Here is a 121,896-nt window from a genome sequence, read left to right as displayed (position 1 = left end):
GTATGTTATGGCAGTCCAAAACCTTTCTCGAAATCCAGATTGTTGCAGGTTCTAAGGAGTGAGGAGTGAGTTCTGATTCTTTCTTGTCCCTTCAACAGCCAGCTGTCCGGGCTAGGAGAGGGTTACAAAGTTGCATCCAAAGTAGGTCAGTACCTCTGCCAGTATTTACTGCTGCAGTGAGTCTTGAGTTCACTTTTATTAATCTGCAAAGCAAAGTTGATAACACTTTAGAAACATAGAAATGTGTCTCATGAAGTTTGATTCTATGAGAAAATAGAGGAGGACACCGAGGCAGATAAATAGTGATTGTGTTTCTTTGCGTGATTTTTCTTGCAGTGATTCTAATGAGAATTTGACAACTAGTGGAGGTGAAAGCTGGTAGGCAGAAGATCCTCCTTCTGTGAAGTTTTCCATGCAGAGTGAGTCAGCATTGGCAACTTGTTTAACAGTGTGATGCTGCCAGGTAGGGCTGTGAGAATTCTGAAGGACTGGGACTGAAGCCCCTTGTACATGTTGAACTGGTGTGAAAAAAGGTGCTGAGGGGTCTGTTGCCATCAAACTAGGGATCAGAAGGCTTCTTATTTATGGCTTGAAATTGAACCATATGCTAGTAGAATTGTATTATTTTGAGTAACCATGTCTCGCTTGTGAGGTGGAAAAGATGAAGGTAACAGATCTTTGAGGTTATTGGCACATGTGCTGAGGACTGGTCAGATGCCCCAGACAATACTACATACTGTTCTACATGGGCTAATGTACTAATACTTAAAATGGAGAGGTTGAGCATCCTGCTCTGGTAGCCTGCCATAAGATCAATTGGTAATTATTTAGAAGTCTAAGACTCCTAATACAGAGGTTTTGTTGAGCCCTGATCTTTGTGCTGTTACTCTGAAATACCGTATGAAGGAATGGCATGAGGTCTGTGTCCTAGCCTGGATGCTCCAGAGCGAAAACTCCGCACACCACCTTCTTACTGAGAGTAACTGGAAGAATCTAGGCTCATGAGTTTAAATTACAGAACAGTGGTCAAATGGTGCAAATACCAGAAAGGAATACCACATTATGAAAGGGATGTCCAGGGACTATGGAATGCTGTAGCCCACCTGGCAGAAAAAAGAAACTGGAAAAAAGCCAGACTTGCTGTGTGTCAGACACATTAGAATGTGGACACCCTCAAGGTTTCTGTGGAAAACTTGTGTCCACTTAAAAAGTATTTGTACAGCTACAGAGCAGATACACGGAAATTATCCCTTAAAAGATAAACCAACATACTTCCTTATAATAATCTTATTAAGTTTTTGACATTATTTCTATTCATTTTAATACTCTGCACATTAATGTACATGATATGGTATGATACTTGCTCTTAAATACGTTTCTATCACAGGTTGTATTCCAGTGCAACAACACTAACTTACATCAGCATGTTGTAAGACTTCTGAGACTGGTGGCAGGATTACTAAAACAATTTAACTGGAGAATAGTCCCTCACAGGCAAGTACACAAATGACTAGATAGTTTGTACAAACTTTGTTATATTAGAAGTCGAAGGTACTTTGTGTGTGTGAGCCTAAGGATCTATTCCTACGCTGAGTGGACTGCATGAGTGTTAGCTGCTTTAATAGCTTGTGTTTTGTTCAGAGGTCAGTGTGCTAAATGGTCCCTGATGAGGAAAAAAGAAAAGTATTTTTCATATTCTACAAGATTTCCACAGCCTAGTTGCTAATCTCTCTGGACCTTAATTAACTTTCTATAAGTAATAACAGGTGTATCTATTTCTGATTCCCTAGTCATATATTTATTGTAGGACCAACTGGTTTTTGAGGCAAGGAAACATCTTACTGCTAGAGAAAACATAACAATGAATTGGTAAGTTGTTTTGCAGCAATTTAGCTGAGTGGATGCAAAATACTGATGGGTAAAAAGAATCACACCTACTCTCAATCACTTGCTTTTTACTATGTGCAGGACTTGCTCTGGATGATCAGTACAGGCAAGTGTTTGTGTTAGGGTGGGCCAGCTAAAACGTTGTTTTCTAAGTATGTGGGTGCAGCTGCCTTGAAGAAATGTATTGCAGTAAAATCCTCCAGTTCTCGAATATGGCTGTAATGGCTGTCTAAAAATAATACCTAACAAAGGGTGTCCTTTGTAGGGGAAGCCAGAAATAACCTTTTTCTCTGTCAAATTGTAAGGCTATTATCAGTTAATCTACAAGCAGCAGCTTGACCCAGAGACCACGAAAGAGCTGACTTTAAAGCACATTTTCTACGTAAAGAATCTTGAGCTTGGACTTCCCCCCCAAAGCGATAATAAATACCAGTCGCTTCAACTTTTTAGCCTTGGTTTTGTAACGAGCCGCGTCCCTCCTCCATCCGTTTCCTGGCCCCCGCGCTGGGCCGTTCCAACGTTGTACCAGGGACGCGCGGCGGCTGCAGGCTCGGGCCCGGCCGGTCCGAGCGGGAGCGCGGCGGTCTCAGGGCCAGCGCGTTCCCGCCCCGAGCGCGGCCGGTGCCGGCCCCGGGCGCGGGGAGCGGCGGCGCGCAGGCCCCGCCCCGCGGCGGCGGGAGCGGCGGGAGCGGCGGGGCTGGGCGGTGCCTGGCGCCCTCACGTCCCTTCCCTCGCTCGCTCGCTCCCTCCCTCCTCGCCCGCCTCTCCTCCTCCCCCCCGTCGGCGCAGCGCTGTGGTGAAGCCGCATTGTTTGTGCCGCGGGGGGAGGGGAGCCGCTCAGCCCCGGGAGCCGAGCGCCGAGCCCGCAGCCGGACGGCGACGCGCGCCGCGCCTCACGAATGCGCCGCGCCCGGCGGCAGCAGCAGCCCCGCACCCAGCGCCGGGTGACCGCCGCGGGCAGCGCGGCCCTCGTAGCGCCCGCTCGGCCGCCCGCGGCTGCCGGACGCGGGGCCAGGCGGCAGCACCGGCGGGGCCTCCGCCATTAACCCGGCCGAGCGTCGGCCGCAGCGGCGGAGCGGGAGGTCTGTCAGCCGCTCCTTGGCGGCTCCCACAGCGTGAGTATGGCCGGGTGGGCGGCGGGGACGGGCGGGCGGGGGCTGCGGGGCCGGGAGCCGGCGGGTCCCGCCGCAGCGGGACGCGAGGGCGGCATGGGGGAAGGAGCAGGGCGGACTGGGCACGGTAGCCTGCGGGGGAGGGCAGTGGCAGGCGGGCGGAGAGGCGAGGCGAGCGCGGCGGTCTGGGGGAGGGAGGGAGGGCGCCGCTGGAGCTGTTTTGTCAGCCGCCATATTTGTGGGCCGAGTATTTTCGCGGCGGGGAGGGAGTGACTGTTGGGAAGGGCTGGAGATGATGGGCCCGGGCAGGAACCATCCTGCCGGGGGCCGGGAGGGGGGAGCGCCGCGCCGGGCAGGAACCATCGGCGGGAGGGGAGGGAGCGCGTTGGAGGCTCCCTGGGCGTGGGCAGGAAGTGTTGGCGCGGCACCGGCGAGGGCGGGCCCGGGGGCGTGGGCAGCCGCGCGCGGGAGGCAGGATTCCGGGATGGCCGCGGGATCTGGCGTCGGTGGGCTTTTTCCGCCGGGCCGGGAGAGAACGGCTCTGGTGGTCCCGCGTGTCTTGGCCATGCCCGCGCACGTTCGCTGGGCTCCGTGAGCCACCGCTCTGCGCCGTGCCCCGGGGAATCGCTCCTGCTGCGCGGCTGAAGCGGCGGGTGGTGTGCGTTTAAGCACTGTTTGCTTACCGTCCCTCATTGTCTAGGACTAAAGAGTATTCCTGTGTCTTTCTCTTTTTAATGGTCTGCATGAAAGTGCCATTGAGAGTGGAATTCCCTAATCCATTGAGCAGGGGTCCAGGGACTAAAGACAGTTTATTTGAAGAGGAGGAAGGTAACTAGGGCAGAGATTGTCATTTAGAAGTATATGGTACTGTACCTTTCGTGTTAGTTTTAGCTGTCCTTCACCTTGATAAATAGCTTTTTGAAAAATTTTATTTTTGCCTCATACCACGTATTTCACAGCAGCTATCTCCATGTACTTCTGCTATGGGAAGGAAAAACGTCTGCTGGTGATTTCCTTCCCAAGTAGCTGATGCAATTCTAGGAGATGAGAGCTGTGGATAACTTTCCTGGTTTACATCCCGCAGTTTTTGTGGGCAGGACAGTGCTAACAGAAGTGCATCAAAATAATTTTGTGTGCGGTTAGTGCAGTATCTTTGTGGTCATTGAATGGAAACTTGTCTTATTTTATGCTTCAAATTCACATCTTGGTCCTCATTCCTATTGATCTACAGGATACTGGGAAGGGGGGCAGGGGGGTAGGAGGCAGAAATGCTAGCTGATAATTGCGTAGGAAAAGCAAACCAGTTGTGGGTCATGAATTTGCTATGCAGAACTCTGGTCTTCATCTGGAGTATTTATAGAACATTTGCGAACAGAAGAATTTTGGAGACACAAAACACTGCTTTGGCCTCTGGGGCATTTAAGTAATTCACGCTAAATTTGCATGAAATTCGGCCTGAGTACTACCAGTTTCGATTCTGTGTGCATTACATTTTATTTGTAGGGTATTCATTCTGTGTTTGAGACTGTAACTTCCTTCCTAAGTCAGCTGTATTTACTGTTGAGTATTACAGTATACTTAGGTGCTAGGTCAATCATTTTTTTTATCAGTCTGGTTCCTACAGTTCATTTTACTTTTTTAACAGCCGTCCTAAATCTTTAAGCAAGATTAAAGATCTTGGGCTTTTGAGTATTTTCTTCCTATTTTTAATTCTTGCCTGAAGCCAGACTTGAGAATCTTGGGAACAGAGTGGGGTGGAGAGCTTGGAAACATAGCATTAATATGTTTTTCTGTGATACTGGGCTAAGGTAGTGTGGACAAGTTACCCATGTTTTTGATTTCTGAAGGTCACCTCTCATCCCTTCCTCTGTATTTTTTCTGACCAGCTAAAATGTAGGAAGGGGCATTAAAAGTACCAAAGCAGGCTTTTGCTTCTAGACAGAATTGAAATGCATTTCAATGGTAAAACATGCTGTAAACCTTGTTTCTTGATTGACAAGTAATGTCATTCTGGTCTGTAATAAGTTGCTGTACATGGACACATCAGTGTGTTTTAGCTGAAGAATCCATCGTTACTTGTTCTCAATAACAGAAATCAGGGCGATTGTGATACATTTGGGTCTCTGAATTAAAAAATCTGTATTGAAACTGGAAACTAATTTTTAGTTTTGGTGAAATTACTGTTATGTTTTAGTGGTTGGACCTTCTTTGGCAGTATTAGTTCTTTAAACTGTTTTCTGCAGTTAAGAAACTAGTATGATTTAATCCTGTGTTGTTTTACAGAATTTAATTATTAAATGCTTCTTCCAAAGTTGTTTGAAGAAATGGAACCTTTTATATTCTTTTGTTGTTTATAAAGAGCGGAACAGAGATCTGTCGTAATTAAACATTGACTGTTGTCTTGCTGTTTGGTATAGAAACTAGTAATAAGGGTTAAGAATGAGTTGTGTAAAAGTCAGATTTATGAGAACCACAGTTCTCACATGAATAATAAAACTAGCTTAGATTATGAAAATAGAGTCTGTTTGTGAGAACAGACAGATCAGAGCCTTTTGGGAACTAGTCTTAGGGTTAGTGATCTAGTAGTCTTCCTGTGAAAGCAGTTCCTTCAGTACTTTGAGGTCTTTAGAAATTGTCATCATAGACTTAAGCAAATGGCAAGCAGCATGGAGTAATTAATGTAGTTAGTTGTTCAGTTCTTGCTGTTTTCTTCCTAAAATAGGTATACTGGTCTTTCACAGCAGTTGTGTTTTGATTTCTCTGTTTCTCCACTATTTTGGCAATACATGCTAACACTAGTTGTGTTATAGTGACTAGCCCTGACTCAAAATGCAGAGTTGAAATGGTGAGGCCCTAATAATACTTTATGCAGTGATTAAAGATCAAGGGGTTTTTATGTACCTGAGGTTGAATGATGCTATTTATTAATGATTTATTGGGAAGAAGGAAGGAGTGGAATAGAATTTTAAACTTGACAATGTCAGTCATGTTTATAATATTTTCGACCCTTATAGGAGAAAAGCCCCACCCAGTGTAAAGATGTCAGAAGGCATGAGTATGTATGGAAGCTTTTAACTTCGAAGTTTTGTGACCATCCTAGTCATGGGGCTTTGGAGTGGGGGGAGAAAGGTATCTTTTTTGTATGGTATGGGATCTTTTTGCAGTAGGTTATAAACTTTAAAATTATTTTAAAGAGCTTGGGACTGGGTTTGTAAACAGGAAGATTTTTATTTATCAGCAGTTGGTTTGAGAACAGCTCCTGAAGAATCTGTTGAAGGAGAAGACTGTGTGTACTTAAAAGCAGGGAACATGTTTTGGCCCTAAGTCAAATCTGCTTTACAGGTGAAATATTTACTAGTTGCAGTCCATACTGCACCACATTGGGCACTAAGAGTTCTGTCATGTTCTTGTCATGCTGTGAAGAATAACGGGCTCACTAAGGATTGAGAAAAGTAAAAAAACCTATAGGGCTGTCAAACTGCCCACTTACCAAATGTGGATCTATGTGTGCTTTTCTAGCTTTTAAATATAGCTATAGTAGTTTAGTTGATAACATGAGTGTTTCAAATTGCACTGGAAAAAATTCAGAGGAAACTCATTTTTCTTTCACAATTGCATTAGTTCTTTTGAAGAGAGGTCTAGAGGATATAATCTGTTGCTGTTGCAGAAATTTTTAAACTGCTGGCGCCCCATAGGTGTTAAGTATTGTATTAAAGGTTTTCTTACAGAGTAGCATGCATTTTTTTTTTAATCTGTGACACATCTGAATTGGTTTTGTTCTCACGCAGTGGTCTTGCCAACAGTGCTTCTAGAGGGTTTCTAGCAAGGATTTTGTATAGTTGTGTTTACTCAGGGAAGCTGTTATTTAGAAGATGTATTGATCTTCAGGTTAAACTTGTATGAAACTGAGCAGTCCTGTTGAGTAAGAGTGACAGGCTTTTGGCTTTGTTTACTTTTAGTTAAATATATGCATAGAGGGCTGTAGAACCAAAGGTTTTTCCCTTACTACAGTAAAACTAATATTTTAATATGATTATTTGAAGTTCATAGTATTAACTGTTGCTCTAATTTTAGGTAAACATTACCAAATGAGGAGAAAAGGAAGATGCCATCGAGTATCGGCAGCAAGGCATTCTTCTTCCCCATGCAGTATTAAGCACTCCCCGACACGAGAAACCTTGACGTACGCTCAAGCTCAAAGGATGGTTGAAATAGAAATTGAAGGTCGCCTGCATAGGATCAGTATCTTTGATCCTTTAGAAATTATATTAGAAGATGATCTTACTGCCCAGGAAATGAGTGAATGCAACAGCAATAAAGAAAATAGCGAAAGGCCACCAGTTTGTCTAAGAAGCAAACGCCATAAAAATAACAAAGTGAAAAAGAAAAATGAAGCTCTTCCGAGCTCACATGGTATACCTGCTACTACAGCGCCTCTTCCAGAACCAAAAGTACGGATTGTTGAATACAGTCCCCCTTCAGCTCCTCGGAGACCTCCAATTTATTACAAATTTATTGAGAAGTCAGCAGAAGAACTTGATAACGAAGTTGAGTATGACATGGATGAAGAAGATTATGCATGGTTAGAATTGATCAATGATAAGCGGAAAAGTGATGGAGTGTCAGTTGTTTCCCAAAATATGTTTGAATTCCTTATGGATAGGTTTGAAAAAGAGTCTTATTGTGAGAACCAAAAACAGGGTGATCATCAGTCTTTAATTGATGAAGATGCAGTGTGTTGTATATGCATGGATGGTGAATGTCAGAACAGCAATGTGATCCTGTTTTGTGATATGTGTAATTTAGCAGTACATCAGGAATGCTATGGGGTGCCATATATACCTGAGGGCCAGTGGCTCTGCAGACACTGTTTGCAGTCCCGCTCTCGGCCTGTAGACTGTGTGCTGTGCCCAAACAAGGGAGGTGCCTTTAAAAAGACAGATGATGATCGTTGGGGACACGTGGTGTGTGCTCTGTGGATTCCAGAAGTTGGATTTGCCAATACGGTTTTTATTGAGCCAATTGATGGTGTCAGGAACATTCCCCCAGCCAGATGGAAGTTAACATGCTACCTCTGTAAACAGAAAGGTGTTGGTGCCTGCATCCAGTGCCACAAAGCAAACTGCTATACTGCATTCCATGTGACGTGTGCTCAAAAGGCTGGTCTATATATGAAAATGGAACCTGTGAAAGAACTAACTGGCAGTGGAACAACGTTCTCTGTGAAAAAGACTGCCTATTGCGATGTACATACTCCACCGGGTTGCACACGGAGACCGCTCAATATTTATGGAGAAGCTGAAATCAAAAACGGTGTTTGCAGAAAGGAGGGATCAGTCAGAACTGCTAGGTCTACATCAAAAATCAGGAAAAAGACAAAAAAAGCCAAGAAAACAGTGGTTGAACCCTGTACAGTTATGCCAACAGTATCTGCTCCTTATATTCCCCCCCAGAGGTAAGCAAACCATCAAAATATGAGAAACCTTTACTTTATTTAATCTACTTAATTTTCAACCAATGCTTTTAGATGTCACCTTGAAGTTTTTGTATGTTTTTTACATGCTTTCTTTAAAGGCCTTTTTCAGAGAACTGCTGTTAGTTATGTACATTGCACTTCTGTGGAGTTGCATTAAAAATGAAGTAACTTCCTCAGAGAAATTACTGAGTGATCAAGTGATCTGTCTTGTCCTCAGAACATTTGGTTTGAGTTTTTTTGTCAGACTAAGTTACATTGTGTTTTCACTTGTCATCCATTGTACTTCTAAGAATTAACCCTAAATTCAGAATAGTAGATGCAGCTGATCTTCATATTAAAGAAAAAATCCAAGCTCAAAATTATCTTTATTTGTAATTTTGGATTCTGAGCTTCTTTTCTCATTTTAAGAAATCCAAAATGAAAATTATAATTGTGTATGTAAGTTTTGAATCTTGTTTATCTCACATTAAGAATAAGCTTGTAGTGTAATAGCTATGTGAGTTTTTCAAAAAGCCTTCAAGGAAGTGTTTTCCTTGTGTAGCAGAATAACTTCTCCAGAGGTGTTTCTGAAATTTATGTTTGTATGTTTACAACACTAGCATATTTGTTTACCTCTTGAATTAAATTCTTACTAATTTAAGAGCAGTAGTTTGGAAAGTTTCTCAAATAGGCACCAGTTCCATGTGCAGGCTCATTTCCTGTCCTGTGACTGGACTCTGCATGCACAGAAGTGAGGGCTTTTAATATAATGCGATACCTTTTAAATAGCTGACTCACAAGTCTCAGGTAGGGAGCAATTAAAGGTGGTTAAATTAATCTAAATAAATATGTGTTTAGAGACTGCAGTTCTTTCCTGTAATAAGTTTTGTTAATGCAAGAAGCTACTTATTGACTGACTTTGACAAATAGCCTTCAGCTCCCATGCGATGTTTGCAAACATCAGATTGATTGCTCTGTTCTATGTTAGGATTGGCTTGGTAAAATTTTTTTTTTGTTTAGTGATGCACTGCAGAATAACTTTAGTTGACAGTAGGCAAACTAATACTGGTATTTTAACGGGAACTACTGTCCATGGAAGAGGGAAGTTGGTGTAAAAAAGTTTGGCTTTCTCTTAATTAGGATAATCCCAATTGATAGTGTAGTGTTTTTTTGTTTTGCTTTTTTTGGGACGTGAACTAAGAGTTGAGGGTTGGAAAGTATGTTCTTAGTTGTGCCTCTGGCAGCTCATTCCATCGGCAACTTTTAAGAAAAGCAGATCCTAAAAAGATGCTATCATCAGATGGCTTTTTTTAAAATAGCCATTAGGTGCCAGGAGCAGAAATCCAAGACATTTGATTCTTTTTTTTTTTTTCATGTTAATGATTTACTTTCTTTTCAAGACTGCAGAGAAATTCAGCATTCTTCTATTTATGCATCTCTTCATATTTCTAGAAACAAGTACAATTCCTATGCTGTATGTCATTAGTGTAAAAAGTGTACCGTTTAAAGGTACTTTAAAGTTGAGCTTTATTATATATTGTTTGTCTCTGGCTGAGAGAGACCCTTGCTTAAGCATTCATTGTCATGTGAATACGTTCAGTCCTAGAAAACTGATCCCCAAATTAAAAGTGAAACAAATGGGCATATTAAAAGGAAAAGTGATTACACTGCAGACCCAAATCTCTGGTTTTAGAACCAAAGTTGTCCAGTTTTCTTTGACTGTTCTTCAGTTTTTGTCTGTTTAGGAAACACTCTTGTATTTCTGTAGAGATTAAGTACCTACCCATAAAGTATTAAAAAATTATTTGGATCATTTCACAGTAGTCTTCATTTATATTATTGTTCTCTAATCTGTTTTTTAAATACTCTTTTTTTCCCTGAGGGATGATTTTTCAGAGGCCTTGAGGAAGAGCAAATAAGCTATTGAAGTTACTAGATATTAAATATATACACTCCATGTTTAAATACTAGTGCTTTTTTACCTGAAGAATTTGATTTTAGTATGTTTTCAACATCTTTGGAAATTGAGGCACGCATGGAGATTCTTGGTTTGGATTGCTTTCTTAATACCTAGGCTGTATGCCTCCTTAGCATATTGCTGGATCTTCAGAGTTGGTAGTTGGAAGAGTGTACAAATATGAAGATCATAGTGGAGGAAAGTACGTGCTGGATGCAGCCTCTGAGTACATCTGGTGAAGCTTGAGGAAACCCATCTTGCAATTTATGTTCAGTTTAAGGAGAAGGATTTGTATCCTTTTCTGGATAGTGAGAGTGTATGAATGACTGAGCATTTTAGTAACACAGTTTTTAATAATTCCGTTTTCCAAAGCAATGATTCTAATGTTCAGGATGTTTTAAAAAGACTGGGTGTGGAACAGCATACTTGATAATTTCTACACAACTTCTGTAGTTTATGAATTCGTGGATCAGCTTACCTTAGGTTGAGTTTCTGTGCTACTGCCTTGAATGACTTTGACCAGAATTTCTTACACAGATCTCATATTCTAAGCTTTTTGCAGTTAAATTATATAGATAGTGTAATTCTCTAGGTCATTTATAATCTAATTATATGATCTCTCAGAATTTCATCTGTGAACTACTGATTTAGGGGTCCAGATCAGAAGTTGCTGACCATTGATCCACTGATGATAGGAGATAAATACTTACTTCCCTGCCTCTTTTTTTTTTTTCTCTCCTTTTTTGTAATTTATTTTTAATGCTGGGCCTATATCTGTCCTGTTGCCTAGGTATTTTGGAAAGCCTATACCTGAGTATCTACTTCCAAAGGTGTGGTAGTTCATCTTGGAGCCTTAAGGTGGTTTCAGTTTTCAGTGCTGTCAATGCTGACTTGTAACTTGCTTAGCACTGGTAATAATGTATGGGACTAGCAGGGAACTCTTATGCCTGGAGGATGGATGTCAGACCTGGCTAGAGAGATGTGTTGTTTCTTTACTTGAAAATTCCATTCAGTTCTTACTGAAATAGCAAACTCTTGAACGTGGCTTACACTGTACTGTTCATACTCACTAGCTTTTTTTATTTTCCTGGTTTTGGTGGGCTTTTTTGTTTGTTTTCTGGGTTTTTTGATTGTTTAAAGGTAGAAATGGGGAACATCTAAAAGTTGTGTTCCTGGGAAGTGCCAGAGGAGCTGTGCCATGTAGGGAGGGGAGTGGGAAAGGACATCTAAAACTTTTCCACTGTATGGGAGAGATGGACAGTACCTGCTCCTCTTGGCAAATGGTAGTCAGAAAGTAGCCTCCCCCTGCTACCAGCTAGTTAAAGGGCAAATTTGTTCTTGAAGTATAGTATATGCCACTAGGGATTTGTAATGGTGAATTTTGCTTAGTACAGAGATTCTCTCCCACACCACCACCCCCCCCCCCCCCCCCCCCCCAAAAAAAAAAGAAACAAAACCAAAACACCAAAACCTAGAAGGATTTTGTTTAGACTGCAGGTCCAGAATTTTCATGTAAGGAAATCCTAACTTTTAGGGTTGTCTTGGCAGTCTAAATCTAGCTGCTTCTCTCTGTCAGTTATCTTGCCCTGGCTGTGCTCAATTTCTTGTGGGTTTTTTTTTTTTTTAAATCTGCTGCTGCTCATCCTTGTCCCTTATAACTGTTACCGTATTCAGCAATCAGGACAGGTATTTGAAGCAGAACTGTTACAATGTTAGCTGGGAAAACTACATGTTTTCTTTTTGAATGCCTGATTCTCTAGTCCAAATAGCATTGTTTTTGTGTAGCCTCTTGATCTTATGTGTCAAAAGAGGGATTTAAAAAATCTTTGCTTATTAGCCAATGTCAATATTCACATTATTTAAAAATGCTGTGAAACTACGGTATTGTAGCTATATACTTGGAGGGAAATAGAGTGTGATATGAAATATTTGATCTACAGTATTTTAAAAGTATACACTGAGATACAGTGTAATCTGCTTTATTAAAATGCCATTCATGCAAGTACTGCTCTATTAAATGGAAGCTGGCATTAAAAGTGTATAAATATTTGCTTTCATCTTTAGTTTCTCTTTCTGCAAATATGGCATGTTTGTTATGTCTGAAATTAAGAAAACATTTGAAATGCAATACTTGTGTAGAAAGCAGAGAATAAGTAAAAAAGCCCCACTTTTATTAGAAGTAGGAACACTGTATGTTTTTCTATGAGGTGTATTGGCATCATTAATGTTAAAAAGAGAATTGTAAGATTGTTATGAAAGTAAGATAAGTAATAGCTGACAACTGAGAGCAAAAATTGCTGAGACTCTTACAAAAACATTTTCGGCTCTTCTGACGGATCAGGATTTATGTGCCCCACCTTAACTGATTTCTCTATGTTGATCTTTGGTTTTATTAGGAGTAGTACAGGATTAGGAGTAAGCTGGATTTCTGTTACTGTGTCTCAAGGCAAAACAAGTATTTTCTTTTGGTTTATAATTTACCCAATTGAACTATCCTGAACTTTCACACAAAGTAATTAAATGTAGTCCTGTTATTTTAGGACTACAATCTCACAGGAATATTGATTGTCTCTGAAAGGAAGTATGGACCAGAAAAAAAAAATAAACAGAGAGTGTTGAAATGCAGTATAAGGGGAAAGGGACATTAACAAAGCCTTCAAATCACTGTTAGTCTGCATTCACAGATGATTCTTCTTATTCATATGCAGGTCATGGATTTCTTTTGGGGATTTTTTAAAACATTTTTTAGGGTACTCTGGGTTTTTTTTTTTAAATATGTTCAGAAAGTTTTCAAGGTGGGGAGAAAGAACGAGGAATATGGCTTAAAATTCAGCATGAAAAAAGCTATTGAAAAATAGTACTGGGGCCAGCATTGCAAAGAACTTGGAAGCTGAATAAATCCTGACCAATGTCTGTTAGCTCTTTATCCTTGAATATACATGTATGTATAATTTACAGAATCCTGTGAAAATGCTTATTTTAATTCCAGGGGAGGTAGGTATGCCTTGTGACTGTACCCAATACTTGGATCATAGAATCACCTGAGGGGAATGCCAGAAATCTTCAACTGCTGATGTTTCTTGTCTTGTCACATTGTTTGACTTTGAAGTGTTTCTGTTACGTGTAGAAACTATTCCTGATGTCATGCTGAACTATTTGCTTTAATAAAAAAGTAATTTTCCCAAAATTAAACAAGCTACTGTGGTGTTCACTAGTTTTGCCTCAGCAGTATTTAAAAAAAGTGAAGGTAACTTCACTTTATCATTTTGAAGCTAGTTCATTTTGACACTGACTTATTAAATGAGGATTAATTAATGTGTTCAAAGAAGTGTAACTTACTTAGTAAATTGTATAAGTAGATTTTGAGTAAAATGAATACATTTTTTCTTTTATTTTATGTGTACAAGGCCAAGAAGCTTAAAGCAAATTAATATATCTGTAACAGTGTTTCTTACCTCTTCAGTTCACTGTTCTACTTTTCCTGTCCAAGCAAAATTTTACAAGCTACTTGCTCAAATAGAAAAATAGGGGGTTCACAGTCATGTAAGCAAGACAAAGTGCTTCCTACATGTGCATTCAAAATCAAATACTATTTAAATTCCACTAAATGTTGAATAAAGAATAGGAACCTGGAGAGACTTTCAGGCTTCAGAAGATGTATCAGTAGATGAAATATATACTGTTAGACTTTCAACCTAGGAGAGGAAAATTCAGTAGCTAGACTTCTGAAACATAACAGTCCAAAAGGAATAAAACCTGCAAAGTAGTTCTAATTAAGAAAGCGTCTTTGTTGCCTGTTGTTTCTGCAGACTTGTGTTGCAGAAGTTTAAATGAAACATTTTCATTCTTTCCAGGATTGGATATGCACTCTGTTAGGCATCTGTCTTACTTCTGCTTGGTATTAAAGGAATGCTATCCTTTTTCAACAGGAAATAAGGACATGCAGATGGATTCTGATTTTTACATGCTTATTCATTTGCCTGTGTTGTCTTTCAAGTTGGTCAGAACAGTTTGAGAGGTTTTTTATTTTTAAGTTAATAAGTCATACAGAAAGTTTTATCTTTTATTGAGGAATAGGATAACAAAGTTGTGGGTTTTCACTGTTTAAAAAAAAAGTGTATTGAAAGACAAGTTTTGCAAACACTTTCATAAGCACACTGCTGCCACAGGTTTCCATGAGAAGAGTAGAGACAGTTTCGTCTGTCCAGGTGGGCATTTTGGTCTTCAAAAACTGAAGTTTTTGGATATGGAGCTAGGAGGAATAGTTGGTAAGGCTCCAGAATTAATTTAAATTCCCCAAATAAACTCTTCCTAGCTTTTTATTCTAGTTTTATGCTAATTGTCTTCCAGTAAGTGTCATTGGAATTAGTATAATTATCTGTAGAGAAGTATTGTCTCTTTCCTGCTTCCTACAAGTCTCGGTACATTTTGTGGAACTTTGCTGAACAAGGCTTGAAAATTCAAGTGTTCTGGAAACTCAGTTTACTTTGTTGCAACTTGTTCAATAAATTTTTTTAACATTTTGCTCTGACTGGTTTTTAAACATATCTGCAGTCTTTGTGTGGGAAAAGAAGGGTATTTTATTTGCTCTGTAAACTGGGACATGATTCGATTGTTAATGGGTATTAGCATAGGTTAAGAGAAACTGGTATGTTAGTGATACTGAATGAAATGTTACAGGATATAATACAGTTTTCCTGTGTTGTGTGTACCTTTAGTAGTACTAAGCTGGATAAAGAACAATGCAAAATAACAAACTGATAAACTGGAGACTCAGGACAGGTATGGTAATTAAAATACTAGAGGTCACTCATGATCAAAAATTACTTCATTTTAATGGATATGTGATGTTCCTTTGGGTGTTTAATTAATACAGATTTTCATACTGAGTTCCTTGTGCTTGAGTTACTGTAGTAATGTTGTCAAAATCACATACTTGCTCAAGAAAATGTTCTCTCCAGTTTATATTTCAAAAACTTAAGAATCTTGAGGTATTGTAATACTGAAATAATACCAGTGGAATTAAAAAGCATGTATGGTCTGTGCAGTGGTTAGTAAAGACTGATAAACAAGTGTCTGATTATCTCTCATTGGCTTTCTGAGGTTAAACTGCCACACCGTTGGTTACCAAAAATACTGGTTTCACTTTTCCCTGTAACCAGTTGCCATAGTTGCCACAGTGATATGTAACTGAAACTGGGAGAGGAAGTCTTGAGTCAAAGAAGGCAGCTGTGAGATTTGCTAGTATGCTAAAAGCACATTTCTTACATTGACAAAATTTATTTTATGCATTTCTGTAAAAGGCGAGGGGGCAAGGACTGTGTAACACACTCAGCTCTTGGAATGCATTGACCAGTGCATTGTGTGTCATCCTTTCCAGGGTATATTATCCATCCACTGTCTCCATGTGAGGAGACTGTAGGTGCTATTTCAAAGGTTTGGTTCAAAAGGGACTTCTGCCTGTTTAAAGACAAGCAGGGAATTTTATGATATCCCCATTTATCACGCACATCAATGTTTTACAGGGCTGGGGACAGGATGTAGTTCTGGCTCGCTCAGTTGGCTGTAGCACAATTAAAGCAGTTCTGAAAAATGTTTTTGTCATCTGTGTAGTTTTGGCATGTAGCTCTAAAAAAACAAAACGAAGAATCAGTATGACTGCTAGTGCTAAAACATCAAAAGGCTGGAGTGGTCATCAGCTTGAAACCTAATGCTTCTTTTATGAGACTAGCTAAATAGCAGCAGTCACTGAGTATCATTGGAACAGTTACCTTTTTAAAAATTTTCAAATTCCTCTATCAATGTCCTTTGTTTTAAATAACTGGTAAGTTGAGGGAAAATGGTTTTTTTTTACCCAGTAGTTGGTATGCTTGACTTGACTTTATAAAATAATACAGAAAGCTGTTCTTTTTTCAAGTGCTTCTACTGGAAGAAGTGCTAGTGTGAACAGATACTTTAGCAAAAAAATGCCTTTGCTGAGGTGTTTTCTGTAGTTCTGGGAGGTGCCCCAACTTCTTGAAGCCTTACCTCTGCATTGGAGGTTTATCAGTGTACTGCAGCAATTAATCCTGTCATGTGCAAGTCAAGTCCTGGATTGCAAAATAGTGAAGTCTTTAAACAGCACTCCCTTACCTAGCCCAAATACATGCTTTTTTCTTTAATTCTTCTGGGTTTTTTAATTACATCTTGGTTGGGAAAAAAAAGGGAAGTATAATGTATGGAAAATTCATTTAGGTGGCGGGAGCTTCACAATCAGTACCCAATCTGTGCCTTTTACAGGGTTCTACAGCAACGTTGTCTCATTTCCCCAAAATAGTTGTATTGCCCATCAGAATTTAAGGTGCTTGGGACAGTAAAAGTGCCTGGAAGTAACAGACTAAGCAAAAGGATGGTTGAAGAGGTGTCATATAGGTAGTGGGTAGATAGAGTCTAACAGCAGATGTAACATCTTGCTAGCACTAAGTTCATAGTGTAGAGTCTGTGTAGATATCTGACACGTGAAGAGTTTCAGAGCTCTGTATTTTGACAAGTATATAGCTGCTACCCATGTGTGTTGTTTAAATGAAATACTTGGTTTAATTTAGAGGGGAACGTAGAGACAAGTAGTTTCCAACTACTTTTAAAGTAGTCTCTGCACTGCAGATTACCTTCTGTCTATTTATATTTTGGAAGTTGGAGAGTGTCTTCTGTGAACATCTTTCTTAAGCTTCTTTTAACACTCTGCTATTATATATGAATAGAATGGTTTGTTACATGAATTGGCAAATGTACTTAAAGCTGTAGTTAAAGATGTTTGCTTAGTCTTGCCACATCTGATGGGCATAAAGCCAAGGCACCTTTCTTCATGTTATGATTCTCTGATCTTTCCAAATAGCTGTGTATTTGGCTGTGCTTTTTTTGACTTGTTCAGTAGGTTTTACTGTTTCCAAGAGATTTGTGGAGGCAATTATTTGACTTTGATTGCATTCTGTAATTAATTGTAATTATGCTGTTTGAAGTATGGTGGTGTCACATCTGTTCTGCATTGAGTAAATCTTGGTGAAGCCTGTGTCTGCCTTCCAGTGAAAGATGTACAAGACAGTCTGAAGTCCATCTGCAGACCTAAGTTTTAAATTAAGCTAGATTTTTTTCAAGAATGCCTAGCTAGCTTAGTTATTAATTAAAAAAAAGTTTTTGAGAAACCAAAGGACACAATGGCACTGTATTTTAAAGAAAACCTGGGTTTGCTTCATTTGCTCTACCTTTACCTGGTGATGACTGAGAACTTTAGCTGTAGTTAGTAGCCCTGAATAGATTGCACCTTATCTTCTACACAGGCCAAAACCCCCAGGGGTAGATGACCTTTGAAGTCTCAGTACACTCACTTGTATGCTGCTCTGAAAAATATTTTGTTTTCCCAGATATTCTTAAAAACCATTTTACCCAAGACTTACTTCTAACTTTACATTTTCCTTAGGTGTTTTCAATACTCTGCTTTTATCACTTACCTGTAAAACTCCTTTCTTCCTAATACAAAAAGGGGAAAAGTAGAAAAATGTTAGTATGTATATACAATCATGATTCTTACTTACATGTCTCATGGTACTGCTCTGCAAATCAGATATTTCTTGAGTTAATATTTGCTTGGTTTAGTATTAAATTTTGGAGAATATGCAATGAACCCTCTACTATCAGTTGTAGAGTTTTGCTGTGGGTAGTAGTAATATTCTCAGTGAAGAATTAACAGATTTCTTTTTTCATTGTTACTATCCTTTCTGTAACTGTTTTACATCCAGCTCTCTTTCCAGCTCACCCCTGCCTCCAGATGAAGGAACCATCTCTTGCAATACAGGGGATTTAGGTAGCTTGGGACATCTTGCATTAATTTTAGAAGAGCTGCCTCCAGTTACAAATACCAGCATTGTCATACAAAGAGAAAATATTTTCCTTCTATAACTGTTAGCTTTTTATAACTTCTATTTTGCTGTAATTTCAAGATATTGTAGGCACAAGCAGCTGAAGATTTGTTTCATACAAGCTTTGTTTTTAATATGTTTTCAGAAGCCACTGTCATGTTTGAGACTTGGTCGTCTATCTAACATGTCATTATTTGAAAAATAGGAATCAATGTTGTTGTGTGTGATATTCATAAAGCACTTTGCTTGAGTATTTGTAAAAAAGTATATGCATAGTGGATTTACATTTGTTAAAAAGCAACTTTGGAGAAAATGCAGATTAATTTTGATTGAAGTATTTTGTTAATTGTTTACATCGTCCTCACATCTTCTCTGTTTGATTATTTTCTTGTATGTCTGGGGTAAAATAATAATTGTTCCCGTCTTTTATATTTTTTGTTTGGTTTATTTGTCAGAAATTTTGTATTAATAGAGTAATACAAGGCTTCCATTGCATGTTTTTATGGGAGGAGTTTGAAGATGTATTGTTTGTGAAATAAACTACTAATCTTTCTGTAGTTGGCAACAAATGATCTGATGATTTCCATAGTGATTTAGAGCTTTTTATCTGTTTTCATCTTCAATAGGAAAATCATTCTATGCAAAATGCACATAAAGCTTTATTCTCAGCCCTAATCTGGGATTGCTCTTCCAATATGGATTACAAAAAAATTTATTCTCTTCAGCTTTGTAAAGTATGTTAATGTCTTTGGTAGAACCTGCAGTGTCAAGCAGATGTATTTGTTGTAATTTACTGCTCAGAAATAATTGTACTGGAAGGGATCTTACTGAAAGAAGTTAGTAACATAGTGATTACTTCTGGTTTTACAGTATACATGCATATATATCTGATGTGTAATTTCCGTAGATAAATATATTTTATGCTTTGCTGTGAAAAATACAATATCAGTTTTTCCATGTTTTAGATTAAATAAGATTATGAATCAGGTGGCCATTCAGCGAAAGAAGCATTTTGTTGAACGAGTGCACAGTTACTGGTTGCTCAAAAGACTGTCTAGGAATGGTGTTCCACTCTTGAGAAGGCTGCAATCCAGTTTACAGTCACAAAGAAACACACAACAGGTATGTGACATACTTTTTATTTACAAAAAGAAATTGGAAATTTTCTGTTTTATTGAGTTAAAAATAAACTAGGAAGCCTAGCACAAAGTAAAAACTTTTTTTTTTTCTTACTCAGGACTGAATAAATTATTTACCCTATTCTGAAGTGATATTACCTATTTTGGCAGTTAGGAATTATCTAATACTTTTTAATATGTGAGATGTAAAAAAAATTAATTGTGCAGCTTTTTCTTCTGTTTTTCTTAAATGTTTCACAAAAATACTGTCATCACAAATATCATAATGCCATTATTCATTGATAAGTGTTGTAGTTTTTTGGAACCCATTAATCAATGTTCTGTCAGATAAAAAAGTTATTTTAAATTCATTAAAAGATGCAAAGCGGATTCTTATTTGACACTTGAAAAAAATGTGGATTTTAATAGGGTTAAGGATTAAACAGCTAGTTTACAGTTTTCAAATTCTGTATTGCCCACCTTAATCGATAATAACAAAATGCAAGTTGTTGATGAAGTTCAAAGACCTGTTTCAGCTTCTGGTTTTGCTTTTGATACAGTTAAGTGGGATTATAGACAAGCATAAGTTTTGTTGTACACTCCTATTAATAAGTTGCTGAAAAACATCAAAGCAGTGACTCCAGGTGGTCTGTTTTGGTTTCATATTGCTGGATAGCTTCAAAAATAATTAAAACTTCTGAATTGTGTGGATCCATGCATGTAGACTTTGAAATGCTATGAAGCACCATGATGTGGAAACTTCTACTGCATCCAAGTTACTTTTTTAATAGAATCAAATGTGTAGGTGGGTGTGTTCTTTCCATTCTCCTGGCACTTGACTTCCTGTAAAATAGCTTCTAAAATGTAGGAATTAATTTTATAATCATTTACTTATATTAAATTGAATTTTTTCCCCCTCTGAAGTGGAACTGTTATTTTTGTTAGAATTGTATTTCTGTTTGCTGATTAAGTCATTGTAGTCATAAAAAATGCTGTGGTCAACACTGCTTCCTAATTATTTGATCTGTCATGTTTGTGTGTGTTTATTTTTTTAGCTTTTCTTGTGGAAAAACTAATTAATAATTTCCAGAATAATTGAGATTGGAAAGCACCTCTGGAGGTGATCTGGAGGTCGTTGTTGGCTGCAACACCGCTGCTCAAGCAGGGCCACTTAGAACAGGCTGTCCAGCACCATGTCCAGTTGGCTTTTGAGTTATCTCCAAGCGTGGAAACTGCACAACTTCTCTGGGCAGCTGTGTCAGTGCTTGGTCACCCTTACAGTTTAGAAAAAAAACATGAGTCTTCTGATGTCTTTTCTTACTTTGTGCCCATTGCCTCTTGTGTTGTCACTGGGCTCCGCTGAATGGAGCCTGGCTCTATCTTGCTTCCTCCCTTCAGGTACTTATGTGTGTTGGTGAGATTTGTGCCCCTGAGCCTTTTCTCTTCCAGGCTAAACAGTTCAAGCTGTCTCAACCTTTCCTCGTAGCTGAGATTCTCAAATTTCGGTTATGTCTACTTTTAGGTGAAGTCAACTTTGAATATAAAAATCAACCACTTGTTTATCTTGTTTTCATTGTTTCTATATTACTCCATTTTGAAATTTGATTAATCTTTTACTTCTGCATGAGAGGTTCTGAAGAGTGATACCTGGCAGTGCACCTAATTAGTGTTACCAATTAACAGTCGAAATTAATTTATTCAGACAATAAACTTCTTTTTAAATGAGCTTGAGTCATAAAATACGGACGGCAAGCACAGAAGTGTGGTCCTATGGTGGCAGGTATAGAACTAGACCATTGTTAGTGTCTGAAAAATTACACAAGCCAGTTTTCTTGTGGGATGGCATGATAAGGGTGCAACAATACTGTTATATTTAAATAATGACTATCACAATCAAACTATTATTGTAATTGATGTTTGATTAAAATAAAATAGGCCTTTGGTATGAGCATTTTAAAATTAAATTGCCTGTTTACACTACAAACAGTAGTTCTTTATTTTCTTTTCCAATTTGAGAACAATTCTTAAATAAGGAAATAATTTATTCTAAATAAATTGGAAGCTGCTTGTATTGGTCTGTTGAAAAGTTTCTTCTTTTGAAAAGTAAAATCAAGTTTCAAGGTGAGCTGAGTATTAAATGAGTCTGTTGATGAAAAATGAGTAGTTAATGCTTTTCAGTGAGTAGCGAGTATCCTTTGTATGACATTGTGTCTTTTCCAGAGCACTTTTAATGCTATTTATTAAAGCAGTCATAACTGCAAGGCTGTAAATTTGTTTTGTTACTCCAAATTATAAACCAGTTTGTAATCAAGACAATAAACAGCTATGGCATAGCTGTTGTGAGAACACCTTAAAATTTTTTAGATAGGCATGATTATTTTGTTCATTTCAGTCCAGATGGGAAAAGTCTTTTTTATTTTATGTGAGGAGTCAGAATATCAAGAAACCTACATAGATTTTTCAGTTTAACAAATATAAGCAGTGATGTAATAAGATTCAGGGTTTTTTTTTTTTAATTGTTATTTAAACAGAAAAAAAGTGTTATAATGAGGAACCAAAACCCTGAAATTGGTTTCAGGATGTGTGGTGGAAAGTAGTTTTGATCCCTCCCTGTTAGGTTACTAGGACAAATTTGGCAAAGGGAGAAGTCTTCATGATCTAGGCTTACTTCCTAATTAAATGTGTTTCAGAGTTCAGTTATGGTATGGTTTCGAAGATCTAAGAGTTTTAAACCAGGCTAAAACACCTGGGCTGCCTCACCATTTGCAAGAGCAAGGAACTCTGTAAGAGAATGGTTTATGCTCTCACTTCTCTCTCCACCTGGAGAAATTAAGGAAAGGTATTGGAATACTCTAATACTACTTACATCCTCATTATTTTAGTTTTTTCCCCTGAACTTTAAGAATGCTTGAATGAAAATAAGGCATGAAATGTAAGTGTAGAAGCTTGCTGCTGCTGTAGTGATGTCAGTTTAAAGCCACTGTTAAAAAAATAAATGAGAAGCTGCTAAGGACTTTAGGTCACACCTGCACTGAAGATTTCATTAAGAACACAAGTTGTAACCACTAAATGGTTTTGTCTGATTGCCATACAAGTCCAGCAGAGCATGCTAATAAAACTAATTGTATTGCTCAAGGTCCAGTTTCATCACTGTCATTCTATTTTTGTTTGTATCATATTAAGTTACAGTCTCTCTAAGGAGTGAGGCTGTTCTCACACATTCACATCCAGCATAAGGAGTGATATGGTGCTACACTGACAGTATTCTTGGTGGTGTGGAGACACTGGTAGCATATTAATGGCGAGATGAGTTCTCAGCTGCTGCATGTTCTTTGTGTAGACTTAAAAATGTTTTCCTCTTCCCTCAGTATTAACAAATAGGTCATAATCTAGGTCATACTTATTACTTATTCTAGGTAATACTTAATACTAGGTAATATTTCTAGGCAATGCTATGTTCAGCAAGAACTAAGTCCATTGGAAAATCATAGACTCACAGAGGGGTTTGAAGTGGAAGGGTCCTTAAAGATTATCTAGTTCCCACCCTGCTGCCATGGGCAGGGACAGCTTCCACTAGACCAGGTTACTCAATTTCCCACCCAACCTGACCTTGAACACTGTCAGGGATGGGGCATTAAAAGCTTCTCTGGGCAATCTGTTCCAGTGTCTCACCACCCTCACAGTCAAGAATTTCTACCTAATACCTAATCTAAATTTCCCTTCTTTCAGTTTTGACTCATTGCACCTTGTCCTATCAGTACAGTTCCTGATGAGGAGTCCCTCTCCAAATGAGAATTTCTTTATAAATTTTTCTTGTGTCGTCAGCGAAATGAAACTCGGTGGTTGTCAGGACAGTTGTAAAAAGAAGGAAGAAGAACAACTTTCCTACTAGAAGGTTAATAGAAACTTTCTATGTCAGAAAGCTAAAAAACTTGAAAGGCCCTCTTCGTATGTTAAGTTTTGGCTTGTTGGTTGTTGGAAACCAGTACATCATGCTCTCTTCAACTTTCATGGACCTTTTAATCTAATTAAGGTGTATGTTGTATGTCAGATAATAAATAGGTTAGGGCAAAGGAGAGTTATCTCAGCTATTAAGCTGGAAACTGTCTGCCAGCATTACTTTGCATACAAGTGTCAAAAAATTGGAGGCTTGCTATTAATCTCCAAACCAGAGTGCCATTCAGAAAGGTAGTGTATGTGTGCAGAAAAAAAAAGGAGGCGGGGTGGTTTTGATATTTTGGGTCACATCTGCAGATTGGCAAGTATGTGCCTATCATAGGGAATTTGTAAAACAACTGATTCAGATAAAATATTTTTATTTTACTTGAGTGCAACTGCACCTTGAGGTTCAGCCAAGTACTTAAGTGTCTAATAAACTACCCTAAGGCCTGCTGTAACATCATTTTTTCTTGCTGTATTTAAGTTTCCTGACCCACCCTAGAACTAGTACACTTTGTTGACTTAGTTTTCATCAGGTTCAGTTCCCCAGTTTCATAAATTATGCAGTTGAATAGGGCAAAAGAGGAGGCTCTGAATGTTTGCAAGCAAAGGGAGAACAAGCCTGCTACTTCTGGCAGTTTAATTTTGGTTTTGACAAACAGGAGAACTGAAAAAATTATACAACCTAAGGGTTGCATTTCTACACATGAGGTTTCTACTCGGAGATGAAGGGGGTTGGGAGAGTAGCTTTTAGTGCTGGTATAGACTTCTTATTTCAGTGAGTCTCCTCAGAATTTTAAGGAATTGAAAATTATTGAAAATACTAATACTCTTATCTGTCAAAATCTACTTTGAACTATTCTGACCCCAGCAGTTAAATTATCTTGTGTCTATGTAAAGATTTAACTCTTTAAAAGAAATTACAACTGTCAGTTGTAATAATCATTGGGAAAGGGAACAAGAAGTTTCTAGCTCCAGTTTTTAGGTTTTGGTTTGTTGTTGTGGGTTTGGTTTTTTTTTTCCCCCTTAATGAAAAGAGGAACAACCTGTTATTTCCAGATTGGTATATTCTAGTGCAGAAATAGTTGACATTTTAAGTGTTTGCAACTTCAGTGAAGTCAGAGATTTGAATAAAACTAATCTTTACCTTTACAATATACATGAATGCAGATGATAGAATTGTAGCACTGGCAAAACTGGCAAATCTATTAGATGATGTTTTTAAGCTTCCAGTTCTTGCAATTCTATTTTTAGAGCCAACTATCTGAAAAATCGCACAAGCTTCTTCCTTTAGAGGACTTATGGTACTTCTAAATTATTCTTCTTTTGAGGAATTATGGCTTTTGGTGTAATAATTTGTAATGTTGTTTGTTGTTCATCTCCTTAACCACTTTCCTTTATTCCTCTGTCTTCTAGATATAAAAGCTGATGGAATTTACTGGTTTTGTTTTAGGTTTTACAACACCCTCCAGGATGACTTAACAAGTGTATATTGCATTATGCTGGTTATGGGCAAGCATGCAAAGTTTTGAATATCTCTCAGATATGCTTTTATAAAATAGTCCTTTTTCAAATGCAACAATTTTCCAAAGCAGATCTTTTTTGTGTGTGTGTGTAATTGCTACTAATATCAGGAATTCAGTTTCTTTATGGCCTGATTTCTGATGAATTATAAATACCATTTGAATCCTGAAAGTAGTATTCTAGTATCTTCCCTTTTCCGTACGAAAAATAGTAAAGGCAAACAAACACTGGGTTTTGTATGTACAAATCAATCTAAATACTACAAGTGTTTAAACATTACTTGTACTGAAAAACGTGTAAATTAAATTATTTCATCTATTTTCCAAATGGGTGTATTGCTGCATTATTCACCTGCAATATCATTTGAAGTTACTATATTATCTAATAAACAGCTTTTCATTTCCTGTCCTCACAAGCCATAATTATTTTGTTTTGTTACAAGTGTGTCCTAGTTCTGCTGGGTGTGAGAGAGGTGGACTGTGTTGACCACTGAGTAATTTGTTCTGCCAGGCTGGAGCTTCTGAAGAAACTGGTGGTGTTCACCTAGTTTGGATTTTGATGCAAAAAACCTGTATTGTATTTTGCAGCTTGTTATGTTTCTCGGTTACTGTTTGCTGTGTTGCTTCTTCTGATGTCAATAGCCGTTGCCATAGGATTGCTTTCTAATTTTGATTTTATTTTCAATTAGACCCTTGAGTAACTCTGGAAGATAGCCTTACCACAGGTTTTCTGTTGCAGCATGAAGCTCATGAAGCTTATGAGCAAGTGCATAACTTGCTCACAGTAGATTCTCCTTTTGTGTGCATATGTTTTGTAGCTGTTTAGAACTATCTTATAAAAAGAGGTATGCATTTTTCTTTTCATAAAAATGTTTTGATTATTTTCTTAGAGAGAAGATGATGAAGAAATGCAAGCCCTAAAAGAAAAATTGAAGTACTGGCAAAGGCTGCGTCATGATCTTGAAAGAGCACGTTTATTGATAGAACTTATACGTAAGCGTGAAAAATTAAAAAGAGAACAGGTAAATGTAGCACCTTTTAATTTGGTGAAGCTTTTCTGAAGGAAAGATAATTTAAGTATTCTCACAGTTTTTCAGTAAAAGGGTCAAGTAATGTATGTACATGCTGTGCACTCAAACTATTTAAAATATGCAAAATTTTCATAAAATGGCTTGGGTTAAAAGGAACATTCAGGATTGTATAGTCCAACCCCTCTTCAATAAGCAGGAATGCCTTCAACTAGATCAGGTTGTTCAAAGCCCTGTCCAATTTAACCTTTAATTTTTCCAGGAATAAGGCATCTACAACCTCTCTGGGCAACCTGTTGTTCCAGTGCTTCACCCTCATTGTAAAAAATTTCTTCCTTATATGTAGTCTGAATCTACCCTCTTTTAGTTTAAAACTGTTACCCCTTGTCCTGTCACTACAGGTCCTACTAATCAGTTTGTCCCCATCTTACTTATAAACCTCCTTTAAGTACTGAGAGGCTGCAATAAAGTCTCATTTGGGCCCTCTCTTCTCCAGGATGAGCAACCCCATTTCTCTCAGCCTTTCTTCAGAAGAGAGCTCCAGTCTGATCATGTTTGTGGCCCTCCTCTGGACTCACTCTGACAGTTTTATGCCTTATGATGGAGGCTGCAGAGCTGGATGCAGCAGTCCAGCTGGGGCCAAACTGGGGCAGAGTAGAGGGACAGAATCATCTCCCTTGTCCTGCTGGCCACACTTCTCTCGATCCAGCCCTGGATGCAGTTGGCTTTCTGGCCTGCAAGCATACTCCGCAGGCTCGTATTGAAGTTTTCATCCACCAGTACTCTCAAGTTCTTGACAGGGCTGGAGCTATTCATCCCTCAGCTGGTACTGATACCTGGGGTTGCCACAGCCCAGGTGCAGGAGGGCCTGGAATTCGACCTTGTTGACCCCCATGAGATTCCCATGGGGCCCACTTCTTGAGTTTGCCCGTGTCTGGATGGGATCCTGTCCTTCAGGTGTGTCGACTGCACAATTCATCTTGGTGTCATCTGCAGATTTGTTGAGGGTGTACTTGATCCTTTGGTCTCATGTCATTGATGAAAATACTAACTACTACTGGTCCCAGTACAGACCACTGAGGGACACCACTCATTACTGATCTCCATCCAGAGTCCAAGCCATTGATCACTGCTCTCTGGATGCAGTCATCCAGCCAATTCCTCACCTGTGGAGCAGTCTACTCATTGAATCCACCTCTCTTCAGTTTAAGAGAGAATGATGCTGAGGACCATGTCAGAGGCCTTAGAGAAGTCCAGATAGATGACATCTTCCCTTGTCTGCTTAAAAGAGTTACTCCATCGTAGAAGGCCACTAGGTTGGTTAGACCACTAGATTAGTTAGGCAGGACTTACCCTTTGTAAGGCTGTGCTGGCTGTCCTGAATCATCTCCTTGTGCCCCACATATAAGCTTTGCCTTGTCAAGTTATCCCTAATGCACTCCAGGAGTCTCCTACAGCTTATCATGGTACTTTTCCAGATGTCGGAGTTGAAGTCCTCAGCAGGGCAGGAACCTGTGAAAGCAGTGTCTGTCTGTAGCTGGAGCAAGAAGGCTTTGTCAATAGGCTCCCCTAGATCTGAAATAAACACCAACCACAGGGTTCCTTCTCTCACCTTGGTGCCTAAGCTTTCAACCTTCTCATGGCTTTTCTTGAGACAACTCCTCTTAGTATATTCATTTCTCAATGTAGAAGGCAACCCTGCTGCCCTTTGGTATGCTCTTGGCCCTTCTGACCAGCTTCTGACTATCCATAGTCACACTTCAGTCATGGGATTCATCCCACCAAATTTCAGTAATGGAAATTAGGGTGTAGCTCTCTACCAGCACTGTGACCTCCAGCTCCTTCTGTTGGCCATGCTGTGTGCATTGGTGTAGAGAAATTATTTAGGAATGCGTTCTCTTAGACTTGAAAAAATGACTGGTTTCTGAAGAACTCTGGGAGATTTTCTATTCAGGTTTTCTCAATACATTTCTATATACTTAGTAGCACTTTTATCCTTCTGTCATGAAAAAAGCAAAAATAAAGGCTGCATCTGAAGTCCTGCAGCATTCTACAGTTAACATTGCCAAGAGAAAAGATTTGAGGAAGTGATAATGCAGAAAGATAAAATCTACATTAAAGCGGAAGGCAAAATGTTTGCACTTAGGAGTTTTTAATAGTCCTTATTTGTAAAAACACCATTTCGTTTTTACTTTTGCAAACTGAACATTCATTGCAAGCTAATATAATTTGTCCTTCTGGAGTGCTTTCTGGAATTCTATGCATCATTCATGTGTATTCATGTATCACTTGCTTTGCAGATGTATTTATATACATGTTCTTTATGTGTGTTTGCCTATAGTTTATTTACATGTAAATATTATATATATGTACATACACCTCTAATCTTTCATTAAGAATTTACTTTAGCCATAGCAAGACTGCTTCATTGTTGATAACTCTTAAAACGGCTTGAAAATTAAGGTACAGAGGAATTGGAATAGTGTCAAAAATAAATAAAAAATCTGAAGAATATTGAAGTATTTGAAGATGTTGATTTTGTTTTTTGAAATAAATTTCTTGGAATTTATGTAGAACATTGTCTTTCCAATTACTCCTTGTTTTGGTCTTATGTAGCCTGTAAATCAGATTCTCTTTTTAAACTTTGAACATAGCAGTACAACTGAAATTTAATTTGAAACATTGCCTTTAAAGTCTTACTATTTCCACATTGTTGGTGAATCGTGTAGCTGTAATTATATAGCATCTTTTAAAAAAATACATTTAAAAGTGGAACAAAATTCTTATATATAAAATACAAATTTGAGTTCTGGGAAGCTGGAGTTAAAGGAAAGAGAATGATTTTTTTTCCTTCAAAATCATTATCTGAAAACCTATGTCAGATAAATGCCAGCTGATGATATTGAAAGTAGTACTGAACTCATTTGCTTAAATGTACTTATATTTTATATCTTATCCAAAATACTACACTATTGCTGCTAAACAACTTTAATATAGTGTGTTAATGGAGAATGCTCAGTTGGATAACTGTTACTTCTTTAGGTCAAGCTTGAGCAGGTTACTATGGAGCTTCAGCTTATTCCATTCACTGTACTTCTGCGATCAGTTCTGGATCAGCTGCAGGAAAAGGATTCTGCTCGCATATTTGCTCAGCCAGTGAACCTTAAAGAGGTATGTTTGCAGCTGTGTTTCCTGATGTTTACATGTGGCTTGGTGGCACTTAAGTACAGGAAACAAGTCATTACATGCAGAGTTAGAAGCAAGTTTAATCTTTATTCTGATAATTACCATTATGAGTTATGGTCTACTGCTATGAAAGCCTTTTTATGCTTATATACCAAAATAATTTCTGGGAAATACTTGTCTGGAATTACCCTCTTCTTGTATAGAATGTTGGGTACATACTTATACTTTTCAGTAAGACAATTTTGGTAAAGCAAATTCGAAGGATATCAAAAATTGCAATGCAGACACTGTGTTCTTACTTGAAGGTGAAACTAGACAGAGTATATATCTCTGCATTTGTGCATATACTGCATACAGAGCTATTTATTATATGTAGAATCATTAAAGTTGAAAAAGACTGCCAAGATCATCGAGTCCAGTCTTTGACCTAATACCAGTATGCTGACTAAGCCATATTGCAAAGTGCCACACTTCCATGGATGGCCACTGCACCACTTCCCTGATGAGCCTGTTCAATTCTTAACCACCCTTTCAGTGTACAAATCTTTCCTAATATCCAACCCGAACTGCTCCTGGCACAAGTGGAGGCCATTTTCCCTTGTACTGTCACTAGTTGCCTGAAAGTAGGAGTACATAAAACCACAGAATTCCCAAGAAAAAGTCATTTCAGCATCTCTTAGTAGAGCTCAAACTTGTTACCTGAGATGCAGAATATTGTAATATGTAAACTTCTGTTTGCATGCAAATGTTTGCAATCTCTAGATGTGCACTTTTAAGTTTCATCTTTAAATTCTTGTATTGAGGTGTTACAAGATACATTTAAAAAGCTGGTCATTACTAACTAATGTTACTTTGTCTGTAATAAGACAATTTTACCCATTTGTGTTTTAAATATTTATTCAAAGGTTCCAGACTATTTGGATCATATTAAACATCCTATGGATTTCTCTACCATGCGGAAACGGTTAGAAGCTCAAGGCTATAAAAACCTCACTGAGTTTGAAGAAGACTTCAATCTGATCATAGATAACTGTATGAAGTACAATGCAAAAGATACAATATTTTATAGAGCTGCAGTGCGGTTAAGAGATCAAGGAGGTGTAGTTCTCAGGCAAGCCAGGCGAGATGCTGAAGGAATTGGTTATAACAATGAAACTGGAATGCACTTACCAGAACGGCCTAAACTTGAGTCACCCCAGCCTTTCTCTTGGGAAGATGGTAAGATGTTTTTCAGTTATTTTGGAAAGTCACATTTTTTATTGCATACAGCATGGATGTTCCATACAGATGTTTAGGATCGTTGCTGTCCAGTATGCCAGCTAGATTCTCCACCCCCCATTAAAAACATTGCTTGAAAGAGTCTGGTGTTTCTATTCTACCAAATCTGTCATAAGACATCAGTGCTATCTGGATTCTGATTTTGACAGTGTCAGAGCCTAATTTAACAACTTATGTGGAAAAGGTTTTTAAGTTGAGTGCTTTCTTTCACATGATCATATATGCTTGTAAGGCTTGGAAAATGAATACCAGTGTTCATAAACTTCGGTACATTCCTGAGTAACCTACTCAAAAATTTGTACTACTAGGAATTAATGATTGTTTTTTGACATACCACATGAGTTTTTTTCTAAGGTTTGGCAGTGGAGAATTTCTTTTATAATCATAATTTTTGCCATTTTCTTTAACAAGAAGGAATTCATCTGTTAAAGTGGGAAGGATTAATTATGTTTTCCTTCTGATCTCTTATTTCTTTGCTCTGCTACTTAGTTTTTTTGATCAAAATGCTGATTAAGAAAAATAGTAACTATATAGTAGGAGTTAATTTCAGTATTTCTGACTATAATCTAAATAGGCTTTTGACAGTATTTTTTTATTTTGGCATATGAATTGAGTTTTTTTCCTTTTGTTAGTATTACTGTTCTGAGAATATTCTGGGAAGTGCTAACATGTTTTCAATTGTACGTGTTTTGACTTCAGTGGATAGGTTACTGAATCCTGCAAACAGAGCACATATGTCCTTGGAAGAACAGCTGAGAGAGCTGCTAGAAAAACTTGATCTCACCTGTGCAATGAAATCCAGTGGGTCAAGGAGCAAAAGAGCAAAGCTACTAAAGAAAGAAATCAGCATTATTCGCAACAAACTCAGTCAGCAACACAACCAAGCTCCTCAAATAGAGTCAGGTATTGGAAGTTTCGAGGAAGAAAGTGCAGCATTAGAACAAGATGGAGAAGAAGAAGGTAAGATTGTAAACCAGGTTTAAATGAGTACTGTTCTGAGCCACTTCAGTCAGGTGCTGTGATGTGAGTAATAGTGTGAATTAAAGAATTTGATTAACTAATATTCAATTTAAAATACTGATTTTAAAATTAAAGTAATAGGTTGAAAATATGAAAATAGCTGCCCAGTCAGAACAAATATTTTAAGAGCAGAATGATCTTCTTAAGAAAACCTTCTTCCATTACTTTTCATGGTAGCAAGGCTTTAAAAACTTAGGTGTTAAGAAATGAAAGTGCAGACAATCTCAGATGAAAAGCAGTTGGAAATGGCTGAGTAAAAAATATCTTTTTACATTTGGAAATACCCTTATGTGTCAAAATATGTATTAGGGATCATGTGAGCCTAGGCCAGTAGTAATGAAGACTGGCTATTGTCCTGTGTTTGTACCCTTTTTTATTTGCTATTCCACACTCTAGGGAGGAGGATGGGTAGGCTTTGGGGTTATTTGTTTATTTATCTATTTTAAATTAAGCTAACTATTGATAAGACTTAACAAATTTCATGTTGTAGAATCAAGTCAGCCACATCTGCCTAGTTCTTCCCCTTTTGCTTCTCTTCCTCCTCAAGACATTTGTCTCAGAATTGTGTCTACTCTAGGCTAATTGCCATTGATTTCAATTAGAGCAGTGTGCTGGAAGGAGTACCTTAATATTTTAATTAAATATAATATTTTCATTTTTAAATTTTAAATTTAGTGTCTGAGGTTTTTATTGCTCATTTTTAAATGATGGAAAGAAAATCTGTCACTCAAATAAGAATTTTATTGACTTTGTTTCACGGTTAGCTCTAAAGAACGAAACTTTTTCTTTAGGAGAGTTAAGTGTTTCATTTTTGAATAAGTACCTTGAATAGGAGGAGGAAAGAGCTCAAGGGAAAGTTGAAGCATGGTAATAAATAAAATAATCTCTATTTGTCGGGGCTTGATGCTTTCAAAATTTTTGAAAGGCGAAGCCAATTAAATGATTGTCCTTAACTGCCATTCAAACAGCAACTTAGTGTTTACCTCCAAACAGAACTTGCTGGAGATTTGAGCATTGGTAGAAAAAGTGTACATGAATCAGCACATTGTCTTGTTCTGAGGCTTTTAAGTGTTCTCAAAATGTTTAATAATTTGGGTTTTTAAAAGTTGGGTATTTTTTTAATCTTCAAGTAATGATGGTATTAAATACAGTTCTTTAGGAATGTGGGGTTTGGCATCTAATGAATCCACAACCTTTTTTTTTTTTATTTGTAGCTTAACATTTTGATGCCACAGCCTTTCACTTCAGCAGTTTTTTGTGAAAAAAGTAGTCCAAAGTGAACAGTAGTGGCTTTCATATATTTACAGTAGGCTTTTTAAATAAAGCATGATGAAAGGCACAATCCAGCTTTGATTGGTATGGTTGTTATGGTTCTGATCTAGTGGAGAGTACTAATAATTAGTTCAAATTTCAGTTCTTAAATGGAAGGTACATAGAAGAGTAAAGAAAAGAAATTGCCTAAAAAGATAAGAAAAATCCTGTGCCCAGGATCTCTACAGAAGCTGACTTGAATAGAACTCTGAATTACCCCCTTGCAATTCTGTTTCCAGTCTTTGATCATGTGAAAAATACAGTACCAGAATAACCCCCTGAAATTCAGATTTTTTTTCTAAATAATTCTAAAGTGGTTTTATGTTCTTTAATCTTTCACTGAGTATTTTCTAATTAGTTGTAAGAAAATCAGAAATATTGTTCACAAAGGAAGTCACAGTGATTTTAAAGTACAGGATTTTTTAATGGCTGGTAGTTTAAATGTGCTTATCTGACTGTACATTTAATTCTATAGTCTTTCTGAAATATTAGTTACCAATTCTAATACCTATGTGCCTGCAAATGATGTAAGCATAGTCACACTGTATTTTAAAAGCAGGTATTTTTAATATGAACTAAGCTATTGTTTCATTAAACCTTAAACAACAGGGTAAAGATTTTTTTTTTTGCACTTAGAAATCATTGATTTCCAAGTAAATATTGCTGGGTCAAAACCAAACAAAATAAACTGCAAATAGAGAACTTAAATGATTTGGGGTTTTACACCTTTTTTCAGGTGGCATAGAAAATTTAACTAAGTTTGAATATTTTATGTGAAGCATAAATAGTACATTAGTGTTATACAGTTACTCTAGGATAAGTATTTCCTTTCTTGTATTTTGAAAGATTCTTTTGGAAGCTGGAAAGATTTTAACATCTTTTTGAGTTGATAATTATGGGTTAGGACATCCCTCTATTTGTATTAGGGAATGCTGCAATAGTAGATTGTTTATTTTCTTTTCCGTTACTTGTGATGAAAAATTGAAACTACTTTTGTACACTCACTATCATATGTCTATTGTCTTTTCCCAGCATGGATTTAGTGGAATTGGGTGGGACATGATCATACTAAAAAATACTAAAGTGTGGGGGAGAAGGGGAGAAAAATGATAGAGGGTGGTTTTTCTGATTTCTCCTATCAAATCTGCATTATCAAGTGTGTTATTTTTCAACTAGTGGCTAATCAAGCTGTAAGATATGGGGGGTGTTGGATTTTTCTTCTCCATTTTTATTACTTTTTCGTAGATAAAACTTCTGGTCACAACAGTAAAAAAGGTTTACAAATCATGCCCTTGTGTAGATTTTGTAACACATTTTAGTTCACTCAAGTAGAACAGGTTACAAGTACTTCTTTTTTTTTATTGCTTAGCTGATAAAATTTTTCATAGTCAAGTGAGGTGAATATTGATAAGGTAAAAGAGTATGTTACAAAAAATTGTACTTGAATGGCAGTATAATTGCATTTAACAGATAATCATCCACCACCCCAACTTCCTAATGAAAAAATAGATTTTGTAGTTTTTAGTGAATGAAACTAACAAAACTGCATGAGAAGAAGCAAGTACTTATCCAGGTATAAATTGTTAACACCAACGCTAGACGTCTTCTTTTCTACCCCTGTTACATTCCCAGTATAAAAGTAGGAACTACTAACTAGGACAGATTGTTGCTAGACAAGTTTTGGTTTTAAAATGTTATGCTTTGTTTCCAGACAACAATTTATTTGGTGGGCTGCACATTTATAGTGAGTTTTATAATAGACTTTATAACTACAGGTTTTCAAAAATCACACTCTATTTATAATTTTTTCAGGAGATAAATCTCCCCCTAAACTTGAACCATCAGATGCATTACCTCTTCCTTCAAACTTGGAGACTAATTCAGAACCACCAACCCTCAAACCAGTAGAACTCAATCCAGAGCAGAGTAAGCTTTACAAAAGAGTAAAATTTGATAATGAATTATATAGCACTTCCATTCAGAAAGAAATAAATGGACACACTCCAGAACACTTACTTGACAGTAATCTCAATGAGTCGACTGTTTCTGCTGTAGCTGAGTCATCAACTGATGTAAACAGACGTACATCCATTCTCTTCTGCAAATCGAAAAGTATAAGCCCCCAAAAGTCTGCAAAGAACACTGAAACCCAGCCAACTTCTCCACAGCTAGGGACCAAAACCTTTTTGTCTGTAGTCCTTCCAAGGTTGGAGACACTTCTGCACCCAAGGAAAAGATCAAGGAGTGCATGTGGAGATTCTGAGGTTGATGATGAGTCCCCTGTAAAGCGCTTGGATACAGGTAAATGTTTACAAAACTTATTTGAATGGATGCATCTGGAAAGTTAACATACCTGCTAGTTTTTACGTACATGTGATTGTTAATCTTCAGATTTTAGCACTTGAAACAGGTTGTCCTCACAGTTGAGTAGTTACAGGCTAGAAAATTATTATTCAGATTGCTGTTGGCCCTTGACAATTAGATTTACTGAACCAAGTTTGGGTTCTTTAGTTTTCATGATGTAGTTTTTAAGTACACGTATGGGTGTATATTAAACCTATAGGAAAGATGAATTGGCTGCTTTTTTTCAAATTCCCTGTTAAATTACATGGAACTTGACATATGACACCAAAACTAGAAGGCTTGTAGGCAGGAGCATGAAAAATGCTTGTGCCATGTATGATTTCATTTTGCTGAGTGTTACTCCAAGCATATTTTTATATTATGAAACTGTTGACTGTGTATGAGGCACTTTGTATATCCATGTATTTAATGGAAGTGTTAAAAGCCCAACATATAATGACACTTTATGTGGTTTTTTTTAGTCTGTGCACTTTCAGTAGGATTGAAGGTGAGATTATGCTCTTAATGAGACTTCTTTAAAGGATATTTGAAAGAAAATGTTATCTTGATACATTAGTGCAGAACAAACAGCTCAAGACATTAATTACATGTCTCAAGACATTAATTATATCTTTTCTTAGCAGACCATAGTTCTATTTATTTGAGAAGTTCATATAAAACCTTTAAGGAAGAAAAGCAGCATCAGGAAATTACTTATGGATATTTCCTTACTGTCACCCATGGCCATTGCTATGACTTTTATATTACCTTTAAAATAAATGTGAAGATGTGCTCCAAAAGCTGGGGAGGGATGGGAGGTTTTATTTGGGGGAAAAGGAAAGTGTTGTTGATTTTAAGTTTTTTTCTTCTTTGTTTGGTGGGAATTTTTTTTTTTTGAATAACACAATTTTTTGGGGTGTTGAGCTTTTTTTGATTGGTTGGTTGGCTGGGGTTTTTTTAAATGATCAGGTGAGGACACTAATGATTCTAATGCTGGAATCATAGTATGAGAAAATGTTATGTAAGATGCAGTGAGGGGAATTATTTTTCATTTGTATTTTTGGGGTTTTGTTTGGTTTGCCTGTTTGGAAAGCCCCAACTTCCATTCATTTTCCTAACAGCTTGGAAAGAGCGTGCAGATTTGATCTGGTACTTTAGTTCTGAAGTAAGTACCAAGTGAAGGCAGTGTGATAATAGAAATTAGTTAATCTTTATTAATAATATAAAAACCTTGGTTTCCAAATATCCTAATTTGCCAATGTATAATCTAGATATTTTCATTATGTACCTGTACATAGATTGAATGTTATCATACACAGTGAATCATTTCATGCTGGGAACTAGTACCAATTCCTTGAAATTTTTGTGTTAAGCATTGTGAATTTTTTCTTTAAGGGAAGAAAAGGTTTTTATTTTGTAAGAAAACTAACTTAATTGTTAAAGGGAAAAAAAAGGCAGCAACGAAAACAAAATGCACCAGATTTCTGAATACATTTAAATTCAGCTATTTTTCTTTCTCTCTGTGGAGTTAGGTGTATGTAGAGCAAATATGCTTTTGATTATCTTCAAAACTAACAATCTAGTTATAGGAATAAAATCCAGAAGTTAAAAAGTTTTTCTGTTGTTAATTTAAAACAAAATTATGTAGTCTTTTTCTGAAGCTAGTAAAGATACAAAGAGAATTAAATTTATGTAGAACTAATGCTTAGGGGGCGTTTATAGTTAAAATTTGTACTTGTGCAAGAAGAGTGAATTGAAACCGTTTGGTCAATTAATATTCACCTGAAAATGTGCTAGTTATTCTTTAATAGTGTCTTGTGTTTTAAGCATATATGGTTCATGCAGATGTGGCAGTTTATCAGATCTTATTCCTTTGATTAGTTTGCCTGTTGGCAAACAAACATTTTGCTTTCACATAGGAAATTTTATTCCTCATGTTATTTTCAAATTTGTGTCTCCACACTAATTTAAGTAATTTGCAATTGGCAGCTATCTTGAGCTACAGTTCAGCAGGAAACCAGCACAAATGTCAGATACTTACCAAGATTTAAAAACAGTTGATATTTTTTGTATGCAGCTGGTATTGACTCATGTAGATGTCTGTGTTATGATAAAAATGCATTAGGTGATATATACAGCAATACATTCTTTCTCTTTGGATATTTTTTTACAAAACTTAATCTCGTGCTGTTGATAAGAATGTTTTTATTTAGTAGAATCCAGCAGAGCTTTTTCTTCCAAAGCCATCCAATCATAGGAGAAGGCATGCAACAGGCTTCTTGTGTGCATTGACATGAGTTATCAGCTTTGTGGGAAATCCCTGCAGTTGAAAATGAATTATTGTTGTACATTTTTCTTTGAATGGTGTGAATATTAACTATCTTTAATTTTACTGAATACAGAAAAAGTCATGAAAAAGAACTTCACTTAATATGCCAAGGATTGTAATTTTTAAGTGGTCGGGAGCTGCACTGTCACATATTTTTTCTTTCTTACCTATTCATAACCAGTATGAGGGTTTTTGATATTATTTAAGGATGTCTTTTTTCTATCCCTTACTCTGCAGACTCTTCAGTGTTTCCCCCTTTCTTGTCACTCCTGTATTCTTACTTGACAAAGTTCAAAGGAAGACTCTAAAGTTTATTTAGTTGAGTGAAACCACGCCTACCTGGTTGTTACGTCATTCTTGTAGACTGCTTTTTTTGTGCTCTCTTGACTTACATTTGGGTTGATGTTTTTCCAGTTATTTTCAAGAAAGACACATATGGAATCCACTGACACACTCCTTTGTAAAGTGTGGTGTCCCACATGCTGTTGGTTTTCATACATAAGATTACTGAAATGCCAGCTCTTTTTCAGAAATAGGGGACTATTGAAATAGCCTTCAAAGGGAACTGAAAGCAGTTCATTTCCATACTGTGAACTTTCATATGTGAATCTTTAAAATATATGAAGCAGAAGTGTAGTATAATCTTAAATTTAAATTTTCTAGTGTTCTACATTATCACAGAGTACATCTGTCTTTGTTGTTGTTGTGTAGAAACTGACAGCTGCATAGTGGAGACGTGTTTAAAAATTTCCTATACATATTTGATGTATTTTGGGTTTGCTTCACATGGTATCTTGCAACAATTTCCAAAAGAAGATTGTTGGTTTACCTAGGAAATTTTGGTGACATGAGAGATTGATGCATGATTATTCTTGAAGGTTGGGCATGTCAAGTCTTAACTGTGACAAGTTTAATGACCTTTTAAAAATACCCATTGTATACTTTCCTACAAAGATGAATCCTTTTTGTCAGGGAAATATTTTGTGAAGTTATTATATCAGAGAAAAATGATTAATGGATAGAAGGTAGATTTTACTGACCATTAAAAATCTGCTTGTATCAGGTCTGTATTAGTAAGATAGCAGATGGAACAAATTATTGTTTCAAGAAATTTTTTTTAACATTGTAAAATGCTAGATTATGATCAGATGAAATTTTCCTGTGTACTTGGTGTTATTAGTAATCTCTAAGATTTTGTAAATTTAGGTTTTATAATTCACAGTTGCGGTTACAGTACTCTCTATTTTAAGTAGAAACTAAGTATTTAAAATAACTATCCTAAAACAGCCACTGTAACTTACTATAGATTTCAGATAGTGATTATTATAGTGAGTATGTTGAGTTTCTATTATTTATTGTCCAAATGCAGTAGTAGAAATTTTCAGTGAAGTATATAATTTACTTCATATTTTCGCTTCCAGCTGCACAGATTTTCTCAAAGTACTGAAACACATGTAAACAAGTATTTAGAATATGGATCACTGAAATAGAATATTCACACAGTAAAAAGCACAGAGTGGGGGAATTTATAATTTCTTAATACATGCTTAACATACAGTTATCGGTATACAACAAAGATTCCTTATTAAATCTCTTAGTAAGTGTTGGGCTGACTTTGTTTCTGCTCGACTACTAAAAATGATAGCAAGTAACCTGTATATGAATTCCATTTGCATTTGATCAAATTTAATATTGTAGTGAGGACCGCTCTTACTTAATTTGGTATGATAAAGGTAGACATTGTGTCTGGAGTGAAATGGAACACAGTTCATTTTTTTAATTCTTGAGTACTTGATTTCTAGTGAATATTTGCCTCTCTGGAACACAGGCCCATTTTGCTGAAAGTCAGGCTTCATATGCACAGCATTTGTTACCATTCACTAAATGGAGGAAGTGAAAGTAAAGCATGCATATCTAAGAAACTTATGTTTTCTAAGTAAATAAAAAAACTGAAATAAAGGTTCCTCAGCGGAAAAAGCCCCAAATTTGTATAATTTCTCTTGTGGTTAGCATAGACAGGAATGGCAGTGTATGCGTGTGTATATATATATAACTGTATATATATAATTGCTATTCATGAATCAGGTGCAAGAATTTGACTAAATCTGTTGACAGATCCACAGTCCTGATTTGTTGTATTGAAATGCATAGTGATTGTTTCATGTGAAGTCTGATTTGAAATTTAATTATTTGAGCACTTAGTGGTGTCCAAGAACCTCAGGCGCCTGACTCCAGGAGGTTTGGAAACATAAAACATTTTAAGGTGTATTTGCAGACAAACAAAATATTAGAGATTGTGAGGAGATCATGAAGGCCTAAAAGGAGTTATTCTCTGGATTGTTAAATTTGTCAGTGTAGAGACATGGGGAGTACAGGAGTCTGACTGTTCAGTTGTCAGGATATGTTTGGTTAATTGGTCTTCTAGTAGGTTGATAGGCCACTGGGAAATGTAGGACCATTTGCTAAGAAAGTAAAGCAAATTAAGGAAAGAAATTAGGAGGGGAATAAAAAAAAGAACCCCATTGCATTTCCTAATTTCTTTTTGGCCCACTCAAACTTAAGCCAGGAGTTTTGCCAAGCCGATGAGAATTTCTGCCAATTTAATTTCTGGGAACATTTTGAGAGATAGGGGATGGTTTTTGTAATACACATAGAATAAAATCAGTGTATAAGGCAGAAAGATGGGGTAGGAAGCTATTTTATGCCAATCAACTCTCACAATGTGTTTTAAGAACATAAACGTTCCTTCTGGTTTATTTCATATAAATAATCATAATATTAACCTGCTGATGATGAAAAACCCTTTTCCTATTTCTTGATTTATATGATTAAAATAGGGGGAATTTTGAGCAACATAGTTGAGAGTGGTGGGGATTGATGAACACCTGGATAAATGGCAGTGTGGTGCTTTTTTCAAGGCTTATGAGGTGTGTGCATACATAAGGTACATTATACACTAGTATTTTGGAAATTTTTCTTGGGTCTTAAAAATGTTAATATCTTTGAAAGTGTTGGCTTTTGGGTTATTTTTAAGATATTAATTATTAGCACCCAACATACAATTGCTGCATTTTCTGAGATAATTATAATCAAATCTTCTGTAATAATAAACAAATATTTCGGGAAGCCCTTCTGTATTTCTTAATGCTGTAGGAATTGTGGAGCCTTTTACTGTATTCTAGTTCTGCTTTTTTTTTTTTCTCTTTGTTTTTAATACTTAGCTCATTTCTTGGCCCAGGTTTGGCTTTGTAAAAAATTAAATGTCATAGTCCCCTATGTGCTTCATTTGTGACATTTAAGACTATTTTTTTCTGTGTGGTGCAGATGGTAAACAGAACTGTGGGATTTATTGAAAATATCTAAAAAGTTAGTGAATCTGGAGATCCACACTATGCTTTTTTGCAAGTGTGTTCTTAATTTATTTAGGAAGATACTTGCCATGGTGCTGTGGTTGAGTGTAGATGACCTACCTTCAAATTCGCAGGCTTAGATATGGTGAAGTCCCCTCTTCCCAGACATACAGTGTATCAATGTGGATTTAGTGAGCTGACCTGCTGGAACATCATAGAATAGTTTGGGTTGGAAGGGGCCTTTAAAGATTGTCCAGTCCAACCCCCACATACTCACCCACAGGTCTGATTTAAGAGGTGGACAATAGAAAAGGTTAATCCAGTGACTCCCAACAGCAGCATCAGGCACTGAACCTGGCAGGCAAAAGTACCAGTCACTTGTGGCCCATTCTGCTGTGAGTGGAGAGAGTGGGACAGTTTACACAGTGTGATTGACTGCAGATTAATGTCTCTCAGAGAAGTTTGTGTGTGGATTGTGGTTTGTGGTGGTTTTTTTTCCTTTCCCCCTTTTTCCATTCAGTGAGAACAGATTAGATAATGCATTTTCATGCACAGAGGAACGTCCTTCATAAAGAGTAGTTATGGTAGCATGCAGTTGCCCATTGTGTCATGCACACAGTCCAGTATTTGGGGATTGAATTAAATTGAATAGCTCTCTGCTGTGAATTCAATTAAATTGAATAGCTCTCTGCTATGTTTCTCATTGTAGTACCCAGATGTAATTTATTTGGCATGCACATTAAGAAGGTATCCCATACAAAGAAACATGTAATACTCAAGAATGGTTTAAATTGAAGCAAAGTTGCTTTGTTTTGTTGCTACCAAAACAGTGGTCATTGGTCATGCTGTCACTTTGACAGGCCATGCTATCCTAACATGGTAATGCTCCCACTTAGATTTCATTTTCTTTTTTCCTTCGTTTTATTCTGTTTTCTTCCTTGACTTTTCCTTTTTCCCTTCCCTCCAAAGTTGTAATAATGTTCAGAAATTACTTCCTTAACAGCATGGCATTGAAAAAAAAAGGAGACAAAAGCAGATGCTGAGAACTAACCTTCAGCTGATAAGCATGGCTAAGTCCTGAGTTCTCTAAAAAAATTCTGTGTTGAAGATAAAAAAAAGTACTTCAGGTCTGAGGGGGAAAAAGCAACTATAGATTCATCTGATTAGACACAAAGATTCAATGCAATGAACATGCAAGTCAGCCTTATTTTAACTCTTTTGTTCAGTTTTGCCTAAAAATAGCAAGGCTGGGCTGGTATTTAATAGCTCTTGATTATCTTCACTTGAGGATGCTTCAAGCAGTGTCAGGTTGCATGAGCAGTGAAACATCTCATTTGGTCTTTCCAGATCCTGTTGATGAAGCTAGGAGGAAAATCTTAGGATAGCAAGCGCTGTTGGTTTTTGCTAGGCTGGAATAGTTTTTTAGTATGATATTTCAGTCTCAAAGGACTCAGGTCATGCACTTCCTCAAGTATTCTGCAATCTATCATAGAAGGAGGCTGTAAAGCACTGGATCTTTTATACTGAATCACATGAAGTTTTAATCTCTCTGCATGAAGTACCTCTCGAGGTAAAAAAGGCCTGGAAAATTCAGACTGGGAATACAGCTGGGTAATTCACTGAATTTATTAAAAGGTTTCTATTTTACTGTGGTGTCCTGTATGTCATCTCAGGAGTGGTAGATCTCTGCCTTTATCTTTCTTTCAAGTAACAACTTCAGTTTCATTTTCTGTTCCCTATCCTAGAAAGATGAACAAATTATGCACCAGTTTTTCTAAATGGCTGTAGAAGGCAAATAAATGCGAAATTATTTATTTTTAATAGAATCAGATTGCTGGACCTGCTTACATAGGAGAGCGCTGGAGTTTTCTGTACATCTGTTTCATTACCGTTGGATAGCATACCTAAAAGTAGTGTTCTCACAATTACAGTGCAACCCTTACTTTCAATGAAGAAAAATCTGTGTTGATAAAAGCTCTGTGTAAAATCCTGTAGCCAAAAGTACAGGAATATCTTGGTTTAGGAAGTGGAGCAGCCTTTCTTTGTAGGTGTCAGGTCCTGCTGGGCTGCTCTGAAAGACTCCTAGGCACTAGGATTTTCATGCAGTGTATAGATAAAAAATTATCATGCTTTTTCATTATGTAAGTTGTGAATTAAAGTAGTAGTATATATTGATTTAAGTCTTTATGAAATCTCTAAAGATTCTTTCATTTATATCAGGATTTTGTAGGTGAGAAAGTAAAAATCTTCAAATGGAAAATGTTTAAAAAAATTTGTTTCTTTCTTAAGGTTCTTAACTGTTTGGGCATAAATCAGTAAAAAATGTTTGGAAAAAAGATTCTAATCTTAAATCCTATTAAGTAATGTTTGCCAAGGTAATTAGAAGTAAATGGTCCTAAATATTACTGACTTTCTAGAGTAATTTCTGGGATCCTGAATGACATACCATTGGTCTGTATGTGATTCAGACACTTAAAGCTTGTATTTTGCAATCATCTGTTTTACATGTCATAAGTTATATAAACCAAAGCTGATTTAGGAATTCAGTTTGTAAAGTTAGTTTTGAATTTTTTAGATTTTGAGTGTGCCCTTTTTAATGGCATTTTCTGCTCTACTGCTTCGTCAGTCTGTACCACTGGAACACCTGATGCTATCTTAGAAGAAGTTGTAAATTTTTTTTTTTTTTTTTGAGAAACGTTTCTTCTTGTATGCTCTTTTTTAATTTTAGAGTTTTCTGGAGTGTTTTCAAACTTCTCCACTAAAGTTGCCTCCCACTTGCACGTTTTACAATGTCTTGAACAATCATCCTGCAGTACAGAGATCCTGTTGTAGTGCAGAGCAACGTATGATCCTTTTCTTATGGAAGCTGTAGTTATTAAATGCTGATTAGTTTTCCTTTCTGTTGTGTAAATCAGATTTTGCTGTTGGATTAGAGTCTTATCTGATTTGCCAGAGATGCTTCTTATTCTCAGATTTGAAGAAAATTAGTAGTTAAACGATGAATTCTTTTGCATTCTTTTGGAACCCATCAAGCAGGTCATTCATTGAGCCACCAAACTGTATTTGTTCTGTGTCACTTAAATCTTTAAAGGTTAAGATTTTCTGGTTAGGATCTTGAAAGGTACTGCTGGTTAGTGTGTAGGTGCCACATCATGGGCTCATGCTGAGCTGTCTTTGCTATCTTTAGCCATGACCAAGTTTTAAAAGCTTTATTTCCAAAGGGACTCTTCACACCAGGCTTTGTAGTCTTTGAGTAACGGGCTTACATTTTGTCTGCATATTGAAGACTGTTTTAAGTACTGGAAGCTTTGTTGTGCTCTGATATTCATCTGTGTACTCTGAAAAGAAGAATTGTGTTTAATATTCCTACTGCACTTTAGAATTTACTGTTTGAAGTAACATTTAAAGGGTTTTTCTTAGGGTCTTATGCTCTTACTTTTGGAAAAAAGCTTAGTGGATGCCTTCCTGTTTCTGCAGTCTGCCCATTTCCAAGGTTTGCATTTTTAAGAATACAGTAACTTTTGATGGTTAATTACCTTGAAGTATTCCCTTATCCTGTGTGTGCTTATCTGTATATATAAATCCCCCTAAATCAGTGACATCCCATTTCTTACTCTTACTGGAGGTATTTTTAGCTACATTTCTAAACTGTGTTCTTGATGCATTTCATGCACATGGAGGTTGTATTCTGTGTTTTCAATGACTTTCAGTATTTTCTTTTTCAAGAAAAAGGCCTGAATCAAAGTGAAACTTACTTAGATAGTCCCTTTAGAAACCTTAGGTTTTAGTGATAGAAAACGTGGGACCCTTGTGTCATTCTCACTGTCTCTGGACACTGCTGTAAGGATGGCTTATTTAATTGAAAGCTCTGTTTCCTTTCAGAGAGACTTAATGGCTTTTTCACTGTCTTCCAGGTTCTCATATTAACTAATATCATGCTGGGTATTTATCTCTTTGGATCCTAATTATTTTCTATTATCCTCAACATGGAATGGAATTCAATTAAATGATCATTTTGGAACGCAGAAAGACAATTACATTTGAAGTAATTAATTTGGATCATGTTGGAGACACCAGCCATCCTTAAAACAAATAACAAATAGAAATGAACACTCTTGGAGGAAGTCTTTGACACATATGAAACTATGCTCTTCATTCAATATATTGCCCCATTTCCGTAAGTTACAAAGTTGTACGTGTTGTAGTATATGTGACACACACTGGTCGCAGAGTTTTACAGTCCCAACATTCTTATTCCCGGAACATGTTCTGTGAGAGCAGATTAACTAAGAATGCTACATCTCCATCCTCTTCCCTTCCCCAAAAAAACAGTCTCATCTTCCTTGGAGAAGTGAAACCTACCAGAATTTTTTTTTTTAAATGAAATACACATTTTCCTCTACTGTATATATATTTTAATAAAGAGTAACATCAGTGTTCTGGGTAAGTGCACAAGTCACGACTGAAAATGAGACTAAATAGTGTTGTAGAAGTGCTGGTGCGCTGTGTGCACTCATTGTTTGAATGCTCCCAGGTTTTTTAGTGGTTGAATCTCAGCCCTTCAGGTCTAGTTTTAGGACAGCACTTCATCTTACATTTAGATGTGCTTGGTTTCACATCAAGCTATGCATAGTACAGAATTAATTGTTTAGAATAATTTTGTGCAAGTTCTGCTTCTTTCTTTTTGTTTCAGCAGAACTGTAAGGTGTGATTACAGTCTAAAATGCACAATTCTGTATTCTGGGGCAGCATTTTGTACATTCATGGACATGCTGTGCTGCTCTTGGGACTATACTGAGCTTTGTTCCTCTACTATATTTTCCAAACTTTTGCTCTCTTTTGGAAATTACCTTTTCCCGATTCCATTTATTTATTATGGGCAAAAAGATTCCAACTTGCTTGAGGTAGGTAGTCAGTGAAAGTTTTAAATGCAGCCTAGGAACAAACTGGCCCTGTTGAGAAAAAGTTAAAACTTTGCCTGATAAATATAGTTTTCAGTGCAGTGAGAGACCTGTGCAAAAGTATCAGGCTGATCATCTTTGCCTTATTCTTTCTTCTTAGCATTTCTTTATTTTCAAAATGTGTGATTTGCACGGCAGTAACTTTTCCATGTAAATTGAAGTTGAGCTGAAGATTAGAAATGGCAGTAACCCTGCATTTAAAATTGAAAGCCGACTTCATTGTTTGAGAATTCTCTTTTTAATTGAAAAAAGTTAAGTTCTGCCTCTTGAGAGTGGACTGCTTTTTTCAAGAAACTTAAGAACAGAGGGGAAAAGTAAAGGAAATGAACCACTAATTAAAGGCTTTTACTTTGATCTTTAGGACTTTTGGGGGGAAGAGAAAGGTTGTCATTCAGTGGTATTGATGAGGCAATATGTGTAAGAAGTTTAGTACCTGGCATAAAATTACACTCCATGCTGTAGAGAAAGCTCATTTGATCTAAAAAAAATCATGAGCTTGTGGAAGGTTGTAAGCAGGATGAGCTAGGTCTCATGGATTTTCTTTATGTGGTCTTCTTAGTTATATTTACTGATTCTATAAAATGTAAGTTCCTTAAAGCAAATGTAGATCTTTAATTTCACTTACTCTAGTAGCTACAGGACATTGGTTGTTTCATGATTCATGAGAAAATAGTTTTGTAATGATATAACAGAAACCAAGTTGTGTAGGATATCTGATCTTTCTTTGCACATAAGTGCTACCACCATAAAGCACTTAGGTTTTCAAGTTACAAGGTCACTTGTGAACCACTTCATCTATGACTAGATATGAGTGTGTTTTGTTTAAAATAAGCCTTGAGGTTTTCCTTTCTTAAAATAATGCCTATTCCTTATACCTTCTGAAACGTGAAGTGTATAAACTGGAGTCTCATGGATTGTGTGAGCTCCTGTTATCTGGGGCTTGATGCTCAGGAAAATTGCTGCTGCTGATAGACTGCATGTTCTTTGTTTTTCATACTTCCACAAGCAAGAGAGAAATATGTCTGGGAAGCTCTAAATTCTTTTGCACTTTACTATTCCTTTTTTGTCAAAAACTCTTTGAGGTTTTTTTCCCCACTTACCGTAGTTTAACCCCAGCTGACAACCAACTACCACCCAGCCACTCTCTCTCTTCCCACTCTTCTGTCCTCACAGTGGGATGAGAATCAGAAAAAGGTAAAACCTCTGGGTTGAGATAAGAACAGTTTAACAACTGAAAAAAAAGTAAAATATAGTAGTAATAACACTACGAAAAAGGAATAAAACCCAAGAGAAACAAGTGCTGTGCAATACTGTTGCATAGCACCCACTAACCAATGCCCAGCCTTGTGATCAGCCCCTCCCAGCCAACTCCCATCATTTTATCTATGGGGTGTGGCAGTCCATCATATGGAATATCCTTTCGGCCAGTTTGGGTCAGCTGTCCTGGCCATGGTCCCTCCCAGCTTCTTGTGCACCTGCTCACTGGCAAAGCATGAGACACTGAAAAGTCCTTAACTTGCTGTCAGCACTGCTCATCAACTCAAACATCAGTGTGTTATCAACCTTCAAATCAAAATACATCACTGTACCAGCTGCTCAGAACAAAATTTGCTCTATCACAGCAGAAACCAGGACACCACTGTTAGTAACTATTCTACAGATTGATAAAACATTTTTTATTGTAATCTGAAGTGAGTCATTAAATTCACAGCTTATATTTAAACTAGAATAGGGCTGGACTGCCATCTCAGAGAGCTGTCTCCATTGCTATAGTTGCATGTTTCTGCTGTATCCCTTGTTTCTTAACTTCAGCAGTCAGGCAATCACATGGTTGCTTTGTGCAGTGTGTTGCTGAAAACTGGCTCTTTACCATTTCTTGGTACTGACTTGTTGACAAAGAGAAGCCAGGGACTTAGAGTGCCAAAATGTCCATTTTGGTGACAGAGCAGTCATAAACTGATTGAAATAATAAAAATATGAAGCCCCTTTTGTCCTGGGTGTGCACGTACAAAACCAATGTGTGCAGAGATAAGCATCCAAGTCACATTTGGCTTCTATATTGGTAAATGTTTTGCACATTTTCTTAATACAGGTACTTCTTTCCACTTTCACAGTCCATTGGGAATGTGAACTGTGCCCTTGTTCTTGCAGCAATCATTATTTGATCTGTCTTCCTGTTTAAAATTCAGTCTGTGATCTGACTTGTTTCTGATGATAGCTGCTTCACATTAGCTAGATGCCTGAGTGATAACTTGAGTAATGTGTCTCCAGCTTGTGGCAGGATGAAAACAAAACAGTTTATACACCTCACTTGAAAGATAAATATGACAGGATGTTGAAGAATAACAAGTAATTTTTGCAGAGATGTAGGAGATGTCCTTTGCAAAATGTTTTTTTTAGCTTTTAATTTCAAATGCCATGTGAAATATACTGTGATAACTTAAATTCCCCCATACACTTTTTCATAAAGCATTCTCTGTTTCAGCACAGTCTAAGACCAAACTCCTCCTTAATCTGCAGATATTTTTATCAATTTGCTGAGAGTGAGAACAAGATTAATTAATACCACTGGCGAATAGTTTGGTGCTTGTCACTCAGGACAATGCTACCTTTATAATTTTTCTTCTGTAGGAAGTCAAAGGCAAATACAGGAGTTACAAAACAAGCACTCTCGAAGGAATATTTACAGTGTAAACTAAATGACAATGAAAGAGAATGCTTATATGTAAATCTTTAAGAACCTTGAGTAAATATACTTCTTTTTCTCTTAAAAATCTGAAATTGTGTTGATAATCCAAATGGAAGGTCTCCTGGGGTGGAGTGGAAAAACTCTGTAAGTCACTATATGGAAATGGTTGAAAAATTACTGGATTGTAAAAAGTAACTTGCTGAGCTCAAGTTCCTTAGTTATCATCTTCCTTTGTCTTTGCCAAAAACAGACTGAAAGAATTAATAAAGGAAGTTCTGCCATAATTGTTTTACAGTAAAAAGCTCTGTGAAGGGGCATGTGAAGTAGCATAACCTAGTTTGTGTCTGAATATACAATGATCATGATGGCCTTCAGGTCTTTGGTAGTGGTAAGGGTGGCTGGGATGGGTAGGTCTTTCTTGTGTTGGGAGTGGCATGCCCAGAATTGAATTTGTTTTAAAATGTTGTTCTCTTTGTAGCCTACAGTTTGCAGTGGCTGACTGCAGGCTGGTACCATTGCCTTTAGTTGAGTGCATTTCTGATCGTATTTTAGAGTCTCTGTGGGATGCTCTCCTTGTTAGTCCTAATGTCTACACCTCCACATACACTCCCACACACCCTGGAAAGTCTGCAGAATGCTATCTTAAAACTTTTAATTTGCCTCTTTAATCAAGTATAGATTAAGATGGCTTAATAAGGACAATACTGTTTGTATAGCAAACCCAGAGCAGGGTTGGCAACAGCCCATCAAATAAGTGAATTGTAACATAAAAGCCTTTTTAATGCTTTCATTACAATTATGAGATTTAAATGTAATATTCTTTGATGTATATAAACTTTTGTTAGGGGAAGGTTAATTAAAAACAGTACCATGTATATTATTGATTATTGGTGACGGAAGACAGTCATCAAGGTGTCAGTCAGTCTGAAATTACTAAAATGGAAAGACTACCAGGAAGAATTAGATAGTGTCATGGAGAAATCCATATCAGTCTTTACTTCCAGTGTTTGAAAAGGATTTTAATGATCATAGCATTGCATTGAAATAAGCCTTTTGTTGACTTGGTAATCTGCCTGATTTGTAACATTTTATTTTCTTGGGTTTTTTCCTACTTAGCTTTTGCAGTGTGATTGTTTTAATAATTGGAAACATTACTGCAAAGACTGATTTGATACTCCTGTTAGTATTTCCCATGTTACAATCTCCACTTGCCTTTTTTTTTTGTACCTTACCTAAAGGTTCATCTTGTTTTTAAAATCTGGACAACAGGAACTTCCTATTTATAATACTTCCTTGAAATTACATATTTTGTTAATATTCACATTCTTTTTCATCACACCAAAATACTTGAAGAACAAAACAATAATGATATATTGTGTAAATACAAAAGGTTATTAATGAAAATGGTGTGTTTTCCAGTTTGATGCAGTTTATTTTTTGTGTTATGCTGCAGGTCTGTCAAATGGTTTTGGAGATGAAAGTAAAGAGAGAGCATTAGATGATACTCCAGGAAGAAAAGTTGAACCTCGTCGCCGCTGTGCATCAGAATCTAGTATTTCATCTAGTAACAGTCTCTTGTGTAACTCAAGGTAAAACTGTAAATATGAAATACAGATTTGAGACAGGATATATCATTTTTTATAGTGCTTGTTACCCACATTGGAGGATTGCATAAATTTTGGAAAAAAGAGTGTATTTCAGTTTTCTCAGTTATGTCAGATCCGAGATGCCTTTCAGGATTGCTGGGATTCTGTTGTTGAATTCAGGTTATTGCATATCCAGGCAGTTACTTTTTTTAACTAACTGTGCTTCTCTTGCTCTGAAAAGATGCAGATATGGTTTTGCATATAGTATCTTGGCTTAATTACCTTCATAATCTGGAACACTGAAAATGTGTTTATTTTTGTGAGGGCAAGAGAGAAGCAACTTACAAAGCAGAGTCTTCTACACAGAAAAGGTAGTTTGATAGCTTTGGAACTGCAGGTTGTCAGTCTGTGGGTTGCTGGGTAGGTACTACAGTGTTGATGGTAACTCTGTACCAGCTATTGACTTTCTCTCCATGAAGTCTGTTGTTAAAGGCGGGCCTGTCAGAATGGACACTTCTGCCACCATTGATGTCTCCATCACCAATGGTGTATCTTCTGAAAGAACACTGTTTTCTGGGTAAAGGTAGCTGTCTCCAGTCCTGGGCTATGAGGATGGGACATACAGGACAGTATAGGGTAAATCTGTTAGACATAAAAAAAGGACTTTATTCATGTGTTCAGGTTAAGAGAATGGTGTTGATGCGGTCATGTCAAACAGGCTTTCAGAAACAAAGATAATTTACTATTGCATCTATCTTAAATGTGATATTCTAGATCAAATTGTCAGTATAATTGTTGTTCACATTCTATGATTTCTTGAAGAAAACTCAAGTGTGTAAAAAGAAAATTTCCCATTTTGAGTAGAGTCATTTCACAATTGAAAGACTGGAATTTTTAGTGAAAAATTAAAGAGAGAATAGTTGTCTTTTCTGTGTAGTAGAACTGTTGGAGCAGTGGAACTGTCTTCTGCTGATAACCAGGCAATTCTGTGTTTGAAAATAATCAGAGCTTTGGCTTTTATGTTGTTTGTATTTGTTACTCAAAATATTTTTAGGGCTTGCTCCACTGATTTTACTCTGCACTAATGAAATTTAAATTCTTGTTCAAAATTTTGATTTCTAATTATCAAGTAATGGTTTTAATATTAATACTTCTGTAGTTTCAGTCTCCCGAAGTGTGGTAAAGGTAAACCTGCCCTGATACGGAGACACACACTGGAAGATCGAAGTGAACTGATATCATGCATTGAAAATGGAAACTATGCCAAAGCAGCAAGAATTGCAGCTGGTAACTATAAATAATTGAATTCTTAATAGTATTGCATAATTTTTTCCATTTATTTGATAGATTTTAACTATCTTATTTTTACTGCCTAAATACATTAAGCCTTCTGAAAGTGTTGTTGATATCCTTCCAGAAACTACTGTATTCTGTTTTTGACTCTTTAAAGACTTTTTAAAGAATAGCATCTGACTCTGATTTTGATTAATTTTGTCTCCTTCCTTGAGGAAATAAAGAGGTTTTGAAATAAAAAGAGAATATGAGTTTTCTTTTGCAAATCTTGTAAAAGAAAATTAGTAATCTTATGTGCTAGATTAGTAGCCCCTTACTACCATGTGGAATAAATTGACCAGAAATAATTCTGAGACTCTTACTTGTATGTGCACCTGAGAAGTCTCTGAGTCTGGCTGCATGCATCCTGTCAGCTTGTGTATGATTTTCTATTCAGCATTAAAATACCATTTTCTGTGCTGCTGAGAATAGTGTAGATTTCTTTCTTGTTAGGTGTCCTGAAGAAGAAGGCTTGAACTGTTTTTATGTACCAGATACAGTTCTACATACGTATTTTTTGAAACAGACTGTAAATGAAGGATGAATTAATTGAAAGCATCACGGCTCTTTCTGACTGACATGTGAATACTTTACAAACTGTTACTAACAGAGCAGAGAAACAGAACTTACTGTGCAGAATGACAACTAATTTTTTTTAATGTGATCACTTTAAATACTTTTTTCTTGCTATTTCTATTTTTAAAAGGTCTTAAACCGCTTCTTTTCCCCTGATATAGTCTTGTATTTCAAGATAGAACATGTATCTGCATGCCACCTTTCATTATAAATAAGCAATGCCCATTTGAAATGCACTTTCTCTCAGCAGTAAGTATTGCCTGACTGCTGGAAGAAAGTGCAGCTGCAGCCCCTCAGCTGTATCTTGGCACCAGTTTGTTTTTTTTTTTACAAGTACTGCCTGACCTTTACAGCATATGAACTTGGATAACTTTTCCATCTTTGATCACCACCCCCAGTTTCATCTTGAGGTTGTAACTCACTGTATTCTGATCAGTCTCTGGACTGTATGTGGGGGACCAGTTGTGGTTTTGGTTGACTGAAAGGCTTACGCTTGTCACAGGCTTCAGTCCATTGCTGAGCAGCAGAGAAGAAAATTGAGGATTCTGTACAAGTGCACTGTAACTTAAACTCAGTTGTTTGTTACCCTGCTTTTTGAGAAGAAATAAAACACTAGTGCTGCTGCCTGGAAACCTGATGACATTTTGTAACTTGACTGCAGGAAGGGGCAGGGCAGAGAGATTAAGAAAACTTGTTAACAATAAATGGAAATCAAAATGCAGGTTAGAATTTAGGCATAAGAATAGAAAGGTGTACTAGTATTGTTAAGTTTTGAGGTGCTAATCTCAGTGTGGGTATCCAGGTATCCAACACTTGGAAATGTATACCATGCAAACTGCATCTTGAAAATCATCACCTCTGTGGCAGGATTGTCATCACAGTAGAAGAAACTGTTATTTAAAATACCATCATTTTATGTTTTCTTCGGATCTTTTTCAAAGGGAAAGAATTATTGGAATTTGGCAAACACTTCCTATGAACTAAGATGTTTTAGATATGCTATTTCTAGAAGTGTCTAAACTCTTGTTCTTTATCTGTAGCCTTGGAAAAAAGTATTAGAATCATGTAAAGAGCTCTTATGAATACTACCTTGTTTTTGTTGGTATGTGTGTGAAAGTTGGTATTAGTATTTGGGTTCTAAGGATCACGAGCTATTGATTAGGAACTGCAGATTTGCCTGACGTTTCATTCTGGAACATTTTAATTTTATATTTCTTTGTTCTTAGAAGTTGGGCATAGCAGTATGTGGATTTCAACTGATGCTGCAACATCTGTTCTTGAGCCTCTAAAAGTAGTATGGGCCAAATGCAGTGGATATCCCTCTTACCCAGCTCTGGTAAGTGCCCAGCTTCCCAGAAGTACAGTACTGACTGTTTCTGGTCTGAAAACACCATGCGCAAACTTAAGGTAATTGGTAAATTCCCGTTCAGGTTGAAGAAAGGTGGCTTATTCTGCCCTCTGTACCTTGCACTGAGTTTTTAAAGTTGCTGCAATAGCAGATTTTAAGTCAATAATATTTTCTGCTACCCTGACAGGCCTTTGAGATGTGCAGTACTCCTGTGTCGTGCAGCGTAGCCTCCTGCAGCCACTCACTTGCTCCCTGGGGGTGGGGGGGAGTTGGAAGACTGCAAGTGAGAAAAATCTGGGGTTGAGATAAAGATAGTTTAATAGGTAATGCAAAAGCCATGCACACAAGCAAAGCAAATTCATTCACCATTTCCTGTGGGCAGCAGGTGTTCAGTCATCCCCAGGAACACAGAGCTCCTTTACATGTGGCTTGGGAACACAAACACCATCACACTGAATTGTCCCTTCTTTCCTCCTTCTTCCCCTAGCTCTATACACTGAGCATGATGCCATATGGGATGGACTATCCCTAAGGTCAGTTGGAGTCAGCTGCCCCAGCTGTGTCCCCTCCCAACTCCTTGTGCACCCCCAGCCTCCTCACTGGTGGGGCAGTGTGAGAAGGGGAAGAGGCCTTGACTCTCTGTAAGCATAGCTCAGTATTAACAAAAACATCTTTATATTGTCAATGCAGTTTTCAACCCAAATCCAAAACATGGCCTCATACCACCTACCGTGAAGAAAATTGTCTCTATCCCTGCTAAAACCAGCATACTTGTCTCAGTAGTCTTTGTTTCTACATTATGTATTATTTTTGCTGCAAAATTAATATAAAAATACACTTGGTGCTGCGGCTCATTAAAGAAACAAAAAACTCAATAGCTGGAATAAACTGACTGATAGCAGCCAATTGTGAATGTTGTACTGGAAACTTAAAGCTGTTGTTAATAGAGAAGATATATATATATATGTGTGTGTCTGTCTGTCTGTGTGTGTTAATAAAGGAAAAGCAGACACAGTTCTGCTTACATCAAAGCTTGCAGAGAAAATATTGGTGAGGTGTTGGGTTTAGGCCTTTGGGGTTATATGGACAGTTCATACACTGTTCATTTAAACAATAAACTTGATTTATATACGAGTCTGGACAATCATGACTTTTAATATGTGTGTTCTAAAAACAGCGTGAAATGTAATCATACAGAGACAGGTTAAAACCTCTCAGAGCACTTGAGTTTAAGTACCCGCAGTGGGTGACTCAAAGACACTTGGGTCAGATGCTGAAAATTTGATGATTGTGTCTTGAAAGATGTTAGTGCTAGATTTAAGCTGATGAAGACGAAAGGGTTCCTTTTCTGCCTTCTCCTTTATGTCAGCATTGGTGTTACTGAAATTGGGATAAGTTAATTGAGGAGTTAAACCTCTGTAAGAGAAGAAAATTCTTCTGATTTCTACGCGCTCCCCACAGTATTAGCTTTCTATTAATTTATTTCCCTAAGTCAGTTTACTGTAGATTAAGATTGGTGCCAGTGTGGATGGTGGAAAAACAGCAGGAGTTCATGGAGTAGGAGATGGGTGGAACAGGCGTGGAGTAAAAACCTTTCTTTGGGTAGAAGCTAAGCACTTCATAATGCTCTGAGCTGCCTGCAAAGGAGTTTTTCCATCAGGATGGTTAGTTTAACATGAGCAGCATTTTCCCTCTCTGCCTCAAGTTTTGTTTAGAAAGACTTTGTGACTGTAACTGCATGTTTTGCTGAAGACTGAGTCATTAAATTGGATATGTATGGTATTTGAAAGTTACACCTTTTTTTCTATCGAAATATTTGCTCCAGAGTTTGAGTATGGAGCATGTATTTTACCAAAGTACTTATACCTTAACATAGGTTGGTTCTTTAAGGTATGTGAATTTCAAACCCTAAAATTTGAGGCCAGTTACAGCTTCTAGAAATTGTGGTTTGACTTTTTCATTCTAAAACCTGCTTGTCAGTACAAGTTGTACTAAGTGGAATTCAAATGGGACTTTTAAGAACTGAGCAGCAGTTGGCATATGGGTGAAAAATACTTTTTTCGGCGTTTTCAGTCAAATCTGCCACTAGGTCTCCACTATTCCTATTCAGCTTATCTTCAAAAGTTGTGTGTAACAGAATGTCTGTTTATATCCAGTGGCTGTTTAATTTATTATTTATTTCTTGCTAACTTAATTTGTAATACCTTATTAAAATTAATTACATAATTTTAAAAATGAGGAACTGTCCTCTCTTCTCTCTTACAGATTATTGACCCTAAGATGCCTCGTGTTGCTGGCCATCACAACGGTGTTACTATACCAGTGCCACCTCTAGATGTACTGAAAATTGGAGAACAAATGCAGACCAAATCGGATGAAAAACTATTTTTAGTACTATTTTTTGACAACAAAAGAAGTTGGTATGTTATGGAAATGTATTGTTTGATGCAGTGACTTAAAATTTTAAGATCTGTACCTTTGATCTAGAAGAACATTGAAACATTAGATTTCCATGGATATAATTCCTATGGAATCATAAACTGTAAGGTTAAAATTTCATATTTGAGTCTCATTTTTGGACCAAGGTATATATCATCACTAAAAGATATCTTTTTATTGTCAGTTTGAAAAAAAATATTTTAAGTCATTGATGGTCTTTTTTTATTTACAAGCGACTTTCATTTATTGACATGAAATTGCTTCATTGCTTCATAAGTTTTTTAAAAGTAATAGTCTAACATTTATCTCTATTATCCGTCATCATTGCTTTCTGAATTGCAACACTTCTTGTCCCAGTCTGCTTAGGTGCACTTTCTTTTAATTTTTAACCTCTCTTTAACTCAGTGCTTTTTTAACACTTTCACTTAACCTTTTCTAATATTTTTTTTTCATTAAACCTTCCCTATTTCCAATTATTTTAGCATCAGCAATATGCTGTGTAGAGCCTGAAGGGGGGTAGTTCACACAACAAAACATTGTCTTTCCCTCTCCCATGGTCTTCAGTTTTAGGGCTGGTGGGGTTTTTCTGGGGAGGCAGGAGAAGACACACAAGGGTTTTTGGTCTTCTTTTGTTTGTTAGGGTTGTTGTTGGTTTTGGCGGGTTTTTTCAAGACATGGAAGCTTCTCATCTACCTTTCATCAAACTGTGTATTTCTTTTCTATGTTCTCTGTAGACCCTCTCCTCTCCTAGTTTCCATACAGGTCAAGCTAACTGTAAATCTGTCTATGTCTCGTTTTTCTCCTGAATTTACTTACCTTTAGCTATCAGTTTCCTCTTCAGATGATTATATGTGCTGCCATTCTCCTGACTGCCTCTGTACCAGTACACTATCAAATAAATTTCTGCTTAAAATTTATAACTGATGTTTGCTCTTCTGCCCCTTAGATTTTTTGGCATAATTTTTCTGTTCTTCAGTTGTTTTCTTTATTAATTGGTACTTTGTCTTAATTATCTTTGTTCAGTTGCTCAGGATTCCATAAGATCCTGCATTCTTCTCCCCTTGTTTGCAGAGAACATCTGTATTTAAACATACTCAGTCTTGTTTCTCTTTTTTTTTTCTCTTAGTAGTGTTGCCAATGTAATGCATATTTTCCCTGGTCAGTTTCTTAATAATTGCTCTGATTGCATCTTGATCTGGGGAGTCCTCTGCCGCTTAAACTTTTCTGATTAGTCTCTATATGCAGGTGGTCCTAAATCATGTAAATATTGTGCAAAGTTGTCTCTAATGGGTACTCTGCATAGATGAACAGGGAAAGACTCAATACTTCTTCCAGCCCCTTTCTTCCCCTCCACCCTGACCCCACCAACTTGTTTTGGTAATGATTCTTTTATTGTGATTATTTTGGCACTCGTAATTCTATCTCTGTTGTGTCTCTTTTAGTCTTGAACCCCTGTTCGTGATTTTCATTCATTTGCAGGGTATCTGTCACCTTCATTCTGTGATACCAGTGTCTATCCCCTATGGATTTTCATGTTTGTTTCTTCTTCCGTGCTTATATCTGGAGGACTTGCAAAGCTTTCTTTTAAAAATGCCTTCTTAAAACTTCCTTTGATCTGTATTAAAACTGATAATGGTTAGACTGATGCTTTTCATGCTGTTATCGTACTGTCTGTGTCCTTGTACTGACTCTTCACATTTTATTTCAGTGTGTGTGCTCAGTACAATACAGCTCTAGTTTAGAGTCCTTTAAGAAAATGAAAATATTTCAATAGCAAATTTTATTTATTTAAAAGAAAATTTTTGAAGATTTGACTTTCTGATTTCCTGCTGGTTTGGCTTCAAGTGGTTTCCCTCCCAAACGAATGTTTTTATACAAAAGGAGGGCTTCTGCCTTTTGCAGGATTGGGATTGCAGACTACAGTAGCATATCTTAAATATATTCATTAAGTGACCTAATTTTTGTTTTCCTCAATGTCTTAACTTTGGAAAACAGGATTACAATCTACCTTTATGAAAATGACGTAAATTTAATTTATACTTTTAAAGTAAATCTTTAGAATGCTTTAACCAGAAGAATGGGATGTGGAGCTTTTTTCCATTATCACTCCTCCATGCCCAGAATTTGAAGATATTTATAGAGCTTGAAACAGAAAAGTACCCTGAATACGGAGCTAGTGGGATTTCATACTGCAGGGTAAAAGCATACTAAAGCAGAACTTCCTTGCCAGCTTTGCTTTCCCCATAAAGAACAAATCGAGATCCCTGAAATGTAAGGCAAAAATCCATCATCCAAAAACTCCTTGTAATAATGGAAGGGAAAGAATGAGGAGAAACAATACAGTGTCAGGTGAATCTTGAGCCATGTCCATTGTTAGTTGCTGCTGCCTGTTCTTTTGACTGCATCAGTATTTTAGGCTAAGTTTTTTTCTGTTGATACTTAATCACTAAGTACATATCACTGAATACATTCTCTGTTTTGTGAAAGAGATTTTCTTAATATTTCATGTTCTTCAGATATTTCATGGAAGTAAGCACTATCTTAAAAGGTGTTTCATTGTTTTGTTTAATGTGGTAAAGCTGATTTGCAGTATGAGAAACATGTCATTGTAGCCCTGACATTTCTGGACAGACTTCTTGATTTTATTCTAGATTTAACAGATTTATTTTTTACTCTTTTCTTACAGGCAGTGGCTTCCCAAATCCAAAATGGTTCCCCTTGGGATAGATGAGACCATAGACAAGTTAAAAATGATGGAAGGACGGAACTCGAGCATACGAAAAGCAGTAAGAATTGCTTTTGATCGTGCTATGAATCACCTGAGTCGAGTCCATGGAGAACCAGTCAGTGACTTCAGTGATATTGACTAACAGAGATTCTCTAGCAAGGCATGAAAAATACCACAGAGACTTGAACTCTACTAATGAACCTCTTTGTCTAAAAGAATGTATTGAAGATACAACCCCTTAATTGTTGATTCAGTGGCTGAGTTCTGCAAACTTGAAATAGTTGAGCAATTCTTCTAAATCACCATTGCCATATTGATTAATTATTTTATTGTGTTGTAGATTGGAGGATTTTCCACTAAACCTGTTAAAATGTCTTGTTCATAGTGTTCATAATTGTACATAAATGTATATTCAACACTTAACTTATTCTGATTTTAGAAGTAGCTCCTTAATTCCTTTTATAATTTTTTTGGGGAGGGAATTGGTTTTTGTTTCTTCCATGCTTTTTACTTTTTATTTTCTTTCTTTCTGAGGTTGTTACCTAAGCACCATCTTCCAGCTTGAGGTGTTTAGTGGATCTTTAAGCCTAATATCAAAATGGCATCAAATATATGTTTGCCTAAATCATATACAGTATGGTGCTGCTTGTATCATTTCTTCCTTGGTCTGTAGCTTCTGAAAAAGACTTCTGAATGTTTGTGTAAATTGTTGCTCTTTGCACAAAGTACCACATATTTAAGATTGATGTAAATTTACAATTACAAATATGTATTTTAAGAAAGGAAGTTGCATTATTTTGGAGGGTACTTTGTGAGAAAGACATCAATAAAAATTATACTATGTACATCACTTGCAAATCACCAAAAACACTCCATTGTTGCCCAAAATGACTTAAGGTTGTTACTGTTTTAAACAAACCTGGCTTAAAGCCTGCAAGCACATTATTTCTTTCAAAACCATATCCCATTTATCTCCCATTGGTTTAATTTTGTTGATATGTGTGCCTCCCTGTGTTTTATTTATTGTAGAAAATGTATTAATTTGCTTTATAATGAAAAATAAAATTGACAAATATATTGATATGCATTTTTATACAGGCACATGAGAAGACAACTTGATTTGGGAGAAAAATGTATTGGAAATTGTATAAAATAACTCGATGGTTTGTGTGTAATTCGGTTTTTTGGTAACTTGTAATCTTTTGTTTCCAATGAGGGGATTTATGTAAGTTTTAATTTAGAACACTTTGGTAGCAATAGAAACTTTGGATACATTTTTGTATGGTACATGTGATGTATATAGAATTAGTACTTTATTTTTATTTTTAAGAAGTAAAGCATTATGTTTGGGCAGGGGGAAGAAGGAGGGTGGGTTTCCAGAACTGCATTTTTATATTAAAAAGAAAAAAAAATAAAGTCAAGATATTGATTGTTGTAGCTACTTTATTCCTACCTTCACTGAGATACTGAATTTGTAACAATGAAAATGGCAAGGTATGTTTGCAATGTGATTTATAATGGCTCCATTATTTATAAATGCACTGTGTTTGAAACTCTTTTGCAGTGATATCGTAAATACTGTACCAAGTTATATAATATGAAACACCAAATAATGCATATGAATGCACGAAGTATTTATGCCCAGCTTTTTTATAAAGGATTAGCAAATACAGCAAAACCAATACTTTTTAAATCTTTTTTTTTAAAACTTCATTGAATAGCATACTTCATTGTTAAACCTGCTTGAATCTTTATTTTAAAGGGACGATTACTTTTTAAATAGTTTTTAATGTTTTTATTCTCTATTGTTTGTAATACCCCCGTAGAAGCTTGAAATAAAATTTCTTTCTCAACTGTAAATTTTGTCCTGAATTTAGCCCCTGAGATTTTGCTGCAGTGCCCATTTTCTTACTCCATGACTGAGCTGTTCCAGAGGCACTGGGCCAAGAAACTGAATGTTCTCCTGTGGCACCCAGCATTGTCCTTACTGAGCCCTTTGCATAGGAGGTATTCACTTAGCTGAAACCAGTTGCCTGTGATGGACCCAGGTAATTAGGAATGAGTTGGATAAACTTCACAAATGATCAAGCAAATAGTTCTCTCAGACTTGACAGCAGACGCAGCTTTAGGGAGAGCAGTGATGGCAGGTACCCTGGAAGGACCATCATTGAGGTATGCTGCTCTGATGGCCACAACAGCCACATCAGTTAGAAAAATTAAAATTGGTTGTTCGTGTTCAATATAATGACTTCAAGGATCTGACATATAATCATGCTCTTCTTTAAAGGGAATGGAGCCTAATTTGGGCAGTGTTGAGACAGTAGAGCTACTTGTCATCATTAGGACTCTGTTAAAGGTATTAAAAAAAATACACTGCATCAGATTTTATTTCAGATTGGTTCCACAAAATGTACTCAGATTTTGTATGTGTAAAACTAGCTAATGATTCACAACCTCATTTTGGTGCACAGAGAAATGGGCCTTTTTTCTGTCTTGGACTTTGGAAATCTGAAATGCAGTTACAACAGAGGTTGGAAGATGACAGTACTTGTATGATGAGGATGTTGATACCTGTGAAATACGAAGTGCCATAAAAAAGAAAGCATAGAGTTTGAAAATGATTCTTCAGAAGGCTTCCTCTGTTCTCAGTTTCCTCGCACGCTAGCAACATTGCAGGGGGGAAAGAGCTCATTTTTGCAAAACAGAGCATTAATTATTTTTGAACTTTTTTTTCAATCGCATTTTCAGGGAAAGCTCTAGTTTGAATTTTGCTCAGATTTCTGAGTCATTTTATGACTTTTCTGTTCAGAGATCATTTCGTCAGTTCTTGGAGAAGGAAAATGTGCTGCCTTCATCTTACAGGGGACTGTATGCACTTATGAGAATTATCAGCTGGAAAAGTTTACTGATTAAAAGAAGCTTGTTAAGTATCCTGAAAAAGCATGCTGCATCTTCTTCTGATGAAACTGACATGAAAGGCTCATTTATTTTCGTTCTGGTTATGTGGTGGAAACTGTTCCAGAAATTCTTCCCAGACCCTGGCGAGAGGAGGTTGCGGCAGTGTCAGTTGCTGTTCCCATACTCTCTTGTGATGAAGTCCAGTATCATCCAGTGGCTCTTGAGATTGGGTTAAAGTTTAAAATAATTAATCAGAAATAAATAAACAAAAAAGAGTGCAAATTAGTATTGTAATGGAGTGAAAAACTGGAACACCACATTCTGGCTTGCCAGCTTCTTTGGGAGTGTTACAGTTATAAGTAAGGGTGTAAGTTTGCGCATTCACTGCTCAGTTCTGGTGTGATCATTTCCTGTTAATCAAAGTGTGAGATCTTCATCATCAGTTGAAACAATGTGAAAATGTATTTTGTTGTATCAAAATATGAGCAATAGTTGTATTAATATTTTGGGGGAAAATGTGACTAGAGGATAATGATTTTTTTAAAAAAAGTTTGTTACCAATCTTACTGGTTTTTTTGGGGAATGTTTGTTGTGATTTTCTGTCTTTTACACTAGAGGGAGCAATGCACACAGACCATCAACATCTACAAAAGTATTCAGTTTTTCCTTTTCAAAATGCTGCTATTAAAACTTACTGCTCGTAAACAGTAAGTCTTTTTTGCTTCTAGTGTTTCTAGTCCATCAAAAGTAGCTTTCTCTGTTCTTGCTTCAAGTGGGCTGATTCAGGAATGCTTAATTTTAACTAGAGCTAGTACAAGGACAAATAGCTCTGGGTTTTCTGGCTCTCATCTCTAATTGCAAGTGACAGATGAGTAACTTCTTACACTTTTATTTAGTTTTTGATTTTCTTTTCATGGTTGCATTCTGTAGTGTTAGAAAATGACTCTGAGGTGGTTGCTGCTGGTAGCACAGTGCAAGTCAAACACATCAATTAACGGAAATACTCAAGTTTGGAGGTAAAGGTTCCAGATGAGACAGTTGCTCTGTCCTGCAGCCTGGCAAGGGGAGGTGTGCTAGGGAATCAAATAAATTCATCTCAGTCTTTTGATCATATGGATAAAGGTTCTTGCCTATGTGAGAAAAAACTTTCTCACCCCCACCATATCTGTAACAGAAAATACAGAAGTAAAATGTAAATGTCCACATCCAGCTTAGTGCCTTTGGGTTACCTTGTTGAGATTTTTGTTTAACGTTCGGTTGCTATGACTTGCCTGTTTTATCAGTACTACCTTGAAAGATTTATTTCCTCTAAAACTTTTAATGTAGAAAAAGAGTAAATTCAAGGTAATGGAAGTTTGGAAAATAATATTTTGGAATATCATGTAGTTTAAAAACTTTTTTTAAACATTTGGGAGTTGGTATTTGATGGGAAGGAGCTGTAAATTTATTTTTACCTTCCTACTTATTCAACTTTTATTGGCTGTGCACAAAAACTGCTATCAAATCTCTGATGGTCGGAAAGAAAACACAAGATGTCAGCAGCTGTACTTTAACACTATTAATGATCATTTTCAATTGTTTCTATGTGTTAACTAACAGTGCAGTGATTGCAGTCATCCCATTCTATTTTCTGCTTATACTGCATGGAGAGAGGTGACAGAATAAAAATTTTATTTTCCTTTTAATAATTTAAAATATGATTTAAATTTTTTAATTAATCCCCATGATATCACATATCTTCTTATCACACTGCTGCTCTGCTGCCTTTGTGCTGCTCTGCTCCTTTTTATTTTCACAGTTCCTCCAAGCTCAGCTCGTTTTTTGCTCGTTTTGATCTGTTTTGAAGTCCTCACTGCAGCGAGCCAGCGCTGTCAGCAAACCAGGGAGATCTCCACCTACTGGGCTAAAGTGGCTAAAGTCTGGCTATACAGAGAGGTCTGGAGTAATGTGAATAGTTGAGTAATGTGAATGTAATAGTGAATTCCCAAGGCTTCACCTTGTGAATTCTAGGGAGATGTAACTGTATTCTCTGTTCAGCTTCCCTGGCAACAGTCCCAAGTAGGTTTAGCCTAAGAAGATGGGTTAGGAATGCTCACACATTTTCCTCTCCTGTGGTCAGCTACTGGGTCCTTCACTCCTCCAAACTTGGCCCTATGAGGAGACATTTACTGTCCACATCAAGCTCTATGAGGATAAGAATTTTCACATCCTTATTAAAAAAAACACAGAAAAATCTTATCTCAATCCATGGAAAGTACTAGGAGGACAAAGGAAAATCAACACCTCATTTTAATGGGAAAGTAGTTGCTAATAGATGGTGCAAAGATGATAAAGGATTGGAGCTGATTGGTGATTTGGGCTTTATTTGTCACTGTATTTGAGATTGTGACAGCTCATTTTTTCAGATTCCTAGTCCTTGTTAAAAAAAGTTGATAATACCCTCTTTTTAATTTTGCTTTAGGGCCATGGAAACTTGTTGCTCATGCTTAAGTAGATGGAGAACCACAGGAATATGTGTCATTTTTGTCAATAATCAATAGGGAACTATTGAAAAACATTAGCAATTTTTTACCATGAAACTTGTATGATTTTGGGACTTTGAAGATTGTCTAATTTTTCAGTGTGCAGAGTTCACAGAGGTATTGTAGCACTCTAAATTACTTCAGTTGTAAGAAAGCCAATCATGTCTTCTTTTCTTAGAAGTTATTTAAAAAATATTTTACTATTAAAGTGTGCATAAAGTGTTGCGGCTTAAGATTTTCTGTTTAGCACTTCTATAAGGAAATTATTATAAGAAAAACAATGTAATAAAATAATCTTAATTAAAAATAACCATAAAACTTTACAATTAATGTAATAGCTATAATATAGATATGGTATTTATAATATTAATCTTAAAATAATGAAGATAATATGTTGTAGAACAAAGGGATCCGCTTTATTTACTGTAAGGTTTTATTTTCTAATGATTCTGATTTTTTATGCTGCTTTAATAATAGTCTGTTGTTCCTCAGCTGCTCCTCTTGCACTGAGAATGACTGACAGCAAAGCAATACTTGTCAGGAAGCACTAAAGAGAAAACACAAGATGTAGCACAGACGAGAGCAGACGTTTGGACAATCCCCATCCAGGTGCTTCCCTTGCACGAATCACACAGTGCAGGAACTCATGGGCAGAGCGAGCAAACAAGCTTCCTGCATGGATTTGACATGTGGCCATTGAAGCAGCAGGGTAGAAACGACTGGGCATTAAAAACCAAACAAAAAACTTAATAATTTTGGGACAGGAACCCTGCAATAGCAGGTAATTGTCCTTAATGGCCCAGAAGGTCTCTTCAATGCTGTGTTGTTAACTCTTAATGGTTAAGCTGCCTCATGACAGGTAAATATGACTTTTTACGTAATTTTCTAAAGCCTAATTTTACTATCAATTATTTTCCTTTCTCTCCCCCCAGTTCATATGTTAAAATAAAGTCAGAATAAATAATCAGAATTAATCGTTCCCAGGATGAGAGAAGCAAACATGATGTGGTTTTTGCTCTCCTTTTTGTTTACTTATTCTCACATTCTGTTTATTATTTGCTTCATGGTATTTTGTACTGTTGTGCTGGTGTTTATACAAGCCATATAATTAAGAGATATAAAAGTTCTAGTTAAGATAATGATTTTTTGCATAAATAAAATGTGTCATCCAATATTGTAATTTTTTTTTGGTTTTCAGAAGACCTGGAATGGACTGAAAAATCCTTCTCATCAAAATAAAGAGTAAGAGAAAATTGTTAGCAGTTAAGAGAAATTACTGAATCTGATTTATCATGGACTATGCCTGTCAGTCAGAAAATACAAGGAAACGGTAAAGAAAACTGAAGAGGTAAAGAACTGAAAAGAGTGAAATAGTTTTTATTTTAAAAGCCCTAATTTCTAGGCAAGGAAAAAGAGGCTGCATAGAAAATGCGAGCAGGATTCTCAGTTTAGAGTTAGAATAAAAAAAAAAAATAAGGTCAAAGACAGTAACAGCAGCAGATAGTCACATGACACCTCCTCCAGAGCCTTGTATGCCAGAGACTGTTGATGCTGCTTATTACTGCAATTGTTCAAAGTGTCTGTCAAGCCTCCCATGCTTCATATAAGCTATTTGCATAAAAATAAACCATTAGCATTTTAACACCTCAGCAATAAAAAGTTATAGTTTTGAAAACTCTGGTCTTATTTTATATTTAACATTCAGTAGTTTCATTAATCTTGGTTAGTGTGACACTGTCTTCTGTGTCCAAGGTTACTAGAGTTGACAGTGATGTATTCAGTCAGGTTAGCTGTAGCTAATGAACTACACAAGTCTGTTTTATTACCTGTCTCTCTAAAAATTACTTTTGGGGACAGCCTGAAGTTTGTATTAGCTTTTGTATTCAACAGTCTTTAATGTCTGCTATATGTGTACAATTACCAGTTAAAGAACAAACAGCCTTGAAAGTGAAAACACAGTTGCAAGGCTGACACAGGAAACCTTTGCAGTAGATATTGGTCCTCTCAAGCACACATAATCAAATTACCATTTTCTTTTCTGATATTCATGGGATCTGCTATAAAAGAAGACCACAGGCTGTTTGGTTATAAGTTTAGACAACCTCTTACTGATTAATTTGATTACAAACAAGAGGGAAAACAGTTCCAGAGCAAGACAAAAGCAATACATGGCTTAGTGCTGCTGCTACCATTAAATTAGTTTTGGTAAAACTCCTGTTGGTGGAAATTGAGTGAATTGTCCAAGGACAGTAGAAATTCAGATTGTTCAGGGCCACAGAGAAAGCCTGGGACAGAGCTAGGAATCAAACTGAGCACATTTCTGCCTTAGTGACAAAATTATGTCTTTTTTAATCAGTTGATAGATTTGGAATTTAATCACAGGCTCAGCTAGTCAGTGAATTTCGTTAGGAAAGGAGTGTGTTGGGCTGACCCCAGCTAGCAGCAAAGCAAAGCAGAGCTACTCCATCATTCCCTGTGGGATGTGGGAGTGCAGAGGAAGAGAAAAAGCAAGCAAACTAGTGGGTCAAGATTAAACAGTTTAACAAGTGAGCATGGAATATGCCTTTGGGCAGTGCAGGTTGACAGCTGTGGCTGTGTTTCCTCCAGTCTCCTTCCCCCTCCCAGCAGAGAGGCAGAGTGAAAACCAGAAGGACTTGGTGCTGTACAAGCACTGCTCAGCAGGAGCCAAAACCCTTGTATGTGTTCAACACAGTTCAGTCACAAATCCAGAACACGAGACAATATCAGCTGCTGTGACATTCCAGCCAGACCCCCTACAAAAGTTTAAGATTTTTTTTCAATTTGCTTTTGTTTTGCACCAGCATCAATGGTCTTGTTGCAGTAAATTTTTGATTTTTATTTTAAGGCAGAAGTCCTCTAACCTCTTGTTAGAATAGTCAGCAGTGCTGTAGGCAGAGCACCCCTATGGGGTATGGGAGACAGATTCCCATTTCATCCTGTGGACACTGAACATGGGCAGTTAGCCCATCCATTCTCTAAATAGGAAGCCATCCATTCTGTAAATAGGAAGCCTTGTAAAAAAAGCCTTGTTGAAATGAATATGCTTTAGTAAAAACCAAATTTTTTACCAAAACCAGCTTAATAATTATATCAAAAAGTTTTGCTTCAGTACAGTTATTTATCTTGGTCTCTTATCTACACATAAATCTTGATTCTACCTTATTTCTACTCCTGTGTTGCAGATGTGAAACACAATATAAAACTTTCTCTTATAAAACAGATACTAAATGATCTTAATCTATTTACTGCTATTTGACTGCTGGTACCAGTTGTTCCCAGTATACAATCTATATGGGTATGCCATGACAGTACTGAAATAAACAGTTCCACTGTGCATTCTGGGAATGCATTTGGGAACTACCAAAGCAAATAGTGTGTGTAGTTAAAGAGTTTAAATCCATCTGTAATGTGTTTCAAGTTATGGGGTTTTACCAGTCTCTGCTTCATTTAGAAACTCGATTTCCATTTTTTTATGTGCTGATAAAAATATGAATGTTTTAACATTTAATTTAAGTTAATTTCATACTGCTAGATCTCTGGGCAAAAAAAGATGACAGGTTGTTAAGTATTATTCCCTAAATACATGTTGAAGTAGTAAAAAGAGAAAAAAAAATCCTTATTTTGGAAAAGTGGAGGCACCGAGTTTTAATCAAAGGATAGCAAGAAATTAGCAGAGTGGTCTTTGAGGGATATGAGTACTTAATTCTGATGGATGAGCTGCTCATTTAGTACAAATATACTACAAAGAGAAAGGAGAATTATGTTAGGCATAATTTTTCTTGTGAAAAATTTTTCTTATTAAGGCCAGCTTATTATGAAAATACAGTAAAATTATAAACTTCACTTATATATCTCGCAAACATAATTCATTTTCACTAGATGAGTACAACCTTAGTTAAATAGTTTTCCCTCAGAAGCAAAATGTAGGTACCTTAATTGGCTGAATTTTGCCCAAGCTTAAGGTTTGGGCTAAAATTCATGTATCATAAATGAAAAATTACAGCCATGGACCAAAACTTTTGCAACAAAAATCTAAACCTGACTCTCTCACTCAATTAAGGTTGTCTGCTTGCTTGTTTACTTGTTTGTGTTTTGTTGCTCCCCCTCTCTCTGCTCATCCCTTATAATTTCTGATAATCTTTCCCAAGGGTGGAACTGTAAAAGTAACTGCTTGGAGACAGAGATGAAGAGGAAGTGGCCCAGCTGTCCATTTTCTCTGTCTTGCTTCATCTTTCAGATTTCTTAGGGGCCCTTTTAACAGTCGTGGTCAGGTTTCCCTTGAGTTGATTTTCTTTATCCACCTCTGCTGCGAGAGGGGAAGCAAAATTGTTAACTCTGAAGGAAGTGAAGAAACTGAGCCCATCTTCAGCACGGGGCTTTACCATTGCACCACGTGAGATTAAGAGGGTGCACAAGAACCAGTTTCTGTGGATCCTGCTCTGTGCACCCAAACAGGCCTGCTGAAGTAGGCAGGCTGAATTTTGGGCAACTAACATTTACAATTGCATGACAATACATATCCAATATGAAATTTTAAATTAGCTGCTTGGTTGGATTTCTTGTATTACCTATTTTAAAACAATACATATTACAGACAAATACAAGTCTGCAAAGGTGCTGATTTCCAGACAATATTCTGCAACTAGCAGTTCAAACAGAAGAAATATAGACAAATAATGTAAAGGTAGTCAAACCAGGTTATTCTTCAGTAATATGCCTGTATTCTGCAGAGTAGAACAGACTCATGTGCAATTTGTTTTGGTAAACTAATGCTTTTTAGATAGAACCCTCTTTTTGTACTATGGACCACGTGTAAAAAATATTATAATATATAAAATCAGTTCTTTCACTCAGTTTATTACTATTTGCCATGGTTTGATTCATGCAGTTCACAAATGAGAGGGAGTTTGCTCTGTGTGTCCTTCAACTGTAACTGAAGTCACAGAGCTGACTGACTGCTAGTTATGCCTCCAGGATAATGCAGACAATAGCAATATCAGTAGGCCTTTGGCAGAGAAAGATTATAATGTTCTAAGACTAAATTATGAAAGTTAACTATTTAGAAGGTCATGGGAATCTCCAGGGTGGGACATAATTAAATCCTGACTTGTTCTCAGAGGAAGAGTTGCTGGCAAAGGATAAATCTAGGGTATTAAGCTTTAAACAACTTTTCAGTTTTAAAAAGTTTGTTTTATCAAAAAAGATCACTTGCTGAATCCCATGTTTGCATGAAATAGAGAAATTTTGACACTGTCTTTGAAAATTAATGTTCTGGAGCCTGTTTAATCCATTGTATGGGATTGGAGTGGCAAGGTCTCAGTAGCAGAGGGGCTACTGAGGTATCTCCTGTGAGCAGATTCCAGAAGGTTCCCCCATGTCTCATGAAGCCAATGCCCTCTGGTTCCAAGACACATCTGGTGCTGCCCAAGGCTGAGCCCACCAGTGATGGTGGTGGTGGTGCCTCTGGGATAACAGCTTTGAGGAGGGGGTGAAACAGCTGCACAACAGCTGGAAAGAGGAGTGGGAATGCGGGAAAGAGCCCGGCAGTACAAAAGGAGTTGGAGGAGGTGCTCAGGCAGTGGAGCTGGATTCCCCTGCAGCCCCTGGAGGAGACTGATGCCCGGGAAGGTGGAGACTCAGAAGAGGCTGTGATCCACACTGGGGCAGGCTCACAGGGAGAGGAGCCCAGGCTGGAGCAGGTTTGGTGGCAGGACTGGTGAGCTGTGGGGGATCCACACTGGAGCACAGCAGGAAGGACTGTGGGGTGGGACCCCGTGCTGGAGCAGGGCGAGAGTGTGAGGAGGAAGGAGTGACAGGGATAATGTGTGATGAATTGACGTGACAGCCCCCATTCCCCATCCCTCTGTGCTGCTGGTGGGGAGGAATTAGAGAAATAGGGAGCAAAATTGAGCCTGGGAAGAAGTGAAGGGTGGGAAGCTGTTTTAAATCTCCTCCGATCCTACTTGGATTTAATTGACAATAAATTAATTTCCCCAATGTGAGTCTGTTTTGCCTGGGACCTTCTGATCAAACAGCTGAGTAACCTCTCCTTGTAACTGCTGAGTGATATCTCCCTGTCCTAATCTCAACCCAGGAGCCTTTTTTACATTTTCTCTCCCCTGCCCAGTTGTGGAGGGGAGTAAAAGAGTGGCTTGGGTGCCCAGTCAGGTCAGGACCCCACACCTACCTAGGAAGCAACTCTGATGGTCCTGGCAGCAACCAGGCAGGATGGATCTGTGAGATCAACTCTGTGTCCTGCTTGAGTTTGCCAAGGAATCTGAACACAGCCGTGCAAATACTTCCACTGCTACCCTCTTGTCTACAGGGCAAGCGGATACTCGTGGTTTTCTTTTCTGGTGGAGCTGCTCAGCTCTGGCAAATTTCAAACTGTTTCCACAAAGACTCACTCTGTAGGCCAGGTTACAAACACAAGCTATAAAATGTCTGGATTCATTTCTTCATACATATTTAATTGATTATTTAAAGTGGAATAACTTTAGCAGTGATAAACACCTTTCTCATCACAGGCAAAATAATTAACCATGAGGATTTAAGCTTATCTCTGTGACTTTCCTTTGGAAAAAGAAAACTGTGCTGACCCAAACAGATCCTGTAGTCACCTGGCAAAGATTGTTAATTTCTGGTTTTCAGTCCATTTTTCATTCACTATATTATGTACTGGGGGCTTAAAACCTGCTGAAAATGGACAGGTCTGCTTGCAGACTTCCTGAGGCTTTCTGGAGTGAAGGGCATCTCAGCTAAGCAATAACTCTAGAGATTTTAAAGAACTTTTGGTGAAAAGCTTGGGTCTAAATCGGACATACCATGTAGATACTTTCATTGCTTTCATTTCTCTTACTTTGTTATAGAATTTTGAAGTAAATAAAAGGCATTGGATTTGAATTTGAATTTTTCAAATTATTTGAATAGTCTTCTGAAACAAATAAACTTATTTATCTGAAAAATGTTGTTTTCCTGTCATTTCCTTGCAATGGAAGTCTTACCCAGGTATTCACTGAATGAGCATATGAGCTTTGAAGCCTACCATGGAAGGATTAGAGTCTAATGCTTTAAGCTGCTACACTTTAAATGTAGAGCTAAAACGTACTGCTGGATCACTCCTGCTGCAGAATTAGCATAATTTGGGAATGTCATTTGGTGACCTATTTATTTATGTTTTCCAAATTTGTTTTGTTTAGGGCATTTGCAGAGTGCTATTTCCCACTGTCCACAAGCCAACCAGCTAGAAGTAACTTTTTATTTTCCTGATTCTGAGGGCTGCTGTTTCTGCATGCTAATTCATCACTACCTGTCCAATATATCAAAATGCATTTGCTGTTTTTCTCTAAAATTTACTGAGAATATTGAGTGACTTTCCATTAAATCAATATTTACTGGACTGATGAGCTGTAAATCCATCTGGCTGAAGTATGTGACCAACACAGCACAATTTGGAGGGATCTGATGCTAAAGCAGATATTTCAAGGTAGTTGCTCTTCTGCTGCTAATGAAGACTTTAAAGTGAGAACAGATCTCAAAGGCTGAGTGGTGATTGTTTTATCAGTTTCAAAATAGTGCAGCTTTGCTTTCATATTTAAATAGTCAGTTGGAATCACAAGGCTGCAGAACTAGGTAGAGTAGAGAGGACTCCTGCTTCAAAGGAACAACAGAACAAGCAACAATTTCAGGGATCTTGAGAGTATATGCCAAATGAATCTATGCATATCATTTTTTTGTAATTATTTACAGCTCTGTTGTTGAGTCTGAAGCAAAGACTTTAAAAGTTTACTGAGGTCTAGGAATAAGAAACAGAATCTAATAATTAAAGAAAACATTGTTCTGATGAGTGCCACCTGTACAATAGTGTCTTTGTGTCTGCCTATGCAAGGTAAACCCCTAGGATGTGACTGGGTTCACATAGGGAATTTTCATTTATGCTGAGTGCTCTTCATGTTGCACAGACATCTGAAGTGGATCAAAGCTAACCAATGGTTCAGACAACCTCCAGCCATGTCCCAAGACCCTTAAAGAGGCTGAAGCACCGTTTCTGTTCCTCATCCTCCTCATATATTGACATAAATAAGGGCTATTGTGAGACAGAAGGCTACAGAGAAAAGCCAGTGAGGAATAGTTTAGTTGCTTTAAGCTCTGCTACCCGTTTTGCATACACCTGACAATTATTGCAGCTTTTTGACACTTCTGGTCTGGATGATGACCATGTCCTTCCCTTGCAGTGTGATAACACAAGTCTGACTGCAGGGTTCAGGCTTATGTAAATAAGGTTTGCAGAAAAAGTGACCATATGTACTTAGCATGTGCATTTTTAATAACAACTGGGTGAGAAATGTCCAAAGATAATTTCCTCCTCATGAAGTTACTCTTCTAGTCAGTTCTTTCCCATCCCTTTGTTGCTCTTAATTCTCCTAACAGTAGCAACAGGAAAAGGAAAAGCAGATCTGCCCTGCTGTCTTCATCCTTTGGGAGGTTTCATGCAGTGTGAAGCTGCCTCTGTGCTCAGACAACAGGAAAGGTTTCATTTCCAACAGAAAGAGGAGTATCTGATAGTCCAGCCTTCTGGGGGTGTTTAACTCTGAGAAGCCAGAAGTGAACCTGCAACATATAAAAAGTAAATTAAAACAAAAACCAAAAAAAACAAAACAAAAAAAAAAACCACAAAAAAAAAAAAAAAAAAAACACCAAAAAAAGCCCCCAAACAACAAAAGACAAACAAATAACTTTTTTCTGCAACAAATTTTGTGTGCAAGAATTAAAAACAGGCTTCAATTGCTGTCAAGATGTTTTAGGTTTGACATTAGGAAAAAAGCTCCCTAATACTGATACTTTCACAGCTCAGGTTTAGGTGGCTGACAGATTTTGTGGAATTGTTATAGTTTTATATGTTAGCAGAGTAATTAATTAAACTATTTCAGAGCACTGGGTTTTTTTCCCCCCTCTTTTTGTATAATTATATTTAAATTGTCTTTTTCTTCAAATGTCATTGTGGTTAAAACCTTTACATCTGATGTGAGTCATTTTTACTTTTTCCCTCTTGCAGGCAGTTAAAGATAGACCAGTATCTTAAGTAAAATGTTTCCAAGTGGAAAACTACAAAGGCACACATTAAAAAAGGACCAAGGTTTTAGAAATTTTCAAATAAAAAGGCAAACTGTTTTACGAGATGTAATTACCATCAATACTTCAGTAATCAGTGACAAGTGACACAGATAAGTAATATTTTTATTTTTGCTGGAGTTTTTGTTTGTGATAAAAAGGGAAAACATCAGAGCTAAATGACTCCATGGAAACTGCAGTTACTCATGCTCAAGGCATTTCACATAATCTATTAAACATAAATATGTTTTAATTTGAACACTATTTTTATGTTCCTGGTGCTATCCATATTTATAACATTGATATAAGTATTTATAATAAGTCTCATCACATTTCTTAGTATTTTAATTGTGAAATACTTAATGGCACTGACATTTAAAATAACATAATCAGTATTAGAAATAATACTGAATTTAATAGAGTAGTGGAAACTTTAAGAACATCTTTATACTTACAATGACATTGTGTAGCACTTTATTATAATTTTAATAGGAAATAATTTCATTATTATGGGTTTGCTATCAGCTCATAAATGTACCCTGAGCAGGGAAGTGGTGTGTGGTTGAAATATAAATCTTTTACCCTAGCTTGATGCTGTAATTCTTATTAGCAGCCTGATTAAAAAAAACTGCCTGGAAACATTTTGGAGGCTTACAGAAAGGAGAGCCTAAATTACAAATCTAGTTTAGCTGTCACCAAAACCTTATCAAATCTCTCTCTTCATAGAAACTTTCTTACATCTTGTGTCTTAAAGAGATTCCTCTGTTTTCTACCAGAAATTAGCAGAGTATAGTAATTTGTGGGGTTTTTCCCATGTCAGTCTTAATTTAACTTCACACCCAAATCCTGTTTTAATCCTTCCAATGACCATGCCCTTTTTAATTGCATGCAACTTTTACCCAGAGAACATTCCAGCTATGATTTGAGTAAAAACTCCAGAATATTGACAACTTTGAAGAGAACTGTGTGCTTTCCCCCTTGAAGGCCTGCTCGTTTGTAGATACTGTCTTTGATGGGTGATACCACAGGGACAGTTTTGTTTCAACATAACGTGTTGCCTGTTAAAATAAATCTAAATGAACACAGAGGTCACACTGAGCTGGTCCCAAATGTCCCTACAGACATATGTACAGACAGGTGGTTAACACAGCCTCCTGTCCAAACCAGATCTGGAGGGATTTCTCCTTATTCCTGACAGATGGTCAGCTCTTCTCAGAGAACCTGAATATGCTCATTTAAAATATTTATGTGATTCTAAGATGGAACTATGGGTTCTTTGGGTGAAAAACCATCATCCACCTTTCAAAGATAGTTTACTTGGGACTTTGAAATTAATTTCCTTTTCACGCAAAAAACACCTACAAAAGTACTGAGGACAAAACTTGAGTTATTTAGGGATAAAACAGCAGAGATTAATTATATTGCATTATGCTCTACTTCCATTTTTCTAAGACCTCTGGGGTACGGGGGTACAATTTCTCTCCTTCAAAGCCACTGCTGTTGGAGAACAGTGTATGATTTGGGTATCTGTCCATCCTGAACAGGATGCAGAGGACACTTCTCTTGTGCAGCAGCACTGAGCCAGGGACAGGGAATCCTCCGTGTCACCCGTGTTTCTCTGGCTGTGACCACTCAGTGCCGTGTCACGCAGCCTTTCATGGTCACTGCAGCAGCTTCTCACCCTTCCCCTGCTCCCCTCATCAGGAACAGGCTCTGTGGGAGCAGCCCCAGGCTGCCTGTGCTGTGTTGTCTGGAATGCAGCTGATATCATCGCTGTGGCAGAACCCATCTTCCCTGGTGCTCTGGTCATGTTGCTTGTATCGTTGGTCCCAAAATGGCCATGGAAAAAAACACCCACAGCTTATTGTTGCACCAGAAAAACCCAGCAAGTGGTTCATAAAAATGTCTGTAAAAGTATGAAGTATGTATGTAGCAATATTAATATATTAATATCTTTTCATCACTGTGTTACAGACAATTCCCATAATGGGACAGACCTGTGGGTGATAATGGCAAGGCTCATGCTGTGGCACTGCTTAAAATTATTACTGTAATTCCACCAAGATGATCTGCTTGCACAGGTAGAGAAAGTAGGTACAAAAATGTCCAGGCTTAATACTCAGAGAGATTAAAAATATGTTCTTTCACAGGCAAGTGTGGATAATCTGAGCCTTTGGGTCTTAAGTCCTGTATTCTGCTATAGAAATATCTTTTAAAGCCTATTCTAAACTAAACCCACTAAAACCTAAAGCTGGTTTGCAAAGAAATTTTGCTCTGTCAGCTTCAGTGGTGTTTTAGTATCCTTATAAATACAGAGGCTCTGTTAAACTGAGTGAAGCAGATCAAGTGTCTTTACAGAAAAACCCATTTCTGAGATACAGCTGGGACATTTTTTAATCAATGAAGGTTTTAAAGTGAACTTCAGCACATGGCTGCAGAAAACATATGGGCCAGAAGATGATTAATATGTGTACACAGAAACTCCCAAGAAATCCCTATTGTTTTGGTAGATGAAAACTACTCCCAGTAGGCTCCAGACTGGACTCTGTGCTAAGATGATGATGATGACGATGATGATGATGACGATGATGATGATAATGATGATGATGATGATGATGATGATGATGATAATAATAATAATAATAATAATAATAATAATAATAATAATAATAATAATAATACTTTGCATTAATAAGGTGTGTTAGCCATAGTCAGTCTACAGAAGTTTAACCCATGCTTGAAAGTGTTCTTGGTGACCAAGATAAAAGTCTAAAGCATTTCTAATGCTGTTTGATGTTTCCCAAAGGAGTAAACCCCACATATCCTGTTTTCTAGTGTTAGTAACTTTTGGCATTTGCAAATTACTACTCAAATGTGCAAACAATGATTCTGCCCTCATATTCCCATTAATTTAATTGAGGAATTATTAGCTGTGGTCCACAGCAGGATTCCTTACATATTTCTCTTTGCAGCACCAGGCAGAAGTGGAATTTTCATTAAGTGTGGAATTTTCTGTGTCCCTGTGTCTCTCTGGGTGGTTACATAAAGTATAAGCTAGAAGAGGCTTATCTCAAGAGCTCACTGGTTTCATTCCTTTATGTTCTTTTCAGTGGAAATACTGGTCTCCATGCCATTAGTATTGCATTAGGCAGCTCTTTAAAAATAAACCCATTTAATGTTCCATGTTGAAAGAAATGTTGGGATACAACAGTAATTAGAACTGGAGGAGACTTAATGATTATGTCTTTAGTGTCAGAAGACACTTTCAGAATTTTGGATTTAGTCAGCTGACATATACAGGGACACTGACAGTACATGGCCTAATTACATACCCATACGAAGTTATTCTCTATAGGTACAATTTATTTTCCTTTTTATGATGTTTGATGTCACATCTGATGTTTTCTCAAAACTGTGATTTAACAGAAAGGTGATAATGTAAACATGTCAAAACACATCACATGAGGATATGTGTATTTGTTATTGTTGTGACACAACATCTGCTCCTACTCATGTGCTTTGTATGAGCATTTTATAATAATGAAAAATTGCAAAATTTGAAGAGAAGACAAAGCAATAAAGTGTACAAAGCTTACTGCAACAACACACACCAAGAAGACATGGATTTTTTTGGTTGGTCTTATCTCTGCTTATGCCAATCTCATCTGTGTTCACAGACTTAATAACAGCAGAATGGAGTCTGTGACCACCATTCTGCCGAGGTGTGAGTGTGTTAATGTGGGAGTGCCTTTTTCAGCCAAATCCACACCTTAGGGGGAAGGGAGCCAGCCTGTTTCCTTGCCTTTCTTGTTTTAAAGGACTGAACTATTCCCCCACACATTTCTCTAGAGTGGGCCATGTGTGCTGTATTACAGACCTGAGCTTTTCAGACATGCACCGATGTCCATTGAGGCATTATGTTGTATGTTCTCAAATGCAACAATCTTTTGTACATGGCCCATTCAAGATATTCATGATTCTTTTTCAAAAGTGGAGCAACATTTGTCTTCATTTAATTTAGACAGGAAGAATTTTAAAGCTTCTTAAAATAATGTATGAATATTTTCAACTTGGAAAGTCAAAATAAATGTTCACTGTTAAAATTCGTCTGATTACTATGGATACAAATCGTTGAATACATTTGCATTTTTTCAACTTCTGTGATAGAAGTCGTGTGTGTTTGCTTGAATCTCCTCTGTGTATTACCACACCAAATAAAGAGCAGAGTAAATAGAGCTGAGACAAAGTTAACTGAGAATGAGTGATCATTATATAAAATATTATGGAAAATTGCACTAGAAATCTCTTACAGTTAACTAGCTGATATTATATATTTAATGCACAGTTTAAAGTGACAGCAATACAGTATAAAATATTAAAAGAAAGCTTCCATTTACGAAAATGGTGCTGTAAATTAAATGCAAATCAGGCTGATAGTAATTGATTGTTACTGGATTGCTACTATGTGATTAGATTTCAGATTTGTTATTGTTTCTCATCTGTAGCTCTGAAATGCAAAATGTTTAAAGAAAAGTAGTATATCTTCAATAATGTCCCAGTTTGACACCCCCTGTATCATGTATCCCCAACATATTGTTGTTATTGACCCAGGGTACCTTTCAACACAGGCTCATTGGCTTCTCAAATGAACGTGGCATTTTGAGGTCTCATTGTAAGCTCTGCATTAACAGCACAAAGAAGGAGCTGCACATTCTGCAGGGTCCTGGAAAACATAAAATAATGCTCTTAGCTTTTATCTTTGGATGAAATAGTCTCACTGGCAGCAGATGACAGAGCAGGGAGCAGGGCTCAGCATTCCCCACAATGAACCTGCATTCTCCAGATGTGCCCTGTTGTAGGGAATGTCTGAGTGCCTGAGATTTCCAAGCCCAGCAATCCCAGTCCAGCAGGGCACTGTGCTTACAAAACAGGCAGTTTCAAAAGCATGGCAGTGGTAAACCTAAGTAAATCAAACACACATATATACACCATATATGTTTATTGGATATATGCTGTCTGGTCCAGACAATGGTGCTTAAAATCTTTCCTTATTACACACATCTTTCCTTGAGAACAGACTGCTTGTTTATGTGTTTTGGTATTATTTTTTTAATCAGCATTCTAAAATATATTTCAGTAGGATGCAGACATGTCAAAATATTTTTGATCCGAATACTGAGTAAATAAAATAATTTATGCCCACTAACCTTTTTAAAGAAATCAGCTACCTGTGTAACTTGATAGATGAGCACTTTTCCTGTATTAAAGCTGCTTTTCTAGCTAAAGCCTTTTGGGAGAGAATATTACTTTACCAAGTCACCTTCTGAAAGGTTTAATTAAATTTTTATGTCTAAATTTATAAACCATTAGTCACAGTCTTAGAATAGAATATTATGGGTTGGAAGGGACCACTAAAGGTCATCTAGTCCAAATCTCCTGCAATGATCAGGGTCATCTTCAACTAGATTGCTCAAAGCTACATCTAACTGGATCTTGAATGTTTCCAAGGATAGGGGATCTATAATCCCTCTGAGCAACTTGCTCCTCCATCCACATTGTAAAAAATTTGTTCAGCTGCAGCTGAACAAAATGTAGCCTACAGCTTGTCCAAATGTAGCCTCTTTTAATTTGAAACATTATTCCTTGTTCTGTCACAACAGGCTCTAATAAAAATTTGTCCCTATCTTTTTTCTTTAGGTAGTGGAGGGCTGCAATGAGGTCTCCAGGCTGAACAACCCCAACTTTTCCAGCCTTTCTTCAGAGCAGAGGTGCTTCAGCCCTCTGACCACCTCCATGGCTCTCTGGACTCTCTCCAAAAGGTTCCTGTCCTTTCTCTGCTGGGGACCAGAAGTGGACACTGTATTCCAAGTCTCATCTGAGCCCTGCAGAGGGGCAGAATCCCCTCCCTCTCCCTGCTGCCCACACTGGTTTGGATGCAGCCAAGGATGTTTGGCTTTCTGTGCTGCACATTGCCAGGTCATGCCCAGCCTCTCATCCACCTCTCCCTCAAGTCCTTCTCAGCAGGGCTGTTCTCAGTCCCTTCATCCCCCAGCCTGTATAAATTGATAATTCTTGCACGTAAAAATGTTCCCTGTAATTGTAAAGTGTTGATGCTGTAAAATATTTATTATCAGATACTATTAATTTTTTGTAAACTGAAATTCCTGATTGTTTCAGGAGAGCTGAACATCCTTAATTTGATCTTAAAAATTCATTGAAAAGTAATAAATTGTTTTTAGAGTGCAATAAATTTGTCATCACTGATCACAAGATAACAAATATAGATTGTAAAAATTTTCTTCTGCAACTGCAGTCCACAAGATGGCAATCTTGGACTGAAATAGTCCCCGCAAATTCTGCTGATAGTTTTGCTGCTGTTTCTAACTCTGGGAGCAGGTTTGAAGCCTGTTATCCTGTGCTCATGTCAGGGGCTGCACTGTGAGCAGCCCTAAGGACATTCTGAGGGACCCCAGCACCCTCAAAACCCGCAGCTCCAGTAGTGCAGAAAGCATGCTCCTTCTTTGGTCCAACCATTCTTCACTGATGTTCACTTTCATTCAGGCATCTACTTTTGAAACAATCTTTTTAGAAGTATAGAGGCTATTTTTAAGTAGGAACACCTCTTAATGGCTTCTGTATTTTTAATTCAAACAAAAGCCTTGAACACAACCACACATTGCACATTATCTGCTCAGTATTCGCTACCCTACCGCACAGCATTAAAACCTCTGATAATATTTTGGAAAATATTGACCTAAAATGTGATCCTCAGCATTAAAAAGCCACCACAGTTTAGGTGGCTATGAGAACTAAACTTCTCAGCCATGAGAACTCATCTGGCTCCACTGAACTCAGCGTTACCACCGTGGGGCACACGCACCCCAGGAGGAGCTGCTCCTCTCTCTCCTGGGGCTCTCCAAGACATGAAGGCATGATGCTAATCCAAAACTGTTTAGCAGGGCGTAGTTGGGAGTGTAGTCCTAGGGCACAAATCAGCCTTCCTGAGAATGGTGTCAGGAATGGGCAGCACGAGGCCCTGAGGAGGTGTTTGCAGGATGACGGGCAGAGCACGAGCGTCACAGTGTGCATCAGCACTGGAATTCTGGTTGTCTAGTTTTTATCTCCAGCTTCTAAATATTATTTCAAAACCTGGAAAATGACAAACTCTCACTTGCTAATCATAGTGGAAAAAAATTTGTGATTTGTCTGTATTCATTCAATGAACAAGATGCACCTACTCATTACTATTTAGGGCATCTCATCTTTCCAAGGCTAGAACTTGGGACATGGAAATGTCAAAATTCAAGAGTTAAATAGGAAAGGGAAATTATCTGAAAGGAAGCCAAGAAAAACAAGATTAACAGTTTTGTCTTATCTTGCATAAGATTTTATTTATATTTTCTGAGTTATTGAAAGCTTCTAAGCATCAAAAAGCAGTTCTATTGTCTTTCTTTAGACCATAAAGTGGACAAAGACCGTTGTGACTTCTCTATCACCAGGCTTAGTTAAAAGAATAAAGATTAGTGGAAAGGAAAGGAAGAAATCCAGCTCATTCTTCCATGTCCTTCAGAAAAGGAGACAAAAGCTAAGGTAGTCACAGAGAACAGCATAGGCACTGCCAGAAAAAAGAGGTGTTGGCAGACTGGCAGGAGTGACAGGACAGGACAGGACTGTGCCATCAGCTCTGATGTAAATGCTTTCCTGGTTTCTCCTTTTTTTCATGTTCTGATCTACATGAGTCTTACTCAGACTGGGTAAGTTTGAGACTGAAGTGCCTTAAGCTGTCCCACTTTTTGATACCAAATTTCAAACTTAAAACTTTAAATTTCTTAAGATATCTTTTATCTTTTTTTTTTTTCCCAGATTTGCTTCTGATTTTCCAAATTTGATGAGGGAACTTCAAACAAAACTGAATCTTCAATATTTCTTCCCACAAATCAAAACCTTTATATTTATCACTGTCATGTACTTATGGCTATTTGGATAGCTTCCACTTAGTACTATTTTGGTTATTACTATTCCAATTGAAATAAATTTTGCAGATATTAAGGTTTTATGAGACATTAGATAAAGTATTTAAATTAATATATCTTACCTTTATTCATCACCTGCAATATTTTTTGGTTAGGAATGTATAAGAAAAATCATATTTTGCACATTCCAGCAAGTATTTCTGGGAAAAAAAGAAAAAAAGAATCTTACCAGAATGCAATATTACTGAATTATAGTGTCTTTGTCTTCCACTGACAAAGTTGACTGTGAGATAAATTTAGAGTAGGCTACAATAATTTTCCCTTAGTATCTCAATCTTATTACAGAAAGGTCTGATTCAGAAATACAGGTTAGACCCACTTCCCATAACTTTGTAAAAAGTTCATAAAAAAGGTATTCTAAATACTGAGAAAATCTACCCATGTAATTTCTCTTTTTATCTCAAATGCCAGCAAAAAACCACATCTACATAACAGTGTAGAAAGGTGACAGAAAAATTAGTGGTCTTGTCTTAGTCTTGTGCTTTAATGGGGAGTTTTTCAATTGCTTTTAATAAGAGAGAGATAAGGTCTTGAGAATGTAAACAGTGAAGAGTTGTGTTAATTGCTTTTATTCTTAAAAAGCCCCAGCAGGAGCTCTTTTTTAATCCAAACTGCCTGAAGAAACATTATAGTGTGTATACATGAGCAGAGATTCTTCTCTTCTTTTACCATTTCTTATAACATTGCATAAACTACTGGCTGTATTATTTGCAGAATAATTAAAATGAGACTGTTTCTCTGCAGTAAACACTGCACAATCAATATTATCCTTTTATTTATTGCATACACTAAGAAGTACAAGAAAAAATTATGCTTAAAATAAAAGCATTTTAAAAGAGAAATCACTTCAGAGGGCATGGAACTGTGTTTGGATTTGTAGGTTATCACAGGGAAACTATTATAAAAAGTGTTACAATTAAAAAGCTGTTTTCTTAAATTAATTACTGTGTAAAAACCCCATTGTATTGGAAACTGAGATCTGTATAACAACACCAAGGAAAGCATTTGTTCTTCTGAACCCAAACTATAATAGCACTTTGTTTTACTTTGAGGGAAGGGCAGAGTTGGGTGCAGTTGGGTGTTCCCACGGCACTGCTGCTCCAAAGTGGCTCCTGGCAGTTCTTCCATACAGGGCCTTGTTTCCCACTGGCAAACTGTGGGAGTGTTCTCTAGATAAGGAGGATGGGGTAAAAAAAGGAAATTTACTAGAAGATTCTTTTTTTTTTTTTGAAGTTGGGGCAAGAGCTGAGCACAGCAGGACCCTGTGTGTGTGCCATTTTTTTGGGAAGCTGCTCGCCTGCCACGGCGGCAGCCACGGCAGCACAGGCACCTTGAGGGGCCGTGGTGCTTCTGGAACTTTTCTGGAATTCACCTCCTCCTGCAGAGGTGAACCCCCCCTATGGGAAGAGCTACCTTACTCCCACATGGGTGTGGGGCTGTGGCTTCCTACAAAACACAAAAACTGGAGAGTGTAAATGCGACCTGCTCCCCGATTGCACACAGCGCAGCAGCTTTCAGGACCTGCTGACAGGATCTATCAGACAGTGTTGCATTGTGTTAGGTTGTCCTGTTTCCCCTCTCTGTTACTAACGGTTCAAGCTTGATTCAGTCCATCCTCCTTCCAACTGTCTATAATCACCACTCCTCCCATATCCCTATAACAACATATGTATCCCTTAAAAAAATCCCTCCCCGATGCCCTGTCTGTCACCTGGCGCTCCCTCCCTTCCCTCTAGAAACTTCCAGCTGGAGCGTCGGGTGATTGGTCCAGAGGCCGGGGCCCCTCTCTCTGTGTCCTACCATTGGTCTACCCCAAATGTCCATCTTTGTCTCCTCCCCTATGCACCTCACTCTTTAAAAGCTGCTGTGCCCTTAGGGTGGGGTCTCCAGTTGTGGGTTTCATTTGCACTCTAAACTGACTGCACCTGCAGCTGGAGTCCGCTCTCTATTTCTCTGTGGATTGTAGCCGCAGGCCTCGTCCACCACAAGGAGCTGTGCCCCACCGTAGCGTGGGACAGACTCCTTAGGCGCTGACCAGGGTGACGTGACCCAGGAATGTGCCCCGCCCCCCCACTGAAGTGGAGCTGGACGCTAACCGGGCGACGAGGAGGGGTGAGCCTCCACTCTAAGCTTTTCCCCAGCCTGCAGCTTCAAGACAGGGAGGATGGAGGCTGTGCTCCTTTTGCTCCGAGCAGTGTGGGAGCTGATCCCAGGCCCTGAGCTCTGGGCACGCTGCAGACCCCCCTGCAGGTGCTGGCTGATGCCAATGCAGGAGCGTGTCCCCAGGGCAGGCGCTCTGCCTTGGGCAGCCACCACACTTGGGCAGCCATGCAGCCCCTCTCCCTGCTCCGAGCCAGAATTCCATCCACCTCCTGTCACTGGCACTGCTCTTCCTGCAAACAGGAGCTCAGGCTCATTAGTGGGGCGGCTCGTTCTGCTCTGCCCTGGCCGTGGCTGCTTCTTGAGGAAGGTACAAACTATTGATGAGATAGGTCTCATGAAGATTTATTCTTTGTCAAAGGTAGAGGGCATTAATACACTTTCTAATTAAATTTCTTTTCTCCTCTCTGAAAGGCTTTTTGCCAGCTTCGAGTATTATATTTAGTTAAGTAATCTGTGAGGATTTGTTATATTATTTACACTGGCATAAATTACTTTCACACAAATTTGGCTAATTATCTGTTGCTGAGGTTTTCCGCTGAGTTACAAAAGAACTGCATGCTGGCTTAGAGTGAGGGTCTCTGGCTTTCCAAAACAGAGCCTGTCACTACAATCACTCTGAAAGGACAAGGGTTGATCAGTTCTCTCTGAGGCAATAGCTCATTACATGATGATGAAGTCTGAAAGGTAGATGAATATAATTTGAGCTTTTATCTGGAGCTTTTGGGAACCTTAGTGGTCCCTCCAGCCTCTGAACCCTAACACTTGGCTCGTTTTCAAAGCACCTCACCCTGATCAATCCAAAACACTGCTTCAGTTTCTTCAGTTGTGAAATGGGAATAACAGCTGCATTGCCAGCCTCAAAAACTGAAATATGATGGACAGCTTTCTGGAGAATTACTGGTTTGGATTCAGCGTTCAGGGGTTTTGTGGGGACTCTTGTAGGTTTGGTTTTGTTTTCTTTTTAAATGACCGTGTAAATTTTTAATGTCACTAAATATTAAAGACATATTTTGTGCTTCTTGTTGTAGTTAGAACCTTCCTTGGAAATAAGAAATCATGACTGGACATCTTTATATATTCACAATATTTACTAGTAAGGTGCCGAAAAGAAATTCCAGCAATTATAGGAAGAAGATAATTTGCAAAATTATCTGAGGACTAGCCTGCAAGAATGAAATTAACCCTTGTTTACAGTCAAAATTGCAAGGTGCCAATCACAATAGTTTTAGTTTGACTTCCAAAGAATCTAAATTGTACCATTTATATATGATATGGATATACTTACTTCAGTGGTTTTAAAATTTCAGGTATCCTAGAATCAAGTGAAAAGTAAATTTCTCCCAAGCATTCAGAGACTGCTGTGGCAGAAGACATTCAACTGGTTTCAATAACAAGATTCTTTTGCCTTCAGCAGAGCTTTCAGATTGACTCTGGTTTGGGATCTGGCCCAAAATGAAGAGGACTCATCCCAAATTAATCTGCTCTTTCAGATATTATGTTCCTGAGATCTTCACTTCCCCAGTGAAGGTCAGGGCAGTAGGAGGCAAAGCACTGTCATGATTAATATTCCCCACGTCTGTCTGGAGCAGAATGCCGAGTGCAGAAAGCCAGCTGACCAGAGGGCATTGTTAAAGAAGGTGATGCATTCCTATAGCTAAAAGCACAAAGACTCTAGTGAGCAAACTTTTCTTTTGTAAGGAGTAAGGTTCAGGTCTCAGTCTGGCAAATCATTATCATCTCACCTTATTCAGAAATAGAGGGCAACTGGTTTGAAGTAGGGTTTTTTCAGTCACAATGAGATGTTGCTTTGTTTCAACACTGAAAATAAAATCTAAAGCACAACATGAGTTTGCTTAGTAAAATCATTAAAATTTGTGGGCTGGTTTATTTTTTATTTTCTTTAGAATGGTAAGATTTTGGCATTAGGAGGTAATACTGTTAGTAGTTTCACAGTAATGTTAGGAAAATGATCTGCAAAAATTATCTTCTATATTTACATGGCTTATTAAAAAAGCGGCATGGGACTAAGTATAAGTTTGCACATTTTATCTGTGATTCAATACCACAGGAAGCATTCTGCAGCAACCCTGAAAATGCCAAGACTCCACAGTACAAATAAAATATCACTGTTTTTTTTCTGGTGAAGGCTGCTTATTGTTCATGTACACACCAAGTACTCCCCTACCTGTGAACACCTCATGATGTGTTGAGAAACAAGTCACCAAGTCCCCTGTTAGATATTTCCTTTAAACTTATTCCTTTTAGTAAAGTTTATGATAAGAAATAAAAGAATAATTCTCAGTTTTTCATTTAGTGAAGAAAATGTTAAGCATTTTAAGGAGACTATAAAATGCTCTAAACAGATACAGAATTCAAAGTGAACTTTTTCAGTATTAACTTTTCTAATTTACTTTTTCCTCTCTTCCTATTTCATAGGCTAACCAGTTTATTATCTAGATCAAAATGTCAGAGTTCCTAAGGAGTAAAGAGTTTCTAGTTCACATGAATGGCAGTTATTCTGCATTTAAAAATCTGTTATAAAGGCAAATCTGACCTATGATGTCTCGAGAATAGCTGAATTGTAGCTCACTTGCTGCTTCTTTTCTTCCTTGTCTAAGTGGGAGAAAAGTTTAATTCTGCTACAGAGAATGAAGCACTTTTGTAGGAAAGAATATGTACTAAAAAGTAATGTTTTCCCAACTAAAGTCACTGCTGTTAAGGTCAGTGCATAAAACACATTAATAACATTTTGATTTGTTCTTCTCCTGGAATCTCAGAAGTTCCTGAGAACAGGAACAGAGCTAGTCTCTGGTGTGAGACAGTGCTTTGCACTCTGAGGTTGGTGACAGCAGGCTGCTATGGGTTTCCTAAAGAATAATGGCTTGTGTTACCATTAGAGCAAGGGAGGGTAGGACCAGTACCTACAGTGCTCCATCACTGACAAATCTGGTGCATTAAATGTCATCAGTGACAGCCCTCACTCCTCCATACCCCCCTGCACTTCCAGGAGGAAAAGACAAGGAAAGAGCTTTAGCCTCAACTCATTTAAGTCACAAAGAAGGACAGGAGCTTGATTGCCTCCCTGGAACCTTTGGGTACAGAATAGGATGCAATGTAAATTACAGGACTCAAGATACCAATGAACATCAGTTGTGACTATACCGAGCAAACGGTCTTTAATTAAATACATGGAAAACCAAAATGTGTATTTAAAAATGTTCTTCTGAGATTCTTCACATTCCAATTGTTTGAGAGGCTGCTACTGGAGGAGACCTCCCCATTTTATGTTCACTGTAAAGAAAATTAAAAAAAGAAGCAACACTGAAATTCAGTAAATAGTTATTTAAAGGTTGACCAAAGCTGTAAGAATATAACTTTTTTTTTCTTTAATGGTTAGGCTTATATTAATGACTTCAGTCATGTTAAGAGTCATTTGGAAATGTAATGCAACAGCAATAATTTCAGGGTACTTCTAGTTGTAATTGTATATCCTCTCTATAATGATGCTGTTAACCTGAGATTTCAGCCCCTAAGCTTACCAGAGCTATTTATATGTTTATTTACCCCAAGGTACAAGCCATGAAATTCCTTGAAAAAGCACCATCATTAGCACCCAATTAAAGAGAAATCTTGTGCTAAAAAAGCCAGGAGTTACTTTTTGATGCTATGAAAAAGAAAAAATATTTAATGACTGTATTTCTGGAAACCTTTTGATGTTCATGATAATTAGTTCAGCCCGGCTACTAAATTAAGGGCAGTTAAAGTATTAAACAGACAGTTGAAGGCTGCTATATTCAGAGAAGACCTTTTGGAATCCTTTGGCAGTGAATGGCATCTTCACCAATATGCAGATTTAGTCAAAGAATGTCAGTAGTGGAAAACCAACTCAGGGATTCTCTTTGGGTTTTTAGAGGCTTTGTGTAAATCTTAGATGAGGAAAATAAGTGAAAATATTTGAAAAGGCAGCTGTATAGTTGCAGAAAGTTACAGTTCCTGCATCTGCAGAAAGTTACATTCTACATTCAAAATCATTGGTATTATCAATGCATTCCACTGAAGAATCCACAGTATCTCAGTTTTGAATATATTCAATAACAGTTTATGACTTATTTCAACCACAATACATTTCTGAACCATTCTAGTACTGTGCAAGACGTCTCTCAGCCAAGTGACTTCAAGTGTCTGGTGCTGGTTTCAGAGGGCTAACAAATACACATCTTTGAGTAGCCTAGATAAGCTTTTGATCTTCTCTCAGAGCAGTTCAAAGGGACAAAATACCTCATTTTCCAGGTACCTAAGAGTTTGCTGTGGCAGACGTGATCAGATGGAGTACAAAGAAACTGTGTTGAGGGGGTATGGTTCTTTCCAGTTCCTGGAGGTTCTTACAATCCAGAGGATGGTCTGATAAAAAATGGTGCAAATTAGGGCTAAAATTGCTTTACATTGTATTAATTTTTTCATGTTCCTGTGGCAGCATTGCTCAAGGAGGCTCGCAGAGATCTAAAGCTGTCCTGGTCCTGCCTTCTTCAGTAAAGGCCAGAGGCTACTTTGGCCATCTGTTGTACATCTAACTCACCTTTCACCTGATATACCTATACACAACAGATGTAAGTATAAATGAGGGATTATTTTCAGTATATAAAAATATGATAAAAATTGAGGATTTTCTTCTGCTTCATTAAGAGAGCATTGCTCTCCTTTATCTGTGTAAATTACCAACACAGTCAGCAAATATTTAGTATTTTGCCTCTCCTCTCCTCTCCTCTCCTCTCCTCTCCTCTCCTCTCCTCTCCTCTCCTCTCCTCTCCTCTCCTCTCCTCTCCTCTCCTCTCCTCTCCTCTCCTCTCCTCTCCTCTCCTCTCCTCTCCTCTCCTCTCCTCTCCTCTCCTCTCCTCTCCTCTCCTCTCCTCTCCTCTCCTCTCCTCTCCTCTCCTCTCCTCTCCTCTCCTCTCCTCTCCTCTCCTCTCCTCTCCTCTCCTCTCCTCTCCTCTCCTCTCCTCTCCTCTCCTCTCCTCTCCTCTCCTCTCCTCTCCTCTCCTCTCCTCTCCTCTCCCTTTTCTCTCTTTTAAATGTATTCCAAATGTTGTTTTTTCCCTGTAACTTTTTTTGTCTTTGACTTATTATGTTAATTCTTAATGGGAACATCTGAAGCGAAACAATTACTGAGCTCAGAGCTGCTGAAGAATGCGCTGATATTGATATGCATGAACTTGCTAAAGACACATCTTAACCTCTACAGACCAGATCCTTCAGGACCTACACAGTACACTTCCTAAAAACATATATATCTGTCCCTACAGTATAAAACGGTGTAAATGCCATCACTACTGCAAGCCATTTGGCTATTACAGTAAGGAAAGCTGCAAGAGTTTTTTCTGACAAATTGTACATTTGTCAGAATATGCCAGGGCGCATTTTTGGTCCAAGGCACTGCACTGAGCTAAAACACCCTGCTGACCTTGTAGTGAACTAAAGAGATCAAAGGAATCAAGATGTAAAAAATGCAACACTTCATGGAGCAAGCATATCTCTCCGGTCATGGACAAAATGACAAAAACATCCAAAGATGCTTAAACAAAAGTCAAGAAGGTTCTGCCCAGCTGGGTTCGTGCGCAGCCGTGAGCTGGGGTGTGTGACATTTGGCCTGTCTTGAGGTGTCCTTGTGCTCAGGTCCGTGGGCCAGCAAGTGGCCATGCTGTCCACTGCTCCAGGGACCCTGCCCGTCCCAGCCCGCACACCGCCGGGCAAGGCGCGGGGTGAAATTGTGTTTAAGGGAGGGCACGGAAAGGCCACAAAGGCTGGGGAGAAGGGAAAAAGGTGTAAGAAACAGCTCTGCAGACAGCAAGGTCAGACAAGAAGCTGTGGAATGGTGTACTGCAGGTGCTCGATCACATACTGCCCTGGAGAGACCCTGCTGGAGGTGGTTTGTCCTGCAGGAGTGCAGCCCATGGAGTAACCCACTCCAGAGCAAGGATAATCAGAGAGGAGCTGTTCTGTACTGATCAGTCCCCATTCCCCATCCCCTCGTGCTGCTCTAGGGATGGGCCCTTGTTTTAATCATAATTTCTCACTTGCAAATCTATTTAAATTGTCAATAAATTAAATTAGTTTTCTCCGAGGTAGGTCTGCTTTCCCCATGACAGTCATTGGCAAGCGACCTCCCTGTATTCCTCTCGTCCCATGAGCATTCCTATGCTATTCCTCCTCGTCCTGTCCAGGAGGGGCAGTGGGAGAGCAGTGAGCGTGCAGCTCGGTGGGCACGAGCAGCAGATGGACAAGGTCAGCCCACCATAAATCACAGCAGAGGCTGCCAAGGGCTGCAGGAGCAGGAGTGGGGATTCACACACACACACACGTGCTGCTCGCAGGGCTGCCTGCTGTCTGCCACGCACAGGAGTGGGGATTCACACACACACACACACACACACACACAGACACACAGACACACAGACACACAGACAGACGCTGCTCGCAGGGCTGCCTGCTGTCTGCCACGCACAGGAGTGGCTCTGTGAGGCTGCTTCTGTGTGAATAAGGAGACAGCTGTTATGTAAGGCAGCGCTGAATTAGGGATCCTCCCCTGAGCTGCGGGGCAGTGCTGTGCTGACAAACACACCATGCTTGGATGGGCATTGCAGGATAGCCAGCTCTGTGGTGGAGCACCAGCCTGGGAAGCAGGGCTGTGCTTGATGTGCTAGATTAGCTTCCCGACACAGAAGAATACTGCAAATTATACTGCCTTTTTTGGAAGGGGTTGATGAGTCCTGAGGCTGAGGCACAGAAGTTAACATAATATCCAGAGATGGATCAATCTTCTGGATCAAAATTTTACAAATAAATCTCAAGGACAGACTCAGACTGACTGAACACAAAGTGGAGGTGAAAATATGAGACTCAGATTTCCGCTCTATGATATAGTAATACCTAACATACACAGCAGTACACTACTGCACATCAGAGTAATCAATTCTGCACAGCCAGTTTTGAAGAGAAGGGGTCCCTACACGTTTCTGCAGTGTTTGCTACAGTCCTGCATACACAACTCAGAGGTGATTTCATCTACACTGTCAAAACAGTTGGTTTTGCTGTCAAAAATTCCTGCTTACATTAACATGATATGCTGCTTGTCTGTGGATAAACCTTCATAGGCAGCTAAAGCATTTTAGGTGTTTATCAGGAAATTCATGTCTGAATTTTTTTCAGACAGATTTTTTAAAGACATTTTCCAATCCTTGGTGTCTCAGTGATATTTTTCCAGATGGAATTCATGAAGGTTCTGGTATGTTCCTCATCACACCGACATCCTGATTTAGGGACATATGCCTCGGGGTGCCTAGAAAATAATATGATAAATAAATAAATAAATAAATAAACTTAGCATCTAACTAAATATTAATAAAATATTTCAAAATTGCATCCATGCTATTGATGTGGGTTCAGCCTTTGCTCTGTTCAGGTTACAAAAGCCACCTGCTGTACTGCTAGAGAAGAGTATGTCCCTTGTCATTTTAAGAGCCCAACAGCATTGAGAGTGCAGAGACATTTGGCTCAGGCAAGACTTAGGTGACAGTGAGGAAGAGGGGATCCTGGAACCCAGAAGGAGAACAGTGCAGCTGCATTATTCTGTAGCTCAGTCATGCAAGGGGAGATGGTTATCAATTAGTCAGAAGAAGCACTGACCAGACGTGGTTTCACTGCTTCCAGACCTGGGCTGTTTTATTTGCATGTCCCCTCACTGCAGAAACAAAGAGCTCCCTGTTGGGCTCTGATGTGCTGGGGAGTCCTGCATATTTCAAGCAGTCAAGGTCATGTGTGTGCAGTCCAGAACTTAAAGAAATGCAGTTGCACATGTGCATTAATAAAGAATGCAGTCTTTTTCTAAATTGTAGCTGATTATTAGGCTACATTTGAGATCTTCCCCTCTGTTGTTCAATTATGCTGAAAGCATTGATATTAATTACCAAACATTTGCATTAAATATAAGACTTCCTTATCAGAATATGTTTTGGTTTGGTTTTTCTTTTCTCTTTTTCTTTTCTTTTTTGTTATGAAATGGTTGACATGGTGGTAATAACACCAAGGTTGTGGGTTTGATATTTATATGGGCCATTCACCTAAGAGTTGAACTTGATCCTTGTGAGTCCCTTCCAAATCAGAATATTCTGTGATTGTGTGATCTTGACAACAAATCCTCAGTACATTGCTAATGTCTATTGCAATTGAAAAATAGAAAGAAGAAAAATGTGGCATAAGCAAGGGTGAATGTATTTCAGTTAAAAAAAAAAGTGAAAGATAAATCCTAAAAGTGCAGAACACAAGATTGTGTAGAAAATTTAGGCAGGAGATTGCAGAAACGGAATGAATCACCATATAAAAAAGAAATTAAGAATATAGGAAGGCCTTTAAACTAGAATTGCAGAGGCAAAAAAGAAAATAGAGCTGATATAAAAAGGGTGAAAATAACTAGAAAGGACAAAACATAGAGATGGAAGAAAAGATAAAAACCCCCATAATTGAATTTGGCAAAATGAGCAGGAATGACAATGGCAACAGGAAGAAAATTGGTGAGGAATTAATGGGTTTTATTTGATGATAAGTCTGTTTATTAATTTCTGACTCCTTTTGGTAGATTGTTATGTGTTGGGCTGTATTGAAATAGTTGAGCTGTCTGAATATTCAGCAGAGTCACACATTGGGATTATTTCATCCTGATAGCTGATAGAAGCTGCATGTGTGTAGCAAACAAGGTGATCAGCTAATCACAAATTATATCAGAAGTATTTAATTCAGTTAAGAGCTTGGGATGTATTGGAATGTTTTCCTGGTGTTCATCCTATGTTTCATGAACGTTTTATGCACAGGAATTCCCCTCATGAATTCCAGTCATGAAGGCATTAAGAACTATTTTAGGCTTAGTCAAAATCTCTCTCTTATGTCAAGGAGACTTGCATTCACTCAGAGCTAATATCTAAAAGCATGTACACTTTTGATAACTCCTTTAAAACATAATATTGGCAACCCTTTTTTTAAAAAAAATATATTTTTAGTAAAGAAAAAGATGTTAGAAAGCAGAGACAGCAGAATATGAGGCCTTTCCTATTTCACCCATCTTGAATGGTGGATCTAGGCATGGCAGTGACTGTCATAGGACAGCTCCTTGGTTTGCTGTGCCAGGCAGGTGTAATTTCAGATGAGAATGTAAGAGGAAAGTTTATGAAACAGCATCAGCAAAACTCAGCCAAATTTAAAATATCTGTTTCTCAGTTCTGAAGCAGCACCTGAATATAAAGGTAAAGAATCATCTTCTTTTCCCCTGTCTGACATGAGTAAATTGCCAAGCATCTTTTATAAGAATAAATGAGATTTTCAATGTACATGAATAATTCTCAGCAAGCCTGCAAAAATCCAGATGCCCTTATTGCTCTAAGCAAGTTCTGAAGGCCGAAGTAGGCTACCTGTCTCCTCATTAAACAGTTATTTTCCTGATCCTTTGGAAAGAACTATCACTTTATGTGAGTTCACTCTAGCATAGTCAGAGGAATGACTCTCATCACAATCTTGTAAGAGCAGTGTCCTGAAATTGCACTGGACTAAGCAGAGGGATGATGTGAAACGCACACACATGAATGCCTTCCCCTGATCCCAAAGAAATCTGTCATGTGGATGTTTCGTGTTGTAGGTCAGCCCTCAATACAGGAGTTGATATTTCTGGCTGTTCAGAAACAGTCTCTGTAATGACCTTTTGTTATTTTCATGTTTCTTGCATTGAATTTGTTCACTCTGGAGGCTTAAGAGCCTTCAGATCTTATATTTGCATTGTACAGATGCTCTGTACATCTTTTTCCAACACTTTTACATCTACAGGCCTTCTCTTATAAGGATAGTCTGACTTGTCATTTTGTCATTAATGGTTCCTCTTCTCAAACTCAGAAAAATATATTTTTGAACTGTATGCCTATTGCACAAATATAAAGACTCTACATGGGACAAAAATAATAACTGAATAAGAAAAACCCAAGTTAAAGCTTTTAAATCCTCAAACTAAAAATGTTGTTCTTAGAAAAACAGAACTGGCTATCTACCTACCTCTTCATTTAGAGAAACAAAAGCTTTGGATCCTTCTGTAGTTAAGTGTAGTTTATTATTTCACCTACCTGTGGAAATTTCTGGGGATCCACCATACACATATTTTCATGGGTAAGGTTTAGTAATTTTGAGGAATGTCTAAGCAGACAAAAGGAATGAATCCTGACACTTATTTGCTTTTTGAGGCACTCTAAGCTCTAGCAGAGCAAATTAATATGATTTTCCTAGGGGAGTGAGATCCAAGGTACCCTTAAATGGGATTTGATATCTTGCTGGTTAATCAGATTTCTCTGCTGTCTTAATGGACTGTTTGCAGTGAATAAAAAAGGTCCCTGAATAGAGGGATGAAAAATTATCAGTCCCCATGATCATATGGCTTGTATTCCAGTTTTGCTACGTAATTTTTTTTTGTTTGTTTTCATTTAATGACTGGACCACAGAGAGATAGTTGGGGAGATAAGGAATGCAGCAGGGAGGAGGAGCTCTCCTGCACACAAGGGAGAGAGTGTGTTGCAGTAAAGGTGACTAGTCTATGAAGGCTTGGACAGATTTGCTGGAGCAGGCAGCAGGGCTCAGACAGCATTAATGAGATTGTTTATTAGTACCGGATGAACAATTCTGCAACTCACTTGACAAACACCAAGCAAAAAGCACCACAGGGGAGCGTCCCACTGCCTTAAGCAGCTCCATGATCTGTGGAACAAAATAATCACTGAAGAAAAACAATCTATTTTCCATCTATTGAGTTTTCTCTAACATATGAAAGTGCTTCTATCAGAATTTAAAATCTAGGCTAACCCTGCATGAGATCTGGAGCTTTGTTTAAAAATCAGAAGTCTGTTGTTAAAACAGCAGCACAAACCTGAAATGTTGTGACTGACTTAATAAGCTATATATGCTGTACTGCAGCTATTTAATTTCTGGGGTTTTAAAGTTCTTTGGTTTTGATTCTTAAATTCAAAAGTGTTACCTTAGCTACTGCATAGCATCAGATTCTCTTTCTATTGAAAACTGCTCTTTTTTCCACAACTGTCTGCTTTTCCTGCATGCCACAGTGTTTGAATCTGTTTGAAATGGATGCTTGTCAGGGAACTTCATGAGACTCTTTTGGGTTTTTTTTTTTTTTTTCCTTTTTGAATACATTCCCTCAGGGTCTGCCTGAACTAAGCTTTGTCTGTAGCAAGTATGCTTTTTGCTACATGTGTACACACACATTTCTACTCACATGAAAACTGTGTATGCATATGTTCACATATACATCATTTTTCTTTTTGCATCCTTCCATCCACTTATCCACTTATCCATCCATCCATCCATCCACTCATTCAGTTTAAGAGCAATTTCTTGTTTATAGTATAGGATAAACAAAATCACAGGGTTTTCATCTTTAACTTTTTTCCTTGGTGATCCAAGATCATCAGAAAAGTAAATGTGAAAGGCTGATTCTCCTTCTTTATTAAGTAAATCTAGGAAAAGTGACTACAGTGAAAGGAATTGGTCACACAATGTCATTTATATTTTGAATTAGTGACAAGAGTGGTTGATTCAAAAGTGCTAAAGTGATTCTCTGATTTCTCAGGTCATTTATACTCAAAACTGAACTTTAATTGAAAGAATACCACAGTGTTACAATGGAAGGTATACCACAGTTTTATAATGGAAAATATACCATTTTGAGGGGATGTGTCATTACCATATTCCTTTTCTTGTATTATGCTTTCTCTCTTGTGACAACCAGATGCCTTCTTGTTTATCTTGACTCCATCAGAATGAGCTGTCATTGTGATGTTGATACGTTAAATACCGAGTATATTCTTCCCTTTCCTCTAGATCACCTGCTCCTGTCCTTTTTCAAGACAGTGAACAACTCTTTTTTAACTGAGAAGAAAAGTTGCCACACATATCTGCACTCATACTTTCTTGTCCTTCCAGAACCTTGAAACAGACATTCTTGAATTCTCGTTTGATTGCGGTTTTATGGGTTTGGATTTAAAACGTTTAGTACACCACAATTTTCATTGCTCTCTAAGGTTTATCTTCCCTGACTCTCACAGGTATTGCAGAAATGAAGCATCTTTGTGTTCAGCAGGAGAAGTGTTGTAATTGCTAACAAGCAAACTGTACCTAGAAGGAATGATATCCCTACAGTCAGTGAGTAGGAATGGATTGGCAATACCACCTGTGCTGGCACATGGAAACCATCTCTCTATTTAGAAAGCTTTTTCTTATGTGGTTCAACATAAAACAATACCATCTAGTAAATGCAGAGGGCTGAAACATCTGCTTTAATAACCACTTGGCTATTTAATAGGAATGGTAAAATTATATCAGCCTTGGCAGAGCTGAGGAAGAAGGAGTCCCTATCACCACAAACAAACTTAAGATTTTACTTAGCCTAAAAAGAATTTTCAGTCTCCATGTGCAAGGGATGTCTTATTTTTACTCATATGGATATTTTGACTACAGAGAAGTAGAACTAAAAATGATAATAAATAGCAGTTATTATTTTATGCAAATTCTAGGTTTAATGCTTTCAATTTAATGCTTTTTGCAAGGTCTTCTGTGTGTTGAAATCCCAACAGATTTTTGTTGGCTATTTAAAGCCATAGGCCTCATCATTATGAGGGTGGTGACATTCTGATGGAACAGGTTGCCAAGGGAAGTTGCAGCCTCCCCATCCCTGACAGTGTTCAAGGCCAGGGTAAGGCCTTGGGCAGCCTGGTCTAGGGAAGAGTTATCCCTGCTCATGAAGGGGGTGGTTGAAACTGCATGATCTTTACAGCCTCTTCCAACCTTAACATTCTATAACTTGGATTCTATGATTTAGTGAAGAGCTCTTAGATGTGGTCATCTCAGCCAGAGGGCCAGATGGGCTGCCAAGACCCATAGCTGTCAGCCAGGGGACTGCACTGTGTCAGTCCAGCAGCACTCTGCAGGCACGGCTAACTGAGGATAGGGCAAGGACTGAATGTTGGGACTATGTCCTGATAATGATTCATAGAGGTTACAAAGCAACCACTGTGACTGTGTGTTGTTAATGAGCAGCAATCTAGCCAAGACTTGTTTTGAAATTTGCCTGGTTTATGTCTCTTAAGTATTTCTATCACAGCGATCTCTAATTTTCTAACTGGTGTGTGTGTGTGTATATACATATACACACACACACACATATATATATATATATATATATACACACACATATATATATACACACATATATATATATATACATACATACATACACACACCCTCCTGTATTTTCAGTTGTAAGGTCAGCGTCAGGCAGTCATTGAGAGCGTGACAGAGAATTTTACTTTTCATCACATAATTTTAGGTTTCACCTACCTAGCGCTCTGCACTTCGGCTGTTTAGTCTCTGCAAGGCATTTGTGGTCAGCAAGGGAGAAAGGCACCATCAAACCTCACTCATTCCAACTCTCCTGGACATCTAACTTGGATTTGGAGTCACCTCTCTGGGGTATCTACCATGCTCATCTGATTCTAGAGAGAGGTTACATGAATTTCTCGGGCTTGGAATTGCTACCAGTCATTCCTGCACTGTTTCCCATTCCTGGAGGCTGTTGGCATCTTATTGCAGACTCCCATATCTTCTGTGATTTCTCATGGGCAGCTCCTCACAGCACAGCCAACAAACTCCAACTCCTCCTCACCCAGCTAACCCACTCTCCTGTAGCACTCCTCTTCTTACTGGACACAGCTGTGGCCTCTTAAGGGCAGGCCTGTTCCTAATCTTTGGGGATTAGAACAGCTGAAACTGCTCAGGGGTGAGTCTACCTTCTGCACTATCTTTATTTTCTTACATTCTATCCCCCACAGGAGGCTGCCTCTTCTAGGTACTTACATTTTAATTCAGATCCCAGTTGTCTGAACATAACACAATCAACAGAGATTTTTCAGTGTTATGCACCAGCCACTTGTATCAAGAGGAATATTAATTTATTTCAGTAGACTTTTTGCTGGCAGTTTTGAATGGAAGCTTACATATCAGTGGTGAGGAGAAAGCTCAGTCCATTATCTAGTGTGCCTGCAGCTAGGCAGCCGTACTTATTTTATTGAACCAAGTTCAGAGATTCATAGATCATAAAAGCCAGAAGGAACCATTGTGATCATTTGCTGTGACCTCCTGCATAACACAGTCCATTGGAGATTTTGGAATTAATTCCCATATGAACTAAAGTGTTCCATTTAGAAAAATAGCCAATCTTGAAAGTGTTTCCAGAGATAAGTCTGCCATAATCAGTAGCAAATTATTTTAATGTTTTATTAGTCTATAGTGCTTTACAGTTGATCCGAATTTGGCTTACTCATCTAGATCATTTGATCTCATTACAGAATTACCTGCTGCACTGATGAATCTGATATTGTGGAGTGCCTGTTTGTCATGTGGGTATGGAGACCTAAGGCATGCAACAACCCAACCTTCCCTTTATTAAGGAAGACTGAATGAAGTAGCTACTGAAGGACATGTATTCTGAGAGGTATTTTCTGATCAATAGAACTTGTATAAACATTTTCTACACTATGAACACTCTTCTAATAATGCAGGCCTTGAAGCTGGACAAGACAATATCCCTGCAGGTGTTGTACCACTGCCAAGTACAGAAATACAGATATCTTATCTATTCCAAATAAATATCCTGTTTAGTGAAACAGGATTTATATGAATAGTTTTGATCTTGCTGTTGCATTTGAAGGTTGAATTAGCTATTAGCTGAACAGGTCTCTTAATACCCATGTCTTCAGATAAAAAATAAGAGACAAATTCTTCTGTTTTTTAAGTATTGGCTACATTTGGATCTACTAAAAGCATTAAAAAGCACTCAAAGCCATACTGAATGCCTGCATTGCTGCTCATTTTAGCATGTGATCTACCCTTAGTGTTAGTGACCTGTCCTTACTGTTTGCCTTTTATACAGTTATGTCTTCTAGAAGTAAAGTACCTTATTTTATGTCTCCTCTAAGTCTTTACTTCTCTGCAATTACAAATGCATCATGCAACATGTATTAAAACACTAGCTGCTGTCCACTCTTGAGCAAATAATGATATTTATTTTACCTTCTCAGTTTGGGGGATCGAATCTTTAGTGATCTCGGTTACCCATCTCCTAGAGTTCCTAACAGAATTGAGACAATTATTTCCAAGACTATTTCTGAGCATGCAAACCACATTTTTTCCCTCTGAAGAAGTTTCTCTTTCCTTCTCTCTCATACCTACAGAAAGAGCCAAGGGAACCAAACAACTATCAGGTGAGGTGGATTCCTGAAGGTGGGAGCTGCTCATACCCATTTGTAAAATTATCAGCCAATTTTAATCCTCTGATAGGTTTCATATTCTTTTTCCATTGCTCTGTTTTTGTAAGCAAAATGTGTTAAGTCAAAGGCCTTAGAGTAGTCTAAGAACACACTAATCAGTTGCAATTACTTCTGTTACTTTATGAAGACTTACAATATGATCCCAAAGATATTAATGAACATTCAAACATCATAATAAGGTTCAGCCAAAAATCAGACTGAACAGAAAAGCATGACAACAATTCTTTTTGTTCATCAGCGTTATCTAGATTGTGGAACAGAGAAATAAAATTTAGAAACTAAAGAAAAGGGGAAAAAACAGAAAGATTATTACTTTTAGTTCAAGAAAGGTATTTAAAAAGATTCAATACAGGGCACACTGAAACAACAAAAAAAATAAAGATAATTTAAGGGGGTGGACACTCCCAAATTAGTTACCTCCACTTTTTTTAACCACTCCCTTTTCACCAATAAGAAGAGATAAATATGAGAATATATAAGTTAAAAAATAACAGTTTAGTTAAAAAATGGAACACCAGGCAAAAAAGTAAAAGTGATAAACACCAGCTGAATCTCACAGACTTCAAACAAAGAGGAAAAAAAATAAAAAAAAGGTGGATAACCCCTCCCCCAAGACGGTGGCCTCCATAGACCACTGTCTATGGGCAGAGAGAGTGAAGAGAGAAAAGCACGGCCAGGAAACCTCCGCAATTACAAAAATTCATTCTTCTCCCCAAATCCCAACCAACGGGGAACAAGAACAAAACAAAAAGAAAACCTGGAGTCCAAAACCAGCCAAAGGTCCCTCTTACCCCTCCGGTGGCCTGAACTGGGTCGGTAGCTGGAACCTGTGGAGGGACTTCCCTTTCTCCTGGGCAAAAGCAGCCAAGTGACGGTGACTCCCTGCCCTCCTGCTGCAGCCCAGCACTGCTGGTAGGCTGGGGTGGCTGCATGGAGCAGGGATGTTCCATTTTCCTTGGCTTGGTGCTGTGGCTGCTCGTCTGCCACCTGCTCACTGCCTCAGCTCTCCTGGCAAGAACGGGAGGGCCAGGCAAGAGAATTCCTGCCAGAGCGACACCGACCTGGAAGAGCAGCTCCCCTTCGCTGACATCCTGGCTCTGTTTCTGCCTGCCAGGTCTTCAGAGAGGGGAACAACTTGGGGTACTTATGGAATACAATAACATTTTGGGTTATCCATGTCTGGAGCTACCCCCTTCTCATCCTCCTTCAATGAATGCAGGACTTTGTTAGCCTATCCTATGGGTCAGCAGAATAACGCAAAATCTCTCAGTGCAGCACGGAAAGGGCCTGACCGCGCTGCCTGATCACACTTAGCACACATCTCCCTCTGTCACACCCTGGTGCCCGCTTGCAGGAAGGCTGATTTTCAGGGCTGAGCAGGCAGCACAAACAAAGAGCACAAACAACACAAACTGATCAGATTTTGTGATGGTGCTGTGCTTTTGCAGACAGGGACAGATCTTGTTACCTGCATTTTGAAGGATGCATTATTAATCTTTTCACAGCTGGCACCCAGTTACTAATGTAGCATCTGGGCACTAGGAGGGCTAATGACCCTAAGAGGGCATTCTTGTCTAACTGGGCCACTCTGAAGTGGAGCTGTTTGGTGCTATCACACTCGTGGTGGCAGACACTGCAGACATCCTCTGTTCTTTAGTCTCTAAGAGGTTGCATTTAGGCAATATAAAGTGACCACAAGCCTTAAACATTCCCCAGTTCAGTGCAGAGACAATTCCTTTAGAGAAATAGTTGAGAGCAATAGAGCTGGCACAGCTTTCTTCAGTGTTTTTGATTATTTAATCAATTTTGAGACTATTTCTCTTACTGCATTTAATTATCACTACATTTTCTAGATCTTTGCAAACCCCAGTTCTCTTGCCAAGGTGATTTTTTCTTTTCATTTTAAGGGATCTGCATTTTCGCTCACTGCTGCTTTCAGTGCCATTCGTGTGTGTGATGACTGAAGTGGCACTGGGCCACTAAACACATGGGCACAATGATTCACATCTTTCATGCTTTTTGAAAAAAAATCCAGTTAAAAAAATTATGATTAATTATGCACATAGGGAAAAAACCATAAAAGTTCAAGGTGGCCATGACAAAGACTTTTAACTTGACATTGGGAATTTCTTCTTATCTGCAGAGTAGAATATTGTGACATGTATCCAGGCAAAGTATGCTTTCCTGAAGTAACAGTGTGCTTTCCTGAAGTAAATTTTAAAAGTGATGAGAAAGTAACAAAAACTTATTTCTGATTTTGCAGACACAAGCAAATCTTCATGAAAATTGAGCAATCAATGAATAGAAATTTCATTATGTAGCATCTTTGCACTCCTTAAGAATATGTATGGTTTAAGTTAGGAATATTCAACAGTCCGTAAAATACCTTATTTAAGGACTCTTCTAATATTCCTGAATTAGGAATAGTTCCAGAAAAGGTGGTGCACAGTGTAGATGGGGAATCTAAATTTGTCAATTCTTTCTCAACTGCATTATATATAAATATTATTATATGTAATTTCAATATCACATCGTGTACTTTGTTCTTTCATTCCTATGATCTAAAAGCATTTAAGAAATTATATTTCATGAAGTAAAGAAACCTGGCTGAGAATGAAATTTACAGCAGGTGTTGTAAACGCAATTTAAACCTCATAAAATAACCCAATTGCCACGCATGGCCATGTTTGAATGACGTGGTAACGTGTTCATAAGGACACAATGAATGAATGGCTACCAACAGATAAAAATGCTAAAATACAACATAATCATTGCCAGTCAAGAGGCTGTGTCTTCCAAATCAGGCACCTTGGTGGTTCAGGGAATGAACTTCTGCATCTAGAATAGGTCAGAGTCTTTGTTGTTAAAAGCTAATTTGCCAAACCCAGAAGTCTTTCTCAGAAATAGTTTCAACTGAAGGTGATTAGAAAGGTTTCAGAGGAGATTACAAATGTTCCAAAGAGAATAAAAGCCCAAACTGCATTTCCCATATGGTGACATAAATCCACCTTTGCCCTCTGTGGGCCTTTCTTCAGATAGGAGAGACCCCAGAGCAAGGAGCAAGAAGGGAAATAGTACCTGTTGAGATAGGGATTTTGAGAGGATTTTGCTCTTGCAAAAGCTGAAGGATGACTCCTGGCCACTCTGAATGCAGAAGCCTGAACTCTTGGTCATTCACAAAAGGTCCTGTAATCTTGCACAGTTATGATCTGCCCAAATTTTCTTTTGCTTTCCCCTCAACCCATCTAAACTCTGGGAAGATGCCCCAAGGAATTGCAAAGAGTGGCATCCCCTTTAGCTCAGTTAAAAACTGCAGTTTTAAAATTGTGCATAGCAGTTTATTGTGCTAAAATCTGTAATAATTCTCAGCATTTTCATATAGCTATTCATCTTCAAAGAGTATCACTAATATTAGCTAATTAATTTTCTGGTTTTCTTCTAAGACACAGTATTGCAGGCTGTGATCATTCAGACCACCCAGGTAATTATAATTTTCTTTGCATTGAAGATTATTCCAAAGACAATTTTTGTTATTTTATCAAATGCTAATTTGATCAGATAAAAGTTAACACTAAAGTGATTAAATGAGAGAAGTTTTGTTTAAAAACTTCAAGAGTGGCATGCTGGTAAATCCTTATTGAAAAAGGATTCTTTAATCTAAAACTTGACTGTTAAGTACTGAAAAATAGCGTTAAAGGATTGGTTTTGACACAGCCAGGCACAGGAGGAATATAAGAGTTTAACTTTATACTATCAGAAAATTATTAAATTGTATATTCAAAGTTCAGAGCAGTCTTTTGAAAATGTTTTCCACAATGATTTTCAGCAGAGCAGTAAGAAGAAATTGGTTCTTTTCACTTGAAAGAGGAAGTATAAAAAGATGCCTTTTGCAACAAATAATTTGGTCAAGATGCATAACACATGAGCCACTGTTCCACTGACCACCATTTACTCGATTCTTGATTGTTTTTATTATTCTAGTGATTATTGCTTCTTACTTAAGGGACAGCAAGTGGTTAAACTAACAGAGTTAACTATTTTTTTCACCCCTCCTCTAAGGTACTAAGAATTAAATAATAAAAGGCATTTGAAATGAGCAACAGAGCAGATTCCTTAAATGTCTTCTGTCTCCTCTCTCCAGGGACAAGCACAACAAGGTGAATCTCATCATTATTTGTCTTTTCAAGGGCAAAGCTGTGATAGACAGGGCTTAATGTGTATCTTGGTGGAATTGGATTTGATCCTCAGGGCTGGGCCAGAAGGCTGCTTTGTTAGATTTGTTAGATTTACTCTCTCTCCTGTGTTCTCTCTCTACCACAAACAAAATTACCTCTTGGAGGCCAGCATCAGCCTCAGCATCCTGAGACTATCTCCTCTTCTTGATTTCAGTCACATCTAAATCTGTTTAAACTGTCAACATGATGATTTGTGGAGAGACAGGGATTAAGCAGAAGGGAGATTAACACAGTTGTCTGTCTTCTTTGAAATAATATACCTGCTGCCAGTAAGGGCATTCTTCAATTTACATAACTTAACTCACAAGGAGGGCTTTACGGTTGTTACTGGGTTGCTTTTTTGCTATCAGCACTACAAACTCACCTGCTACCTGCACATTTAAAACCTTGACAGTCCATCTCTTCAATTCCTCTAAGACTGAGACATGCTCTCTTCTTTTCCTAGACTGAATGAGATTTTTTGGTATTTGAGTAATATGCATTCAAATAGATTATTTAAGAAATATGTATTAAATTCTGCTGGATTAGATATGAACTTCAAATACTCTAAAAAAAACCTGCATTCCAGTAGAGTCAAAACTCTGTGAACAATTGTTTTGAAATGGAATAAAGATCTCTGCTTTTATTTCATTTGCTGAAAGAAGTTGGCAGATTACTTATTATTCTAGTTGTCTAGGAAAAAAATGCCATGCAATATCTTCTTTAATACTTAGATAATTCTTAACAGCATTAACTAGAATTGCTTATTCAGAATTTTGGGCTAGGCATTATTGTGGTGGGGAACAAAGGACTGCAGAAAAGAAAAAAGAAAATTCTATCTAAAACCAGGAATAAGAGTATCTATTTTTCTCACACTTTATACCTTTTATCTTTATTCAGTTAGAAGAGATAAAGCACAGAGCCTTTTCTTCTGTATATAGAGGACTTTGTAAAAGAAACCTTGTTTCAAATTAGGAACCAAATTGTGAGGTAGCACTATGGAAGTTAGGGCGAAGCACAGATTTTAAGCCAGAAAATGGATAAATGTACTGTCACAGCCACAGAAGATGGAAGAGCTACATATGCAGGAGAAAAGGGAATAATTACATGGGAAAAAAACAGTAGTCTCCTAGGTGTGAAACTTCTTTTTTTGGTACTTTATATTTTTAAATGAAATCTCACATGAAAGCTGCTTCATGATTGCCAGGTAGTGTGCTGTTCTGTTAGGAAGAGGAAACTTATGTAGTTTTCTCCAGCCTTGCTTCTCTGGGAGTCAAAGCATTTGTGAAAACATCTGTTGCACCAGAACTAGGAAAGTTTTTTGTGTTACAGAGCTTCAGCTTGTTGCTCAGCACCCTGCAGAGGAACAGACAGAACTGTTCTTTTCATCCCCCTCTGGGTCTCACTGAAATGCTAAGCAGTTCTTAACATGCTATAAAAATGAAAAAAATGAAGTAATATGAACAACTACAAGTGATGACATAAATAAAATGTATGAATGAGTCCATTTCTTAACCTATTTCCTGGGTTGAATGTTTCTGAGGTCCAAAGAATTTGCCTATTTTTCTTTTTGGTTTTTTTTTTTTTCCAGACCTTTTACTTCATTATTATCTTTTAGGGTCTTCAGCTGTATCTATTAACCATGCCTCAAGAAACAGATTATTTTCTTGAACTTCCCAGCCAAACCAAGCAGCTGTAAGTCATTCAGATTTTTAGTCCAAAACTTTCAGATAGGCATCCAAACTTTGAGGTGCTTATAAGGCTTGAATTGCATATTTCAGATTTATCCATTTTTGGTAGAAATTCCAGCAGATGCTGCTTTTCTATCTTTGTATTAGCTCCATCTTAAATAGCTTCTGTGACCTGAAATTTTGGATACTTGACACTTGTAAATGTCAGGATTTCTTTGAGGGAATGAAGACCCAGGCTCAGTCCTCAGGTGTGCAGAAGTCAAGACTGAGCTGAAAGAGATTATCCCAGTGATGACAAGGTGAGGAGGAGTAGGTGACATTATCAGTGACACACACCATTATGCAAGAGCCTCAGTGGACTCCATATTCTCCAAAACCAAAGTTTCTGCAAGTCTTTGCATTGGTTTCACCAGCTTCTGATCAGTACCAGAACCAATCATGACTACTACTATTTTGGTTTTACCTATAAACTAGTGCTGGGCTGCTGGTAGTTGAAAAAGGCTCAGGTGTGAAAAGAAAGGCTATGTCTCACACAGGCTTGGAACAGGTATGGTAGAGACAGATAACTTCACAAGAAAGGACACACAATGATTAACAGAGGGAGAATACTTGATGAATAGATCCTTGCAGTAAAAGAGATTTGGGCAGCTGTATGTTTTCCAGTACATTCTATCTATAGTAATTGTAGTTGCTTCTGTAGGTCAGATCTTATTTTTAATTAATTGAATTGCTGGATTGCTGAATTGGATGTTTTTAAGAAGGACAGTCTTAATTCTAGCCTTAAAATCTTTAAAGGCTTACTCCTAACTAAATAAATTGGTCAGGAAGAATAGGGCATCTCTATAAATTATCTTGGCATTCCACTTATGGGAGAAAAATTATCTGGAAATTACCTTTTATTGCCACAGATACAAGAAGAATCAGAAGTGCCAAAGGGATGCTGAGAAAGGCTGCTGTACTGTCCCTGTCTAGTTTAACCCATTAGTTTGTTTAGTTTCACTCTTAGACTTTTCTGAAAAAAAAATTGAAGAAAACCTCTTGACAGAAAAATTCATTTTTCCTTTTAGTGTGTGAAATTATGTCAGCTGTTGCCACCAAATCTATGATGTGAGAGGAATTAATATAGTTTACTTTCTGAAATGTTTGTTTTATTTTGTGCAGGTTTAGAAATATACAGAATTTTGTTTACGCTTGCAACACCTAATCCAAAACGGAGACTGAAAAACATTTCCTCTCAACTCATTCAGCAAATTTAATTGCTCACAATATTCTCTGTGGGAATAAAAGAAATTGCATGAATGCCCACCAAGAAGAGGCACTGGGATTAAATACTAAACAATTCACCTTACTGTGACTTCATATGAATGGGTTAAACATGATAAACAGTTTATGTATTCACATCAATTTAAGCTGCTGGGTGTATCAGTGGAATGAATATATTTGCTGTTGTTTTTTTTGGCTCATCAGTAAATCTAGTACAAAATCTGATGCTATACCAGTTGGATTTATATTGCTGCAACAGATAGAAATTATTACTGATGCCAAGAAGACTGATTTTCTGCTGATTTGATTAGGACAGTAACTGTGCAAAGCTACATATTAATACATTAGAATACTGCAGTCCCCTAGAAGCCTGCAGAAGGGAATTTTGTATTGGATTTGGAAAAAACAGATCTGTTGTTTCTGTATCTTACTGCATCTATTAGAAAATTCATACAAATTCTTTAATCAGCCTGCTCATGTGTGCTAGGAAATGGGCTTTCCAAATTAACCAGGGAAATGTCAACTCAAGGCTATGGGGGCTGGTGCTAATAAGGTTAATGAATAGCTGGCCTGAAAAGCAACAGATGGGCCTAACAGAGCGGGAGCCTTAATGGCATTTGTAATGCCTAGGGTCAACTGCAGTTTATCTTCATTTTTTTCTCATTTAAAATATTCCAACGGAATAATAAAATAAGTTTAAATTTTCCCCACAGGGAGATGAAATTTATGCAGCACTGTTTATTGAATATCAATGTGTTTGGTTATAAACAGAGGACTGCTGCACCGCTGCTAGAACTGTAGATGTTGTATATTTGCATTTGCAGAGGAATTTTTCATTTAGCTCATTTAAAACAGTACTCTCTTTTTATCAATTGCTGCTGCAGAACTGTTATGGGTTATTTTGTTTTGTTTTTTTAAATTTGGTTTTGTTTTGTTGGTTTTTTTTCCTGAAGACAGCTAACACAGAAGGTCAATTTATGGCTGTATAGTGCAGCTAGATACATCACCAATATGATAATTTTGCATAGAGGAATTGTAAGGGTAGAGTTTGAATGCCCATATTGTGGTCTCCCCTCAGATGACAGAATTCGTGATCATTATAATAGGATGTCATATGATAGAATAGGGTAGAGACGACAAAAATATATGGTAGAAATCATAAAGTTTTCTAGATAAAGCAGAAAATGTTTCTGATCAAAATAAATTTGTTGGATCCAAAATAACTTCTGTGACCTGGTTGTCCTTCATCTCAGATACACTAGTCTTTAATCAGAAGAAATAATCTGCACAAGAGGCAATTGATATAGTCCTCTCTACTCTAAATACAGGCTCAGGGTGATGTTAAACTATCATTATAGCACATCCACTGCCTGAATTTAGTCCACAAGGTTTAAGCTCTCATATCAGCCAAGGCAGTGAAATATAATGTTGAGGGAGGTTTTAAGACTCCTACTAACAAACAGGTTTTTGAATAGGCATTGCTCTTGGGGAAAAAGAAAACACTGGATTCTTATTTAGCTTATGCCTCCCACAAATAGCTTCAAGTAAACATATGGATCCACAGGAGTGTTATTTATGAAACTCACTTTCATACTTTGTAAATGCATGGAAATAGTAAGAACACATTTAAGTTTGAGGCAAGACTTTTTAAAGCATTTAATCCTGAGCTAATGCTGCAAAATTTTCCATATCAAATGCTTTTGATCACTCCTCTTCTGCTCCCTTAGCGCTCCCTTCAAGTCTGTGTTAAAACTTCCTTTGACTTTAATGGGGGTGGAGTTAGGCCAATACTGTGGGCTTTTGAAAATCTCACTTTATGTGGATTTTAAAAAATATTATTAGATTATTCATGATGAAAACCATAGCTTCAGCTGTAAGTTTGGGCAGTTCAGTGATTTCAAAGTATCTCTTGAAATTTGTCTCCCCCAAGTCTAGATGTTGAAAAATTAGGTGTCCAAGTCAAGGCCAGCCAGCATGCTATTCAAGACAAATCTTCCTAGTGAAGTTTTCCAGAAAAGAACAGAAGACAGAATTAATTATTTAAGATGTAATAACTGAATTAATTTTCCTACTCATTGCAAAAAAAAAAAAAAAGGATTTCTGTTATGATAATCTTGACATTTTGAGATGCAGGAATCTGCTTTATAATATTGTCAATTTAAACAGACACAAATGATCAAAAATTTCAGATGTTGGTTGAATTAACAAATAACTTAATGTATTTTGCTTAAAGAATATCACATTCCACATGCATTATAGAATGTTTCAAAGCCAGTGTCCTGGAAGAGAGATTAATATATATCTAAATAATTTACTAATTGTCCTACTATTTCTATACATTTGGCAAAAGTAAGAAAAATATTACTGAATAAATTATGTAATGAATTTCATAGAATTTGTCAAGTATTATTTAATCTGATTTTCTCACAGATACCTGTGGTCTGGAGTAAAACTCGTCACATAAATTCAAGACCAGAAACATCTAATTTTATCGTAAATGACTTAAATCTGCATATTGGTTTGTGATAGACCTGTACTGATTGCTGGTCTGGGAATGGGATCATCCTTGCACAGTACTGTACAGTTGCAATGAATTGCAAGTTCTGTAGCTACAGCATAGAGGAGTGGAATCTACTTGTTTTCCCCTGGAGCACCAGAGAAGTTATGTGCTTATTAAACAGGTGATTTTTATATTCTTTCATGTTTACTGCTACCCACTGACAGCCAGTCTGTTCCAAGTCTGGTTTAATAGAAAGCAGTTCCACTTGAATTCTGAAAAATGCCATAGCTTTGTTCCCTGGTGTATCCTAAGAAGTCACAGTTTTATTTAATTGTACAGATGACATCAACTTTTCCCTACCTGCACCTTCTATCTCGAGAGTATCGCCTGTCCTCTGACTCGCATGAATATTTCCTTTATTTGAATCATTTTAAGTTTGCACAAAACAGTTTAATTCATTGAAGGAAGTAGAAACTGAAACTTTCATGTTAAATTGAGAGTTGGGTACAATGTAGAGGTCTCGTACTCCGGAAGTTCTAATTGAGTTTGGGGAATTTTATAGTAGGAGAGCTTTTGTTATTTATCCTGCCTGCTGACTTTTCAAGAGAAGAAAAGACACATTTTTTGCTAATGGTTATTTTTCAAATACTAACTTTAAAAAATTGTGCTCATTGATCTGTGATTTTATTATTTTAGATGGCACAGACTGTATTTGTAAGCCTGTTAGGTGGTAAGATTCAGAGAGGATTTCAAACTTCTGAGTCCAGAAAATCAGTTGACAACCACATGAGAAGAAAGGATAACCAATTTGCTGAAAAAGAATGTAACCAATTGCTATCTTGTAAACAGTTGTAGCATTTTTAAAATATAAGCTTTCCTTTTTTTCCTTCCCACCCCCCATCCTCATAGCTTTATGATTACTTAGAACTCTGCATGCATTAATTTGCTGTATAAATGAAGAGTCTTCTGTGCACTTTTTGTAGTTCAAATCTGGAAATTGTTTAGCACTAGAAAATGACACATGTTGCCATATGAAAAAATATAATGCTAATGAAATCTGATAGATGGCACTGTTGGATTGTTGATAAACTATGAGCCTGACTCATATATTACTAGTATTCAGAAGGATGTTATTGCTTTTTAAAGAAGTGTTGCTTTAGAAACTTTGATAGAAACACATTTATTTCAGCCTGTATTTGCTCAGTAGTGGGACTCAATGTACTGGTCAGGTTGTTAGTCTGTAATTCTCTCCTTTTTATTTCTTCTAGGGCATCTCTGTATCCCATTAAGACTTGCTATGCTTATACCAAGGGTGCGGGTGTTTCTTACCTCACTGCTTCTGGTAAGAGCAGAGATTTTGGGAACTAAAACTTTGATTCTTTCTCCTTTTGTTATAAGTCAGAGCATTAAACATTTCATTACACATTCATTTCATATTCCATTTATCCTTTTCTTTGAGGTCTTAAGAATGACAACCACCTCCTGTGGGATTGCTGGGTACTTGCAGATGAATTGACTATGATTATCTGAAGCAAATTAAAGGCTAACTTGTCTAGCTTTTGCACTAACCTAAGATCAGACAAATGCAAAAGCACTGTTGGACCTAGTCCAGGTAAATCCATTGGATTTCATTTGAACTAAAACCTAATGCAGCTTTTGCAGAAATATTAGAATGAGAATTTTTTTGATGTATTATCTGACATGCAACTTGGGCTATAACCAAAAAAAAATCATGCCAGACAAAGAGCAGCAATGAGATGAGTCATCTATCCTTAAATATATAAGTGTTGTTGAGTAATAGCTGCATTAAAATGTTATTTTATGCACAAGAGGGATTCTGTTATTGAAAAAGCTTCATACAGGTTGTGAATTCTATGATTGTTATGGCAAAAACTAAAGCTAAACAGAGATTTGTTGAACATCTGTTTTGCAATATTCATTCTGTTTGTGCTGTGTCATTTATTCTCACTCTTCTTAGCACTTCAGTGAATAAAATTCCACAATAAACTTCTAATATAAACGTGTAGCATTATTAAATAGTTGATCAATTTTTTCTGTTTTAAAATTGACTACAATTGTGCAAGTTCTGTGACTGCATATAATAGTGAATATACCTAAAATCAGTAAATGCTGTCATCCACCTTAGAAGATCTAAGCAGCACACTAAAGGATGTAATGGATTAAGGAAGGCAGAGTTGCTACAATTACATGACTTGAAATGTACAATGCACAACTAAAATTTTCTCTGATGATAATGAAAAAACAATGTGACAACAACATTAGTGATTATCTTCTTTCAGGTCTGAAATATATGGGAAATATGAGGACAGCTCTTCCCTGTTGTGAAGAAAAATTGAAAGAAAAATGTAAAGCAGAATCTATCCCTGCAAATTTTCTCCTGGAATGCCTTTCTCCCTTTCATTTCTTCAAAAAGCAAAAGGTTTATTCTGCTGGAAAACAATTAGAGGTACTGTAAGAATCCAGAACTTGAAAACTGTTGGGAAGCCCAGGTATGTCTGTGATGGTCCTTTGCCTGCACATTTTCTCTGTGTACTGAGCACCTTTTGTTCTCTGCCAGCAGAACATCAGCCAAACTAAACTTGCTTGGTAACAGCTGCTGGATCCAAGGTCTTGGGTCATAAACGGTTTTAGAAGTCCATGTAAATGGACACTTCTCCCCGTGTAAATGGGGAGAAAGCACTATTATTTTCCTGTGAGATAGGAAATGTGATGCTGCAAGTCTTGTTTTAAGTCAAGGCTGCCCCTTGGCCTGTGCATTTGGCCTTTGGTCCCCTACAGGTTTTTGGCTATACACAGTACCTGTGTGGGAGCTGGAGAATTCAGATATACAACAATTTCTGCCAAGGCTTGTCCGTTTCTTTTCTGTGCATCCCTTTACACAGAGTTCTTAGGGGAATGAACTAATACTCAGCTATTTTAATAGATATTAGAGATTAAAAAAAGATGTTTGTCAAGTACAGGAATAAATCATGAGGACTGTACAGACATCCGAGTGGAATACAATTTATTTGCTTTGAGTCAAGTCACCTAGATAGAAGTTAATTTTATTTCAGCTAGAAGAATTTGTGCAGAAATAGAATATGATTATTATTTACATCTTACAAGCATTTATAATTTCATGGCTGCACCAAGTTACGAGGCTATTCCTAGAATACAAAGGACTGCACCTAATTCAGTGATTCTGTTCCAAGAAAATCCTGTAATGGTACCACATGATACAGCAAAAATCAGTTTATAATGGAAAGTTTGAACTTTTGATGAAATGAAAAATAGTTTTGCTGATTAATTTTGCTTCTTTTATTTCAGGGGATATTTTTTACTCAAAAATTAATGTTTAGTAAATAAAAATGGATTACTGAGGCAATATCCACTGATTGTGGTATAACTCCTTAATATAACTTTTTAGTAGATCAGATTTGTTCTAAAGAAATGAATCTAAAAAGTATTTCTGCTGATTACTTAAGAAGTAATAGAAAAAAATATGCAATTGTTTAGTTTATGAGTTTGGTGTTTTGAACATTTATGCTTTTAAAGAAGTAGTCTGAGAAATGCCAGTTTGTATCTGTTCTTTAGCTGTGTGATTAAATTCCAGAAATGGACTCTAATAGATAAAGATTTTAATCTCCACAAGCACATGTAATAGATACCTCTCACCTGAATGTACTCTTGATGACCAATTGCACCATTTGAAAAGCACTGATGTCTCAACTGCTTCCATAACCAGATGCTTAATGTTCAGGAAAAAAAGAAGTAGTAGTAGATTTAAAAAAAAATCGACTCATTTAGGTAGAATAAAACAGGTTCTAGGAGTAATTGGGGACCACTTCAATGCCTGTAAGAATTCATCAAGGCAATCTTTTTGCCTAATGATCCAGCCATGGTTGTAAATTATAGCACCATTGTAGTTTCAACTAGCTTTATTTTTAGAAAAAGAGAAAAAAAAAAAGATGCCTTAGTTAGAAAATTATTTGGTTTTTAAAATGATGGTGTAGTAATTTTAAAGATTTGAATTATATTTACTTTCCATTGATATCTCTACTTGTCATCTCAAAAACATTTCATCCTTCCCTTGAAAGGAGATAAAGCTTGAGATGTCTTTGTCCTGTACTTTAAAAAAGGGAAGATGAACTTTCCAGTACCTTACGTCAGGGATTCAGATGATTTATACGAGATTGCATGTAAGAAGTTCTGTTTAGAACTTTATTCAAATAGTCATGCAAAAGTTTTGTTTACTAAATGAAAGAAAATGGGAAACTTAATATCAACATAATAACTGTGTCCCACTGCATATGAATGAATAGGGTAGAGATGACAGATAGAAATCATTAGTATTTCTAGATGAATTTATTGAAAGAAGATATTTTTGTCAAAAATAAAGAGAGGCTCAGAAGATGGTGAAGTTCGATGGTGCCCGGAAAATCTTTTCTCTGTTGAGGACACACAAAGCTGTAAAGCACTTCAGTGAGAAACACAGTGGAACTGTTAGAACCACAAATCAGAATTAGGTAGAAAGAAATATATTTTCATGATTTGAGCCTTCTACAAAACATAATTAGTCCTTTTACTTACTGAAGGAAAATACTGAATGTGAGACAGCTTCTTAGAAAACTCATGATTTTGGGAGGATGAATATCCAAAAACTTGGATATTCTAATATACACTTGATTTGGAGATTATCTTCCCCTTGAAAAATATGAAATACAAGAAACAATTTCTTGCTGTTTTAAAAATTGTAAGCCACTTGAATGACTCTAAAAAGTACATCTACTGATTACTTAAGAAGTCATAGAAATAATTTGCCAGTGGCAAACTGTATTCTGAAAAGTTATCAGCAAACATTATAGACTAAAACATTACCACTTCAGTTCATTTATTTCTCTTAGGAATGCACTCAAGAATGTATGAAAATACTTTAAAAATTACTTTGGTTACTCTATGCTCATTTACTTACTCATCGTTATTAGAAAAATGTGGATGAAAAACATTTGCAGAAACATGTCTGCAAAGATTGAAGCTTGAAATAAAAGCCTCTGTTATTCAAACTGAATTGAATCAGACATAGCATCACACTTGCTAAGTATTTCTAGATGTTTTTTCTTTCTGCTTTGATGTTTTAGTGTCCACTTTTCCACTGAAGATCCAGGGGATGTAACCACTTATAGAAACAAGAAATAAATTTGGATTTTATTATTATTATAAGGTGCTATGGGGTTGAATGATTAGCATTAAGAATCTTCAGATGGATGTTTAGTCTAACCTTGCCATATCCTGCAGTTTATTTTAGCAAAATTATTTAGATATGGATTAGAAGATTTCTGCTTGTGATATGATTGGTGAAAACAATAGAAAAAGCTGCTGAAAAGTTCCAAGTCAATATTTTTTAGAAGGAATAAATAGCCTTTGTGTAAGTATTACTCATTTTCTCCATTGTTTAATTTATACTTTTATACATTTATACTTAGTGATTCTATTTAAAAATACAGTTATGAATAGTTAATGATTTTGCCCTTTATCCAGGCCTAATGAAACTACTTGGTTATTGAAAATAGTTTTTAATAGAAATCTTAGAAAAAACATATCATATGAAAACAGAAAAAATCTTAAAAAATAGGCATTTTTTTCCATGAAAAAGGAAAATACATAAAATATATAAAAATATGTTACAAGATTTTTTCAATGAAAAGATGTAATCTCATTGTAATTAAGGTCACAATGTGTCTTTCAATAGGTAGTTATATTTCGATTTTGAGTTTAAGGAGAAAATCTATTGTATAATGCCTCCTCTCAAGATTCAAAATTGAGAAGGACATATTTGCTGTGCAGCAATACTTGAAACTCCATTACTTTTTCTTTTTACAGCTTTTATGACTTTTCCATAAGAAAAAGAAAACCACAGTTGTTGAAAAATAAGGCATGGTCCAAAAAATAGAAACTCGTACATGACTGAATATTTGACACACATAAGCCAGACGATGTTTTATTTTTTTGCTGTTGGTGGGTTTTGTTTGTTTGTTTGTTTGTTTTTTGGTGGTTTATTTTTTCACTTTATAACTCTCTTGAAGCTAAGGGAGTATTCTGTAGGAGCAAATGGCTGTGCAAAAGTCCAGGCTCCCATCATCCATTTGTGAGTCAGTTCTGATCCTTGCTTTGCAATAAAACATTTAGTCACCTTTCTCCCAAAGCTTTACCAAGACAGGCTTGATTTTGGTGTAAGTAGTGACATTATTGAGTGGCAAATAATCACTGTGACTCCTGTGAAACCTGAAAGTCACTCATTTCTCATAGGAAGGCTGATTGATGCCTTCTCTTTTCTGCATCCAGAAAAAGTGCCAATTGTTCCCACTTGAGCACACACACACATACACTTATGCTACATCTCCTTTTAGAATTAGAAGACTACAGCATTAAATTAAAGTTTAAAAGAATCAACTACAGATTAATGAAACAATTTGGCTTGGAATCAAGATAAATGTGAGAGTTTTGAGATGGAATGAATAGACCTGTCTGCTGAAAATGAAGGAGGTAATGTTAGTGTGGGGGACACTTTGGGCTGAAAGAGGCTGAAGGAAAGTGGCCCTAGTCTGGGAATGGTGAAAGGGCTATAGGACAAAGCAGGTCTGGGATAAGACTTCAGGATCTGTAGGAATGCATCTTTGGGAGCAAGAAACTGAATCCTAGGCTGGCTTGAGTTGTGAGCGACCTACAGCCCCACCCTGGACTAGGGTTGGTGTTAGGGCAGGTTGTTTACAACTTCCTTGGTCTTGAAACATTGACTCTGGGCACTTCTCATCTTGTACATGTTGTAGGGTAAAGATGAAAAGCCTCTTCCCCCCTGCAAGGGACTGAAATTCCTCCCTTACTCCTCAGCACCCCAGCATGTATGAGCACTTAGCACTGCTGTTCTTCTAGCCTTGCATCGTTTCTTTTGCTAGAATAAAAAATATACCTTTAGTTTTGGAAGTTTTGCAACATTAAAAATACCAAAATAAACCTCAAACCAAAGTGATGCACTAAACTTCACCAGTAAAGGCCTCACCTTTCTAAGAAAAAACATACTAAATAGCCTAAAGGGAATTGTATTGAAATAAAAGGTCTGACTTCCATGTTTTTGAAAACTGCAAGAATAGAGGTGATGGCAAGAAGCTGTAATATAGCTGTCAGGAGACTAAACTACACTGAAGACCCCCAGATTCTAAGAAATAACAACAGACACTGAAAGAGTCATGGCAAAGCTGACAGATACACAACGCAGGGAATTTGCTGATTATCTGGGGAAGATAACAAAACACCTGCTGCTTACTAAAGTCCACTAGCTATCAGCATTAAAGAAAATAAATAATTCAAAATATTTTCCTCATCTGCCTCTATTTTATGATTCACTTCCCCATAATTTTCACAGAGATATATCTAAAAGCAATTGTATACATTCCTTTTTGCATACAGAATGACACAAATGAAGATTACTTAAACTTGCTATTCTGAGAAAAGAAGGCCCTTAAAAATCTGTTTTGAGTAAGCTCCTCTATATAGAACCATTTTAAGTCTCTGATCTGCCCCTTTTGGAGATGGCATGGTACATTTATCATAAATTAAATGAAGGATGTGCTTATGGATTTTTCTTTTAAACAGCAAAATTAGAAGAGAACAAAAAAAGGCTGAAGAACATTCGTAGGGTGGATTTTTGTACCCACATTCATTTTAAGTCACACTTTTGTTTATGAATCTCAGTGCTGCTGGAATTCTTTCAGAACATTGGTCTGTACCTCACATGTGAATGAAGATATCAGCATCCGGACAGTGTTCAATGAATCTGGAAATACTTTAATATGTTTAAAGCAGAAAAAGCACAGGAAAAGACCTCAATAACTTGCTTGCATGAGTAGAAACTGCAAATGCTTTTTGACCTTGAATACTACTGTTTTTTAATAAGTGTAATTTTTAGGAAACTGTCTAGCCCAACCTCACAGAGTTGATTTTCTATTCTGATTTCTTGCTCCTTTTTTTTTTTAACCTGATTGTTAGAACATATGGATTGGGCGGTCTCTGATATCTCTTTCTATCCTAATTGAGTGTCCTGAAAGCCAGTCAGATATAGGTGTTTTAGAGACAGTGGGCTGCATTCTACTGTTTGGGGAAAAAAGTATCTTGTGTAATGTGTGTATCTGACAGCATATGTCAATCATTTGTGATTCTTCTTCTGAAAGACATTGTGAGTTATTGTGAGCAAGCTGCTGCATCCAAAATGGACCCTCAAATATTAACCAAGACAATCACAGGGTATGTCTGAGGTTGGATTAAACACTTCCTTAAGAATTTTTTTTTCTATAAAATCCCTTTTTAAAGTGTGTTTGTCAAAGTCTTTCATCCAAAAGATAAAACATTTTTATTAATAGTAATCATTTAAACATGATTATAAATATGAATTCATTTATGCACTGAATTTTAGCTGTGCATATATTGAGTTGTAGCTTATATCTATGACATCTGAAGTGACACTGATTTTAAGAACAGTGAAAAAATACCATTTAACTAGCGAACAGTAGAATCACGGTTGTATTAATAACATTCTTGGCTTTATGGTGTGAGCAGTATGATGAAACCAAGGACCCTAACTGGTCCTTTTCAATAGAGGGGACCACTGGTGTCACTGCCCAGGTGCCTGCAGTGGGACAGCCCCTGTGAGGAGAGGATGGGACTGCCCTGAGAGGATTTGAGGCAGCCCCAAAACAGGGCTGGCACTGGCCACAGCTGGGCCCATCAGCAGTGCTGGTGCTGCCTCTGTGATAACGTGTTTAACAGAGGGTGAACCCACTGTGTGTCAGCTCTGCAAGAGGAGTGAGAAAATGTCACACAGCCATCGGTATGTCAAGGTCAGAGAAGGAAGAGGAGGATTTTGAGGCTCTGGAGCAGAGATTTCCCTGCAGCCCATGGAGAGATGTCTGTGAAGCAGGGTTATCCTGAAGAACTGTAGCTCATGGCTGGACCCACACTGGAGTAGGGGAAAAGTGTGAGACAAAAGGAGCAGCAAATAAAAGCTTTAATGCCTCATTCCCCGTCCCCCTGCACCACTCAGGATGGGAAGATGCTGAAGAAGAAGAAATGGAGAATGTGAAACTGGGTGGGAGAAAAGGTATTGTTTTAATTTTTATTTTTGTTTCTTGCTACACAAATCTGTTTTGACTTGCAACAAATTAATTTTCCCCTAGTCTTTATCTCAATCCTTGAACTTTTTCATCATGTTTTCTGCCCTGTGCTCTTGGTGAAGAAGGGTGAAGGTGCATGTGGGTGGGCAGCTGGCAGGTGCTAGTCATTGTCAACCAATTGCAGTAATGTTTTCAAATTTTTCTTCTAATGTTTCTGTAATTGTTGTGGTTTAACCCAGTCAATAGCATGGAGCAGTCTTCCCACATTTGGAACTCACAGGTTCAAATTACATCTGTAGGCTGAGTGACAGGGCAGGTCTCTTTCTCTTGGCAGTGTTCAAAGTGCCTTAACACCTACCTGTCATTATAGCTAGGCCTCACTGACTGCTTCCTTGACTGTCATGGAAATTTCAGGTGCATCAAGAATAGAAAATTAGCATTAATTTACAATGAAAATGCTCTTTTTTCATTTCCCCAAATGTGTTAGTGGGATTTAATATAGTTCTAGCTGCAGCTGCAAGCAGAATCCTTTATAATGATTGACTCTGCAGCTGGGTTTCACATGCCCTGTGTAGGAGAGTTCTTACAGAGTTGCAATTAATTTCTTTAAAGGTGATCATGGTTTTTTGGCACACAGTTATGGAAAATGCAAAGTGCTTTTTTGGTGTCACTGTGGTTACAACTAAATAGCTGCTGTTGAATGTTTTTATATTCTGGCCCAAAGTACTGGGTGTAGTGCTATTGTACTTGATTCTGTGTTATTCCTGCCTTGGCAGTGCCCCTGTTCTATCAAAACAGGTGTATGCTGCACATTACAAAATGCAGTTTCTAAAATTGACTTCAGTGAAAAGATTGTCTTAGATAGTGTGGCCCTTACTTTACTTCCACAGGCTCCCCAGCACAGCCCTTACCTCATTTGTAATATGTTATCCATATTATTCACATTACAGTAGTCCCCAAGAGCTGAGAGAGAAGAGTTTTCTTTGTTCCAGATGTGATATGTAGAATAACAGACACTCACTTGAGGAGCTTACAGTAGGGATTGCAGAGGCCTTTGATACCCTGTAAGAGGAAGGACAAACTGTCCCAATCTGAGACACACTAAGAGCCAACCCAGGGACCTGTCCTGTCCTTCACAAGAAGCCCCCTGTAACTCCACCTGACACTGCTGTGAATATTCCAATTCCACAGCCAAGGGCAGGAAAAGGCATAGCACACACACAGTGGTGGTGTTAGTAGATGTTCTGTGCTCTTTGTTGCTTTTTTACTCTATTTTAAAATAGAAACAAATACATACACCTAGGTAGACACTTTAAACTGAGAATATGTTTAAAGGAATTTCTTCCTGTTTTCTGTAATCAACAGGAGTTCTGACATTCATTGCCTAATATCTGAGTAAGTCCACAATGATGTATTTCTGACAGTCTGGATTTATAAATAATGCACTGTAACACTGAAATATTTTTCTTTGCCTTTCTAAGTAACAAGAAAAGTTATTAATATTCTGGAAAAGCACAACAGTTCAAATTTGGACAAATACATAAACAGGATTTAAAAGATGAGAATTATTGATGTCAATAAAGAAATTCTTTATCAGTGTTACCTGACTATTTATAAATTTGGGTAATCATTTTCAAAAGTACTTTTCAGATAAACAACCTAAATTTAAAGTTGAATTATTTTCTGCCATATTGGAAATACAGAAGAGATTATTCACAATTTTTCACAACTTAAATGATTATTTAATGGAGAATGCACAAGATTAAAAGCTTTTTTCCACATTCTCCTGGGCATATTGATAAATCATGTAATTTTCTACAGTGCATGTAGAATCACCTTCGGTTTACATTTTTTGGCAGTTAAAAATTACATTTTTCTTCATGGTTAAGTGTTTCTTTCTCCCTCCTTCCACATAAGGTTAGTGGAAGTAATGGTTAAATCTAAGAATGACAGTCATCCATTCTAAGGTGAGGAGTTACCCCTAATAATGGTTATTTTACATGCAACTCAATTTTCTTCTTCACAACAGCAAGCAGAATAACAAGAATAACAGGATGTTTTACAACAGCTGCCATAAAAACTAAAAACTGCTAGCTGTTACATTAATAAAGGAGAAGATAGAGAACAATTCTAAACTAAAAACGGTTCAAGTGCATGGAAAATTTGAAGAATAATTTTTTATCGATTGTTTTTGCAAATGAATGGTAGGGGGGTAGTTACAAGATTTCTCTGGAGTAGCTATCTGAAATACTAATGGTTTTTTAGTTTGGTTGGTTTTGTTCTAGTTTTGTTTGTTGTTTTTTTTTTTTTTTCCAAAATAATAATCTGTCGTTTTACACAGTTTTTTTAAGAAAAATATTTGATTTATTATTCTTCAGGTAAGAGTTAAAGATTTTGTGACCATCTGACAAATCTGTTGATAAGCAATACAAACCTTAAAGCAGCAACACTTATCAATACTCTAACATGTCTAAATTAAACTATTCAAAGGATGTTCTGCTCTTGATGTCTGTGTTGAACATGAGAGCAAGGGGACTACTCTCATTCCCTTCTTTCTTTTTTGCTCCAGGTTGGTTCAGCACTTACTGTATAAGAGGGGCAAATATTTTTTGATAAACTAGAAGTAAATGTCAGATGATGTGTTTGTGTCATGTAATCCTTCTGTACCAAGTCCCAGTTTTCTATAAGATTAAGGGAGGATTCATGTATCACTACTTCCTTATCTGGTGATTCACCAATATTGGTTAGAGAACATTATTTTACCTTTTCCATCACATTACTCGTTGTTAAACAGTGATGTTTTGTAAGCCATGGATTGTGTTTGAATCAAAGTGCACAGCACATTTTGTACTTCCATGAGATATAAAACAAAGCTCTGGGAGATCAAATTTATATAAAGTCTGTCTGATGAAACAAACAAAGAAAAATATTTTGTCTTAGTATACAACATACTTTGACAGTTGGTCAAGCAGTGTTCATATAACCCAACTTCTGCCTGTGTTCTGACTGATTTGAGTGCACTTGCCCAAAGCTCTCCTAATAGGGTATGAAAGTGTTAAAGATTCCTGGTTTTGTTGTTCTCTCTGGGAGGAATAGAAAAATCACAGATTTGGTTCCACTGTAATGTTGGATCCATATTTTTCCTTTGTAAACACTCAATCAGATCAAGTGTATAGTGTATAAAGAGACTACAGATTCTTTTCAAAAGTTCAAAGGTTCAGACAGTTGACTTTTCTAATAGGCTAAAGCTGTACTTCATAAAATGTTTTAAGCACATGAGAACTCTCAACTAAGTCAGAATTTATATATACAGCTGCAACTGCACCTTGTGCAAGATTTTAACCATTTAGGGTTTAAGTTGGAATCCAGTGGTAAAATGAAGATGCTTAGTCATAATTTAAATACATCAGACTTCCAAAAGTGCAGCCAAACACCTAAGTCTCCTTTCCACCACGTACATTGGGCTAATTCTAGCAAAGCCTAATGAAAAGGAATGTCTGAGGTATTATTACCCCATGGGGTGAGAAGCTACAAACCACTGCTTTATACAAGAGCAGTATGTCCCTACGCAATGTCACTGCAAGGTTTCCAACCAGAAGAAATTAAGATACATTAGTTCTTGTATAAACAAGATGTTGTTTAATCAGACAGTTCCAGCATCTGCTGGATATTGTGTTACACTGCATGTGTTTTTTTTATGTATAGTACAAATCCCAAGCTAGTCTGCTGCACAGGGCACGGCAGAATACCTGAATCATCTTGTGTTTGTGTGTAGCTACAACTTCCCCTGCATCCCCAGTAGTGTTTCAGCATGGATGTTTGTTGATGCATTCTGTTTGGAGCACACTGATTTGAGACAAGCTTAGAAATGAAGGGTTTAATCTCCTCATCTAGCTGTTAATTTTTTTCTCCCCAGAATGGCTACAGTATAAAGCTGTAATCCATAAATGAAGGGATTTTGTTATTCAGGATGGAAGTTCTGAATTAGACAAGCAGGAAAGTTATTAGGAGTAGGATGGTTTCACATGGGAAAGCCTGAAGCTGTTGTCTGATTTTTGTTGTTATACTTTTTCTAAAGGAAAACCCGAGGACTTTCAGAGAAAAAAAGAGGTGAGGAAGTGTTGGGTGTAGGATTGGATGAAAGACAAAGGATGTGTATGCAACCTACTGAGGCTACAGTGTAAATAAACCCTGTTGCTTCGAGGCATGGGGGCTGATGAATATAAATATAAGGATACTGTGGAAAATAGAATAGTACTCTTAGAGAATATGGTACTGAAGATTGGTAGCCTTAGAAATGGCTTAGTTAAGAGGTTAACAAATTATGGCTTTAATCTTGTCTAAGAGTACTAAAAATATCCATCCAATCAATTTAGTCTTCAATTTTTGCTATTAACAGTTTAATATCTGATAGTCCTTGGTTTGGGAACTATGTTTTTGGGGCTGGTACTGGAAGCTAGCTCTGCATAGTCTGCACGTTACCTTTTATTAATTGCAGTCCTCCCAG

At 37.4% G+C, this 121,896-nt stretch overlaps 1 protein-coding gene across 3 annotated transcripts; it reads left to right on the top strand.

Moving 5' to 3' along the window:
- Positions 1–2,683: 2,683 nt before the first annotated feature.
- Positions 2,684–60,238, top strand: BRD1 (bromodomain containing 1). Of its 3 annotated transcripts, none has more exons than XM_084206770.1 (13): positions 2,684–3,002; positions 7,074–8,454; positions 19,272–19,428; positions 25,777–25,908; positions 28,957–29,085; positions 30,006–30,318; positions 31,078–31,338; positions 34,522–35,010; positions 49,835–49,970; positions 51,127–51,254; positions 53,102–53,211; positions 55,489–55,643; positions 58,349–60,238. In XM_084206770.1, the coding sequence occupies exons 2-13, from the start codon at positions 7,088–7,090 to the stop codon at positions 58,530–58,532; spliced, it is 3,561 nt and encodes a 1,186-aa protein (XP_084062896.1). In that variant the 5' UTR covers positions 2,684–3,002; positions 7,074–7,087; the 3' UTR covers positions 58,533–60,238. The 3 variants fall into 3 exon arrangements, with proteins under 3 accessions (XP_084062896.1, XP_084062897.1, XP_084062898.1); XM_084206771.1 differs by having other exon boundaries at positions 2,872–3,002; positions 34,906–35,010; XM_084206772.1 differs by lacking the exons at positions 49,835–49,970; positions 51,127–51,254; positions 53,102–53,211; positions 55,489–55,643; positions 58,349–60,238 and adding an exon at positions 44,646–44,872 and having other exon boundaries at positions 2,872–3,002.
- The last annotated feature ends 61,658 nt before the right edge of the window (positions 60,239–121,896 follow it).

This window comes from Fringilla coelebs, assembly GCF_963513975.1.
Source record: "Fringilla coelebs genome assembly, chromosome: 5".
In the NCBI taxonomy this organism is placed as follows: domain Eukaryota; kingdom Metazoa; phylum Chordata; class Aves; order Passeriformes; family Fringillidae; genus Fringilla; species Fringilla coelebs.
This window is presented reverse-complemented; position numbering and strand designations above follow the sequence as displayed.

Coding starts and splice junctions, on each gene's coding strand:
- BRD1 (XM_084206770.1), top strand. CDS start 7,088: ATGAGGAGAAAAGGAAGATGCCATCGAGTATCGGCAGCAAGGCATTCT. Junction 19,429..25,776: donor CACAAAGAAACACACAACAG/GTATGTGACATA, acceptor TTATTTTCTTAG/AGAGAAGATGATGAAGAAAT. Junction 29,086..30,005: donor AGCCAGTGAACCTTAAAGAG/GTATGTTTGCAG, acceptor ATTTATTCAAAG/GTTCCAGACTATTTGGATCA.